At 39.7% G+C, this 144179-nt stretch overlaps 2 protein-coding genes across 2 annotated transcripts; one reads left to right on the forward strand and one right to left on the reverse strand.

Moving 5' to 3' along the window:
• Positions 1-8260: 8260 nt before the first annotated feature.
• PRP4K (pre-mRNA processing factor kinase PRP4K) lies at positions 8261-31521 on the forward strand (the record flags this gene model as incomplete). The annotated part of the gene is made up of 15 exons (XM_079533496.1): positions 8261-8481; positions 11676-12872; positions 16433-16606; positions 16879-17034; positions 17647-17728; positions 19334-19544; positions 21733-21806; positions 23196-23286; positions 23958-24105; positions 25206-25343; positions 26560-26713; positions 28985-29099; positions 29576-29727; positions 30199-30285; positions 31318-31521. Exons 1-15 carry the CDS (start codon positions 8444-8446, stop codon positions 31519-31521), a joined length of 3021 nt encoding a protein of 1006 aa, XP_079389622.1. The 5' UTR covers positions 8261-8443.
• A 14878-nt stretch (positions 31522-46399) lies between these two features.
• ECI2 (enoyl-CoA delta isomerase 2) lies at positions 46400-74620 on the reverse strand (the record flags this gene model as incomplete). The annotated part of the gene is made up of 10 exons (XM_079533123.1): positions 46400-46555; positions 47337-47480; positions 49150-49239; positions 51783-51903; positions 53085-53187; positions 54948-55017; positions 55873-56064; positions 57461-57559; positions 58794-58962; positions 74559-74620. The coding sequence occupies 10 exons, from the start codon at positions 74618-74620 to the stop codon at positions 46400-46402; spliced, it is 1206 nt and encodes a 401-aa protein (XP_079389249.1).
• Positions 74621-144179: the final 69559 nt, after the last annotated feature.

Raw genomic sequence — 144179 nt, forward strand, 5'->3', positions numbered from 1 at the left:
TTTATTACATTAGCAATATCCAACATGTAAGCATTCTTTCTTATACTGCTGCTAAAAATAACAAAATTATAATTATAGTTAAAACTGCCATCAGTGAGGCAACAAATACTTCCAGTGAAAAAAAGCCAAGCTTAACATACACAGTGCTGCGTGTTCAGTGCATTTTGTACAATATGGGAAAAAAAAGCCTGCTACATGACTGAGAAGACAGTGTTTGTTTCAGAGCAATGGGAAACTGATGTGCTTAAGTCCCTGTAAAGACAGAAGCACTGTACCTCTGGCTAAGAATACATTCATCTACAGAAAACACCATTTGGCTCAGTGGGGAGGATAAGTTGTCAATTTGGTGACCATTTTTAGACTAAACAATCACCAAAAAACCCACCAAGCCTGCATATGTGTTCCTTCATACAGCATACTCAAGAAAGCATTAAAAATAAACACCTGACCTTGCACACAGCCCTTGCCAGCTCCATGCTCCAGTGGAGTAGGGTCACCAATACAACACTGCCAACTCAGCACGTGTACCAGAATGCAGTTATAGAGGTGAAGCTGGCTGGAGGGTCTAGATGGCTCAGGACCTAAGGAAGAAATATGTACGTGTAACAATATGCATAGTTTCATTGCCCAAGAACTAAGAACACAGCATATCCTGGTAAAGTTAATGGATTTTTTGGTAATTTATTTCACTGTGTTCAGATAGATTCTCAACACAGCTCCCTAACACAAAATATATTTTATACTAGAAAGCAACCAAACTGGCTGCTCATTAAGTTTGCTAAGACTAGAAATAAAAAATTAGGAACTGCTAAAATTAAAGTTAGCTCGGCAACCTTAATTTCATTGCTTTTTGGCTTGTTGTTTAATGAGTATTGAGTGTATAGACAAGTCTAACAAAGCATTATCAATTCTATGCACTGAATTTGGGAGGGATCACAAAGAAAAAGGATAGTGATTGTACACAGTCAGGCAACTGACAAGCAGACAAGTACTCCACAACTTCTACTGTGAGCTTTCTTGACTTATCAAACATGTTTACTTTTGGAAACAAGACATTTAAGAAGTCAAAAGTTGAGATTCCACAGTGGAAAACTACACTTGAATGCCGTGGCACTACTGAAACTATTAGATACATCAGAAACTTCTGATGCTTGAACTAATTCCTGTTCCAGTAATATCAGCAAGAGTGAAAAAGAAGCAATCACATGCTACTATATTAATGCTAGTTTGCTTACTTGAGACACAAAATCCCTTCCCTAAACTTCAAGTGATCGTATCACCTAAGTTACCTTCATTCTCCAGAACATGCTATACTATTTTATTCTTTGCTCACTATGCCAAGCCTCCAGCAGTAGTTTCCCTTGCATGAAATTTCACTTGAGTTCATTTCCTAACCTCATCCTGAGCTCTAGCAACTTCTCACAGGTTTTTCCAGTCCCGCTGCACTTCGGTATTCAGATTTTTTTAAATTGCTCTATTAAAAAAATATATATATTTCAAAACCTCTAAAACCAATGGAAAGCAGTCCAGCTTTCTTAGGTATCATCCTTGTCTCCCTAAAGCACAAAACACTATTAGCTCTACAGTAAGGCGTCCTCAATACTCAATGAATTTTTCAGGGGCTCTGGAGAGGCCAAATCTCAGCAGACTTCTGCATAAGGAGAACACCTTTCAAGTCTTCTGAAGGCAGACACCATCTGAAAAACACTTGGGTCCTTCCTGCAAGCCATGGGTTAGCAGGACTCTTTAAATAAAAGGCACACTTGCTGTTTGCACTTAACACTGTGAACACTGTTTTCTTCCACATGCAACATAGAAAGTTGGTTGAACCACTTTGATCTTTTAAAAGGAAAGTGTCAGCTGAAAACCAAGAACTGGTACGGAAAGAAAAAACATCAGCCAATGCAGTTTCTTAGAAGTAATGACAGAAGATCTTGGGTTGGAAGGGACCTTAAAATCTATCCAGTTTCAACCCCCTGCTGCAGAGAGGGTTGCCACTCACCAGATCAGGCAAGATAGAAGTCAAGGGAGAAGAGTAGCTTCTAAACAACTGTGGCAACAAAGCAGTCTATCTAGAGCAGTGAAAAAATACTTTGTGGTTTTGTATTAAAACTAGTAAAAGTTAGCAGTTAAAATACAAAGTAATTGTGAGAAATGCAGGCACATGATTGATTCATCTCATTCTTGTTTTCAGAGGAAGTGATTCTTAGCATGAATTCTTAGCATTTAGGTAGAATTTATCAGCCTGAAGAGGAACTGCTGCTAGATACATACAGCCTTTATTGCAATTAAAAAAAAAAAAAAAAAAGTGAAATTAAAGGCAAATTTGGTGATGTCAAGATTCCTCAAGAATGCCTGATTCCCTCTGCAAGAAACAAAACAAGAGAGAGTCCTTAGAAAGCTGCTCTTAAGAAATCTTTAAGTTAGCCATATTTGAATGGAACTAGACGAAATGGAAAGCAGCCTATCAAATATTATATATTTTCTTGTCAGATTCACACTGCTTTAGTTAATCTCATTAAATAAAAACATCTGGTAGAAGTCAGAGAAGCACAGTCAGGTCACTCCAAACAACAACATTCTAAACACAAGTCAAGGAAACTGCAGGTTGAATTATAAGGAACTGGAGCTACCAGAAGTATGAACTACAATATGCACATCACTGAAGGTTCAAGACTAATCAGAAAGAGACCAAGCTCTTTGTCAGAACGATCTAAATTTGTTAGGTGGAGCACAACTGGCCTTCACTCAGAAGTATCAGAATTCTGACTGACATTCCAGACAGAAAAGCTTCATACCTGAAGCACTCTTTCGATTGGACATATTAAGCATTACAATATTCTCTCCCCACAATTGAAGGATTGTGTTCATTAACAAAAAGCAGTGAAATTTTCAGATAACACCGAGCCTTCATCATATGAAAGAAGAATCTTTACCTGCTGCAGATGGAAAGTTCTCATAGAATAAGATGAAACACTGATGACTGAAGAGAAATTTGCTGCTACTGACTCAAAAAAAATAATAAAAAGAATCTTTTTAAACTAACAGACAGCTAATTATCTAATAAAGTGATTATTAACTGTTAAAAAGGATATTCTAAAAAATATTCTAAAAATGGTGAAACTGAGCCAATCAGAAACTATTACCAACACATGAAGTACAAAAAGACAAAGACGCACACAACGTGAAATATCCATTCCCTGTACGTCACTGTACTGTCTTCATTTTGTTTCTAAACAGCTGTTTTACCTTAAGAAACAAAGAAGTTCAGAGTCATAGCACATGCCAGGTTGGAAGAGATCATTAAGTCTAGCATCCAAAGTTTCACTGGAATCCAAAAACATTACATCAATGACCTCCCCTGGTCAGCCAGCTGGGCAACCTGCTCAAAGTTGATTAAAGAGTTCTTTCTTCCCCCTGGTTAATCCATGCTCACTCTGCCCAATGACTGCTTTCAGGTGTTTTTCCATTAACTCCCAGAATAATCTCCATCATTTGTGCCAGGCACTGAAATGAGACTGACAAGGCCTGTAATTATCAAGGTCTTATTTCTTGCCTTTTGTGAAAACTGGGACATTATTTGCCAGCTTCCAGTCGGGTGGGAACTACTTCAGATTCCCAAGACCACTGAAAATAGATTGAAAATAGAGGTCTTGCAATGACATCAGACAGAAACCGGAGTGCCCTGGGATGAATCCCATTGGGCCCTATAGACTTATATGATCCAGCTGGAGCAGATTATTAGTTATTGTTATTTATTATGTTGTTATTTATCTGTTAAACTTCATACAGTTATAAAGTGCTTTGTAGGCTGCTCTTTTTTCAAGCCCTATGAGGCCGAATTCAGTTCAGATAGATAGTACTTCAGAAGAAAGCATAGCTCCTGATCACGAAGACACAATTTGGTGACAAAAGCAAAGAGAGCTCAGCACTGAACATGCTCAGTTTCTTCTTTCTCCCCTTCATCAAACAGGCAACAACAACAAAGGATAGCAAGCAGTTCTCAGATCTTAACCACACATTGAAGTGTGTTCACAAAATATATAGCTGTAGCAGTTATTTTGATGTGGAGCGCATCAAATTATGGAGCACATGAAAAACACTAAAAGAAGAAATAGTTAAGAAACAAGCAAAATAGGCGAGTATCAAAGGACTTCTGTGGCAGGATGCAATATGCTTTGTGCACATTTTCTGACAGTCTAAACTTAGTCTGGAGAAAGCACTCACTGGAGGCTGTAGGTTTTGCATCAACAACTGTTTTATTGTAAATGTAATCAAAACCACTAACCCTTTTCTGTAAAGGTTTTAATATAAAATCATTCCATTCTGGTGCAGCTTCTAGTTTGTCTCATAAGTTCTAAAGAATAAAAAGATAACAAGCAACACAACTAGTCAATCTGTTCTTTTGACTCTATTCCTGACAGAGATGGTAAACTGTCACTATACAACCTATGCAATTTTAACCATTACTTCAGCTAGAAAGCTGAAAATTAGGAAAACTTTCTGCATGTGTTAACAGTGAATAGTTATCTTCAAAATTCATTGCCCCTTGAATGTGATGGAAACTGTAAAACAAACATCTCAGAAAACAGTCCCAGAATGGCCTCTCACCACAGTAGCAAGAAAGGTGGATTGTGATCTTTCAAAAAAAAGGAAAGGAAGGGACAGGAAGGAAATTAAACCACTAAGTAGGGAATTGAAATTGTCAGTACAAAACAGATCTCCTTTCACTTCAGGAAATACTGCTTGGATAGGTACTTGTAAGTCTCTCCAACATAATAATCATTTGGTTTGAAATTGTGTTACGTAAGTAGCAGGAGCTCTGTCACAACTTCAGATCTCTCTTTGCATTTTTAGTTAGCATGAACTGCAGCATTGCTCTCTACTTTCAGTTACATGCAAATAAGTGGAGAGACTGCAGTTGTGAAAGAAGAAAAATACTCTCTGCTTTCAGCTCTGTAGTGACTTTATTTTTTTAGCTACTTTCCCTTCAAAAATTCTGCTATGCTTTCTATAGAAAGTCTATCTCTAGCCAATAACTGAAGAGCTGTTTCAGAAAAACCCCACCTATCCCAAAGGTAAACAAGTAGACTTCAAACCTGGACAGCAGAACAGAATCTAAAGTCCTTAAAACCAATACCACAATACAGATGCAAAGTCTGGCCTCGCCACAATCACAGGAACTCCACATACCAGCAGTTAACACTGACTGTTTTCTTATCTGACTACTGCTCATTTCCAAAGCACTCCTGTAATCCATCACCTCATCCTATAGACCTTACTGAGGCAATTAGAACTGAACCAACAGCTCAACCCAGGTGGCAGGAATTTCAGGCAGTTGGCCTCTCCTCTCAGTTTACTAGTGAAAGAACAAGAGGTAATGACCTTAAGTTGAGCCAAGGGAGGCTCAATATATTAGGTATATTAGGAAAAATCTAAAAAGGTTCTGGCAGGCTGCCCAGGGAGGTGGTGGAGTCACTACCCCTGGGGGCGCTTAAGAAACACATAGATGTAACACTAAGGAATAAGGGTTAGTGGGCACAGTAGGTGCACTAGATGATCTTAGTGGTCTTTTCCAGCCTTGATGATTCTATGGTCTCTATTAGCCGTAACAGTCACTGCATATCATCTGTAACTCCAACCACATAAGCAGAAAAACATTCAGTAACCTCTGTAAGCAGCTTTTTCAAAAGATTAACTAGCAACTTCAAGGCAAGCACTAAACTCATGGTTTTGCATGGGCAAATGCCATTTTCTGCTCACTGAAAAGCAAAATAGTTTTTCACAGGTTCTTAACAATACCAGGTAAAGGATTCATGGATATCATGGATAGGCCAGCAGTCATACACAGAATGAAAAATCAAACTCAACTAATTGACAAAAGGTATCTCTGGCTATTCAGCACTCCTTCTAAAGAAGCAGCCTAAGCCCAAGAGATGCTCTCCTTTCAGTGGCTGTCCTTTATAAGAGCCCAGGGTAGCTCCATCCCTTCTGGTGGGTGCACATGGGGAGCACAGATGCAAACAATTTGCCCTGTATTTGTATTCCCTAGGTCAGCCACACTCTTTCACCAGGTGCTCAATCACCAGTTCAAGCTGTGATACAACACTTCCCCTACACATCTGCAGTTAGTAACAGAAACACCTCTTTCCATTTGTCTACAATCAACGTACTGAACAACCATGCCTATTTCTGGGAATGTAGCAATTGCCAAATCAGATTGGAGCAGTAGTTTCTCAGAAACTGGGGAAAGAGATAAAGCTATAGTGGGATGAGCTGCCTATCCAAAGAGAGCTTCTTCCCAAGCTTGTTTGCCAATAGCATGCTTTGGTAAGCAAAAAACAAAAACAAAAAAAAAAAGTAATTCCCTGCCTCCTTAATCACTTAGTACAAAGGCAGCACCTGTAGTCAATGTAAAGAAGATCAGCCCCGGAACACTGGAATTTTGTCCTTTTCTGACTCAGGAAATACAGATTAAGTTACTTTGTCAGTCTTACCCTTACGAACAGAGATAATATTCAGCTATTAGCTACTTCACATAACTTAAGAGATAAAAAAAAAAACCAACAAACAAGACAGTAATCTTCATAGAATCGTTAAGGTTGGAAAAAACCTCTAAGATCAGCTAGTTCAACTATCAAGCCATCCCCACCATGCTCATGTGCCACATTCCTCAGTAACATGTCCATATGTTTCTTGTTAACTATAGCAAAGCTGCTGACCCTTAGAAACAATTTCGAAATTACTGGAATATGATCAACTACTCAGAATCCACACTATAAAATGAGCTAAGATTTTGCAAAATGAAAGAACGGCACCAAAAAGTGAAGTTGTACAACATATTTGTAATTCTTAGGTCTTCTTTTTCAAACAGTTGGTTTGCTGTAGCTTCTTACAATAGCATATACAATGCTGAAAGTCTCTACTAATTACCGTTGACCATGAAAAGTTACATGCAGTGACAAGTATACAGCTGAGGCAGGTGTACTACAATACAAAACATATTTGACTTACTGGCAAAATCAAAGTGGAGACATTTGGATGGATCCCATTAATGGCAAGCTACATGGAGATTTCAAGTGGTGAATACTTCTTGCACCGAAAGAGATAAAGTTTCCCCTGGAAGAATTCTTGTGCCATTCCCCAGGCACTTGATGACAGAAAACACCTCCATGGAGGAAGCCCTGCTAAGTTACTTGTATCTGCTTGAGCAAGTTCAACAGATTTTCCATTAGGACCCACTGAGTCACGTGACAACTTCAATCCACATCAAGGCACTTTTCCTGGATTTTCTCAACATCTTTTGACTTCAGCTCCACGCTGTAAATATAGCCAGAGGAACACTGTGCTCTTTTAGAGCCCGGCTTTAAGGTGCAAACATCTTTCATAGGATGAGCTAACCATCTATCATTACATTTAGCTTTCTTCTAATTTTTGCGATTTTCAGCCTTCAGTTTAGCTTTAGGATTCAAACCATAGTCTGAGTTCTGACACTGGAAACACAATACAAGCTTAAAGGTGCAATAGCCTGGGCTGCTTCTTCACTTTTGTTCTTTTGCCAGAGCCTACAGAATTTGAAAGAGAAGCAGAAACTGCAGGCTGGGGCTCCTCAAGCTGAAACCGATCTGTTTCTTCTCTGAACAAGATGTTTACGACTTCACAAGAGCAAGGGCCAGGTGAACTACTGCTCTGACTCCCCAGGCTCATATCACAGCATCTGACATCAACAGTAGCAACGAGACAGATGTTTTTGCAGGGTTTTCTTTATTTTCTTGGTCAACTTCATCTCTTGTGCTGTATGACACACTTCCATCTTGGTCCATGCTAGGACTGACTGACACTTGACTCAGAACCATAGAACCATTTGAGTTGGAAGGGATCCTTGCAGGTCATCCAGTCCAACTCCCCCACAATGAACAGGGATCCCTGCAACACATCAGGTTGCTCAGAGCCCCATCCAGCCGGACCTCGAATGTGGAGCCAGGCGTGCTGTGATCTTGCTTCTGATGCTGGAACAAGCAGCGCTTGCACCGGGCCAGCAACGTGCGTTCGGAGCCCGGAGACACAGCGAGGTAGCGCCCGGAGGTTTCACTTCCTCGGCTTCGCCGGCGGAGCACAGCACGTTCGCAGTTAAATTCATTCGTCTTCAGGCGGTGCCGGTGGGCAAACCAGCAGAAGAACGACGAGAGTCCTCTCCGGGCCGCCTTAGCAACAGCCGACGGATCAGCAGCACCGCAGCCGCCACGCTCCCGCCCGCTCCCCACCACCGCCCGCGCGCCCCGAGGCTGAGGGCGGTGCCGGCGGTTCGCAGCCCGCCCCGCACGCAGGGTTCGCTTCCGGCGGCCGCCACCCCGCCGTCCCCAACCCCTCCCGGCGGCCCGGCTGCGCGTGCGCCGCGGCCCCGCGTCTCCCCAGCGGCAGCGAAGGAGTTTGGAAGTTCAAAATGGCCGCCGCGGCGGAGCCCGAACAGCGAGCGCCCGAGTAAGGGACGGGTGGGACGGGCGGGCAGGCGGGGCGGCCGCTCGACACGGCGCTCCGGGGCGGGAGGAGGCGGCGAGCGGCCCCGGCGCGGGGAAGGGCGGCCGGCGGCGGGGCGGCCGGGCCGGAGGCGGCGGGGGGAACGAGGAGGGAAAGGGCGGCGGGCGGCCGCTCCGCGGAGAAGGGTGCGAACGCGGTCGCCGGGAGCCGCTCGCGGCCCGGCCCGCCGCGGGGAGGAGGTTGAGGCCGCTCGGCGGATGGCCTTCGGGGCGGGGGAGGGGAAGCGGCGCCCGGAGCGGCGCGTGCGTTCCGGCCGCGTGCGCCTCCCGCCCCGCCGGGCCCGGCCCGCTCCGCCGCTCGGCGCTCAGCCCGACTCCCCGAGCCGCGGGCTCTCGCGGTACCAAGAGTGCCGGCGCTGCTGGAAGCGAAAAGCGATTTGTCGCCGGCGGCCCCTCCTTCCGGCCCGCCGCGTGAGTGGCGGCTGGCGGCGGTGGGGGCTGCGCGATGCTTTCCGCGGGCTTCCACCGCCCGGAGCCCGCCTCGCCGCTCCTCGGCGTCGCCCGGGTAGCTCGGCCTCGTGGAACGCTGTCTGTGCTCCCCTTCTCTCCCGTTGTCTGAGGATGGTTTTTACCCGTTAGGCACAGGAGTGGAAAACTGCTTTTCCTCGTCTGTGTGTGAACCGTGTGGAACACGTGAGCGTGCCGATAAATATGCTCAGTGCCCTGTAGGGAACCGTAAATAAGGGAAATAAAGTGACGACTGCGATAGAAAGCCCAAAGGTAGGGAAGAAATGGGTGAAATCTTTGCAAATCTTCATAGGCTTCCCATAGTTCTTCTCCTTGAATCCCAAAAAAAGGGACAGTGAGGCTGTAACACAGATGTCACAACTCCTATGGAAGCATAAAGATACCTCATGGCCTCGTCGCCTTCTGAAGTCTTCTTAAAATGTTTCTCTTCCATGTAATTACAACTCTGAAGCTGTTAAACGAATTAAAAGTTTGCCTGTGTTTTGATGGTGTTACATGAAATAAATCAGTGCCTGCACGTGGAGTAGCTCTGAACCATTTCCTTGGGCAGTCTCATTTGGTGGATGGCAGCCCTGCCCACAGCAGGGGGCTGGCTGGGCTTTAAGGTCCCTTCAGCCCAAACTGTTGTGTGATTTAATGCTGGCAAAAGGAGGCTTCTCTGGAGCAGTTCGAATGGACCTGCAATATTCTTATAATGTATTGAAAAAACATGAATGTGTCAACAGGGGACCCTCACAGCTCCCTGTAGCCAGCTGAGAAGTCCTGAAAGATGCACGGTCACCTTAATGTGCTCCTTGCCACGTTTCTCTGCCCTTTTGCTAACTCATTGCTCGGGATTGCAGATCCAAATTGAGAAAGTTTTAAATCTACTACTTTTTTTTGTGTGTGTCTTTTGTGCCAAACATACCATTAAACAAACTCCTCTGGTGGCTGTTTGACTTGTTTTCCATAGTCTGTTGTGTGGTGATGTCGGGTGACAGGAGGGGCAGTTAAGAAAAAAGCCCTTCTTCCTATGTGCTCTGGTTGAGTAAGCAGCAGTAGTGGTAGAGATGTAAAAGGAGAAACGCGCAGCATTAACACTTCTGTTAGAAGCTAGCATATTTTTAACTCAAATAGGCTGCTCCCTTGGAAAGGGACTGAGGATATTTTTGAGCAGTGAAGTGTCAACAGTTTCAGCAAATTATTTCAGAGTACGCTGACAATAAGTCTAGATTGTTTTCCAGTATATGAATTTGCATTAACTCACATAGGAGATAATCATTAACTGTGCTGTTTGAAGACCCCGTCCTTAATGAGGAGAATGTAAACTGACTTTGTAGTGAGGTGGCATCCTTTAGTTGGCTAAGAATAATTCTGATATGATTATACCAATGGATCACAGGTCATATTCTTCAGAGACCTCTGTAGGATGAACCTAGTGGGGTTCTGAGGGTATCTACATTTCTGTGTGCATCTCACCACCACTGTGACCATCACACCCCAAGAGCTTCCCTTCAATGAATGAGGCTGGGGATAGAGCAGTATCTAAAATACCAGAGCATTAGCGAGTTCCAAAACTAGTGCAGGTGGGGTGAGTTTGCAGAAAGGCGATGCTGGCACCTAAGATGTGATTTGGCAGCAGATTTTAAAAGGCAAATATCCATCTTGCTGTAGCTGGTAATTGATGTTCTGAAGGTATTGGCTGAGAGCTGTTTATGTCTATTGATAAGCCAATTTCAGCTTCTAGGGAAAACAATAAAAGTGAATGTGTGGAGTGTGCGCACTGACTTATGTAATTTTTGAACTCCTTGTCTAATTAAAGTGCTTGTTGCTGTGACTAGCTAATTGAAATTAGATTTCTTTTTTTTTTTTTTTTTTTTTAAGAGACCATTATTATTTTAATAACCTGTTCTATACTTATTTTCTGTTTGTTTTTTGTTTCTGTCCAATGCCATTTTACAGGTCTAAAGAGAACATACTTTTTTTCCTCAGGAAGCTAATAAGCTTCTGTATTCTATTGGAAAGCTTTTCTGAAATTAGGTGTTCTTAATTGATCCTGTTCTTTGATACTGTTCCCTGCATCGCACTACTATCCTACATAAATGCAGGATAAGAACAGTTCTGTGTTGTCTAACGTGTGTATGCACATATGGAGAGGAATGATAGTTGAGAGAATCAGTTGAGAGAAACAGTGCTTGAGACTCTGCAGGATGGTTTACTTAGGGGGTCAGAATCACTCCCTGAAATAAGTTTTGATCTTTGGAGGAAAACTGCGCTCTGTCTTTTGAAAGTACTTTTAGAGGACATAGCTTGGATTTGGCATAGGAATGGAACAGTGAATAAAACAGATACTGAACTAACAGGAGGTATAAATGCACAGCACTGCTGTATAATATTGGCAGTGTTGAACCAGTAACATTGAACCAGTAACAAACCTACGTGGTTTGTTTTGTTGGTGTATTTGCTCCATCCTCCTAAGCTAGTATTTCTTTTTGCAGTCATAGCTGTCTGTTGGTGACAAAGTATGCCTGCTCTTACAACTTCATTACATTGCTCATACGTTTTTAATTCTCCAAAAGCAGGTAATTAAATACCAGTCAGCTTCTGTCATAAAAGAGGCTATCAAACTAACTTGAGTTTAAGGGCTGCCGTGAATTGCTGGTACTGATGGCTAGTTTTCTTTTTTTGCAGGGCTGAGGATGCTAACGCATCTGAGAAAAGTACAAATGAAGAAAATGGGGAAGTGTCAGAAGCAGATCAACCTCAGAACAAGCACAGCCGACACAAAAAAAAGAAACACAAACACCGAAGTAAACACAAGAAACATAAACATTCATCAGAAGAAGATAAGGACAAAAAACATAAACACAGACACAAACATAAGAAACATAAACGGAAAGAGGTAGCCGATGCCTCTGACAAGGAAGATGGACCAGCTAAAAGAACTAAAATTGATTTTTTAGCTCCTCTGGAAGACTTGGAGAAACAAAGAGCTTTATTGAAAGCTGAACTTGAAAATGAATTAATGGAAGGCAAAGTCCAGTCTGGTATGGGATTGATATTACAAGGTTATGAGTCAGGATCTGAAGAGGAGGGGGAAATTAACGAAAAGGCACGAAATGGAACTAGACCTGCAACTAAGTCAAACACTAAGGGGAAATTAGAACCTGTGGAAAATAAAGCTAGTTCCAAAAAAGGAAATAAGAGTGAATCAAAAGAAAGGACTAGGCACAGATCTGACAAAAAGAAAAGCAAGGTAGCGGTTGATGGAATCAAAGAGAAAACAACCAGAAGCAAGTCGAAAGAGAGGAGAAAATCCAAAAGTCCCTGTAAAAGAAGTAAGTCTCAAGATCAGACTTCAAGGAAATCAAGATCTCCAATGCTTAAAAGAAGATCTCAGGAGAAAAATAGGAAGTCTAAATCTCCCCCAGAAGACAGAAACAAGGCTGACGATAAGAGTAAATCAAGGGATCGCAGGAAGTCTCCAGTTGTAAATGAAAGCAAAAATCGAGATCGCGGCAGAAAGTCCAAATCTCCAGCAGAACTCAGAAGCAAATCCAAAGATAGACGATCGCGGTCCAAAGATAGAAAATCTAGGCGATCAGAGACTGACAAAGATAAAAAGCCAATTAAATCTCCTTCTAAAGACGCTTCTTCAGGGAAAGAAAACAGGTCCCCCAGAAGACCAGGCCGAAGCCCAAAAGGAAGAAGCTTGTCTCCTAAGCCACGTGAAAAGTCAAGAAGAAGCAGGTCCCCTCTCTTTAATGATCGTCGATCCAAACAGAGTAAATCTCCCTCTCGAACCCGCTCTCCAGCTAGAAGGTTGAGGAGTAGATCTGCAGAAAGGAAGAGAAGGGAATCAGAGAGGAGGCGTCTTTCATCTCCCAGGTAAAATGTCATGAACCATTGCAAAAATGTGCTATGGGAATAACTGTCTTCTAGTTTGGTGTTTCTCTTTCATTCTGAAAAGAGCTGTTAAAAGAGAATCAGGTTGTGTATCGTGTGATGAGCTTCCATTACATGCAGTCATCTTTCAAAAATACTAACCCCAGCTGTCAGACACACAAAGCCAGCTTTGCTGTTTGTTGCTCTCGCCAGGACTGGGAACAAGTTTTGTAGCTCAGGTTTTGCTTTTTGTTGCTGTGTTGAATTCAGATTTTAGCTTCTGTTTTGGTTCTTAAGTTAATATAATGTTGTTTTCAGGAATTCCTATGAAGGGAGAACTTTCTTCCCTCTCCTCTTAAATGTCAGTGTTGGCATCTCCCCGTACACCTACTGAAAAGCGTGTGTGAATGGTGTAAACTAGACTTTCAGATATGCTTCTTAGTCTTTTTTTTACTTACAAATGTTTTGTCTCTTAATTTGGTGGAGTCATGGTAGCGTTACTGGTCTGTTTTGATAGTGGGCCCAAACTTGTATATTATTGCCATATTTTGCATATGCATAAGTGAGAGAGGAAGGATTTAATCTTTTTAACATACTTTTGTCATTTGTTTTAAAAGGCAGTTTAGGTTCTGAAAGCAGTTACTTTGAGATTTAATATAAACCATCAGACAGTAGCATTTTTGAATCTGGTGAGGCCTGGATAGCAAGCTCCTTAGCAGAGAACAATAAGATTGTATACACTTTTGGAAGTTAACCCATTAAACCATTGGTGTCCAAACTTTAGGCTTCCCTGGGCCTCACTGAGCAAGAAGGAATTGTCTCGGGCCGCATATAAAATACATAGTATATTTAATGTATATAAGTAAGGAATTTTAAAATATTATTTATTAAAGCAAAGCAAAAAAAAAAAAGTAGAACTAGTGGGATATTTGACCCTGTTTCTGACCCTTTTTGTTTTTGTGATACTAATGTGCCAGACTGGGTCAGTGGCAGTGGCTGAAATTCCTAGTGAGCTCTCGAGGTGTTCTCCAGAGATTTCTACTGAAATTTTGCTCTTCCTGTACTTCATCCTTGAAAACAGGTGTTCACAAATGTACGTGCTGCCAAAAGTGATGCCGTGAATAAGGCACGATTGTGAAGTGAGGGATATTTCTCTCTAATAATGGAGTGCTTTTTAAAGAAAAATCTTTGAGATTTTTTTCAGTTTCACTAATTTATCTGTAAAGCATTCCTTGATACACATTGAATGTGGCTGCATGTTTTTGCATATAGTGTCTTTTTAAATTGTCAACTTTGGAAACTGACACGATTTCCTTACAAATTAAGCACAGTGCAATTTTCCAAGATGCTTAAGCACATGGAACATGTAACAGGTCTCACTTCTACTGAGTGTCTGAGATGAGCAGGAGAGCCGGAGTCAGCACTGCAGTGCCCGTTCCCCTGGTTCCATCCAGGCAGTCCCAATCACACACCGCTGTGTGGTTGTTGTAGCAGTGGGTGAGTGCCCAGGGCTGGACAGGAGTGCTCAGAGGGACAGAGCCACAGCCGTGATGGTGCGGGGAAGAGGCGGCCGCAGTGCCAGGCTGAAGGGTTGGATGTGGCTGCATTGAACAAAACAATCCAGGAAGCAAGAGTTGAGCATCTTGATGATGGATAATTTTAAACATGGGGTATCTTCCACAGGCGCAATTACCAGCTGGCTTTGTCTGTATACTATTGACAAGCAACACTGCAGGCACTTTGGAAAACGGCCCCTGTGGTGTTAATGAGATGAAGCAAGTATTGTAAATGGCACCAGTTTATCCAACCAGTTCCTGGTGAACGAGCACTCCATTACGTTGCTTGGACATAGTACTTGTCTGTCTTAGTTTCAGTTTTCATTTCTAGTGAAACTGCATTTCAGTGCAGGCTGCTGTGTTGCAGCCAGTTTGAATTAGTTGTCTAAACACTACTGCAAGAGATGCACGTGTTTAGAATTTTGCTGTCAAGTTCATAGAAAAGTAACTTTAGTAATACCTTTATTTTTTTTTTGCTACACTCTTGTGTGGGGGACTGCTGAGAAATATTTTCTGCTGGAAGTGAACAGGCTTTCTTTGTGGGACATCTTGAACCAATGTTCCCATGTTTGAGTTTTAACTGCCTGTAACTACCCAGGCTGCCAGGTAACTTCAGGAGCTCCAGTGAGCAGTTTCAACCACAAATTCCCAGGAATTTGATTTTTCATATTTGCTCCCAGTGTTCCACTCGTGTAAGATACTTCTTAGTTCCCTGACTGAAGTATGTTACTGTACAGCATTACTTATGGGTTTCTAATCACCTTCTACTTCCTATCACATGTATGCGATCCCTGAACTGATTGGGATTCTTTTTGCAGCTATTTTGATTGGCTTTTGGCAGCACAACCACGTTGTAAACTAGAAGGCTTGTCAGTTCATCCTGTGTGGCTTTTTTTTCGTGGCACTGTTCACAAAAATGTAACATAAATTAAAAGTGAAAAGGGGATCTTCTCCATCATTCTTGCAGAAACCAGCACTGCTTCTGTGTGTGCTTTGTTTCTGTTTACTATTATCCATCAATTCTGCATGTGTGTTCATTATATGCAGCTAGGGTAACTGAAGCTGTTAATAGCAGTCACTAAAAAAACCAAAAACATCATTTCAGAATGGGTAGAGTTGATCTTTCAGACCTGAGAGACTGTGCATTCATGAGATACAGCACCTGAAATATCTTGTCCTGATTCAATTTAAAAGAAGTAAAAACAAAGGAAATGGAATAGCAGCATCTTAATTGAACAACAGTGGAAATATTTTCCAAGAATTTCTATTACAGCCTCATCAGAATTGTTGTCAAATATTTTTAACTTTTGTTTTGGATTGAAGTCCTGCTGTCTCGGGATACCATTAAGATTTTTAGTGTGGTTGGTTCATGAAGGATTTTTTTTTTCCTTAAATAGTTGTTCATCTGTATAGATAAGAATGAACACAGTGTATATATATATGATGTGTGTGTGTGTGTATAGTTATTTTAATTTGAGAAGTGTTAATTGAGAATTGCTTTTAGCTGCACTACTGCACTATGTGGAATGCAGAAGCTGTTCACTTCTAGAAGCCAGATTGGAAAACACATGGAAGTTGTCATAGAATAGTTTGTCCTAAATTTAAACTCCATGTTGTAGAATTGCTGAGAAAAATTCAAGAATTTGGTTTTAGGTTTGATTTATTGAATATTACTTCTGATCAACATGAAAACAGGCTGCTATTTATGTAAGACATAAATGCAAACTTTGTTTTAGAAATTTCATAGTTTTATCGTAGTGATTAACTAGCTCTGCTTCCAGAGTTGTCCTGAGCTAGACCTGTGTGTGGGCACATATTTCCCAGGCTGGGGAGACGAGCACATGGAGGGCAGCCAGCTCTGCAGCACACATAGCCATTTCTGCACTCAGAAATCCATCTGATGGATCCTCGCCTGCAGGAAGATACTTAAAAGTGAGATTTTAGAAGGAACTGGAGGATTTGTTTTCAGCTCGCTCCTTATTTTACTGTGGTTTTCTTCATTTCAAGAACGCGAACCAGAGATGATATTTTGTCTAGACGTGAAAGATCAAAAGATATCAGCCCGCCCAGCAGGTGGTCTCCATCCCGAAGAAGGTCCCGCTCACCCATTCGGAGGAGGTCTCGCTCACCCCTTCGACGCAGCCGGTCTCCACGAAGGAGGAGTCGGTCCCCTCGGAGGAGGTAAGGACACCACGTGGGCTTGTTCGTTTGTTTTACAGGATACAAGAGTCACAAGGTATCTTATGTGTAAAGAGATAATGCGTTTTTCAGTCCCTGCTTATTTATAAGTTGGCACAGTTGAATTAATCTTGTCCTCCATAAATTCAGTTGTTGTTTTACTTGGAGTTGCTGTGTGTCTTTGTTTTATGAGTAGGTTTTCCTCTTTTTCTTTTAAAAACAAGAAAATAAAAAGCAAAACAAAACAAACAAAAAATCCCCCTTCCTGTTACCAGGGATAGAGGCCGAAGAAGTAGGTCTCGCCTTCGAAGGAGGTCCAGGTCACGTGGTGGCCACAGACGTAGGAGTAGGAGCAAAGTTAAAGAAGACAAATTTAAAGGCAGTCTTTCCGAGGGCATGAAAGCTGAACAGGAGTCTTCATCCGATGAAAAGTAAGTCTTAAGGTCTAATTTACTGTCTTGAAATGCAGATCCAGTAATGGGGGGAACCAACCAGAACTTCATGCTGTGGTTTTCGGGTTGTTGTCTACAACCTTAATCATGTTACATTACTTTTAATCTTGTCCAATTGCTATTGGGATGATTGAGATCTGTTGTTTGGTGGGGAGACCTTTAGGGGCTCATGCGTGGTTTGGTTTCTAATTTTGACTTGATAAATGTCTTTTGAAAATAATTTGGTCTGGTGCGTATCTTAGGGTATTGCTTGAAAGCCAGAAAGGATTAACTGCTACTAGCAGTTAAGATCCTATTCTCTGTATTTGCTAAATATCTAATCTGACAGCATGAGATAATGCATTCATAACAGTCAAGTCTGCAGATGGGAATGAAACGCTTTGTCTCAAGCTATCTGTGGACACATTTTATCAGTAAGGAAACATGAATGTACACACTGGGTTTTAATAAGTTTTGCTTTCTGAGTAAGGTTAACAATTTTGGTTCGATATTCTGTTGTGTGCTTTCTGCACCAAAAAACAGCATTTAGTAGGATTCAGGATGTAATATTATGTTTATGACGCTACATAAAAAGTAATTGTATTTTTATAGTCTTGAAGATTTTGATTTGGAAGAAGAGGATGAAGAAGCAGAAATAAGACAGCGAAGGTTACAGCGGCAAGCAATCGTGCAGGTAATGGCTGTATTATCACAGGGGTTATGGAAATAAATTCCATGTTTTTAGTGTAAAGTGTGATAAAGGAGAAGGGTATTACCCTATTACAATAGTATTCGCTATTACTATTTTTTTCCAATTAAATTATTCTAAAGATTAGTCTTGGTCAGAGCTGACACTTCTACTGCAGCAGCATTACTTCTAAGACTGAAGCAACTCTCCCATCAGTCATTTTTGTGTCACAATCAAACGCTGTCTGACGGTCCTATGATGTGACATATTAAAAAATATTCTCATTTATTCTCACCTACAGGTTTTCCTCAGGGCTGCATTGTTGATATTATAATATCAGTTTAACACTTAGATATCAGTTAATCAAAGTGGTTAGTTTGTTTCAAATAGCACTTGTCCCTTTCCAAAACTTAGTAGAGCCACTGAATTGCTTTCTCCTTCATGAAAGTCGATTCAGTCAGACGTATGTGTTTGCTGCCATTAAGGTTTTGCTTCTGGTAAGAAGGTGGCAGTGGTGATGAGTAATGTGTAACTGAGTCCAATGAAAGAGAGTCCAGGCTGAGGGGATGTAATTGTAAAGGACAAGTGGGCTTTTCTTTTAAAGGCGGGATTTGGCACACAGAACACAGCAGGCAAAATTCTGTGACGTTTTTACTTAATACTTAATTATAAAAACACTGGTTATAATGTAGTACTTAATTTAAGCAGCACTAAAAATAATGGTCATCTTTTGATTTTTATATAAATTTAATGATAAAATCCTTCAGAACAATGACTGAATTATTTTTTAAGGACTTTATTTTACTCCTTGTTTGCCAAACTGTTGTCATAATGAATCTGTCAGTACTAACATTATGGCAGGCACAAGGAAGGAAATACAGAAATACAGAGGTGCCTGAAATGTCATGCACTTTTTCAGTTTTACTGAGTTGTAGTAGAATGAGTTTTCATAACCTACATCCAGTTCTGGGGCCCCCAACACAAGCAGGGCATGGAGCTGTTAGAGCGGGTTCAGAGGAGGGCCATGAAGACTAGAGGGCTGGAGCACCTCCCCTACAAGGACAGGCTGAGAGAGCTGAGGCTCTTCAGCCTGGAGAAGAGAAGGCTCTGAGGAGACCTCATAGGAGCCTTCCAGTACCTGAAAGAGCCTACTGGAAAGCTGGGGAGGGACTCATTATAAAGGCATGTAGTGACAGGATGAAGAGAAACTTTGAACTGGAAGAGGGTAGATTTAAACTAGATATGAGGAAGAAATTCTTTACTGTCAGGGTGGCGAGACACTGGAACAGGTTGCCCAGTGAGGTTGTGGATGTCCCCTCCCTGGAAGCATTTGAGGACAGGCTTTGAGCAACCTGGTCTAGAGAGAGCTGTCCTTGCCTATAGCAGGGGATTGGAATGAGGTGATTTTAAAGGTCCCTTCCAACCCAAACACAATCAATTCTGTGATTCTATGATACCAATTCTACGTATCTGTAGAATTTGCCATTAGAGATGTAGGTGATTATGAAGGCAAAGATTTAATGTTCAGCACAAGCCATTAGGGATGAAAATAACAATAATTAAACTGTGATAAACTGTAATGCTGAGGTTAATAATTGTGTTTCTGTTTAGAAATACAAGGGCCAGACAGAAGACAGTAATATATCTGTGCCATCTGAACCAAGCAGTCCTCAGAGCAGTACGCGCAGTCGCTCAAATTCACCGGATGACATCCTGGAAAGGGTCGCTGCTGATGTGAAGGAGTATGAACGGGAAAACGTGGACACCTTTGAGGCGTCAGTAAAAGCCAAACACAACCTCATGACAGTGGAACAGAACAACGGTAAGAATCTGAAACCTCACTTGAATGCAGTGTATTAAAACAGTGCAAAATAGATGTATTCCTTTGTTTCTTTATATACCTCTAGACTTGGGAGCATATTGACTTTTTGGACAGAGTCTGCAGTATTTCCTTGAACATTAAGATATTTCAAACATAGTATTAAAATAATAAAGCTTGTTTGTGAAGGAGGTTGACATGAACAAAGTGTTCTCCATATTTCTAGTAACTCTTAATACAGTTCATTCCATAAATATGGAAGAGCAGATAGTGATGTCTGATTTGATAATTAAGAACCACTTCTTTTTAAATGAAAAGTTTTCACTTATGCATACTTTTTTCTTAGAAGTTTGATTTATTTCTCTTCGTTTTGGAATTAGTTGCAAACCATGACTTCATTCATTCATTTATTGGTTAGAGCAACTGTTTGAAGAATGCATGTGTATCTGAAGTTGTTTAGAATGATGGGGCTTTTGAGAGTCATTGCTAGCTTGCCCACGTGTAACTTCTTGCTGAAGGAATACTGTTGTCCTCCTCTTCCTGCCTGCCATGGTCCCGCTGTGGCAAAAGGAACACAGACCATAGATCTTGTTGGTTTGTTTGGAATTTTTTTTTTCGGACCCTCTTTTGAGGCTGGTATAGCCTAAGTCTTCCAGCCAGCCAAAGGTGTGTCTCCAGTTGCCATGCAGACATACTTGAACTGGCTGTTCAACCTGACCAGCCCTTCAGGAGATAGCTGGACAGCTTGTATTTCGTATCACCTACTAGATATATCCTTGGCTATGTTCTAGTGGATCCTTCCTTGAAATAGTAAAGCTGCACATCTCTGGGACTGGTACAGAGCAGTTTGTCCTGGTGTTCCCTTGTGCAGATTGCATTTTGAGATTATTCTGTTGTTATGAAGGTGAAAAGAACACTCTTGTGTACCTTTTCTCTGTTAGCATAGCACAAGGTGGAACAGTCCTTTTTATATAAAACACTCACTAATATATTTTTTGCTTTCTAATTTTGTCCACTAAAAGATAATAGAAATAAAACTGTTAACTACATGGGCTTTTTAATGACATTAGAGAGGATTTTAAAACAAACAAACAAAAAGATCAGTTGCACCAATGCACTGCAGGAGCTTCAGTATATTGGTAGGTGTCTGGATTGGAGGTGGCTGTAACAACAGGAGGAAACAGGATCATCTGTTTGTTTTGTCAGAGCAATATATAACTTGACCTTCTATAAAGGCACAATAGTAAGTCACTAATGCAATCGTTAGTAATCACTGTAGCCCAGTTAAAATGTGAGTAATTGAAATTAAAAGGAAAAATCAAGGCAGCTGCTAGGAGGGTCTGTACCTTGAAACAACAATGTCAGTATGATGGATGAGTTTTTGATGCTTTCAGAAGATTGATGTTTTGTTTGAAAGTGGTTCCCCCAGGAGACTGGAGAATTCTAAGGTTAACTGTTTATTTCTCTCCTTTGCTTAATACCCTTAACAGTACCTGTGTCTGACCATGGTAATGAAGGAATGCTACTACCATACTGTGTGTTATGGAATAGTTTGAAGTTTGTTTGCATTCACCAATGTAAACTTAATTTACATTTCTTTGCTTTTGTCTTGTGAACCAACTAAGATGTCTTTCAGACTTTAAAGATTGAAAGGTGACAGAGGGATAATCATCTCCACATTAAGGTTGTTTGTCTTTTAAACATGATTACCTTCATCTTTCACTGTAAGCTACATGAGATCCTTTCTGATGGAGCTGAAGAAAACATTTTCCAAAGAAACAGTTTCTGGGCTGTGTACAACTTTGGTTTTTAGTAAAATACTTGGTGATTATCAGAAAACCCCACACTTGTGTATTGAAATCATGTCTGCATCTTGTAATACATATAAATGTATATTTTTGTGCAGTCACTTTTAAGGATCATATAAAGTACCAGCCTCATATTCCTGGTTTGTGGATTGCTTGAAAGCTGCTATACTTAATTTTTCAAAGAGGTACAATTTTTTAAGAACTTAACCATCTCATTTTTGTATATGGATAATGTAAATTAGCTCTAACTTTCCTTGCAAATCTTCAGTTTGCCACCATGTTGATTTTGAGGTTGTGTTGTACCAATATAAAGTCACAGACTACATTGCTAATTGTCTGCTTGCCATCTTCCTCACTTTGAATAATGTGAATTTCCTTTCAAGGTTCAGCTCAGAAGAAACTGCTGGCTCCTGATATGTTCACAGAATCAGATGATATGTTTGCTGCATACTTTGATGTAGGTAATTCTTGGAGATGAAATGAATGATTCTTTTTTTGCTTATTTTTTTTATTGAAGGGTTGCTGTCACTTGAGGTTTGTGGGAACATTGATTAGTAAAAGCAAAGTAAAGCAAAGTAACTGAGTTGATAATTTTAATATTTTGATCAGTTGAAGCAGACAAAGCAGCTTTTAATATTTCAGTGAAAGAAAACCTGCAACAAGTAGGATTTTGGCCAGAGTAAACAAAGAATTAAGTACTTCATCCACTGTTCAAATGAGAGCTGTCGTGGCACACAGTGACAAACTTTGTATTAACTTTTTACGTTAAAGCTGCTGTGTTGCTCTGTTCTTTCTTCAGAGATGTGTGCCTTCTTCAGAGGTTCACATAAGGTTAATTTAAAAGTCTGTGTAATGTATTTTAATTTGCTCATGATGTGTTGTAATGATGTGGAGGCTTTCTGGATGAAGAGAAGCATTTCCCATTTCTACTTCTTGCACTGTTTCAGCAGCTTTTTCAAAATGTGCTGAAGGAGCTTACTAATCTTGGCAGTTCCTTAAATACTTGTTGCTACTGATACAAGTCACTGAGAAAGTCAAGGCAACAAGTTCCTTCTTAAGATGGAAATTCTGCAGTTAACCATGCTTTATGGCAGATGAAATCTATTAGTTTTCACAGAAGATTGTTGACAGGAGGTGTCACTGTAATAAAGCCAACACACACGTGCACACACCAAAGGAGAAAGAGAAATAGTTCAGGAATAGTGGTGGTTTAGGTGCTTTTAAAATCTTCAGGATAACAAGTAGGTTTGTATGTAGTCACTTTCTGCTCTGCAAAAACTGATGTTCAGTCAGATATTTTTTACTACCCATGAATTTGTATTTGAGATAATACTGTCAATTCAGTTAAGCAATGTCAGCAGCAACTGTGATTCTAAGTGTAACAGTATGGATTTTGTGAGGTGACACTGAATGAACAGAAAGAAATTTGAGGCTTACACAGTTACATTTACCCCCCCAGATCGCTAAACTTTATTACTACAAATATACTGTAAGTAGTAAGTCTTAATATGGTCCAAACTGTGTATTCTAATTTGACTTGTAGAAATTCATTGCAGGTAATAGTTGAAACGTGTCTCATTTGTCACATTTAATAATATTTCTGTCGATGTCCCTATTCTGTTTCCTTACAGCGGTCTTCAAATGCTGGTATTTAAGTAGCATTCTGTGTCCAGTAGTATTTTTCTCCTGCAAGATAAATGTGTTTGTAGTGTGGAGAAGAGCATTGTTTCAGTAGAAAAAAAAGTGCCCAGTAATGTGGACTTCTGATTTTTATAAGTAAACATTAAAGAAAACATACAGCTAGAGCACACAGGCAAAGCTGTTCTGTTTGTTCTTTCTGTTTCAGAGTGCTCGTCTAAGGGCTGCTGGATTTGGAAAAGACTTCAAAGAAAACCCCAATCTCAGGGATAACTGGACTGATGCAGAAGGCTATTATCGTAAGTTTCATTTACTGGGTTGCAACTATAGCAAGAAGGAGGGTGCTAAATGGAAAAGAACTGAAAAAAGTAAAAGTACTGAAACGCTGTCATGTGAATATTCTGCTGTGAGTGCCATGCTGCATATGGCGTGCCCAAAGCAGTTTTCTGTTCTTGCACACTTGTGCAAGAAGTTGCTCCTAGATATAAAATTTTGGTTAGGGTAAAACTAAAACCTGTCCACAGTTACAGCCGTGAAATCACTCTCATAAAGAAAGGGAGGAATGAAGGAATGCTTGCCAGGATCTGAAACCCAGAAATCTAGCATCCAAGATAATCTAGTGGCCCTTGTGGTAGCTGTTACCTAGAATTCACAATGGAGATAGTGAGTGAGTGAACATGTTTTACTTACTGGTCAGTGTTAAAAGCTCATTTGCAGGTGTAAGGGCCAAAATAAATACACCTGTAATGGATGAAATGAGCATGCAGGTTTTAACCTCAAGAAGGGAAGAATTCCAAATTTAGAATTGTTGATGTTCCCCATAATTTCCACAAAGATTGGTGCTAGTATGCTATGAAATTAAGTGATTATACTGTTGATATGATTTAGAACCATTTTATTTTTCATAAAACATTTCATTGTGCGTACGATGCGTAACTCTTACTTGAATTGCTTGATTTTTGTTCTTCAGGTGTTAATATAGGTGAAGTTCTAGATAAACGTTACAATGTCTATGGTTACACTGGTCAGGGAGTCTTCAGTAATGTAGTACGAGCCAGGGATATGGCGAGAGCAAACCAAGAAGTAGCGGTTAAAATCATCAGGAACAATGAACTTATGTAAGTAATGTTTTTGTTTAATAATACTATAGTAAAGCATGTGAGACTTTTGTAAGTTTTTCATGATGTGATTTGAATCTTCCTTTGTTTCAAGTGAAGTAACAGATTACAGCTGTGGTTCCTGCCTTTTCTGCTAATATGAGCCATGTAATTGGAAGCGCTTGAGGACTATGTATCCGCACTCACAGGAGAAGGGTACTTGCATTTTCATCAGGCACTTTCTCATTTACAAAACTGCAGGGAACAGTGGTGGCAAGAAATAAGCTTAACACTGATTATGTCTGCCCAGCCCTAAGATTTTTGAGATGGGAATTGAGGACTGTAAAATTCTGGCTTGATGAACCAAATCCATTTGGGAAGCCGTGGGTTGGATACTAGTCAGTCATCTCTAACTTAGACAAAGATATTTAATTATTTTTGCATATTCTCCATGTGTGCGCATGTGTAGAAGATACGAGAAAGTGATGGTGCTCTGCCTATTGGAAAGAAAATCACTGGAGGTCTTCCAGACTGAATGACCCTTAACTAGGGTGATGTTGTATTAAACTGTGCTATGTTATGTGAGGACTCAGAATCTCCAGTACTCATTTTCAGCATCTGCTGCCATAACAGCTACAGCCATGCGTTATGTACTTATCCATTACAGATAACTTATATGGAAATCTCCATGCATTTTACACTGGAAGTCTTAAAACTTGTTTTGGTTTGTGTGTAACTGAGTCATTTTGAGCTATATGAATAGTACCTAGAAATATTTAGGGGAAAAAAAAAGGTAGTAAGCTAGCTTGGTGTGTTAAGATGATTTGGTTTGGGTGTGTTCTTGACTGTCAGTCAGTTTAGTTTAAAATTTTTAAAATAGTGTAAGTGGTTAAGTAGCTTCAAAACAAACAGGAGGGAGAAGAATAACTAGGTTACAAAATCAAAGGTGATCAAAGACGCATAACAAGAGTGAACCACTGCTGTGGGTTTTTTTAAGCAGTGCTACATCATGTAGTACTATTAAAACTGACAACTAAAACTGCGGAAGTAAATCTCAAGGTTTAAACAAGGCACTGGAATCTCACTTGTTTTCTTTTCTAATTGTATTTCTTTGTTTGCAGGCAAAAAACTGGTCTAAAAGAACTGGAATTTCTGAAGAAGCTCAATGATGCAGATCCCGATGACAAGTTTCACTGTCTGAGATTGTTCAGGCATTTCTACCACAAACAACATCTCTGTCTGGTATTCGAACCACTGAGGTAAGATGACAGGTGTATGGTGTCCTTTGTGAAAAGTAAAGTACAACTAAGTCAGCTAAGTAATCTTTATCTTTCTGTTCTTGACTATTGTTTTAAGTTTGGTACTTTGTTCCATTGCCAAGATTGAAGAATTTAAGCAATTCTAAAAAATCTAGAGGCAGAAATCCAAAATCTGCTGAACTGGTTAGATTTTTCATAGTCAGTTGTGTTGTAAATTCCATCCCTGGTCAATGTTTGAAATGATGTAATTTATTATTAATAAATTATTAATTTAATCACATTAAATTATTTATAAATTACTCATCTCACTAATGCTCCTCTTAATGACTTTTTTTAGTGAAAATATTCTTCCTAGATTTACAGAATTCTTTACCTTGTGGTGTGGATTAAGAATGTGTAATCAGGGAGGTTGAGCAAATACTGTATATTCTGTGACAAACAGATATATAGCAACAACCTACAGAAGATGATTACAGTGCTCTGTAAACTTGCCTTTAAATAATGAGGATTTTTTGGCAGGCTAATTGTAGACAGCTTTATCGTGGATCTAGACACTTTGGCTGCCTTAATTCCTATTCCTGCTTAGATGTTGTTTGCATCAATTGCTTGTATCCTAAATTTTCCCTGTATATTTTAATTTTTGCCATAGAAGTTTGAGTTGAAGATAAATCATTTGCTGAAGCAGTGCAAGTTTTATGCAGTGCCTAATATTTGTCATAAAGGTTATTACTGACAATAGAGCTTCTTTGTGCTGTCTCTTCATAACGCATTTGTGCACTGTTTACATCCAGTCATGGTTTTGTTGTGGATTTGTCTTTTCATCTGCTGTTCAAGTCATTGAAGCATTGCCTCATCAGTTTCCATCTTTTGCATATTTTCTATTTAATCGCTTCTCAAGAAACTGAGCCCAAAGGCTACGCAGCTGTTCAGAAAATGCTGTTCATGTGCAAATCAATTCTCTCCAATTAATCCGGATTATAAATATGTTCTGAAGTTTATGTCCAGTCTAGTAAGTATATGGTATAGTGCAGATCTGATCAACCAGCATTTTTGTTTCGTTGCTTTACAAATAGTGAGGTTTGTATCTTGAGTTGAACGTCACTTTTCCTCCAGAATTTCTGAAGTTAACAAACTTATTCATGTTTTTCTTACAGTTGAGAAGGCAAGTATATTTCCCCTCACAGAGCTCTTTTGTTTTCTCTCTTTCTTACAATAGTATGAACTTACGAGAGGTGTTGAAAAAGTATGGGAAAGATGTTGGTCTCCATATTAAAGCTGTGCGTTCCTACAGCCAGCAGTTGTTCCTGGCTTTAAAACTTCTTAAAAGATGCAATATCCTACATGCAGATATTAAACCAGATAATATTTTGGTAAGTAATAACTAATTGAAAAATATTTTGTATGGACATTCTGTAATGTAAAATCAAGTATGTGAAATTAAGTCAAAGTTCACTTTACCTCCAAATGTTAAAAAATTAATGTTTTGGGGAAAAAAAGCTATACTGGTATAAATAAAGAAGTGTAATACAGCATGTAAATGAAATATTTCATTTACACAAACCTGCATCCACTTGTACCATTTTAGAAAGTAAGTCTTCCAAGGACAGTATTCTTTATTAGGAGAAGTCTTAGGACTTTTTTCACCAGTACCTGAAAAATGTTCTTGTTTCTACAGAACGAAAAAATGAAAATAGTTTGGTTAAGCCTGGGAGGAGATTGTGTTCATTTGAATAAGATGACTGAAGAAGTCCTTACTGTCCTGTTTTCCCCATGAAACATTCTGCTTAGCAGAGTGTGAGAGCTACATCAAAGGAATCAAGTGGTTTGACTTTGGTTTTTATGGACAAAATTTAAGATTTAAAAATGACCATTTTGTGGCTCTGGGCAGCCTGGTCTGGTGGTTGGTGACCCTGCACACAGCAGGGGGGTTGAAACTAGATGATCATTGTGGTCCTTTTCAACCCAGGCCATTCTATGATTTCTTGCCATCACTGTTGTAAAATTTACTAGCTGAACATGAGATATGTGAATAGTATTCTAGTTTATGAGTGGCACTCTGGATAGTAGAGGTGGAAGTCTAAACTGATAAAATTTAGTTATCTAGAATGAAATCCAGGTCCAGCAAGGATATTTTTCCATACTTCCAAGAGATTGTGAACACTGCATATTACTGGTGGCCTCCAGTTCTCCTACTGAATCACTGTAGTGAATTCCAGATGGTTTTTTTTTTTTTTAGTTCACCAACAGAAATAAATTAACAGATTTAATAACTAATATGTAGTGTCAGCATTTACCAAGTAGATTCTGGAAAGTGATGATGAGGCAGGAAGGAATATGAATGGATTTGTTTTCACAATGGGAAGTCTTTAACATATCCAGGATTTACTGAAAATAGAACTACATACTACATACATGTTGGTCTAGATATTTTACATTTAAAAATTATGTTTCTTACTGCTACATGTTCAATTTATGCAGAGTTCCCTCCATCTCTTAGAAATTTCTGCCTTCTGTTCTAAGGTGCAGCATACTTTCACTTTCTTGCAGTTGTTTATGTTAGGGTGTACTAAAGTTTCTTTCTTATGGCTTATAAATTAGGAATCTGACAGGGAGGCTTATATTTCCTTCTCAAAACTAAATTTGACACCAGGCAGACCTGCGTTCATGTTGGTAATAAAGCTGTTGGTTCATGTTAAGTAACTATCCAGTTTATGAAGCTGAATGCAGTAGTTCTGTTCTTAGGGCTGCTCTTCACCCGACACGTTTGGCCTCAGATCACAACACAGAAGTGACTCACATGTTCCTTACTGATGTTTGACATGTCTTTGTTCACATTCTGGACTGATCTTGAGATGGGTATTCTCTATTCTCTCTATACAAGTTTCTAGCTTGACTTATTTAGGGGTAGGTAGTGTTTAGTGGCTGCTTGAGGGATTAGCTTTCCAGCTAGCTCTGGTACCGAGTCGCATGAGGCAAAGCAAAGCTGATGCCCTATTGCATTGGAAGAGTTATATGGACACTGTGTCAAATTATGTGCTGTATTTACTACCCATTTAGAAAGTACTTTGATGTATGTGTGTGGGATCATTTTGTTGTTTGTGTTACTTTCTAAATAGATGCTAATGTATATTAATGCATATGTAATCCTTTCTGTGCCTTTCAGTTAGTGTCTTGCCACAAATCTCCAAAGCAATGGGAGATGTCACTATTAGTGTCTGCGCAGACAAAGAAAGCTAATTTGAAAGCTAATTCTGGGCATATTTTCTGTTTAGCTTTTAACACTTCTACTGATGCAAGCTGCTAAGTTATGCTGAGAGTTTATTTTTTTTCCCCCTACTTCTAAAATATTCACTGTTCCTGCAGCAATAAAGAATTAATAATGAGAAAAAAAAGCCTAGTAAAATCTGTAGGAGAATAAATACACGAAACTGACTTCTTTGTATTTCTTAGATGTGCAAGTATTAACTTTCACTTTCAGTTTAAGGTGTGACAGTTTTCTTAGAATGCAGAGAAGACAGACTGAAACATGGGAAGAAACCATAACTTCAAGGCTGAATGTTTTTCTTACAGTGTTAGTCGTAAGTGCTGTTGCCAATTCTGTGTACAGGTAGTGCTAATATTCACTTATGTTTAACTTTCAGGTGAATGAATCTAAAACGATATTAAAGCTTTGTGATTTTGGATCAGCTTCACATGTTGCAGATAACGACATCACGCCGTATCTAGTCAGTAGATTTTACCGAGCTCCTGAAATCAGTAAGTGCATTTGGATTGAGTACAATTAAGCAGGTTGTATCAGTAAGGCAAATGAAAGTTTGATTTGAGATTACTCTTTGTTTGATCTCAGCAAACCATCACTCTGAAAATATGGTGGCAGTCAAAAAATTCAGCCAATTGAAAGCATGTTTTATGATTCTTCATGCGTGCTGGTGGTCAGCTCAGTGAGGACATGCAGTCACTCTGATTGGTTATAGCTTTGTTTTGATGCAGGGGTGCTGTTATGACTTTGTCTAAATGAAGCTGTGGTGATCAGTTTGGGTGTTAGGTAAAAACCTCCCTTTCTGTAATTGGGATACTGTAAAAGTGAAAAATCTTTCAGTTGTTCACCTTCTTATTCCTAAGAGGAGAAGCACCGATAGAGTTTCTAAATCAGACTTTTTTTATTTGTCTGGTTTTGTGGTATTGTCTTCAAAGCTGCCTTTATGGAATTAACTTGACTTGCTCTGTTTCAGTTATAGGAAAAATCTATGACTATGGTATAGATATGTGGTCTGTAGGCTGCACGTTATATGAACTTTATACAGGAAAAATACTCTTTCCTGGCAAAACCAATAACCATATGTTGAAACTAGCCATGGATCTCAAAGGAAAGATGCCAAACAAGGTAAGAAAAATAAGTACTTGATTTTTACTTGATATCTGAAACTGCTGTTGTGAACAGTAAAACATACTTTGTTTTCTCCCTGAAATTCTTTATCAGATACATCTCTTAACAGCAAGTATATATCAGATATCCTCTGAATGTATAATTTATATTAATTTAAAATTATATGAAGTGAAAGTATACAGCTTCTTTTTCATAGACTAAATGTAAAGTGAAAGCAGAAACCTTCTAAGGCACAGACCTGAAAAAAAAAGTGTAAGTCAGTGGAAGGTATTATGTCCTTCTTCAACTGGTTTGAATGTTATTTTTTTATTCAGCATAGTTATTTGATAAGTAATTCAGAAATAGTAAGTTATTCATGTTTTCCCAGTTAGTAGATGCTAATCCCAGTTAATAGATGTTGATGCTAATTGTGAAATTCATTAACACAGAGAGCTTAGCTAAAATTCTTGTCTTTCCCTGATTTTCCAGATGATTCGAAAAGGTGTGTTCAAAGATCAACACTTTGATCAAAATCTCAACTTTATGTATATAGAAGTAGATAAAGTGACAGAAAGGGTAAGTCCTTCACGTGTCTGTTGTTACTGGTCTTTCAAACATACCTTAACATTTTAATTACAAACGAAACTTTGTAAACTATCAGAATGTCCTTTAGCAGGGGCGTACGCAGGTTACATGGTTATGGACTGGATGGTGGAGTAGACTGCACCTTGAGTAAATGCACAGTGACACAGCAGTGGTGGGGCTGACTAATTCACCACAGGGCCACACAGCCATCCAGAGGGACCTCAGCAGGTTGGAGGTGTGGGCTGGCCTGAATCTCATGATGTTCAGCAAGGGCAGTACGAAGTCCTGTGCTAGGGAAGGAGCAGCCCTGGGCACCAGTACACCCAGCCAGAAAACAGCTCTGCAGGAAGGGGCCTGGGGTCTTAATAGGCACCAAGTTGTCTATAAGCCAGCAGTGTGCCCTTGCCATTAGGAAGGTTAGTGTTGTTCTCGGCTGCATTAGGCAAAGTTTTTGCCAGCAGGTCAAGAAGGATCACCTGATCTTTCTCTTCTCAGAATTGGTGAGGCTACACCTGAAGTACTGTGTCCAGTCCTGGGCTCCTCTGTACAAGAGAAACTTGTACATACTAGAAAGAGCTCTGCATAGGGCCCAGATGATCAGAGGACTAAAGTATCTCTCCTGTGAGGAAAGGCTGAGAGAATAACTATTATGCCTGGAAGACAGGAAGGCCGGGGCGAGGAATCTTAATAATACATACAAATACCTGAATAGAGGGTGCAGTGAAAATGAAGCCAGTCTCTTCAGTCGTGCCCAGTACCAGGAAAAAAGGCAGTTGGCCTGGACTGGAACATCAGATACAATTAGCTGCCGGCAAAGGATGCAGTCCGGCCTGCCCCAGCGTTTTATATTCGCTCTTTTCCTTTGCCTGCCATGAGTATTTATGAGGCCATGTGATGAAGAAGAGCATTGCTGATGAGAGATAAGAAAACCCTGCAAAAAAATAGCTGCTTAAGCGGTGTAAGAATTACGGCGGTTTTGTGTATTTCCACTGTTGTACAAGGTTGCCATTTTTGTGTTCGTAGGAGAAAGTTACTGTAATGAGCACCATTAATCCAACTAAGGACCTGTTAGCAGACTTGATTGGGTGCCAGCGACTCCCAGAAGACCAGCGTAAAAAAGTACACCAGCTGAAGGACTTGTTGGACCAGATCCTAATGTTAGATCCAGCTAAACGGATTAGCATCAACCAGGCTCTGCAGCACGCCTTCATCCAGGAAAAAATTTAAACCAGATGAAGAAGTTCAAAGGGTTTGAGTAATTAAGATACAAAGACTGAAGAAATTTCACAGCAGTTATTAATGTATATAAACATAAATATTTGCCCTGCAAAGTTGAGGAAGAAAAGATACATTTGAATTAACGTCAAGGCTGATATTTCTTTTAGAAATGTTAGAGTAATTCTGTTTTGTGTCTTATGTGAAAATTTTCACTGTAGAACTGTTTTAATTGCCAAGACTGCACAGAAGTACAATGCTAATGTATATGGTTGCAGTTCGTATATATTATAAAAAAGAAAAAAAGCATCTGTTTAAAAAAAAAAAAAAAAAAAGAGCAGTAATACTGGGTGGTTGATTTGTTTTTAGCAGACTTGGCTTCATTTTTGTCTTTAAAAAATGGCCAGCATAAATGCTGTTTATATTCACATTTTCCTAGGTGTGTGTGTGCAGGCCACAGCAGCATGCCCTTGGTGTAGTCAGTGCCGAAGGGGGTCTGTTCCTTCTTGAGCCTGCCTGCAGGGATGGTCTCCTCTTTTAAAGCAGGTTGTGTACAACTTTCAGTACACTGAAGGTAAGCTAACCCATCAACATCACCGGTGTTTAAGCTGTTATTTTACTGGAACAACTGACAAATGAGAGACAGTAGCATTGTGGCAGAATTCCCTGCATGTTTGATAAATGATCTTGTTTTTATTTTCTGGCATTGCAACTGTGGCATAGTTACAACTTCCGTTCTGTTCATCACATTTACAATTTTGAGAGCGCGCACTTGATGGATAGAGCGCCTTCAGTGTACTGTTTCTTATTACTTTAATTTTTTTAATCAACTTGCTATAGACTTTGTATACATTTTGTTAAATACAGTTCACTATGACATAGAGCCAATACTTACGGAAGAGTTTTCATTTAGTAATTACATACGTTGGGATCTCATTTGAAAGAACTTATATCTAAAGGATAGATAGACAACATAAGGAAACTTTTTAACTATTTGTATGTCATTTTGAAAGTGTACTGCTTTATGCTAAAAGTGTTTCATTTGTTTTCATTGTTTTCATTATTTGTGATCATGTTGTCTTTCAATACAGGCATAAACCTTCCACTCTTGAACAAAGCAGCTGCTTTTTAAAAGCGGTAATTGCTTCTTTACCTTTTATTTCTTTTGTAAATGAAGCTTTTCTTTAAAAAAACAAAACAATGTGACTTTAAAGTGTTGTCTCCTTGCATAAAACAGTTGACACTTACTTATTGTAAAGTGAAGATTGTTCTGCTGCATGTAAAGTGGACCATGCAGATTTCTGTATGTTTTCAGTATGCATCATTAGATAATAAAGTCTTTTGTGAACAAGGCATTTGTAGCCATTTTTAAAAGAATCTGTCTTCAGTGATGGTAAATCAGGTAATTTGTAAAGAACCACCCCTGCCTTTTCTATTAATCTTTTAATTAAAAGGATTGTTAAAAGCTATGATCTTTGGAAGAGCTATAGGCTATATTAATTAGATATATAATTATCACTGCTTAAACGAAAAGAAAGCCAAAAACCCTACAGATACTGTCTGCTTTCATTGTAATGAAATTATTCCTGTAGGACGTGAGATTAAATTCAGGCTTTAACTAATGTTTGTGCTGTTTTTCTCACTTTTCCTTTTGATGGTGCTGAAAGAGAAAAAGGAAAGCGAGTCACAGGCCACTCAACGCCTACTCCATGGGGTCTGATTTGCTGAGACACCAACTTCACCTTCCTAACAAGGTTATTTCTGACAGCATGTGTAGATAAACATTTAGCAACAAGTTAAAAACAGCTTGAAACATTTGAATTGGTTATACAACAAGAGAAAAACAGAATCAGACTTTTCAGATCCTTACTGCTGTTCTAAACTACTCTTATTAAGAGGTTCCTCTTTACATTTTTAATCAATATATTCTGAAAACCTGTGATAAACCCACTGGTTTCACTTATTTTATAACACTTATTTGAACTAAGAAGGGTTTTTGTATCCATGTAGGTCCGTAAATGACAACAGTCATGCACTCCGCAAAGTGCACGCAGGAATGGAAAAATGAGGCAAAGCAGTCATTCTGCTGGTGGGGAATACCCCACCGAGGAGATGTAATGGCCTAACTACAAAAACAGGCAGGAGATGGGTCGTTTTGTAAGCTATTTGGAACCTTCCACCTGTCTCTCCTCAGTTGTAAAATTCTTGATAAGAAATAATCCGTCCTTATTTCCACATGTTAAGGTATCTTGTTTGTAGCAGAAGTAAATTCAGCTTTCACATTTAATGAAGCAGTAGTTGTGTGCTTGTTAACTGCAGAAAGTAACTGGCACTTTCACAACATAGGCAGAGCTTCTGAGGGCAGTTTTACACAGGAATTAGCAGCTTATTCTTGCTGATGCTTTGTACTTTATTCTTAAAATAGGAATGTGAAACAAATGAGTTGGTGATACAGAAACAAAGCAGTAGGAAAAATGCACCTTAATACCTACAGAACTGTTTTAAGCTGTTCTGGAGAAGCGTAAAGTTGCTCGTTCACTTGTTCTTTGTGTTGTAGGTGCAGCTCAAAAGAAGATGATGACTACCAGAAGACATGAACAAAGGTTTCTGTCCTATAAAAGATATGAAAAATACTCTTCATACATTTCTGTCTTAATCTTTTGGTTTCCAGCATCCCAATTTAGAATTAACACTGCTACGGTATTGATAATTCCTGAGACATATTAACTGTATTACAATTTTTTTTTTTATTCTGATATGCTTGTTTCATTTTTGGTTTAAGATTTTTTTCTTACTGTGATTAAATGCAGGCAGATAGGCATTGCTGTTTAATGCAGTTTTCATAGAACAATCAATACAAGACCTGTCATTCAGAAAAGTCTGCCACTGTATTTGGTTAAAATGAACACTTTTAACTGGTAAAGATTTAAGCAGATGATGTGCTTTTTTTCTTTAAGTTCAGCAGATTTACTCGTTCTGCCAAACACATGTGTTGCTGCAGGGAGTAGCTGACAGGCATTATTCAAAATAAGTGGGTTTCAGTCTTCCATCCACTCCCAGCTTCAGCTCTTGTATTGGCTGCAACCGAAAATCTTTAATTCTGGCTTCAAAAGCCTCTAGTAGTGAAAACCTCCTGACCACAGTTAAGAAACGTTTCCAGTTTGGGGCAACACCTGTTCCTGTGGCCTCTGAGGATAGCAGAGAGGCCGCTGCTGGCCACAGCAGTCATTTGAATTCCAGTGGTTGCAGCTTGCTACAAACACAGCAGTTAGACAACAGGGTTTTCTTGCTGAACTACTTTTCAGCTGACCTAAGAGGATAATTTATCTTTTCCTCCTATACACTAAGATATACTTTTCATCTTCACCTGAGGTCCTACATAAAGTCTTGTTAAGTCTGCTGGCTTCTGCTTGCTTCTCCCTCGTGGTGACAAGGAACTCCACATGTTTAATATGATTTTTCAGAATGCTTGGCAAACTAAACAAGATAGCAGCCCTTTGTATTCATTTAACTCAAATTCCTTGGAAGATTAAATGCTCTTTTTTTCCTTCTTTTTGCACTGAAACAAATTAAATATGCAGTTAGATTGTCTTTTTATTACTATGATGTATACTGCTTTAATTAAAAAAAATAGGAACTGTTCAAAAGCCTTTGATTGAATATAATGATTCCTGTAGAATATTTTTAATAATACTTTATCTCCATACATAGGGTAAGTGGCAATAAACCTCTGAAGAACCTTTATATGTATATTGACCTGTACACAGAAGGCAGACCAGTCTGTGAGACTACTGGAGATAAAGCAATCTTCTACAGCATGTGTCAGATTGTAACTGTGCAGAATGTTGGGAAGTGGCTGCTGCTTGAAGTTAATAAAGTATGCTTAAACTTACTTGCATCTCGTCTTCTGTTGTGTTCACAAATTTACTTTTGCAAAGGTTCTAAACACATTTGTTTAGAATTTTGAAAGATACCATTTCATTTCTGCATGGTGCTGTCTGCTTTAGGTATCAGATGTATTAAAGACTTGGGGGAAGCTATGGCACAGCCATTAATTTTTTTGAAGAATAGTTGAAAAGAGATGAGATAATGAGCTGCCTGGTTGGTAACACGACTGGCCTCTATAAGTGGAGGCTGACACCTGGGCTTTACATCACTGGTTACAGAAGGCGGGGAATTTCTTCCATAAACTTTTTGTGTGTGAGCCTGAAAAAGCATAAATGAAGGAGGACACAGAGACACCTTTTCAGGCAGCTTAGATGGGCAACCTGCAGAACATTCACCTGTTGAGTGTTCCAGTGGTCTTTTTATTGAGAAATCCCATATCTATGAAAAAATCATCTTCAATAGGCATAAAATGGAGCTGTTGGCTTTTGAGAAGTTGCCTGCCTGCTGGTTTTGAATAAATTGTGTATTTTGGTTTGATTTCCCCATGCCTGTGTTTACTCATTCTAAACGGAGCCTGTATTAGTTAAGGGACAAAAGAATAACACTGTGCTACACTGAAGGGAAGACATATCTATCTGTAGATGCATTTGGATGAGAAAGAAGGTGAGGGTACTCAAATGGAGGAAGCAGTGCTTGGTGAATAGAGATGGAGTGAATATTTTAATGCTCGTTACGTGGGTATAGAACAGACACCAAGTGTCTCTCCTAGACATCTGTATTGCGTTCATCCAAAAACAGCAAAAAATATTTAACATATCGGGCTATGCAGCTTCTCCATACTCATTCCTATCACTTCTTTTCACTGCTTCTCTGCAAAAAGCCCATAAAAAATCTGATCTTATTTTTTCCTGTATTATTTTTTAAATTACAGTCCTCATCAGCTGTGATCACAGGCAAAATGGTTCTCTGCCTCAATCCAATTTCTTAAATCATCATTTCTCAGCAGTTTCCTGGGCTTCTAAAAAAGAATACATAAAGGTATTCCAAGCAGTTTGCTGATGATTCTGTTGGCATAGCAGGGTGCCCTGTAAATTCCAGATTTTGAGGCAATCTTGGCCAGAAATATGCAAGAAATCCAGGTAGAGGTGGACACAGCCACAGACTGCTTTATAACTGTTCATGGTTCACTCTTAGAAGCGTTATTTTTCAAGTGAGAGCACAACCAATGCACCTTTTTTAATTATTCTTTAGTATTCTTCACGTATCTGCTACTAACCCATCCTTTTGCTAGTACAGGATGTGGCTACACTTCTGTGTTCCAGCACAGGCATCCCTTGACACTTGTATGTTGGAAAGGCTTGGAGATGTGGTTCCTCACAGTGGAGTTCAGCACTCTTTGACAATGCCTGTATTTGACACTAAATCCGACTGTTAACTCCCAGGCTTCTGGTATTCACTGTCAGTCAAAGGATCTAGTTTCAGACCCCGGTGATAAAACGCAATCTAAATTGTGCTTCCAAGTTGCACTTTGAAGCCAGATTTCTCAGTCAAAATACCCACAGTGTTGTGCAATTATCACAAATAATACTGCAGTGCAGCCTTGCTAGATGCCATTATGTCAGTGTGTCAGTGAGTGGAAATGGAGATTTGTTACTATTTGTCCAAAAGGCCACCAAGCAGAGACCAGTACTTTTCCATAGGATGCACTGAAAGTAATGCCTCCTCCATATTTCCATGGAAACTACAACAGATACAAAGAACGCAAAAACACTGCTTAGCAAATTCTCAGCTATGTAACACCGGCTTTCAACACAGTCACCACGATTTGCTATGCATTTTTGCCAGCAATAAACAAAAGCCCGCATGCTGTGCTCCTAAAAATTTGCACCAACAGAGGCAACCAGTGTTCCTGTCACCACTGCTGAAACGCACCATCCACCGCCTCACTGTGCTCACATCCACTGGTTGGTCCCCACAAACACTCTGCAAGCATCAGTGAATGTCAGTGGGTGCCATTTTTTTCCCACATGTTGGAATTCAGTGATACACCTTTGCTTCATACAGGCTTCCGTATCAGACACCATTCTGTCAGGCTGCCCCTCTGCTGTCACCTGTTACACTGCAACAAAATGTAACAACACTGTGGGAAGGTCCAACCTCTACTGCCATACCACCAACATCTGCCTCTGAGGTTGTGGGCCTACATCATAAAAAGGTGTTTCTTAGGGAGCATCCCTCACAGATTCCTTTCACAAAGCAGGTGAATTTGACAAGCACCCTTAATCTTGTTCTTGTGTACTACCCACAATTTCTTCAAAACAGCCTTGAAGAGCCTCCTTCAGAGGGAAACAGTTCCAACAAATGGCAAAATTGCAATACAATTGTGTTCAACTTCTGAAAAAGGCAAAACCTACATAAAGATAAAAAACATAGAAAACCTACTGTGGAAGAAACTAGGAGAGAGTACCTAAGTGAGGGCTGCTAAGGAATGTCTTATGACAAGAACAGGGCTGATGATAGTCACTACCGATTGCAACCAGCAAAGAAAGGCAGCACAGCTTTGAAGACAAGCCTGGAGTTGGTAGAGGGGCTGGTGAATACCACACTCTCTTAACCCTGCTGTCCTGCCACCAGCTGCATGTGCAAGCTGCCCAGGGGTCCCAGAAGGCCACTTTATCTCAAAGAGTTCCTATTAAGAGCAAGGAAAATCTGGGAGAGACTGGAGCCCAAGCAGCTGCTACACAAGCCTTCCCTGCAACCACTCGGGGCAAACTGATCTGCTTCAGAAAAGAAAGTGCTCTGATTTCCAGTAACATCAAAAGCATTCATCTCCTGTATTGTTACAGGAAATGGCTCTTTACATAGACTATTAGTTAAGCTGTATTTTTGGCACGTTCTACACGTCTCTGAAAGCCTATTTAGACCTGCAGCTGCAATTGGACTGTCTTTTTGGGTAAGATTTATCATAAAATCCAACGCATTACCAAGCAGAAGGATAGATTTGTAAGAGGGAGCACGCAGGTGAATTTCTGCAATGACAGAAAGAATGGCAACCACTTTGTCGTCAGTTGTCTCAGGAGAAGAAATGTTAATAGTCCTTTTAATCTTTTTTTTTTTTATTTTATTTTTTTTTTATATCCAGTTTTCTAAGGGTACCACAGCCTCTCTCCACTTTGCTCCCTGCAACACTCCCTGGCTCAGGACCTGCAGGAGCTCCAGCAGTTCCATCGTTCGGTGCAGAAACCTGCAGGACATGAGAGCAGGCTTTGCCTTGTGCCATTTCCAATGGTCACAATGGGTGTCACTCACAATGACCTCTGGTGGGACTCCTTGAGTAAACCCTTGCCATTTACCTATGGCTGTAGATATACAGCACCTCTGTGAGGCTACCACTCAACCTCCACAACATCGGGCACTGTGAGGATGAATGTATTCAGTTACCTGACGTCTGATGGAAGGAGGACCAAGGCAAATACTGGTCTGATTTTTGGGTGGTAGAGCCAAGCGTTGGACCTGATGATCATTACAGATCCCATCCAACATGGGATATTCTATGATTCTTTGCTTCTAAAGCTTGCTCTCCAACAAAGAAGATGAGCTTCCCCCGCTATATATAAAAGATTTACTATATCTAAATGCACCTCAAGTTCAGGTATTCTACAAATCTATTTCCTATATTAAAATAAAGTTCATCCTAAAACATCATCTAGATGAGATACTCTGTAGAGAACACCCCTATACTTGGATTGTGCTCTTTCCATAGGAACAAAGTTCTCATCTAAAGCCAAGCTCACCTTCATACCTTCACTACTGTACCTACTAGACATCCATAAGGTGACCCCGAATTTTGAACACTTTTTTACCAAGCTTACTCTGGATTTACTGTCCAGATCAGGTAGAGCCATTGTTCCATTCGTACTCTTGAGTGAAGACTTTTCATCAGGGCTGAACAAGAGCTTCCTTGTGGTCACTCTTCCTTAGAACGACCTTGTACACTCAGGAAATTGTAATTCAGTCACTCTTTATGGGAGATTTTACATTAATTTTGCAACACTCATAACGTCTATCTATTTTCTTTCCATAGAAGGCCTAAATTAAACAAAACTTTTTTTCCAATGAACTGGCATTGTAAATTTAGGCATAGAGTTCCCAGTGTTTATAGAACATCCAAGCGCCGTGACAGAACAGGGAAGAGGTGATTTCATGACCTGACCCAAACTGCCTTACTAGCTCATTAATGCTAACATACAAATCCATTTCTATTCACAAGAAATTCATATATTTTTGTTCATAAAGACTATGCTTACAATGGATTCTCAAATAATGCCTAGATCAAGGTTTTTTTTTCTTAAAAATCTCTTACAATGTGGTAAATTATGCAGTAATTACACACGCTCAAGAGCAATTGAAGATATTTTACTGAAGACATGGAACAGCTGAATTTTAAAAAATAGGGAGGTTCATGTATTTGGGAAGGCTGTGTGCACAGATAAATTAATGCAGTTTAAACAAATACGTAGTTGATACAACCCTTTAATAAACAAAAAGGTGAATTCAAATATGTAATGCTCCCATCAAAGTTTAAAGAAGTGTTCTGGGAACTGTCATCGTTGCCCTCCAAAATCCAGGAGTCCTCAGGAACATGTTCTAGTCCTCAATTCCAAGAGGCAGATGTAAAGCTGTTTACTTAACCACGTGTGTATCCATTACAAGGCCATCTATTACTTAGTCTAAGCAAAGAGCCAGAGCTATCAGTAAGCTATCTTGCAATTTATTCATATGAAGGCAAATATGAGTAATTCCACGTGAGTCTGAAAATCTTTGAGGCCACATCAGTTTTGGAAAATTGGACTGTGATCTATAAGCTGCATCTAATTAATTCCAATGTGTTTTTACATAATTACACGAAATAATACAACTGTAATTAACACACAGTCTACACATTACATTTTATTACTGTTTTACAAACATTTGGAGGTTAAAAAAAAGCAGTAATTGTAGTAAGGAAAACCCCCTTGGAAGACAGTTATGTGCCTGCTTGCTTATAAAGAGGTCTTACAAAATGTCTCAAAATCCTGGCAAATAAAACAAATGAAATATGATTACTTTTGTTTCAGATAACAAAGTTGCACTCAAAACCCTCAAGCTGTTTCCCATCACTTTAAAACAATAAGAAAACAATAACCTAACGTATAAACTAAACTAAAATAGTGCTAAATGAGACTCACTTCTATTGGGTAAGTGAATCAAGAATCTCTTATTTTGCGGAAGTATTTCTGCTTTGGCATGGCAAGAGAGAGATCCTGCCTTTTTGAGAAACATTTACTCATTAATGAGCTCTTTCTAAAGAGGTTTTATTTGGTCCTTTCCTGATCACCTCCAGTGCCACCTTTCTCTCAGCAAGAGTCAGCAGCAGTTACATTTGGGCTGTAACTCTGAAGTTGTTAAAGTGGCTTGGTTCAGCAACAGAGCAAGAGGAACGCCTCCCCAGGAGCATATAGCCTGAGTTTAAAACTGTGGGCATCCAAGAGTTCCACGGACTATTGCGTGATGCTCAAACTTCCCTCACAACTGAACTGCTAGCAGTGGGTGTTCCGCTATGCACCTGTCTGCCCCACAGCACTGGCAAACAAATTTTGAACAGTTCTGCTCATATGTACAGAGCTAGGTTTTTTTCTTGATTAAAAGCTGTCTGAAGGCAGGGAGACTGAGAGCCCTGACGCATGGCCTTTGAAGAAATATGCTGATGGCTGACTACCATCAGGGGAGAAGCTGTGAGGTCTTGGTCTTCTCCTGGAATGTACTCAGATGCTGCAATCCTTCCATCTTTAGCAGATGAGAGAACAGTTTCACATCAGAGCCTTCTGGGGAAAGATCAAAGCCTGTCTTGTGGTTATCCTGTTTCGAAAAGGTCACCGTCTGCCTTCTGAAAAGACTAACAAATGGTGGGGGAAGTAGAGCCAAGGAATATTTCCTTTCCACATCTGGATATTAGTTCTTCAGTTTATGGTTTTTAAGTTCAAACCCATGGATTTGAACACCTACTTTAGAGATGATGGCAAACCATCATTTATCTTCTCATTCTCACGTGTGTTATTTTCTCCTGCTAAAAGACTGCCCTCCGTGTTACCGTTGTGTAACTCAACACTACCTTTTGAAACAGAGAGGGCTTAAAGCTGGAAATACTGGCTTCATCTCTACTATTGGAAAAAACACACCAGTCGTTCTGACCAGCAGATTACTACTGGTGTCTGCTTAAGATTAGCACAGGATCACAGAATCATAAAATAGTTTGGGTTGGAAAGGACCTTTAAGATCATGCTGTTTGTACTCTAGGGTGTAGACATGGTTCGTACAGTTCTAGGCTCTTAACTATATTGGAAGAGCGAGCCTAGTATGAAAAGAGGGGAGAGGAGAGGAACAGCCAAAACCAAATTCCCCTCTCTGCTGTATACCACTCTTTTAACAACGAAAAACTGATGGTGGAGCACAATTTAGTGAAGACATTACACTAGGAATAGAGTTAATGCACAGAATGCCTACATAGCTACAGGCATCCTCAAGTGCAACTGTAGTACAAAGTAACTCTTGATCTAGAAAACACTAAAGACTTTTGCGTTAATATACGTTTGTTACCTCCCAAGTATCCTTCCTTAACTTTAATTAAAATCTCAAGGAATAAAATACCCTCTGAGCACTCCAATTAGAGAACATATAAGCATACATAATTATCTGTTGATGTTTAATGCCACAGAATGCTGACATGCCTCTGCATGCCTTGCTTTCACCTGCAGCCTAGCTGGTTCCAGGCTACGACAGTAACTACTCATTAACTATTAAAAAATTATTTCACTTGTTCACAGCAATACCGCTTTCACAATGTGTCTCCTTCCAAATACAACACGTTTCTTCCTTCTTGGTATTTTGACTTAGCTGAAGCAAGAAAAATCAGTTTTACTTAAATATCAGTGGCATGTTTCAGAATGAGTACAAAGAATACGGAATAAAACAGGATAGCTAATTTCTTCTGGCCTAAATCTACCTGCGCTACTCTTACTTTCCTATGACATCAAGTCTGGCAACAGTTCCATGGGAAGTCTCCGAGAGTTCTGCAATATCATGTCTCCACTTGAACAAGATGAGGATTTTAGGGAGAAATACCTCCTACAAAACTATTATAGCTGGGAAACAGAGGAGTGTACTTCTGAAGGCCATGTGAGAAAACAGATACATGCCAGAAAGTTTCTGTTTTTAACACAACGCAAACTATTCTAACAAAGGACAGCACCTGCTCCTACAAACCTTACTTCATTTACATTGGTAGCACACTGTGTCTCTGACACAACAGAGGTATATGTAAACTTTGCACGCATGAAAACGCTCATTTGAAAGGCCCAGGAAAGAACATTCAGCCCAGGGTGCAAAGCTCTGTGCACCCCCGCTTCTGCCTGACAGGATATTCCTGAATTTTCTCCAGTATAGATTAATGGTTTAATTCTGAAGTTAAACACAAGAGTACAGCAGCAATCTTTGCCTTCATTCCAGCCTTCTGCAGCCTCCAAACTACCCACTTCGCAGAGCCCTGCAGGCTTTGCTGCCAGCTCACGAGTCCAACACGCCTCAAGAACTACATCTTCCCATGCTGTGTAAACTTCCAGGTGAGGAGTTGCTATCACATATGTATTCAACTGCAATTCATTAATTAAAACAATATCATGCTAAACGCTATCTACCACCAGCATTCAACAGTACACATCCACATTTGCAACCAGTCTATAAATGCAGTGTTAGAAACAGAACTGACATTATGATGTGGCATGAACGTCCTGATTCATTTATGCTACAACAGTATAGCATATCATCCACGCTTCACAACGGCTTTCTGTGCAGGGTGCTCCATTTTTGACAGATGTTGCATCACTAATGATTATAATGAGTACGATCAATGAATACTGCAGGTCTATGTCAGAAATTGTTACTTTGTTGTATAGGTTAAATAGAAATTGTTGGAAGGGATTCATCAGGCTTCTTCATGGATGCTTCTGGAGTGCCCAGAAAAGGCTGCAGATGCTGCCAGGCAGACCTGTGAGGAACTGTATGAATTATTTGATTTTTTGTAAAACCAAAGTTACTTAGGAAGTATGATTCCCTAGAAGTAATGGTGATTTATTCTCATCATTCAGTCAGGAGAGAAAAAAAAACAACCAGAAGAACAACCAAAAAAACCCAACTCAACAGATCTAATTCCTTACAAAATCAGTGTTCATCTTCCATTACTGAACACCCTGGCACTGACCAAGGAAGCCCCATTTCTGCTATTTCAGCCATCACCACATTGCAAACTGTTGCATTCTTCCCTGTGGAGAACAACAACATGGCACACATCCTCTCCACAGCTGATGCCATGGCTCAATTTAATGGAGCAGCACAGAGCTTTCAGAGACTGAACAAACAACTGTTTATCCCCAGCTGGGCAAACAACGTAACTGCGGCTAATTTGCCACCACAAAGAAATCCCAAGAGTCGGTGTTTCGAGGATTCAACACTCTACTGCTCCTACAGCTGCCCTCCCACAAGCCTCAAAGACCTTACCAGCCCCAAGCCGCGCGTCACCTTCCCCGTGCCTCCTCCCAGCCTGCCGGCTGCCGCAGCCCTCAGCCTCCACACAGCGGCCGCCATTTCGCGCCCCGCTCCGAACCTCACACTTCACCATGGACGTGGCGGAGGGTGCCCCCTATCGGAGCCGCGGCGCCATGGCGGCCCTGAACCCGCCCTACCTGCCCGCTGTGCCCCGCAGAGCAAGCCGCCCCTCGGCGCGGCCACCACGTTGTGGGGAGCCATCCTGAACCAAAGTCCGCCATGTTGCGGGCAGCCACCCTGAGCCAACGTCCGCCATGTTGTGGGCAGCCACCCTGAGCCAACGTCCGCCATGTTGCGAGCGGGGTCTGAGCCCGTGTCCCCTTTGTGGCCTGTTTCTTGACAACAGTCCATCGTTGCCATCATGAAGCTTCTCTTGAAGAGTCTTGTACTCTTCCTCAGTTTTCTTTTGTTGCCAACCCTTGCTGACCCCCTCAGCGTTGCTCATTCGATTTTTATCTGAAACACTGCTCAGTGCACACGTGGACATGGTTAGTGGGCTGGTGGTTGGACTGGATGATCTTAGAGGTCTTTTCCAACCTGAATGACTCTATAACATCATGTTCCCTACTCTTCATGTACTTGGAACCATCAAGATTTACTTCCCTTAATTGTTACTTGGTTCCTAGATTTATTCTGAAGTCCTTGTTTTTAGCACCACTGAAACATTTCTTCTTGGTACAACACTAACCATAATCAACGCAGTGAAATTTACTCAATTCTGTCACCCCAAAGTGGAATGTTTCCAGATATGGAGCTACAGGACATCTTACAACACCACCTTGTTGTGGTACACTGATAGTCTCTGACAGAAGGCTAGAAGTACTGTTGAGCAATACCATAAGCAGAAAGCCTCAATTCGTAGCCTATAAATACAACTATTTCCTAGTAAAATCTGTCTAATAATTTGCTTTTTTGATGAGACAGAAACTTTGTATGTCATCCATCTGAATAAAGTAATAGTGTTTCACTCATTGCAGTGCCGTGCTTTCAGGGGTTTGCTCTTTTCTCCTATCATTAAGAGATTATAACCTAACCGAACAGTTTGAAGAAGATACGGAGCTTACAGGATTTGATGTAAGGTGCACTGCAGACACTTTACATTTTACTGGTGTTGCTGGTTATTTAGATTGAAATACATCAAATAACTAAATATCTCATTCCTTTCTGTATTACACACAACATAATTTTTATGGGCAAAAATATTTCAGTTATAAGTTTCACTATTGGTACTCAAGCATGGTGTTTATATATTTATGAGTGTTTTTCTTTTCCTGAAAGACAATTAGGGAAAAGTCAAAGAGACAATAATCTTTAAGTAGAAATAATTTTCTTCTGTATTATTGCAAATGAGCTGCACAGCTAAGACTGTGATTCCCACACTGTACAGCAGATTCTGAGAAATGTTGCAGAGGCATCACGTATATTCTAGGCTGCGCTAAGTCTTCAAACAAAATGACAAGAAAAAAAAAGAACAGAGTTCTGTGTATGAGAAAACCATTATCAAACAGTTTGGAGTTGACTTGGGAAAGACACACTTTTTTTCCATATCAGATTTTTTCTTCCTAATCCTTCAAAACTACAGTGTTTACAGTGGGCAAATTTCATCAGCAGTGTTTCATTTTACACACTTTTAATTGGTTGTGGGTACGTCTATAACCCTTATAGGTTTACTATGAGGATGCTTTCAAATTTGCTAGATTGAACCATTTTCTTTAAAGTACTACCAAAGAAGAAAATAAATAGAAAGCAAGGAAGATTTCTTACCTTCTTCAAATAAAAAATACATATATATTTTAGTGTTATAAATAACAACAACATTAAGAAGATTCTCATAGTCCCTGCCGGGTTTATTTCACGACATCACAAGTAAATACTTTCGTAAGAAGAGTATTTCATTAATATACTTCCAGGAATTACTTTCCTTGTCACTAAGGATGTTTAGCAGTAATAGTAATAATCAGCACAAGATTAATAAAATACTTATATTTATTTTTCATTAATACAGCATTTTCTTCCCCACAGATGAAAAAGAATCACTTGTAAGACAAAATACAGTGCTATTGAATTTGCTGCTTCTTTCAAGTGACAATCTACTTTAGTACTATTCAGAAACACCACTGCTGCCTGCAGGAAAATGAACCTTTTCCCCTAATTTAAACAACCATAATGGATCCAAGGCACATAACACAGCATTAATTTCATGAAACAGTTTTAACCCAGTATTCTGTAGAGAAATATAGTGCATCAAAAGGTAAAAGAATTATTATTTGCAGAGAAAGCTTTCTAAGGATAAGGGCAGACAAGACTATTGCCAGAAGGTGAATTGCTGTTTCCAGAACATTAAGTGCTCTGCTGTTAAAGATTACAGTTTTGATTTCCTCTGAAAGAAGGTGACAAGAGCATTTAGGCATTCGTCAGATAACCACCTCTCTATGAGTACTTCACACTCTTGACTGTTGACAGCATGGAGCTTCTCCTTTTCTATATTTCGTAGCAGTTGCTTTGACACTGCCAAAGACTGAAGGAGAAAGGAAAAGAATATCTACGTTAAGTGAGGAATATCAGGAAGTTATGTTTTCTATACATTCATTTTAGAAAACAGCACAACAAGTGCATTGGAATTCAAACTGGGATGTATTAACATTGTACAATCTAGCTTTTAGTCTACCCTTTAGCTGGAAATAGAATACTGCATTTAATTACTAAAGCTAATATGGTTGAAGTTGATGGGGAGTAATACAGCAATCCACTTAGTGCTCACAAAATAAGTAGATGAGTGTAAGAAGTGAAACTTATTTAACTACCTGTGGTGCCAAATGTAACTTTGATTATCAGGAGTTAGAGTGAGTATCTCCTCTTGTCCAACACAACACAATACCACTGGGACTCAAGTAATTTTGCAAAGCCTGAACTAGTGAATGGGATGACTGAATTCAACAAAAAAAAGTAAGGCCAGCCAGCTTCATCCTGAGCACCCACAGTGCACGTATTACAATTGCTAAAATAAAAAACAAAGAGAAGGAATCCAACTTGCACATAGCTTGCAAGCGGATTAAATAGCTAATTTTCAATGTTTTTCAGCCATCGAGTCTCTGTAAAGTGCATTGTATTGAATTCAGCCAGGGAAAAAAAAGAGAAGTATTTTTTCCTCAGCAGCACAGGGATAGATAGAAGCAAAGTACACTGAGCTTTGCTATTTCAGTTAAGGATCACATGAAAACAAGAACCAACACAGATTTGGCAGGAGGACTGGTAATGCAGGAGGCTTATAGCATAGAGAAAAAAACTAAAATACTGACATTTTTGGGGAGACTTGCATAAGCTTTTAACCTTGCCCAAACTTCCTTCTGGAAGGTGCTGTCGGGGAAAACTTCATTCACAAGTCCCACAGCACAGGCTTCTGCTGCAGTCAGCTTTTTATTGAAAAGCAACATCTCATTTGCCTAAATAAAGAAGAGCAGAGTGTGAGTGAACAAGACACAAGACTCAAGGAACATTACAGGAAAGGCACAAGCTTCCAAGGCACATTTGTTTTAGGCTCTTGCCTGTTAAAATCTGCTCTCTGAAAGAGCAGAGAATCACAGAACAGATGAGGTTAGAAGGGACTTCTGCAGATTGTCTAGTTGGAAGCTCAGCAGGGGTAGTTGGAGCAGGCTGCCCAGAAGCATCTCCAAGGATGGAGACTTGGCAGCCACTCCTCACAACCTATTGCAGCGTTTCACCACCCTCACTGTAAAATTCTTATTTTCATAATCTTTCAATGTGTACCCCATTCCTCTGGCCCTTTCACTGGGCACCACTGACAGGAGTATGCCTCCATCTTCTTTACAGACTTTCATAGGGTATTTGTAAACATTTCTAAGATCCCCCTGAGATTCTGTTCTTCATGTGAAACAGTTCCAGATCTCTCAGCCTCTTCTCATATGCAGTATCTTCAATGCTGCAATCATTTTTGTGGTTCTTTGCTTGTCCTCCAGTATCTCCACCATTTCCCTTGCAGGGGAAGTCTAGATCACAATACGCACTCACCAGTATTAAGAAGAGGGGAAGATCAGCTCTAATTTTGGCCTTCTTTGCAGTAAGATTATACACATTTAACTGGATGTCTTCCAGGACCTCCAGGTCCTTCTCTTAAAGCTGCTTTCCAGCCATACAGTCCACAGCCTGCACTAGTACATAGCTCTCCCCAGTGCAGGACTTTGTGTTTTCAAGAGATTCTCAGGTGTGTCCAGGTCCCTCTGAATATCTCAGTTTTCTATCATCCGCAAACACGCTGAGTCCCATTATCTTTATCTCCATTAACTGGTTAAGTATTAAACCCAGTATTAGCCCCAGAGTGCACCACTAGTGACTGGCCTTCAACTCTGAGCCAAAGCTTCTAGCTCCTCTTGCTTTTTCCTCATGCTGCATACACTCATGTAGCAACATTCCAAAGATGCTTCACTGTAGCCAGCATCTGGTGGAGCAGAATGAAGGATCTCACTAACATGCAGTCTCTCAAATTTTGGTGCAGCCAATCCATGGCTTATCACAGGCAAGCCTGGTTTTATCTCTTTCCCAATTCAAATCTGGTTTAAAGCTCTGTTTATCAACCCTAACTCCTGCACAAATCTCTTACTCCCTCTGAGAAAGGTGCATCCTATGGTGTTATGCAGACAATCCCATAACCCAGAAGCCCCAAATCCTGTTGGTGTCATCAGCCTTGGAGCCATATAATGCTGAGCCTGCCAAGACATTTCTAGAGAGTGCTCTGTGGTTTCCCCCCCCCCCCCTTTTTTTTTTTGTTTTTGTTTTTGTTTTTGTTTTAAAGTCTTTTTTACATCATTCCCTCCCATTGCTGGAAAAAAAGATACAACCTTCCACTATATAGAAATAGTCTCAGACAGGTGGAGGAAGCCATAAAAAAGACAACTTACATCAACATCATTCTATAGCTTTACCAGTGTTCAGTCCTGTGTTTAGGTGCCTGTGCCGATACTGTCATTACGTTTATCTTTGGTTCAAAACAGGTGAGCAGGAGTTTTTTTTCAAGGACTCAGTGCGGCTCCACTTGCAGTGAAGAATACTGACACAAAGTTCAGAAGTTCCTACATACAGCGCAGACATTCTTACCTTGGCTGCGCCCATGATTTTTGGAAACAGGTAGGAGGAACATCCTTCTGGACTTTGACCAAGTTGGCTGAATGGGGTATGAAATGTAGCCTGGAAAACAACAACAACAACAACAACAAAGCTCACAACAGAGCGTGGTACTAGGATTTAGTTTTCATTTTCCAGTTTCTAATATGACAGAATTCACCAGAAAAAGATCTGAACTTCTACCATAGTACGCTTTAAATATAGTCTGATAAAACAGCCTCAAACTCTCAGTGCACATAAAAATGGTCTGTATGTATATAATTCACTTCCCTTATCATATAATCCCCATTTATGCAATTACCTTCTTTGAATAGAAGGCTTGGAGAACTAATCTGCATGTGCAAGATCTTTATAAAAAGAATGCTCAGACATATGTACTCTCAAAGTTAGCCCAAATAATTTGGGAGGCAGAGAATTTCCCTGTCTGAAAGCACACTAAATTTATTCTACTGCTGAAAAATTCAAGTCATTGAATCTTTTTTTTCCTCAAATTTTCTGAAAATTTGAGAAAGGAATCTGTGGCAGAAATATATCGTGGGATCACACAAAACCAAACCCTATTTGTAAGTTAAAACTTAAATGCAAAGCTTTGTGTTTTGACAATGCATATGAACTTTAAGCAAGGAAGATAAAAGGCTTGCCTTTTAAAAAATATGAACTGACACATGAAGATGCTCATTGCTGTTTGAGCTTTCATAGTAGAAGGTAATCATTTTATACTGTTCTGCAGCTGATTGTATAGTAGGACATATCAGTAGGCTTCCTAGCAAGCTTGGGATATCTGTATGATTGAAAGTTTGTAAGAAAGGATTAAGCATCTGCAAGGATAGAGGCTAGCATAACTGGTTCTGCTTTAGGAAGGGGAGGAGAAAGGGTGTTCCAGGAACTGGAGCCAAAACCAGAATGCAGAATGCATTCTTATCTGATACCCACTCAATTCCATCTCTTAAATTGTCAGCTTGAGCTGTACACTGTACTACAAACATGGCCATTCTGTAAATACTTGGCTGGAAATAAAATCAGAGTCCGGACATAACAATGCTGGACACCTGTAGAGTGGGCTGTATCAATGCCTAAACCAAACTAGAAGAGAAGGTACAATATAATCTGGATGAGGATGGCCTTACTACATAGAGTGCACAGTCCTGGAAAAAGAAGAACAGAGAATACTCATCTTTGAGAAGACCTCAATATACTGCTCAGTAGGAAAGACTAATTTAAGTGAAGGACTTTGTAAGACCCTACAGAAATCCTCAAGTAAAAGTTACAGGTGCAAGCAGGAAGGTACTAACAGATATTCACAGCTAAATCATGAGCCATTCACTGACTTTAATACAAGTACAGAGGGAATGAAAGCTATGTCATATGACTAAGGGTGAGGCTAATACATATGTGCAGAGATTAAAAAAAAAAAGAAATACAATGCAAAAATAAGATGCAACTAAATCTATGTAAATTTACGGATGCCAGAGATACTAAGACAAGGGGGAATTGATCATAATTCAAGATAGTCTTAATAAACTGGATAAGTATGAATTAGAAGGTATTATTTAGTATGGACAGGTTTGGCAGGAATTACTCTGTATACTGTACGTAATAAGAACTAATCTTTAACTGACAGCTCTACAGTAAAGAATACAGGGGTTACAGCAGATCACAAGTACACAAATCAAAGGACATCCTGGGATGCAGAAATACACAGAAATACAGTGTGCGTAATGTGGAGAAGTTTTTCTTACTTTGTGGCAGTAGGACATGAGCTGGACTGATGTATTATTCAGTTTGTACTATTATGCTTAAAGACAAGGAATGAGTGGAAGGAGTCACAAGGAATGTGACTGAAAGCATATGAGGAAAAACTAAAGCTCAAAAAAGAAAAGATCAAGACAGCAGATGTAAACCTGAAATACACCCAACAGTATAAGTGCTCACTGAAAGCTGAGAGGATGAAAGTAGTCTGTTAGATCCAAGAACAAGAATCAATGAGGTCATCCTGCAGCAAGGAAAGATCAGGTGGGAAGGGAGGAAGAGGGAGAACCCAAGAACCTCCTGATAAAAAAGATCTGTGGACTGGAATAGACTGAATGAGTTATGTATACTACATAAGCATATGTCAGGAGTGACATAGTCATAGACAATCCTTTTGGGGCAAGCAACACTTAGTCTTGCAGATTAGTTGTTCTTAACTGTCATAATGACAAAGCCAGTCAAGCAGAGCCTTTGAGGAAAAATCTAACACAGTGCTGAGGCAGAAGTCAAAGTACCACCCATTGCTGACAGTTAAGCAACTAATAGCTTGCCTAAAATTAATTAACAATTTGGGTTAAGTTCTCGTTAAAAACAGTATATAGATAAACAACAGAGAGCATAAAAAATTAGCTATATAATACAACTACGTGCTACGTTTTAAAATGCATATTAAACACTGGCTGATGCAAAACTCTAGGCAGGTAATTAATAGAGGCATTCCTCAAAGTGATAGAAAAGGCATTTATACCTGTCTGTTGCGTGGTTGTTTTTTTCATCAGATTACTGTGCACCAAATAACATTTGCTGCAGAAAGAGCCATAAAGGCTCCCTTGGGATCAGTTATGCAATGTACCCACCTTGTCAGAAGCGTAGACAATGTCAAACAATCCAAGGAGTGTTACAGAGATTCCAATGGCTGGGCCATTCACCACTGCAATCAGTGGTTTAGGAAACTCAATAAAACTGCCCACAAACTCTCTGAAAAGCAGAAATAAGATAAGACACGCTCCAGTCTCTTCCATCAAATACAAACCATTTTCAAAACATGATTAGATACTGCATAACAAAAAACATGAGCTGTATCCTAGTTAGTATACGTTGTAGACTACTTCCCAAATGAACATTAGCAAGGAAAATAACTATTTAAAATACTTGTATTTCCTTGCCAGCTGAGAATCAAACATGCACAGCCTTCCTAATTAACTGCAATCAAATTTTGATTCAGTTACAGTTACTGAATGCAGCTCGCTAACAAGTCTTCCGCCTGTATTTCCATTCCAATTCTACCCTTCCAACAGCCCCTTCCTTCACAGATTCTATTCTGCACTGAAGCTCCAAGCAGGTACCAAAATTGTGATGTTACCACAACGCAGAATTCCCTAGTGCTGTTCTGCACAGGTTTGAGAAACAACTCTTTGTTTCTTTTGATGGCTACTTCTTCCAAGAAGTTCAAAATGCATTCTCAAAATACAACCTTTTGAAGACGTAAACAGTGTTATAAAGACTCCACTTCTTTGGGATATCTGTCCATCTGCTGCAATGAAGCACTGTGCACGTGTAACATTCACAGCATAACAAATACAGTCTTCCCACAAAAGCGAGATGGAAGAACAAGAGACCACAAGACTATGCATCATGGAATACTCTACAGAACACTACAGACTGAAGCACGGCTAAATAGCACTTCTTGCAACCGATTCAGACTCTATCACTTTGTAACAAGCAACTGTGAGCCACAGGCAGCTTGCCCAAGTAAAAGCTGCAAAACTGAGCACTTCACTTTCACTTACAGTTCCTGTTTAAATTATAAATCAAAAAACAATTTACAAACTGCAGAGTCAAGAACACATTTTTGTCATTCTATCTGTATGCACTTTGGGGGCTAAAAATGAAAATCAAGTCTACACCATCACTGTGCTTAAAAGATTACAGAGAGATCGCTAACATGCACCTCATTTCCCCAGTTATTTCCTAAGATTAATGCTACCTCTCCCCCATGGTCTTTGTGTTGACACACACGATGAGCTCTCAGACACAGTCACCTAATGGGAGGTATCACAGCATAACTGGGCTCCTGCTGCCATGTTTCTAACAATGCCTGCAAATTATATTTTACCTGTTACAGTAATGTAAGCATATTTGAAAACAAGATGTTTTACTTGAGTAATTCTGCTCCATCTTTTGCCATCTTTCTCATTTCACTAGGTTGGACATTAGAAAAATTATTCAGATCATTTCCACTTGTATAGTACTCTCCATTTCCTGCAAAGAACAGATAAAAATAAATGCACCAATGATTTCTAAGTAGCTAGAGAAGCTTTCATTTACTACATTTACATAAAAATTTCCCTCCACGCATCTAACACTATTAAGCAATTAGAGAGCTTGTCTTGAAGTATGTAAAGTATCTTTAAGGACATCTACAGCAACAGTTTAAAATAAGTTTTGACTAAGACTTCACTGAAAAACAATGGGTAATTAAGTGAGGAATATTAAATTTAAAAGATTTGAGATGAAAAAAATATTTTTTTATTTCCTGCAGCACCGTCAGTTGAAAAAAAAACCATCTTTTATTTTTTTCCCTGCATACTTATTCAGATTTTTGCTGTCACTTCACAGTCATTCACACAGTAACAAGTGAGAAATATACCTATTTTTTAAACATGAAAATGGAAATGTAAGTTTACATATCTCAATTCATTCCCCTTCAAACTGACAAAGGACTCGAAAGTAGATAGAATAGTCTATTTAATATGTCGAGCAAGTCTCACTTTCATTATGATGCACTAAGAAAATGGCACAGCATATAACATTGCCTTGAAATCATTCTATTGAAAGATTTAATCATTGATAAGGAGCAGAGAATTTCCAGTGAATGTACAAGACAGTCTGAGCCACCATGAAAGAAAGCAAGGAGTATTTAAAAGCTACAGTGTATGATTTAACTGTCCAAATCATCCTATATGATGGAATAACTGCTTACGAGTGACAGGACAAGGGGGAATGGTTTTAAACTGAGACAGGGGAGGCTTAGGTTAGATATTAGGAGAAAGTTTTTTACTCAGAGGGTGGTGAAGCACTGGAACAGGTTGCCCAAGGAGGTTGTGGATGCCCCATTCCTGGGGGCATTCAAGGCCAGGCTGGATGTGGCTCTGGGCAGCCTGGTCTGTGACCCTGCACACAGCAGGAGGTTGAAAGTAGATGATCACTGTGGTCCTTTTCAACCCAGGCCATTCTATGATTCTATGATTATATGCAATGAGAATAGGTCAGAAAGGCAGCACCCACATTAACCATTCAGTCCCTCCCGCTTGCGCTTGCCACCAGTCAGCAATCAGAAACAGACAGTTTGTACAGTCAGCATCAGAAACAGACAAAAAGGTCCTCTAAAGAATTCAAATGCTACTGCCTCAGAGCTGCTAGATTTCACAAGCAGCATCAGTTTGGGCTTTCTTTCTGTATGATGGCTACAGTCATCCAACTGTACTCATCATGCATCTGATGACTGGGGTACAGCAGGGCTTGGCTGCAGCACCCCTGGCAAATTGTTTCCTACGGCAGCCCCAGAAGAATCAAGAAGCCAAAAATCAGTTTTTCTAATGATCATAGATAAACACATAGCATAAACTTTGTCTTGTGCATGACAGTGCAACTCATGAGGGGCTTGTTTTTAGTATGTTCCAATGTCCAATGTGTTACTAAATCCATACAAACAAAGTCTAAAAGCAGTAGGGAAAATCTGTGGAGCAGGTGCATCACCTTCTCAAAGGCAGTACTCTGCAGGAGTATCCCATGTCTGTCTTCTCATCTCAGAAACTGTAAGATTGCTAAAGAATTTGAAGCATCACCTTGAAATAGTTCTGCCAAAATGCTATCGAAAATCTTCAGTCTACAAGGGAGGAAAGCATTTCCCCACTTACATAATTCTATCTTAGCCTAAATGTGAAGTAGATAGTTCGTGTCAATACTGTACTCTGACATAAAAGAAAACACATCTATGAGAAGGATAATAAGTATTGTACCAGTAACAACTGCTATGGTAGAATCATCTTTGGCAGCTTCTTGAAGTGCATTGATAATTTCTCTGTACATCTGCAGAAGAGAAAAATCAACACAATATAACTGTGATGCTGCAAAATTTCATAAAAAGGAGATTTCCACTGACAACAAGGAACCTGAGAGACAATTTAACTATGATCCATTTAAGTACAAAAACATTTGCATGTACAGAAAGTACTGCAATTGAGGTACCGTTTCTGACCACAAAATCATGTCTTCGCAACACTCAGACTTCAAATTCAAATCTCAAGGTCAGAATAAGATCCCTTGGAAAATACAAACTGGAAACAGCTAATTTTAAAAGCTGGGAAACAGTCTAAGTCAGCAAAATAATATGTTAAAGAATTAGCAGCGGTGGGGTGAAAGCCCTCTCCTGGTATCACTGCCGCTGTGAAACAGGATAATCACAATACTCCCAGCAGGAGAGATTTCCTCATGGGGACAGGAGAACAACTACCTAGACATACACATGACACTGCTAAGCTGAATTAGGCTGCACGCACTGTTATAAGCAAGGCTACAGTCAAGTCTTGCCTCCACAAAACAAACTTGTCTTGTTCCAGTTTGCCATTTTAGTTTAGTACAGCCCACGATCCTACGATAAGTTTGGCTGAAGAAAAAAAGAAAAAAAAAAAAAGAAACCAAGATTTTTTAAAAGACACAGAAGAGCCCAATCTGTAAAACATTAGTAGCTTGATTTTGTACTAGATCTTCATGTCTTACATTGTCACTGTTTGTCAGTATACTCAACCCTCATAAAATTCTGACCACCGTACTTCAGGTAGTTCTGCTGAACTTGTAGCAATTATTCTTGAAAAACTTAAGTAGCTTAATCAGGAAAGAAAAAAATAGATATAACCAATAATCCTCTCAAATTAATTTCTTTACCTTATGATTGATAGCATTTTTCTTGTCAGGTCGGTTAAACATTATCTTTGTGATATTGTTATCAGTGGTAACTATTAGGGTTTCATAGCCACCATGACTGCTCTCTTTTGAAGAAGTATCTTTTTTCTCGCCAGCAGATTCAGCAGAGATCAAACTTGAGACAAGTTTAGTATATTCTTGTCTAGCATTATCCTGTAATAAACAAACAAACACATAAACAACATTAAGAAGATTATCTTTTTTATGCTATTCACAAAATGGCCATCAATAACAAAAAAAAAAAAAAAGAGGAGTGTGCTACAGGACCAAATAAAATCTCCACTGGAAAGTATGCTAATCAAGAAGGAGAGAACATGTTGTATTTAAACACTGCAAATCACACATAAAGCCAGCATCCATCAGATCTGAAAAATGAAACTGCATAGATACTGCAACAGTGACAACACTGGTTTGTTTAAGAATTGTCCCCTCCGTGCCTAAGATTACCTGAATGACCTCTGTTATTACCTCAGCATTTCCATGCCTCTGGAGATCCTCTGTTTTTGCTTACTGGTTGGACTTTCTCCAACCAAATGAAAAGTTCTTTCTAGTTTAGGACATGTGGTGCTCAAATGCATCCACAGCATTTTAAAACTGTTTGAAGATACTATTTATCTTTTAGCACAAATACAATGTACAAAAGCTAAAAGAATGCTGCCTCCTTGTTTCTATAGTAAACAGTGATTTAAAGGAACTATACCTTGACCGCTTTACAACCTGTTTTCTTGGAAAGATAACATACTTTGGGCACTTATTAGTGTGTGTTAACACTTTTGCTAGATATTTTTCCTCTTTACTACAACTTCACCAACAAGTTCATTTCCTTAAATATTTATTTGCTATTCCTGAAGCAGAACAAACGTAAAAAGGAGCAACAAAATAAAAAAGCAAAAAATACCCCCACAGGCCACCACAAATCTCTTCCTAGCTCCTGCTCTCTTTCAAAAACACTTCCCAATGATATCCTGGCCTCAGTGAATTCCTTTCCTATTAAGAATATGCTACGTTCATGAAATTATCCAGGTAGGTTTAAAGAAAACCAAATTCACACAAACAAGAAGTCACCCCAACCTTGCATTAAGTAGTGTCTTTGAGCAATCACATGAACTATTCCTGAACAACAGGCCTCTTGCAGTAGTGACTGCATTCAGCATTTCCTTCACTTACTAGTAGCACCAGAGGCCAACTTCTTAAAATGACAACGTTATCAAAATTGCACTGGATTCACAGATTTGTTCTTCATTGTAAGAAGCTGTAAGAAGTAAGAAACTCAATCCATCTTTCTTAAAGGGAACAGCAGAATATAAAATATGGAAAAGTATATTTATTGAAAGTCACAATACATATGGGTCTCTTATGCTGACATGAGCTGTTAGCAATAACTGAAATCTATGCTTTCACAGTGCAAAAGTAAAATACACTGCAAAACACTGTGGTCTGAAGCAAAGTGAGTCAACTAACAAGTAGTATGTTCAGACATCAAGCCTTCATTCATAGACCAGGCACTTCAAGATAGAGCTCAAGTAACTGAAATTATAGGTATTGTCACCTGAGACAAACTGCCAAGTGAATTCCACGCATCCCATTTGGCTTTCTTGACAAAGTCCAGCATACCCGGCTTTGGAGAATTGCAGGGACCCTCAGTAGCCTAAAAAGAGAGTGAAAGAAACTAATTTAAACCTCTGATTACAGTTCAGGTACCTTGGCTTAAAGAAGGTGACAGGTAGGACTGTTACGTGATCAGGATACAGAATTCACCTCAGACAGAAGGAATTCCAGTGGTCAGAAAATATTCAGGCAGTACACATACCACGAAATTCCCAATGCCTGCCATTTCCTATCGGTCAGTGCTAGGCCTGCAGATGAACCTAACCAATGAGACATTCATTTCCAAGGTGCCCATGCATTTACATTCTCAGTAACTTATCTCAAAATTGTGCAGTATTATACATAAAAAAATACGGAAGTTATGTGAACAAAGAAAACACTGCATAAGACCCATGGAGTTGGATCTCACTTCAAAATTGGCCCCATTATGAGCAAGGGCACAGGATCAGTTGATGTTCAAAGGTCCCAGTTACCCCAAAGTATTTTATGATCAGTCTTCTTGAAGAAGAGTATGCTATTAGAGAGATATTTAGAGTAGATGAGAAAGAAAGGACATATTCATTTTTATCAATTACTGAAAATGCATGAAACAACCTGTTGTCTTTAGTTTTTCATTTAAAAGAGCAATTCATTGCCTTCTTTCATATAAAAAGTCACAGCCCATGTTGCAGAATTGATCCTGCAGACTATCTTGATCCACGAATGCCTCCCCAGTTACCAGCTGCTAGTCCATAGGGCTACTTGTACTATTTCTACATAGGTCTGCTTCCACACTGTAGTAAAAAACAACCCTCACTCAGAATCAATGTGGGGGAACAGTTTCTTGAATTATTAAAAAGAAAACCTGCCACACTCACAAAAGTAAACCTTCAAATATTAACACCATTGTATCATAGGACCAGATGATTGACAGTAGATGCAACGCATGTAAGAGGAAGTATGTAGCACTCTTTTTTCCTAAGCGCAAGCAGTTTTCTCTGTGGTGCATCAATATATTTACTACATTATATGGAAGGCATCACAAAATTGATGTAATATGGCTCTCAGTCTTTGGCTAAAGGTTTACATTCAAATCCCAGTTTATACGACAAAACAGTTCTGGCTTCACTCAGAATTCAGGCAGAGCTGAAGGGGAATTTCAAGAATATAACTTGAGCATTTCAAGAGAATGTTAAGACAATACTTTAGAACAACATGTACTTTTCGTACATATTTTACAGACCCATCCTCTCAGTTTATAAATGCCCCTTACGAAAAAAGCAAACCAAGCCAACCTGTTTAAACAAAGCATAGAGCTTCAGTTTCGTTTCATTCCCAGGATCATTTTTCAAAAGTTTCAGTTGCTCTTGAGCCTTCTCAAAGTCTTTTTGGCTGACTTGCATGGTGGCCGCAGTCATGTGCAGGTGAACGGATGGAATGCAAACAGGCTGCACTGGCCTGTTAGTAAATGGAAAAAATACTGGTTATATTAATGACAAACATCTAGGAAATACTGAATATTTTTATTATTCATTTTGAATTTCTTCATACAACATCAACAGCTTTATGTGTCAATGAATTAAGAGTACGCAGCCTGTCTGGTTGTGGTCATTTTTTAGAATTTGTGTGCAGTCTAAAGGCCTGGATCTCTGAGGAGGGCAGTGTACGTTAAAAAAGGAATAGTTATAACATAGCACATAATCATGTAAAAGAAAAGATTGGACAGAATATTCTGGGAGAAGAGCTTTCCATCAGAAAGAAGGTAATTCTATCAAAAAATGAAAAAAAGACCCCAAAATAACAACCCAGCCCTGCAACATTTCATTAATGTAAGCTTACTTCCATGTAGCATGGGATTAAAAAAGCAAGTAGTCTAAGAATTTTGACATGTCAGTTTACTTCAAGTGATCATCCATAGGACTTTATTAGAATAGTGCTGAACCCAGACAAATACGTGGGTGAGCCTTCTGCCAGCTGAACTGATGTGCAAACCAACCCATGTGCTCAGCACACTGCGTCACAGTTTCACAAGGTGATCCTTTACCCCTCTGGGAGGCGATCCAGTTAACTTGCACAGTCACAGAACGAGACAAACTTCACCTTCAGGTCTTGCTTTGTCAGCCCAGTAGGTGACAATGCTCAAGTGGATTCAGTGTTCAAAAACAAAACTTTGGTTTTACACCACTTTGGACAATCCTGACTTCACTGCAGCTTGACTAGGGTCACAGAGTGCTTTAGATATTGTAAATAGTCTTTAAGAATCTGTTCAATACACAACAGTGACCCTATTTTTGCAAATATATACAAAGAAAAGTTGAGTGGGGAGAAGAGGGGAAAGGCACAGCAGCAGCCCAAAAGTGTACGCATATATGCTCAGGATTAAAGGAATTTTGAGTTTGGCTGCACATGAGTATTCTTCCTTACAAAGGATACAGATTGGACAAGTTAGAAGAGAAGAATTCAAGAATGAAATTATAAATAAAGAGAAGTGAAATGATCTTACAGTGAGAAAGACAGAGCTACACCTTTTTGCTGCTTTGCTTATACCCACTTTTACTTCTCAGCAACGTGTTTTTTTGTGTGTATAAAATATATTATCTACCAACCTCCAGTACCCCATCTTTCACTGTTGTATTTTTTTCCCCTCCTTACCTCATGATTTTTAATAGGACATAGTGCAACTTAACTGTTAATTACAGTGTGGTTACACAAAGGCCTACTTCTTTTCAGCTCTTTCTTACCGCTTGTAGCTCCGTTCTCTGTGAGGTACCTGTGAGTCACACAGTTCTTTATGCCTTCTGATCTCAGAGGACACTTCACTACACATCAGTGCCGATGTCAAGATCTCACCACTGATGGCGTTCTCAAGATGCTAAGCTAAGCTGACTGCTACTTCTATACTAAAATGACAAAGAATGGAAATGCAAGAGAAAAATCATTTCACAGTTCACTCACGTTGGGTGAGCCCTCACTGTTTAAAGGGCCACAGAATTAGCAGAAGCAGAGCTCCTCAATCAGATCCCACGAAGAGAAAGGAGATGCCTAGGGATACAAAGCTGGGGAAGGGTCTGGAGGACAAGGTGTCCGAGGAGCAGCTGAGGTCCCTGGGTTTGTTCAGCCCGGAGCAGAGGAGCTGAAGGGAAGCCTGATGGCGGCTGCAGCTCCTCACAGGGAGCGGAGGGGCAGCGCTGAGCTCTGCTCTGTGTGAAACGACAGGGCCCGAGGGAATGGCATGGAGCTGCGTCAGGGGAGGGCAGCTGGGGTCAGGGAAAGGGGGCGGCGGGCATGGAAAAGCATGGTAAAGCAGCCCCAAGCTCCTGGAGTTCAAGGAGTGCTCACACAATGCTGTCAGTCACGTGCTCTGATTTTTGGTGGTTCTGTGTGGAGCCAGGGGTTGGACTTGCTGGTCCTTATGGCCCTGCCAACTTGGGATATTCTATGATTCTATGTCTAACCATCTGCCAGCACTAAACAGCACAGCCCTCACTGAGACCATGCAGTGACACAGCTTCAAGGAGAGAGGCATAGGAGAGGCTGCCTTCGCATACCAAGAAGCAAACTTGCTCCCTCCATCCTCTCCTCCCCCTCCTCCTTGCCTGTAGTGCTATATCCTTCTTATCCCCTCCATGAGCAAATCCACATCTCCTTTCAGTGGCCTCGAGAAACTGTGCAAGATTTTGCTGAAACTATTCATAACACATGGAGAACCTGGAACCTGACCCATAAACTGCCAGTGTTAAACCTGTGCTTTTTTCAGGCCAAGCAGAGAAGATGCCCAGGAAAGGAAATCAAAGTCTCTTTGGCCTTCCCCCTTCTCATCTACTCGCTGCAAAGGTAAATGATTTCCTTTGCAAAGCTTGCTTTCTTTGTGGTCCTGTACTTCGTAGGCAATTAGCTACCAATACACTTGCTGCAATAATTCGCCTTCCTTCTGCTGTGGAAGAGTGAAGAGTGGCGAGTGCTGGAGAAAGAAATGAGGAAGCACAACCCAGCAGAGCAGCCACACAGTCCACAACAAAAGCTTACATGCTCCTGCAAGATCATTCAATTGGTACATCACAAGCTGCCTATTTGGGAAAAAGAAATAAATCCTGAGCACCACTGCCTGAACATCCTGCAACATCCGGGCTCACGATCATATTGCATTTATTCCTTTGCCTCAAACATCTGATGGTTCCCATTCAGGATTTGTATTTTGCAGTTCCCTCTGAACATGTTCACGTAGATGTCTCTTATTCTGATAAGCCTTCAGACATAAGATTTTCAATTATGATCTTATAAATCAATTACATTAAAAGTAGTTTCTCACTGTCTAAATGATTAGCAAAGACTGCAAAGCCTGTTAAAGAGAGGGCTTCCCATTACACTGTGGTTCTGTCACTTGTTTAAGGACTTCTACACAGATTAAAGATGCCAACTTTTTGTAAAACACTGGCTGCTCACTTTTGAACTTTTAAAGCAACTTAGCAGTTTGCTCATTAAAACACTAAATGGAAACTGAAAAATCTCTTTGCATAAAAAACTCCAGATATGCTCAGCAAAATAAAGAGATGGATACAGTGAACTCCATCTTACCTTTTCTCAATAAAGGTTTTCTTTTTAATGGCAGCAGTGCCTGGGGAAAGAAAGCACAGGCAAAAGCAGTTAAAAATCCTATTAGGATTAAAAGCAGTGGGTGGTGCTAGAAACTCATGGATTTAAAACTCCTGACAGAATCAGAAACTGTTCACTTCATATTTCTGTAATCAGCCTTAGAGAGAGAAAGCTCCCTTCTATGTTATATTGTATATGATATCTTGCCTTTGCCATGATTGCTATCACAAAGCCCTGCAATCTTCTGCATCATTCTTCCCACACATTCCTCAGGCAGGACAGTGAGCAGCACAGCAATCCCCCTTGCAAGCCTGTAACATTTTGTTAATGCAAGCTTACTTCAACACAGCTTGGGATTAAAGGCCAAGTAGTCTTAGAATTTTGACGTGCTTCACTGGAGCAAAAGCACACTGTCTCTGTCTTTTTTAGTTGAACAGCAATCAATATACCTATTTTAAAACTGTTAACACTGTTGTATCAGTGGTTATTTTCTATGGTAGTAAAAGCAAAACAAAAAGGTATTCTCCCATTCTAATCTACAGAGTCAGCTATCAGAACATCATAAAAACATAGAACATCATATCATAGAACATCATAAAAGACAGATTTTGTAATCAGTTTGAAAAATGATTATCTCAAACTAATGATTAATCACTAATTTGTTAGCATTTCACTTATAGATCTGTAATTTTAAAACTATACTTAGCAAAAAAATATTGTGATTTCCTAAGTACTAGCAAGAATTTCAGAGAAATGAGAAAGTGTTGCCTATTTGCCAGTGAGGATGCTCTTATTTAATAACACTTATTTTCTGTTGAAAGACTAAAAATTGCAGGCAAGAAGTAAGAAGAATGCCAACTGAATTTATTTCATTACACTTCATGCAGACACAAGATTTTAACTGTCCTGTAAACACGTTCACGAGATCCACTGTTTTCATATCCTATCGCAGTCCTTCTGTATCAATGAAATCTAAGTTCCTGACATCTAGTTTTTGCGGGCTGCTGAATTTGAATGGCAAGAAAGGAAAGAATATTTGCTGTTACATACAGCAAATAATATAGTTAAATGATTTAATGATTAAAAAGAATTCTAGGATAACCTTCAGTATCTCATGCCACTAGAAAGGAAATTTACATGAATAATACAGAATGGAACAGGCTTGCAAAAAAGGCAGTGAGCATAAAAAATCAGTTTACTTCAAGTGATCATCCATAGGACTTTATTAGAATAGTGCTGAACCCAGACAAATACGTGGGTGAGCCTTCTGCCAGCTGAACTGATGTGCAAACCAACCCATGTGCTCAGCACACTGCGTCACAGTTTCACAAGGTGATCCTTTACCCCTCTGGGAGGTGATCCAGTTAACTTGCACAGTCACAGAACGAGACAAACTTCACCTTCAGGTCTTGCTTTGTCAGCCCAGTAGGTGACAATGCTCAAGTGGATTCAGTGTTCAAAAACAAAACTTTGGTTTTACACCACTTTGGACAATCCTGACTTCACTGCAGCTTGACTAGGGTCACAGAGTGCTTTAGATATTGTAAATAGTCTTTAAGAATCTGTTCAATACACAACAGTGACCCTATTTTTGCAAATATATACGAAGAAAAGTTGAGTAGGGAGAAGCGGGGAAAAGCAGAGCAGCAGCCCAAAAGTGTACGCATGTATGCTCTGGATTAAAGGAATTTTGAGTTTGGCTGCACATGACTGTTTTTCCTTACAAAAGACAAAATTGAACAAGTTAGAAGAGGAGGAGAAATTGAGGACAAATACATATAACATATATATGGGTGATCCACAATGCCTACTCCAGCTCCAGGCAGAGTTTCAGGCTTCAATTCCTCTCTCGTACCTCCTTTGATCCTTCCTTCAGATTATCCTGATTTTTCTCCCTGAGGGAGAAAGAAAAGGATCTAGAAAACGAGTACAAGTTCGGACACATGAAGGGATGCAAGGGCACTGCTGGTGGGAAAGATTGCAGTTGTAAGCAACAGCAGCAGCTGTTAGGAAATGAGGCATATGAAGGGAACAGAAACCAGTATTTAAACTTCAGCAGTGAGAAAATAAGTGGCCCCCATAGAAACAGAAATTCAACCCAAGACACTGACTTCTCCTATTTTCTCCACAAGACTTCGCATCTGCATCTCTGAAATGAAGATTCAAAACATCAAAAAAGAAGCAAAGCATTCGCAGTGCCAACATTTTGTAGCTTTCTGGTAACTAGGAAAATGACGTTATTGTTTTCCATATTCACTTATGGTTTTTTCTGTACGTGATAAGTTGTAAAACTGTATTTCACTTTATTTTGCTGAGCATTCTGTTAACATGAAAATCATTACATATTTTAATCTGGAGGTTGCCCAAGTCACCATTCATCCTACGTGCTACTGAACCCAAAAAAGGTATTTATACTTAATGTTACTTTACTGTATAGGTAAACCTGAACATAGCCCAAGCACTTACCTAACAACATAAGAGCTTTCTCTAAGTAACTGAATGTAGACAGGGCTAATCTGCTATACTGCTAAGTCCTCCAAGTCTTCTCTTACTATGGGCTACCTAGAACTGAGCTAGGAAAAGCAGCAGCACCTACAAAGCTAATCCAACAGGAGATACCTGTGGGAGTGTTGAAGAAATCACTCCTCCGCCACTGCTGGGTAAAAAAGGAGCGTTGTAATGTTGTTGGGGGGGAGTGGGGAGGGTTAATACAGAAATTCTAAGTGAAACTTCATAGAATCATTAAGGTTAGTAAAACACCTCTAGGATCATTTAGTCCAACTGTTCACCCACCACCATCATGCCCACTAAATCATATCCTTCAGCACCACATCTCCATGTTTCCTGAACCCCTCCAGGAACAGTGACTCCACCACCTCTCCGGGCAGCCAATTCCAGCACCTCACTCCTTTTTCAGAGAAAATTTTTTCTAATATCCAACCTGAACCTTCCCTGGCACAGCTTAAGGGTATTACTAATCATCCTAATGCTAATTAGCTGGGAAAAGAAGCCAATTCCCAACTTGCCACAGCCTCCTTTCAGAGGGTTGTAGATAGTGATAAGGTTTTCTCCTATCCTCCTCTTCTCCAGACTAAACAAGCTCAGTTCCCTCAGCTGCTCCCCATAAGACTTGTGCTCCAGATCCTTCACAGCTTTGCTGCCCTTCTCTGGACATTCTCCAGGACCTCAATGTCTTTCTTGTAGTGAGGGGCCCAACACTGAACACAGTACTCGAGGTTCTTTTAGTCGTAGGAGGAAAGAAACCCTCTTTGTTATCCTGTTACAGCCTTCTATGTACACTATTTTTTGTCATACATTCTTCAACTTTTTTTTCTTCCTTTTTTCCTCCCCCCATTACTGTACCTCCACTTGACAGGTTTTTATGCTAATATAATCTCATAACCTCCACTGTCAACTTCTAGATGTTCTTTTCTTATACTGGGAGATGTGGAGTTACCATGTTTGACATGTGAGCATCTTTCTTCACAGCTTCTGTCATCTGGAAAAGGTCTGTGTCTGCTTCCACAGCTACAGCATGTAGGAACTTCCACTGCCCCTCGTTTGTATGCATCTCTGTCAGAATCCTCTGCTACCAGTTAAAAGGAAAACAATTCAGAGCAGAGACCCATGAAATTCAGCTTTCGTTCAGAAGATAGAGAAGCAGAAACTGCCTCAAACGATTCTGCCTGTTCAAATTTCAGCAACTGGTATATTTCTTAGTATCTAGCAACTAAGAAGGAAACACAGCTAAATGAATTGCTCCTCTGAGGGGAAAAAAAAGACTCTTTTCATGACACCAGCATCTATACCTTGCTCAAAAACAAAAAGCCAACTAACCAGCAGCAATCCCTGCATGTAAAACAGCCCGTACTTCTTCATGGCAATTCACAGACTCTCTCTGTGAGCCTTCAGTTCAGACGTGTTGCTCTCACCTGCTAGCACGCACCGCAATGGTAGGTCAGTAGCAATGCCAGTCAAGCAGGCTGCAGCAGGTCAGCAGTCAGTTAACAGCAGGTTAGCATCTGGAGTTGGTTGATTTCTCCCTTCAGTGTGAACCAGTGGACAGATGCACAGGTAAAGCTATGCTGCTGCTCCCCACACTCTCACACAGATCTGTTGGAACAAACTCTTTACTTCTTAGGTCAAAAAACCAGTAAGAAAGACTTATTAACACTAAAATTACTGTCTTGAAATCAAAACATTTGGTTTTCTCGGTTTTATTGTACAAGGTTTTATTAATCATTGTGACAAACAGGAGCACGATGATTCAGTAGACAGAAGTTCAGTTTTCCTTGAACACATTTAAACAGACATACAAACAACCTACGCCTCCCTGTTCTACCAGCGTAGTCCTTGGTAATCCTCCACTATTCTGTGGTTAACATGGAATAATTAAGGTTTACTACTACCATATAATAAAGATACTTCCAGTGTACTGGGTATTTCCTATACGTCTAGCTAGTGGGAAAGAACACTGCAAATTCTCTACAACCAATTCACTTACTGCTGCTTTAATAAACAGAAAGAAATAAAAGCCAAATTATTTCCTCCTTCACATTAGAAAATTTCAGCAGTTGTTCTAAACACAAGTTCGGTGTACAAATCCTTATCAGCTTTCAATATTTTAGACTCCTACATTATTTTGACACACAAAAACTAGAAGATAATGATGTGTCTGCTGGCAAATTGAAGTGCTGAATCACTGTTGTTTAGTGTAAGTGGCTCAGCTGCACTTGACAGCTTTTTTTCAGTTGTAAAGAATAGCTAAGAATCAAAGCTCTAGATTACCATTTACTAAGATCTGAAATGGGCTGTTCTTCATTCTCTGTGCAGACACAGTTAATATTCTCTCATCACAGCTGCTGGAGAGGAGGGGGAAACTGGGATAATCTCCTTAAATCTCTAAGAGTTTTTTTCCTCTCCAGCAGGCTTCAAGATAACTGGATGTGGTGAATGAGACAGAAACAGCAGAGGATTTCCTGTACATCCCCAGTTGATAGAATCACAAGCACAGTTCACATAAGACGTCTCTCCAAGCAGGAAGACTTGCAGACATAGCCTCCAAAACACGTTTGAAAGTCAAAAATATAAACAAACAAAAAAAAACCAACAAAGCTGCAACCCACCCATGTGACATTAGGTGAGAAACAAAGTTTATTTGGAGACCAATGAACACAAACAGGTCCTTTGTACACCCAAGGTGACTTTCTAACTAAACACTCATGAACAAATATGCCAAATAATTTTGCTGCTAATGGAGAGAGGAAAAAAGCTATTTTTTATTTGGCTGCTGAGGATAAACCTTGCTGACTGCATGGAGATAAAGGCAGAGTGCTCACTGGTGTTAATAGCTTTTGGCCAAGGCAGCTAGGATTCCAAAAAGGACACAACCACTATTGGAGCATTAGAAAATCCACTGACACTACTGCAAGTTCAGCTGAGCCAGTGAATGAAGACAAACGATTTGTTTGAAGCTTACTTTCCCACATGAATCCGTGACACCTAGATACAATCAGAACAGCAAAGATTATGATTCTATTACTGTACAAGCTCTACGAAAATAACGAGGCAGTATTCTGTCAGGGCAGAATTTACAGCTTATCAATGGATAATGTTATTGCAAAGTCTTACCAATTTCCAACTCTTTCTCTTTAGACACCGTCTGTCACTCTTGCCTTGTTCTTTGTTTCAGAGAACCTAACGAGCTTGTAGATATTACACATTACTAATTCTAAATTCTAATACTAAAATAAAACACTGAGAATATTAGTCACCGTTAGAGATGAAAATCATACACATTCCGAGTGAGTTCAGTTCATGTCCCATTAGATCCTCATAAAAGGCTTAAATCACATCACTTAGGAGGCTGCACCCTCAGCAGGAGCTCCCAGAGCTCACACTGGATCTCGGCAGTAACTGGGGAGGATGCAGTATGCAGACATACTGGTTTGTGCTATCGGTACGGAGAAAACTGTTGGTCTGGGGAAGTAGCTGACAACCAAAGTAGCTTGGAAGTTTCAGTACTGATGTGTTTGGATCTCTAAGCATTTTACAAGCACATCTATCGTGGAATAAAATAGTAGCACATCTGAAATAAAAATCATACACTGTTTTAATACCACATAACAAACCCAACCCTCAAGAAATCTTTTCAGATCCAAGTACAGAATCCCTTCCATGAAGCACCGGTGAGGCCATGCCTAAATCACTGAGTCCAGTCCTCTGCACATGAGAGATGAAGCTAATGGAGAGTCCAGCAAAGGGCCACAATGCTAATTAAAGGACAATTCACCATCTGGCTCCCCGCAGGAGTAAGATTATTGGGGGAAAAAAAAAAGCAAGGGGGGGAGAAGAAAGAAAAAAAAGTGGAGGCAAAAAAAGAAGAGAGCAGAGGAAAAAGTGCTTTCCATCAAGGGAATCAAATGTCTGTGAGAGTTTAAAAGGACTCTGCCATATTCAGAAAGCAGAAAGGTGGTTGTTGATCTTTTCCTGGAGGGGTTCAGGGCTGTTGGAGGTTGGCTGATCGATTTTAAATACGGCATTGCACAACCACAGTCATAAAGATGCCACGAACTGTGGAGCCTGGTAGCACTAAGGGCAAAGTTGTTTACTTGTTTCCAAACCAGCATGGTAATAATTTCTATTTAATGGCTGAGACTTTAAAAGAGACTTTAATCCCTAACTAAATCACAGAAATCTCCACTCAGAGTTCTCCATGCTATCAACTGAAGAGATAGCTGTCACACATATAAACAAAGCAACATGGCAAAACATTACGCAAATTCTCTGGATTTCAGCAAAAACACAATCCATCCTCACACTGAATTTACTGCTATCTCGTGCTGTCACATTTTTTGTATGCATTTAGGACAACATGGAAGCCAGAACCTTGTGAACAAAATAATAATGCTTATGTTCCTTCTGCATCTGGTTAACCTGAGTTATCTACGACTGATCATTTTAAAAACATTAACTGACAAAATACTTTTCTGACAATTGTAAGTATGATTAATTTTTGTTTAATATCGTTGCTGTCAGTGTGAAAAGCCAACCATCAGGGTATTTTAAGAACCAGGATGTAGGCATATTATGAAGTCACTTCATTATCAAAGTTGTTTCAAACTTAAAAGGTTCCTCATGTCAAGTGGGATTTTCTTGAGCCCTCTTTGGAAGGAATGGCTGTTCAAGCCTAAAAAAAATCCAGTATCCAAACAAAGCTACTAAAATTTGCATGGCCAAACCCAACCACAGCTTTCTGAATAGGATTTACAAAAAGGAGTGGGCATTGCCTACTACAGTGACACAAGGCAGACTCTCTCCGAGGCCAATGAGCTCTCTGTGGCTAAGCCTGGAAGACAGAAATGGCACAGAGAAAAGGCTGCCACCACTCTGACTGGTCACCCCCAGGACAGCCTCACTGAGGTTTTCTGCAAGGCAAGGTTTGTACCTACTTTGGTTGTGCCAACCCCTGCAATCAGACCCAAATGCAAAGGCAGCGCAGAGCACGGCCATTTGGTGAAGACAACAGAAACAATCCAATCTCATAGCCACAGGAGATTAGTTCTTCCTCCACTCTCACCAAAAGAGTTTATTTATAACACGCATGGTCCCATGGTAAAGACAAAAACCCCAGAACTCTTCCCAGAACTTTACATCTCTCTGCCTTAGCTAACATGGTGGAAGGGAGGGCAGTAAGAGATGTAAGTCTCTTACTTAACAAGAAAACTGTAAGGGATTGCAGAAAAAGATGGCACTTAAGTCACTGATGAAGGGAAAGTCTTCAGAGACTATAACATCATGCTCTGCTATAAATATATCAATAGGCCATTCATATAATTACCAATGAATGTAGTTATGCTTCCAAATACAGGACCACCAATTCAGAGAGCAGGTTCAGTTAATTCCCAGATGGGAATAGAAAATGGCTGCAGAGATCACTTAATGACTGTTGTGTACTGCACTGGGACTTTGTGCTGAGCTCCTGCTGGGTGAGTGGGCTGAAAACCTGCAGATGCCCAGTGACAAGATGGTGCTGGGAAACAAGACAGACTTTGGACACTGTCCAAAAGCCAGAGTGGAAGCGAACTCTAGCCCTTAAAGCTGCTGCCTACCAAGCTGAAGAGTTGATACTGTTGTACAAATAGACTTACTGGAACAAGGGAGTATTCCAAACACACACAAAGATCACTAAGGCCAAATAAGGAAGGAAAAGCCAACAGGTTACTAAAAAATTAACTATTTTTCAGTTCACCTTATTTGAAATGTTGTCAGTTCTTTGAAAAGGCTCTTTATTGTTGCTGAGAAATAAAAGAGCAGCTGATGGAAAGCTGTTTTTGATAAGACCTAGCCTTTTCTGAAGTTGCTGAGAGTACTATGACAAAAAAACAAGCTGGGATGATGGGGGGCATCTACATCAATGTCTTAGTTTAGATGACAATGCTCTCTAAAATCCCTAAATTATTTCCAATTGCTCTCCCCTGGTTTCTCTTGTGGAGCTGTCTCACAAATACATGTTACATTCCTCCTAGATTATACAAACTCATAAGATGTCCGCTGGCTGCTAACAGGCACTCAGTGCTAGGATTGTACTACAGCCAGTATGAAGCAAACCCTCAAAACAAGGCTAGCATGGACACAGGCTTCCCACCAACGAACATTCTGCTCCTACGAGTCTGACCAGCAACAAAAAGCAAATACAGCCCGCCTCACAGCAATGGAGTTGTAGAGCCTCCAATTCTAAACAGCTGAAGTACAAATGCTGGACAGATACAGTATCATGTTCTGAGCACAACTTCGTCAGCCTCCCCTTCTCAGACAAATCAGATCAGAACAATTACATAGAATGAGAAAGGACAAGAAGTGAGCACAGAGCAGATCCAGCATATGGAACTTACAACTCTGTATCTGGAAGGAAAGGTACATTTAAAAACAGAATGAATTAACAAGTACTCCTGAGTTTTGCCCTTGTATTTCTATGAGTGTTCTAAGGATATATCTCTTTTGGTACTGTCTTTGATACAAACCTGAGAGTACACCCATCTTGTCTTTCCGATGCATCTTTTTTCTGTGTTACTAAACGCATTAAATCATTATTATCAATGTCTGAATTATATCTAATAATGTGTAGCAGTCCATTTTCCTTTGTTATCCAATTCAGAATGTCTTTCCTCCCCTCTTGTAACGGCTTAGCATGTTAAGTTAATAATATTACTGGTAAAAAACTTGCCTAAAGGGGTTGTCTTTGTTTTTGTTGTTTGTTTTTTCTTTTTAACTGAAGGCAGAAGTCACATTGATCACACAATTTGCATTATTTGTGTTTTTCTCTGTATCTCAAGATGCTCATATACATACTTCAAGGAATCTCTCACAAAACATAGGGAGAAAAATGCTGCAATTGAATGTCCAGACGGCACAAGTGACTTCAGTTTCTTTGTCAAGATGCACTCATTCCTATTTGAGATACATACTTGAGTAAAAGCGTTTCGCTCATGAGAATCACAGCAGTTGAATTTGCATGTTGTACCAGCCAGAGCATCACAGGTCTTGAACCTATTGATATGATGACATCTGCTTCACTGTTCTACTTTTAAACTTGCTTACCCAGTATTCTTAATGCACTAAATGCCTACTTCTCTAAGTATTTATTAAGCCACTTTGGACAGCAAGAGGAAATTCTACAAACTGACCTATTTTTAGACTAGTATTCACCATTATCAAATAAAACCGAGTGTCACAAGCCAAGTTCTGCTTCATACAACTGAACTAACTCTGAAGATGCAGTTGCCACAATGCACACAACTGCATGTGACATTTTGTTTGGAAACAACATAAAAGAGGTATGTAATAAAGGCACAATACAGGCAACGTTACATTATTATTTGAAAAGCTGTGCTAACTGTACTCTCAGCAGGGAGCCTTAATTAGTAGGATGCACAATTATGCTCATTTTTGGGTCTGGCAAAGGAAGAACAAAAAAAAGAAAAAAATCACCACCAAATGAGGTATTCCTCTGCATATTCCAGTTAGTTTTAAGTATCTTACCTCCCACTAACAGCTTATTTGGCAAGTAAACAATTGTCTGAGGAGACAGAAAAAAGAATACATAGACCCTGTAAGATGAAGCCATCAAACGCAGTAATCCTGCATTCACTGTGGTCAAGCACCTAAATTGAAAGCATCTGCATTTTTAAAGGAAAGGAAAGTGACCTGCCTCATCTTATGAGGAAAGCTACGTCACATCTTGCCCATTAACCATGTACATACAAGTCTGAGAAAAAGACGCAAGTTTTCAGATGGCACACGCAGATGGGCACCTGATAACTGGCCTTGCCAGGTGAGAGATGGGACTGCTTACAACTGAGGCAACAGCAAGAACTTGAAGGCATAGTCTGACCAAAAGCTTTTGAGAAATAATGGGAAATTGTTTTCAGACATCTTCACATCTCATATGGGCATCCTGACCTCAGTTTTAGACTCATACCTTATCTGTTGAACTTTCAGAGTGTCCAGAAATTATAGAAATGTCAGCTTGCAACATATAAGGACTCTGAACCGAAAATTCAAAGTACTATTCTTTACTTGGCCTAATCTTGCTCCTACAAGCCAAGCAGAAGCACATATATTCGCACTGATATCCTCATTAAATTGCTTCATACAAAACTGCTCTGCTTGTGGTGAGGGTACAGCTGAGCTCCAAATTCTGCAATGTAAGTTGGAAGTGGATTCAGGAGGTAACCTGCTCCTGATGTGACCTCAGAACAGGGACAGCTTTGAGATGAGATCAGGCTACCCAAGGCCCTGTTCAGCTGAGCTCAATCATTCTGAGAGGAGAAGTTCCGCAGCTTCCCTGGCACTGTGATAGTTTAATTGTTGGGAAATAATCCCAAATCTTTCAAAAGAACACTGATAAAGAATCAAATCATGTCCAAACCCATGCATGTTTTAAGGTGTTTACTGTAGTTACTAATGTAAAGAGAACTCCTTTAGCTGCGGTGGGAGCGACATTTTTCTTGCACCACGCATTAGATAGGGCTTACACGAGCTCTGATCAGTGACACTGCCTGCACCAGAGCCTCTGCTTTTCCTCTCAGTCTTGGTTCCTTTCTCTTCTGGCAGTGGAACTGCCATCACACAGCTGCTCAGCACTGGCAATGTTTACTTTTTTGTTCTGTTCTTAAACTAACACACCCAAAAGATGCCACTGAACTGGACAAGAGGCAACTTTTAAAAGGACAAAGTAGAAGCAAAGTAAGATAACTGTTCAGAAACATGATGAGCACTTTTAGTGAAGTATTTCTTTAAGTTGATTCAAAGTTTTTCATTATAGTAGGAAGATGTAGCATTGTTTCTGAGTCAAGAGTTTACACATTTGAAATGTGGATCAAAAATAAAAACACCTGGGCATGGGGGATGTGTGTGAAGAGGTGGCAGTGAGAAAGCAAAAATAGCAAAAGTTAACTTTTTATGGCCCACAGAAGGAAAGCCATAAGCTTCCATACATATATGTATATATATGCACATATACACAAGAAGTAAAGAAAAATCAGCCACTAAAATGGTGGACAACCTCCAACTCCAGTGTCTCCCTCTTCAGTGGGTAAGTTTGCCTCATTTCTGAGATCTTCATGGCTGACTTAAGGACAGAAACTGAGAAATGAAGTGTTCTGAAATAAAAACAGGGTGGATTATTAAAAATGATAAATCCAGCTGAGCTCCGCATCAGCTATCGGTTAGAAAAAGATATTACAGTTAATACTGGAGGGAAGGATGCTCTGACAATTCAGCGCCAAAGAGAATACCCGTCACTCACCTGTGGTTGTGGTTACACACTTATGCACAGCTCTGTTTTAATCAGTCCTATAACTTTATGCAAGATCCAAAGAAAGTGAATTTGGACCTCTTACCACTACTGGAGCTGTGGCGCTGCTTAAGGATGCGAGTCATTGTTTTACTACCAGCAACAGTGTTTCATAACACTGATTTAATTGTGCCGAAGGTTAAGAGCTGCTCCACTGCCAGCCAAGCAGTGGACGCGACTGCAACAGCGCTACCGCTTGGTGTTACACGGCGTTTTATTTTTGAAAAGGACCCATGCTGTGTAGGACTGCTCAGAGCCGTTCACGTTAGAAGCGTATCTGAAGCGCTCCTAAACTACATCAATGCCAGACACACAAGTAAAAGAGCTGATCAAAGCGGTGCAAACTCCAACGTTGCTCTCAGAGTCCCGAGTCGCACCTGATATCACAGAATCACAGAACTGTTGAGGTTGGAAAAGAGCACTAGTCTCACCTAGACCAACCGCCAACCCACCCCAACCAAGTCCCTCAGCGCTACGACCACACAAAGGCCTCCCGAGCTCGCGAGGGCGCGCCCGGGGCAGCCCTGAGAGGCACGGGCGGCTGTGGAGCAGGGAAGCGTCCAAGCCGCCCCTCTCCGAGGGGCAGCAAAGGGAGGCAGCACGGGCTCACCTTATCTCGCAGATACGCCGCCAGCACAGGTTCCGAGCAAAACTTAGTAGAGAAGCCGCCATGACAACTGAGCGGGCGGACGCGCTGGCGGGTGGGTAGGAAGGAGCCGCAAAGCACCGCCCCGCTCCCAGCCTCCCTCCCTCCCTCCCTCCCTCCCTCCCTCCCTCCCAGCACCGGGAGGACACCGCCGCCGACGCGGTCTGGGTTGAAATGGTGATCGTGGAAAATGTGCTTTTGAGACAAAAAAAAAAAAAAACAAAAAACAAAAACGGAGGTGCTGTGGTAACAGCTGTGCGTCCAGCAGCTGTTTGTGCTGCAAGTGTAGCAAGCTCTCTGAAAATCTGTGAGTGTGAAGCAATAAATCCCCAGTGTTCAAAAGTCAGGGACACAAATCAATACCAATAATAATAAAACAGGTAACGCATGAAGGCTTAGTTTGCCTCCAGTACCTCAGGGTGGTTGCATGGAGCCAAGGTGGGCTAAATGGTGCTGTCCACCTGACTGACTTTTATTTCTTGATAAGGTCCAAAGCCTCTAGTGTGTATCGTCAAAGTTTTGTTCTTTCAGCCTCAGCTCCTGCCTGTACATTGAACTTCTCTTTGGCAAAAGATGTATCTGTGTTCTGCCAGGTGCTGGAAATACCTTCTCAATTTGGAGATTCAGATCTCTCAATCCCTTTCCAAAACACATCCAATAAAGTCATTAGTTAGTCTTGATTTCTTTTTTTTTTTTCTCCCAAAAGTTAATGTGTTAAAGACTTTGAGTTGTTCCTCAACAACAAAAATCTCAAAGCGTGAATTAATGAAGCGTGGGGTTCTCATTTCTTATTACCATTTTCCACAAGCACACATGACCATTAGATCATTCAGTTAACAAACAGGACTAGCAATCTAGATACCACTTTTTCCCTCATACTGCCAAGGATGTGATGTCTGACCTGGTCAAATCATGCAGGTGACTTCTTCTAACATGGCCTTGAATTTCAGGATGGGTGATGGTGGCTTTTTTTTTTTTTTTTGAACTTGATACCCCTTGAGTTTCACTTATAATTTAAGATCTGAAGATCTAGCATTTTTCAAGTTCAGATGCAACCTTTGCTGTCTTGCATCTCAAGCTGACCTACCTGAAACAGCTATTTATGTGGGTTTCAACATCTTGGTGAAAATCTCTGCTGCACAGGGCTGTAAGGTGAAATTCATGTTTGTAGAAGACATTGCAAGCACCCTTCCAGAGGTTGTATGGTACGTGCTATCAATAATATACATCCCAACTTTGCTCTGGTGGTTCCTACAGGATGTCCATGCCGTAGAAGCTTCTCTGCCAGGTGACCCTCTTGGGAAATGCAGCAAGGAGGCTGTTGCATCTCTCTGCAACACACGGTTCAGTTTGAATATTTGGCAAAATTTCTTCTCACAAAGTGGTGAGGCAGTGGCACAGGCTGCCCAGGGAGGTGGTGGAGTACCTACCCCAGGAGATGTGTAAGAAACGTGGAGACGTGGCACTTGGGGTCATGGTTTAGTGGGCATGATGGCGATGGGTTGATGGTTGGACTTGGCGATCTTTTCCAACCTTAATCAATCTATAACTCTACGATTCTAATAAAGCAAAACTAATAGTTCTTGAGTAAGTGATTGCCAAAGTTAACTGCTTCGGAGCTGTCCCAGCCAGAACTGCAGCGACTGATCACGAAGTACATGGGGGGTTTCTGCCGGCTCCTTCATGCAGGGATCCCCAGATAACAGCAGCTCGGCAGCTCTCGCGAGAGCGGCTGACGTGAAGCGCCAAGGCAACGGCTCTGCGTTCTGTCCTCTTCCTTAAAAGAGCCTCAGGGGCGGAGAGGAGGAGTGAGGGTGTGTGATTCACGTGCGCCGTTCAGACGAGGAGAAGCGGTAAGCCACCTATTCGAGCGTCTGCGTAGGGAGGAGGGTTGTTATCTCGCTGTGAAACGAGTTATTTTCAGGGCAAACCTCGAGCGGACAAGCAAGCAGGCGAGGCAGGGTACCTTGCTCTATTGGAGGGGGCTTAGCGCTTGCCAGCCGTTGCTCTCTGGACACACCGAGGTGCAACCGTGGTCACCACACGGCGGCGAGCTGCTGCTGAAAGGGACGTGGAGACTCAGACTTGAAAGCACGAATGTCCGTGCCGCAGTTCAGGTCTCAGGCTGCAGAACGCCTGGCCCCTGCTACCTTCACTGCTATCTGATACACTGATACCAGCTGTGTGCGGTGTGAGCAGGCGGGCGATCTGCTCAGCGTGATGCTAGAGCTAAAGGAGGAAGAAGGAAGGCTGAGCAGCATTATCTCAGGTTGTGGCTGCCCCATCCCTGGAGGCATTCAAGGCCAGGCTGGGCAGCCTGGTCTGGTGATCCTGCACGCAGCAGGAGGGTTGAAACTAGGTGATCATTGTGGTCCTTTTCAACCCAGGCCGTTCTGTGATTCTATAAAATAAAAAGTGTCTCATTAGACAAAGACACGATTTTTAATGTATAAAACCAAACTATGGGCTAAGTTGAGCTCTGAGATATGGAGTGAGGTGTTCTGTGAATAAGAAAGAGGATAATTTGGCCGTAAAATAAATACCAACATTTCTTTTTCCAAATAAAAATACTTTTTTTTTTTTTTTTTACCAAGTGCTTGACCATGCATTCATGTAGCTTGAAATGCCCAGAAAAATCATTACAGAAATGTAATATAATGAACATCAGTTTAAAGTTTACTGTAATAGCACTGATGCAATGAGGTTAGAGAGGACTCCATAGATAACTCATTTGATAAGTTGCTTCAGATTTGCTGTTTGACTAGCAAGTCTCTAATGATGTTGCCTTCTCTAGCACTGTAGTGTTAATCATAAGATGAAGGATTTTTCCTGGCTGCACATCTATCCTTCCATAAAATTCTGATACTCTTTCGTTCAAAATAATATGGCTTCACATTTTATATTGCAGTCTAGAAGCTGTGTGAGGGGGAAAAAATTCACATTTCTCTGAGTTCTCTTTTCCTCTAGTTTTCCTTTTTACCCTGTTAAAAGCAGAAGCTTTTTATTTTATATATTTGCTAAGTGGGAGATAACTAACTGTAATGAAAGAGACTCTTTAGACCTAGTTCATGCATTTCAATTCCAAGGCAAAACTGTCTGTTTGCAGTATGTTTTCCAGTGCTTTTCTGCAGTTGATAGATAACACAGCGGCTGTGTTTTGTTGGGTCCACTCACTTCCCATAAGTTTTTGCTGTTAAACATCTGAGATAAATATCTAAGATCTTATTTTTCTTTATTGAATATATGTGAGTTTAAATAGGATAACCTCTCTAATGAAGTCGCACTGGAACTTACGAGAGTCAAAAAGCATTTTGTAGTTTAACCTGAGAATAGCAAAAAGTTTTTATTATGTGGTATAGGAACAAAATAAAGACATAAAAACTGTTCAGTGTTTCTGAGTGAGGAGCACAGAGAGATGGTAACTCTGACTTCTTTCTCATCACCTGACTAAGACAGGATCTACGACAGGATCTAAGACGGATGCTCCAAAACTAATGCCTCCTGTTTTTTGATGTTTTCCCTATGATGCTAGAGGCAGATGTTGGTGGTATGGCAGTAGAGGCTGAACCATCCCACCAATATTCTGTTACATTTGTTGCCATGTGACAGATCGCAGCAGAGAACCAGTCTGACAAAATGGCATCTGATATGGAAGTGCGTATGTGTGTCACAGAATTCCTCCATGGGGAAAAAAAATGGCATCCATTGACATTCACTGGCACTTGCTGCACATTTCTGGAGAGCAAACAGTGGATGTGAGCACAGTGAGGCAGTGGGTGGTGTGTTTCAGCAGTAGCAACGGTGGGTCACTTCCTCTGGTGCAGATTTTTAGGAGCGTGGCATGCAGGCTCTTGTTCATCACTGGCAAAAATGTATAGCTAATGGGGGTGACTGTGTTGAAAAACAGTGTTTTGTTTTGTAGTTGAGAATTTGCTCTGTCCAGTAATGTTGTTGTGCTCTTTGTTGTCATTTCCATGGAAATAGATAGGAAGCATTACTTTAAGAATAACCTATGTATATGTTGTGTTTACAAAAATGCAACCTGCTGTATGTGTTTCTAAAGCTATCCTGTTTCCTTTTCTCTTTTTTATTCTCTTCTCTTCTACTACTTAGCATTCATCTGTCTGCTAAGGTGAGATAGTAACTTGACTTCTTCGCGGTCACAATGGCCAGCATGGCTACCAATGGCCACTTCACCCATGAGACTTTTTTTGTAAGCAACAGATGTAAGGGGAGCACATTTCCTAGTTGGCACCCTTAGTACCTGTACCAAGAAGTAATTGTCAAGGTGTTGTAGGAATCTGCTGGAGCTGTTTGTATCAGCTGTATGATATTTCCTGTTAATGTCTGGCAAGTTGAAGTCACTGGTAAGGAGAGAGGCAGCTGATCTAGAGGGTATGTATTAGTTCCAGTCATCAGTGTCATTGTCCTGACTAAGTGGCCCATAGCACTTTCTGAGTGCTGCTGTCTCTCTGTGGGTCTCTGCTCCCACTTGGTTAGTTTTCACACTACTGGATCTTGATGTTTTGATGGCAGAATTAATGTTCTGGCTATTATAGTCTGTACCTACATGCTATGTGTTTCAGCATAATTGCAGATTCTTTGACATGTCAGTGCAAGTCTCAAGGAGTGTTTCTTATATCTTCATGTTGAAGGGAGGAATGGTGCTGTTATTGTGGGAGCTGGTCCTGTTACGTCCAGTGATCAGTGCATCATCAGCTGCATCATGGCTTTCTTCAAAGTTGCAAAATATCTTCCAATCTGACAAGTACAGATAGTTTTGTTTGTTTTTGTTTGTTTGCTGTAGTGTTAATTCCTGCGTCTTTGTAATAATTTCTGCATTTTATGTCATATGTTTGCCATTTTTGTCTGTGGTTTATCTGCAGTCTCCTTTCTGTAACATCACTGAGCTAAAGTCAGGACTAAGGAGCGGAATATTTTTAATGTGATAAGACAGCTGTTCTCTCTTTGATAGAAATTGTTTATCCAGGAAGCAGATGTGTGGGGTACTTTATTATTCAGAATTTGATTTCCATGGCAAATGGTTCTGCATTATCACTGCTGAGAATTTTCATACGTTCTTAACAGAAAGTTATCCTGATGATTTGTTCACCTTCCTTTTGAAAATCAGTCCAGTATATCCTGCAGGACTTACTTGTGAGATGATATTATTATGTCTTTTCACAGTAAGAGCGCCTGGGAGAGATACATTCCTGGCACAAGTTAAATTGCAGTATGTGCTTATGGAAATCTTACTTTCCATATGAATCAACTAGCAACAGAATTGTTAATTAAAGCAACTGGAATCTTCCAAAGCTGGAGTTCTTTTTACTTTCCCAAACCATTAAATGATGCAGGAATTGGCTGTGGATTTGTCAAATGCTTTTGCTGAAGAACGAGCATTTCCACTTTTTGTGAGGCTTTCCCTTCTCAAAAAAAAAAAAAAAAAAAAAAAAAAAGTACTTGGGGCATCATTTCACAGTTCAAACTTTAAACCCGTGCAAGCAAACACTGCTACTGAAAGGAGGGGTCTCTCTACAGTTTTTCCCATTCCCTCCCTGTTCGCTCCCGTGCCTTTTTTGCTGCTGACACAGATGTTTTCATATCCAAGCATTGAAGTAGTTAAAATTAACCAGGCAAAACCAAACAAGTAAATGCATAAAGGTTACTTGTGACCCAGATCAAATCTCTGATCCTTTTCAGCACATAACTCGATGTGCAGTGCTATTGGTTGAAAGGTTAAAGCATATCTGACGGAGGAGTCTGACAAGCAGCAGGATTGCTTCTTTCAGCCACAGAGCTTTCTGCTTATGACATTAAAACATTGAAGCATAACCTCTGAGGGATTTGTTTCACTTTCTGTCTTGGTCTAATTTTATTGCTAGAATGTTTTATGCTCATATCACAAAAAGTATCTCTATAAGTGGTTATAAATGTGACTGTTAACTTGCTACTCTAGGAAGTGAGTTACAAACCTATAATAATGTGCATCTATTAGACCATTAAAACCAGTGTTGACAGAGGGATAGAGGAAGATACTAGGTCCCCGTGTTATTTTTTGCCTAAGAGAGGAAACTGTTAATGATTCCACTAAGCAAAAAATTACATTATGAGCTTCACCCTCCATCAAACAATTGTCCTAGTAAATATTTTTCTCATAAATGGGATTCTCTTGGCCATGATGGCTCTCAGTTGTCAGCAGTCTCTACTTCTGCTTGTGCCCACCCTTCCACAGCCCTCTGTGTTGTGCTGACCTCAGCATTTGTGTGGGCATTCAGGAAAGCAGATTAGAGAGCTGATCCAAAAAACAGCCTGCCCAAGAAGACTCTGCAGCTGGACCAGTTTGACAGTTTAATTTACACTGTTCACAAAAACAGTGTATCTGGCACAGCTCAGAGTGTAGTGACTGTTTAAGGTAACCCTATTGCTGAAACATTTGTCTTTAGACTACATCCCTGTATCTACAGTTCCTTCACTATGTTGGTATCTTTCACTTTCCATATGCATGATCAAGGGAGTAAATCTCTGCCTGCCTTTGTTGACATGAGCATTTGTGAGAAAGTTACCAGTTATCTAATGACTCTTCTCAAGTGGCTGAAATCAGAACAGCATAAACATATAGGAGTTAAAGCACCTAAGACCTGGATTTGCGAGAGTAAAGAGCACCTCCTACAACTCCAGCACTTTAACAACCTCATTTTGATTGCCCAGTGAGCATCTTGACTACAGGATAGACTTGTTGCGTTTTGATAGGTTAATATGCAGGCTGCCTGTTGTGCAGGACTAGTTTTCTTATCAAGGGTAGAAGGCTTTTTTTTCAGGATGGTCCCAATTATATTGCTAAGGGAGGATAACTGGTCTGATTTTCTTCATCTAGAGCAATTCTGTTCCAGTAAAAGCAAAATTCTATGATAGACTTACAGCTTCTGTGGATCAAGAAAGGATAACTGATGTTGCCTACTTGGTCTTCACCACATCCTTATCTCTAAATTGGAGATAAATGAATTTGAGAGATTGACAAGGCAGTGGGTAATGAATTGGATGGACGGCCGCAGCCAAAGGTTTGTGGTCAAGAACTCTATGTCCAGATGGAGGTTAGTGATGAATAATGTCTCCCAGTGATCTGTCTAGGAAACATCTTAATTTATGACCTGGGAAGTGGGATTGAGTGCATCCTCAGCAAGTTTGCTGATTGCACCAAGCTGAGTGGTGCAGTTGGTACAACAGAAGGAAGGGATGTTATCCAAAAGGATCTGGATATGGATAAGCTTGAGAAGTAGGCCCAGGAGAACCTAATGAGATAAAACAAGACCAAATGCAGGGTGTTGCACTTGGGTTGGAATAATCTCATACACGTGTACTGACTGGAAGAAGAACTCCTTGAGGGCAGCCCTGCAGGGAAGGACATGGACAAAAAAAAAAAAAAAAAAAAAAAAGGACGTGAGCCAGCAGTGTGTGCTTACAGCCCTAAAGGCCAACTGTGTCCTGTCCATGAAAAGAAGGGTGGCCAGCAGAGCGAGGGAGGTGATTGTCCCACTCTAAGCTGGGTTTGTGAGGCTCTGTCTGGATGCTGTCATCCAGGCCTGTGGCCCCCAGGACAGGAAGGATGCAGAGCTGTTGAAGCAGGTCCAAAGGAGGGCCATTCAGATTACCAGAGGGTTGGAACACCTTCCTAAAGAAGAGAGGCTGAGGGAGCTGAACCTGTGTCAGCCTTGAGAAGAGAGGGGGGCCTCATTGAAGGCTTCCAGCAATTGAGGGAAGCTTATAAATAGGAGGGGGTCTGACTTTTTGTGTGATCTGATAGGATAGTGATAGGACAAAGAGAATTGGCTTTGAACTAAAAGAGGGGATATTTAGATTAGATGTCAGGGGGGAAATTTTTCACTGAGAGGTCTGTGAGGCACTGCCACAGATTGCTCAAAGCAGTTGTAGATACTCCATCCCTGGAGGTATTCAAGGCCTGGTTGGATGGGGCATGGACAGCCTGATGTAGTGGGTGGCAGCCCTTTCCAGAGCAGGGAAGTTGGAACTAGATGATCTTTGAGGTACCTCCCACCAGAAGCTGTTCTATGATTCACCTCAAAACTTCCCACGTGGATCTCTTTTAGAGAGTAATGTCCTTCTCTGTATTTGAGGGAAAGCAGACCACTTTTGATCTCCGTATTAGCTTTCAGTAAGTCATAGCTCATTTAATTTTCTCCTAACAATGCTTAACTGTCGGTGTTCTTTCATGCTGTAAATTTGTAGTCTAGTGAAATGTATCTGTCTTGCTTTGACCAGTAGTTTGTCCCACTGTCCTCCTCTCTTTTCCCCATGGAGAAGTGCTCATCTTGATCTTTTACAGTGCTTTCTGTAGTGTCTCGCGTTTCGTGCCAAGAGGCTTAGACAGTACATCCAGACAAGTAATCCACATTTGGAAAGAAAGAAAGAAAGAAAAAAAAAAAAAAAAGCTATAAAATAATGTCAGTTCTGTAAATAGGCTTCATACTGTGCTCTAATGATTATTCCCTGATACCCGTACTGCATCTCCGCAACTCTTAATGTCTCTGCTTTTATGTAGATACCACCTACCGTTCCTCTTCCTTGACAGCATCTATCCTGCTTTCTTGTAGAAATATTTTTAGTTAAACCAGGCAACCAGAGTAACCACAAATCTCGTCTGAGTTACTAACCGCAGTCAGTGCCTTCAGATAGGTATGAGCTGGAACACAGGTATCAGCAATGTAGGGCCAGAAGAAATTTCAGCAGAAATTCTTTAATAAAATATGACAGTGGTGATGGTAACTAAGGCCAGGCACTCAGCTGGGACTCAGTGTAATTTGGAGGCTGGCTCCTGCAGCTCATTTCCACAGCACAGGGCGTAGCTGACCTCATAGGCTCCAGGCCCCCACAAGCTTGCTGACAGATGTGTGATGCAGCTCCATGTCAGCAGCTGTGCTTGAACTGCTTGCAGACTTCAGGTGCCAGAGGTTTGTCAACCCTCTTCTAATGTGAGCCAGTGATTTTTTTGGCATTGGTGATGTACTTGGAAGCGACACTAATTTCCTTTTTTGTAAATCATCTTTGCCTTTTCTTTTTGTTGTATGGCAAATTTAGTTTTGAAATGATATTTTGTCAGAATAGATTTAAAGACTTTTCAATTATGTGATATTGATAGAAGCTGTAATAAAGAAATAAAATTTGTGGGTATGAAGAAAAGCAAGTCAAAAGAATGTATGGTATTTATCTAAACAGTCATAGAAGTCGTAAGTTTGGATGAGATCTCTGGAGATCATTTAGTCCAAATGCCTGGCTGAAAGCAGGCTAAATCTAGACTAGGTTTCTTAGGACCATGTACAGTTTGAGAATCTCCAGGCATGGAACCTCCCCAGCTTCTCTGGGTAATGTTTTTGTTTAACTGGCCTCACAATTTAAAAAACAAAAAAGTCTTATGTTTAAGTTAAATTTCCTGTATTTTTTTTGTCTGTTGCCACTTGTCCTGTCAGTGAGCACCACTGGGAGGAGTCTGACTCTGTTTTCTTTACACCATCCATCAGATATTTGCACATATTTATAAGATTCCCCTGAGCCTTCTCTTCATGGAATCTTGCAGCCTCTCCCTGTCTGTCTGATATCCTCATCCCTTGATCATGTTGAGAGGTGGACCATCTCCAGCATGTCCATATCTCTGCCCTACTGGGGAGTCTAAAACTGGACTTGAAACTCCAAATGCGTCTCTTGTGCTGAGCAGAGGTGGCAAAAAACCTCCTTCAATCCTCTGGCAAGAATTTTCCTAATGCAGCTCAAGGTGCTGTTGACTGTCTCTGCTGCACGAGCACAGTGCTGACCCATGGACAATTTTTTCTTCAGTGAGACTCCTGTGTTCTTTTCTGCAAAGCTTGTCAGTTCCCAGCAAGTGCCAGTGCTGGTCCTGGTGCAGGACATGGATTTCCCTTTGCTGAACTTGATAAGATTCCTCTTTGCCCACTGTCCCAACCTTCTCAGCTCCTCGTGATTTCCAGCACCACTGCTTGCTGCAGCAGCCGTTCCTCCTAATTTTGTATCATTTACAGAAGTGCTGAGAATATGCTCAGTCTTGTCACCCCAAGTAAAGCAGTACTGCTCCCATGTTGATTTAATTGGTGCACCGCTGCTCCTACAGCTGATCACAACCATTTGAGCCTGACTGTTCAGCCAATCGTCACTCCATTTCACCATCTACTTATCTAGTCTATATTATATCAGTTTGTGCATTAGGAATTAGAGGGGATGGTGCCAGAAGCTCTACTGTAGTCAAGGCAGGAAGGAATTAATGTGGTTTCTGGGTAGGGGAAGGTTATTACAGGAGTTAGAAAAGGAGCAGGAGGTTGGATTAGATGAACTCCCAAGGTCTCTTCTAATCTGAATTATTCTGTAAATTCAGCTGGAGTTTATGTTCTATAGCATACTGCAAGTGACACAATAAGAGGATTAATGCGCAGACAGATTTTTTTTTGGGGGGGGGAGGGGGGGAGGAGATTGTTACAGAGTTACTCACAGTAGAACTGATGAAGGCCAACAGCAAAAGTATGCAAAAGGACCTCTTGATATTGAATGACTAGATAATAAAAAGGCAGATGAATTCAGTCCAGATAAATGTTGAGCAATATACATGCGAGGAAGAAAATAGTTATTTTGAATAGAGATGCTAAGTGTATATTTCTACTCAGGGTTGAAATTTGAATTACAATAGATAGAGTCATAATAGATAGTTAGAGTTATAATAGATAGTTCCATGGTAACATCAGCTCTGTGCTGAATGGCAATTAAAGTGGAGAGCTGACTCTCTGCATCTTTGTTCCACATCTGTATGAAGTGGATGGAAATGCCTCTACATTACATGAATCTTATGAAGTGAAGTTGGTGTATACTTGCCACCTAGATGATCTGATAAAAGAAAAAATTTCATCTGATTTTGTTTAAATCATCTAACTGATTTCTTTCATCTCTTTTAAGAGTTCTGTGTTTTTAATTGGGTTGATTAGCAGCTTGTATAAGGAAATTTATTAATGATTAGAATAATAGCAGTACTTTCTTAGGGGCAATCCCCGCATCTTTGGTAGATTTCTTTACCTTGACAGTTAGTGTGACCTGACATTAAGTCTGACTGTTTCTTTAACAACTGGGTAAAGTTTGCTGAAAAAGGCAATAACCCCTTCATGCATATATGCACTCAATTTGTGCATCCCACAAGTGCTGTGAACACCACGAACCAGAAGTGTTAGAGGGCCAAGCCAAGCTTGACAATTTGGTGTTGTTTTAAGAAATCAATTTTACTTTGTCATTGTGGAAATGCTTGATTGAGGAAAGGATAATGGCGTTCTTCCTTCAGCACACACTGAATACCTTTCATTGTCTAGCTCTAGAATGTGTCTTTAGTCATGTGTGGAGAGGATTTTCCTGCTATTTGTCTCAGCATTGAACTATTATTTATTTGGAAAGACCAGGGACGTATTATGCCTCTTGGCAGATATGAGCTGATTTATCTTCGGAGACCCTAAATCTGTTGTGACGTTTGGAATTGTTTTGGCAATATACAAAGACAACAGGGTGTTAGCTTCTTGAAAGAGTACATGGTGTATGCAGTTATATTCCTGTCAGCAGCTTTTTTTATGTATAGCTCCAGTGCACGTAAGGGCCTGGAGACCCTCAGCATACAAGATGCAGGCTGTTAGTAAAACATCCCAGTGCTCCAAATTATCATGTTTAATACATCACTTGAAAGCAAAACTGTAAGGTTCCTACAAAAATCAAAATTTGTTATCGGCTGAATACCCTGGGATCGTGTATTTGAACAATATGTCTGGTTTGCAAAGTAGGGATTTCTTTTGCAAAGTAAAATGCAGTCCTAAAGAGGCACAAAATGGATACAGAAAAAGCTTACTTCTAGTTCCTTGCAAATAGATATCCAAATCATGGCAGTCACTAGCACCAGTTGTCATGTAGGCAGCTGCAGTAGGGACACAGGAAGATGAAAGAAAAAAAGAATGAGAAGGAAAGCTTGGGACACAGGAAACATCAACAAATGACAGAAAGGTCTGGTTCAATGCAGAGGATAGATGCTGAAACACAGAAAATAGGATGAAAATGACAAGGAAGTAGTGGCATTTTTTCATTTGTATTCTTATTTCCTGTTTTTTGCTGAAATCTTTGTGGCTTCTTTTCTGCTTCATCAAGTGTCATTAATCAAAACTAGAAAAAAAATTTAAGCACTTCAAATATGGCTGACTTTTAAAATATTTTAAAAAAATGATTGCTTTGAATAGTGAGTTCGCAGTATGCTACTGGACTTTTACATCTCTGTCACTAAATAGTAAGACTGCTGTAAAAAAAAAAAACAGCAGGAGACAACATAAAATTCTACTGGTTTCAGACAAAATTGTTGTCTAATTTCTCCTGTAGGAGTTAAAAATAATGCATATCCTACATTCATAGGAGACATTAGAATTGAATATCTACTAATCCATTTTTCCTGCTTCTCTTGAAACATCTGAGCCAGTGCAGATTTCTGCTTGTGGTAGACTTGCCTGCCTGAAAATTCACAGGAACCTGTGCATGTACACAGAATCATGGAACTGCTCAAGTTTCATGGAACATAAATCACATTTATGGTGTGCTCTTCTGTGAATTGCCTTCTAGTTTTAGTATCACTTTTGTTGTTCAGTTACCAATTACAGTGTTTATTTATTGGTCCTGGATGAATAAATAACCTAATTTTCTCAGTCCTTCGAGTTATAAAGAATAGTAGTGTTGTTTAAACAGCAATTTGGACTTACCTTCTGAGATTACTCCTACACCTTTTTTGCCACTGATGCAATGCTAGTGATTTAGACACCTTGATCTTGGTGTTTGTACGTTTTGTATTATCTGTATAGGCAGAAACATCTGTTAAAAGTCTGAGAACAGTTAAATAAATTAAAAAGATGAAAAATTAAAGAAATATGGCCAGCAGCAAAGTGATGTTAAATTTTTTACTTCCGGTATGGATTATAGAAACTCAGAACTTGTTTTCGATGCAAACGTCTTTCCTGTTCTAGACACCGAATCAAAGGCCTGGTTTCTGGTGTTTCTTTTTATTGTTTGTTTTGTTTTGTTTTAACAGAACTGCTGCTGCTCCAATTGTCGGAGCTCAAGAAAATCTTTCTAGACTGATATGACTTCTTTTCTCAGCCACTGATACTTTTTTTTCTGATTTTGATCGTATTTCTTATTTTCCATGGCTTTTAAATACCCATGGCCTCCCATCTTGAGTGTTGGATTTCTGTCTCCTGCTATTAAAAATAACAGTGCTGTGACCAAATGCAGTGCCATCTTGGAATATTTCTGCAGAGCAGGTGTGAAATAGGGTTTTGTTTTTCCTTCTTTAAAATGCATCTGTAGGTTCTAGAAGTGCTCTCTGCAGAGATGTTTCGGCACAATATCTTGAGGTACGTAACGTCACAGGCACGTGATTCTGTGGCCAAGTCAACTTGGAGGGGAACTTCACAGATGTGGGTTTTAAATAGGCCGGCAAATGGGTTTCTCACCAATTTATAACACAGTACTGCAAAAATACCTATGAGCGCTTAAGCTTAGATCTGTTTTCCCTGGTGAAATTCATTGCATGTTCAAGATTTGATGCTGTCATTATTTTTTGGTCTTCTATCTACTTAATAGAAAACGCATTTGCCTTTGCAATTTTCTTTGCCCGTAATTCACATAGTATAAAAGAACAAAATGTTCGTGACTATCTTAATAAGAGTGGTTAGAAGATAGAATGAGATACAGATTGATTTATGTTTTTAGTGTGCCATAGACACTTAAAATCACTTATACATTACAGTTCAAAATTAGTTTTTGGAAAAAAAACCAAAACAACAACAAACAGTTCTCTTGTGATGATCCTTCACTGTAAAGAAAACCGTTCATAGGACTCACAAGAGCCTCTTTAAATGGCTTCAGCTTTAAAGGGCTTTCACATTTCATTTTCAGACTGAGCTGTATCAGCACCCACGTTCATAAATGTCAGCATGAAATCATCTTCTAAATTAATTTAATTATCTAAATATCAAAAGTAATTTCACACCTGCAACTCTAATTTAATTCTCAAGACAACATAACTATCCTTGTCACATTCTTCCAAACAAGCTGCGGTTCTTTTGTCCAGCTAAAAATATATTTTTCCCAGGGTTTTTGTTTTCCATCTCTTATAGTAGCAGGCTTGAAGGACATGCAATAATGCTACTTTTAGCACTTGGAAAATGTATTTAAATTTACCTGCATCACAGCATCTAAAACAAAGTATACCTTACCATCTCATTTTTTATGAGTACTCTATTAGAAAAAAATATATATAAATGGTTGACAGACAGAATAAAAGCTGCTCTGATTTTTGCTGCATCCTGAAAGACCGCATGCGGAGATGTATCACATCACTGTCATAATGTATGATTTTAATTGCGGTGCAGAGCAGTGATTTGGTACTGTTATAAGTGCACTGTAAAAGGTTTTTCTGCTACCTTCCTATTTATAACTTTCACTGACAGTTGAAGAAAAGTCAAGAATTTTTTTTTTATAACCAACCTTTTTAATAAAAAATGAAAAGGAGGTCCTGACATTTTGTGTTTGTCTTTAGATTTTTGGGAAGAGAGAGGAAGTGTAAGAACTGGATTTAATTAAAGTAGTGTTTAATTGAGAATGAAAGAAGTATCTTATATTATGTCTTAATCATCAAGGAGCAAACCCAAACTTTTAGGTAAGAGAAAGGCAATTACCTCTTCCTACTCTTGTCCTGGGAACATATGCTTGCAAACTGGCTATCAATAGAATCGTAGGATCATAGAATGGCCTGGGCTGAAAAGGACCACAGTGATCGCCAAGTTTCAACCCCCTGCTATGTGCAGGGTCACCAACCAGCAGACCAGGCTGCCCAGAGCCACATCCAGCCTGGCCTTCAATGCCTCCAGGGATGGGGCATCCACAACCTCCTTGGGCAACCTGTTCCAGTGCTTCACCACCCTCTGTGTGAAAAACTTCCTCCTAAGATCTAACCTAAGTTCCTTTTTCCATTACTGGCTGTGGTTCTCTGTTGTCCCTGCCCAGATTGCCCAGAGATGTGGTGGATGCCCCTGGAGACTCTCAAGGTGATGCTTGATCAAGCGCTGGGCAACCTGATCTAGCTGTGCATGTCCTTGTTCATTGCGGGGGAGCTGGACTAGATGACCTTTAAAGGTCCATCTCTAAGGATTCTATGATTCTATGATCCCTAGTGGCCTGGCCTTTAACAGACTTGTCTTCCCCTCAAGCCTATGGTTCTTAGAGGCTCTTGCTGTACTCCACAGCACATACCTGAGAAGGGAGGCAGAAATGAAGAATCTCTCTGATGTGTGGTAATTCAGTCAGTAAAAACTGGCAGCGAATGCCTGCAGAGAGATTCAAGAGATGCAAGAAATGCAAGCAGTCAGCTTCCTAACTAGTTTTCTAAGCTTTGAAGCTCCAACTGAGGGATTTTCCACAGGTTTCAAGGCCGGAATATTTCCGGGAAAGTAAACTCACCTTCGCACAACTTATTTCTGTGGTAGCTTTCACCTGGTAGATTGGTCTCTCCTCTACTCACACATGCCTAAGATCATCTGATCTTTTCTGCATTACATCAAGGCTGGCTAAGAGACACGCGAAATGCGATGCCTGTTACAACACTCTTAGCTGAACTGTCCTTGGCAGCTGTTCTGAGGGCTGCGTAATTTTTATGTACCTCAAAGGAAAAGGAGTAAAAGAGCAAGCAGGAAAAGAGGCACTGTTGTCCTGCCAGGATTTCTAGGAAGAAAACTGTAATGTGAATCAAGGGAGAAAACTTTTGTTTTAAATGAAAGTTTTGAAGATGTCGATATTAGACTCCAAAGGCACGATTGCTGTCTCACCTACTCATTTTACACTGCCTCCAGTTGAATTACTCACCACTGGTGCTGGTAGAAGCTTACATGGGGCCAAGATCTGGAGAGCCAGCAGACTTTATTATAAACAATCCCGTAGTTTCAATCTGATGACTTTGTTGTTTAGCTTTCCAGACAAATTAATATTTTGGGTAAATGTAAGGCCTAGTTCTTTGACATGCTCTTGACTCCAGAAGGATTATATAAATGCGGCTAAATAGAACTTGGCTTTTGTTCAGCTATTGAAATCTGTAAGAAGTATATTTTACAAGAATGTTTTTATGAATAAATAGTAGACCAGTTTGTGCTCTTTTATTCTTCTTATGCAAGTGAGAAACAATGTTGCCTTCAGTCAATTTCAGATATATTGAGAATCTAGTAAAATTGATTGTAAATTTTGTAAAATACAGGGATATTTTGGGGAGACATTGTTCTGAAAACAAACTTCACATATGGGAACAAATCTTCTGCCTATAGTTATGAAACTTGATGCTCGACAATAAGGAGGTATCTTCAGCAAGTCGCTTAAATATTTTTAAAGATACATGCACAAACTTGTATAATATCCAAAATACATTACTCCTTAGGTTTAATGGAATCTTAGTCCTGCTAAAGTTTAGGTGTTATTTTTGATGCAACCCAACTTGAATTAAGGTTGATGATAATAAACTGTTTGCATTGATAGAAAGATATAGATACATTTTAAGAGGAATTCTTGTAAAGTGCAGAGTTCAGGAGACGTGTTGTTTGACGTTTTGTATTTCTACTTAATGTTTACATGCAAGAGAGCAAGACTGTCACAAATTACACTTTTCTTCTTTGGATTAGAACAAAATTTCAGTGTATGGTTTCCAATCTTGACTCATCTGTGCTCCTAATAGACTTGGTGTGCAGTTTTCATAGAATCATAGAATGGCTTGGGTTGGAAGTGATGTCAAGGATCATCAAGCTCCAACCCCCTTGCTGCATGCAGGCAGGGCTGCCAGCCTCCATATCTAACACTAAACCAGGCTTCAGATGTTCTTCATTTTATCCTGATTACAATTTTGCTGAAATCAATGGATGTTGGTGGGGTCAGAAATTGCTTTTGACAGTCTCTTGAATAGATTTAAAAATTCCATGCATGTATGGTGTTCTGTGGTTTACCATACATATATTATGTATACAAGCAGTGCACCACAAGATTGGTATCGTTGTTTCTGGACAGTTTACTGTTGCTTTGTTTTTGCTGCTAGTGGTAAGTTGCAGGAGTTTTTATTTACTTTTATTGTTATCAGAGGGAATGTTTCCCTGCGTTATTGAGCTCAAATTTCAAACATGATAGGAGAATTAGGTGGAATGTTATTCTGTAGCTAAAAGAAACTCAAATCTGATAGCCCTGTATGTGCAAAGAGCTGCTTTCAATCAGGCAGCACTTTATATCCAAGACTTTTTTTCATCAATAAAGAACTTCAGTGCATACCTGAGATATAAAGTCAGGAAACTGACCTAAAATTGCACGTGACTGCAAGACTTCTCATTCAGTGTCCTCCACAGTAGTCTTCCATCAGCCTCACATCATCAAAAGGCAATTGTCGTAAGCATTGCTGTAGGTGACAGTATTTGGCCTGAAAGCTGTCTTTGGGATGAGTTTAATATATGTTGAGGCTTTCCGCATGTCCAACCTGGGGCCTCATGCTGCCTTCCACAGCCTATCCTGCGGCCGCCTGCACCCTGCGCCGTCATGGTGGCGGCTGTCCCTGCCAGAAGGCCTGGCGCAGCCCTGGGTGCACACGTGTCGTGCACGTGCACTGCCTTCGGCACTGTGAGCTGAGACCTGGACGTGTGAGGCTGCAGGGCAGTGCTGACTCGAGTGATGGCAAATAGTTGTATGCACTGTGATACGCTGATTGCTGAACGCAATCCTGTGAACTGCAAAAAACATGCGGCCGTGCTTTCAATTTTGATAAAGGAATTTGAGAATGGGATTCAAGATTGCTGAAAAATCATCATTTTTTTTGTATATTTATGACTGTTTTCAGTTGACATAAATATCTTACCTGCAGATTTTGAAATGGAATGTACAGAGTTATGATCACATACTCAACTTGAAAAATTTGATCTTTCTCTCTCTCTAGTCATTTAAAACCCTTTCTTTACAGAGAAACTCATCCCTCACTTCACAATCACGCCTTCTTCACATCATCACTTTTTGGCACTATGTGCATTTGTGAACTACTCTTTTCAAGGATGAAATTCAGGAAGCAGACTGATGCATTAATTTCCCAAAAACAAGGTCAAATATTTTATGTTTTAATAAAAATATTAAAAATTAAAGTAACTATTGTTAGTTGCATACATTAACTGTATCGTGTATTGTATGAGGGCTGCTCTGAAAGTTATGCTTCCTATTTTATTATGTTGGTGGTATGGCAGTAGAAGTTGAACCTTCCCACGAGTATGCCATTAGATTTTGTTGCTGCGTGGCAGATTGCAGCAGAGGAGCAGACTGACAAAACGGCATCTGAACTTTTTCATGCAGAACAAATGTCACCCATTGACATTCATTGATGCTTGCTGATTGTTTATGGAGACCAAACCAAGGATGTGAGCACAGTGAGAGGGTGGGTGGTGTATTTCAGCATTCATGACAGTGACTGTGAGTCACCTCCACCGGTGCAGATTTTTGTGAGAGCAGCATGCAGGCTCTTATTCGTTGCTGGTGAAAACCCATAGCTATTGACTGTTGAAAAATACTATTTTGTAGCTGAAAATTTGCTCTATCAAATAGTGTTCGTGTGTTCATTGTATCTGTTGTAGTTTCCATGGAAATAAATAGGAGGGATTACTTTCGGAGCAAAGTACAAATATACAGCCCAAGACAATTCCTTTTCATTCAGTGCAGCCCAGGCAAGCCAAAAGGTTGGAAATCTATGGCATAAGGCAAGTGCTGATGCACAGTGTGCTTTTTCATGAAGTCTTAGCGTAGAAACAAAGCAAACAAACACAACTTGCTGTTCTTCTGGACCATTAACATTTAAAGAAATTGGAAGGTAGGAATCTTCAACCTGGAGAAGAGTGAGAGATGGTGTAATCACTGTTTATAAATACACAAAATGCAGTGGTCAAGTGGATGAGATCAGACTCTCTTCAGTGGTGTTCAGTCAAAGGGCAGAGGGCAAAAAGTGCAACACAGTTTATGTAGTTATTGTACAAGCTTTCTGGTGACATCACTAGGAATCAATAGCACCATACAGCATGCAAGCTAGAGATCCTCTGGCAAACACCATGCCCTGCTGCCTGTAGCGTATTGGTAACAGGCAGCCACTGGTTGTGTGCAGTTTGTTAATGCAGGTATCAAGCAATACCTACTGACACTGATCAACACTTGCAAACACAGCAATGCTAGCAACTGGCTGCCCTTTGGATTTTGAGCTCTTTGAGGCTGGCAGTCCAGCTAGGGTTTTACCTACACAAGCTGTGCCTTCCCAGACAGATGAAAAAATATTTTGTGAAACTATGGCCAAAAAAAAATAATACTAAAGTCAAAGTGATGGCATCCACTTCTGTCCTCTTGTGTACTGAAGCAGTCATCAGTTTTATTTCCTTTGTGTGTTCAGAAATGGTGTTCAGGTAGATTTGCTGCATAATCTTCTCAGGGATTGAGGTGAGTCTGTCTGGCCTGTAGCTTCCCAGATCCTTCTTCATGAAATAGGAGTTACATTTGCCAAAATAGCCTCCTGCCTTGCCTGATTGACTTACTGCACATCAAAAAGATCTGTTGTCTCTGTTTTGAGTTTGCCCAGATAATCAGCTTTCCTCTGCTCTCTTTTTCGCTAGGAGACAAAAGAGATATTATTTCTATATTAAATGAAGTCAGCACGTGGAAGCCTGCAGTCCTATTAAAATCAACGAGACTTCTTGCATGCTTAATACTGGTCAGGGTATTGGATGTAACTTCTGTTGAGACCTCAGTGAGCGCTCTGCTTCTATTTCTAAATGGCAGCAAAATAGATATTAACTAAAATTAAAATGTCTACTTTTGTACCTAAAATTCAGGAGTCAGCAAGCAAATAAGAAAATCAAACCTGAACGTTTTCCAGATTTTGAGGAAAATTAACTTTTGGATCCAAGATTTTTTCCTTATGTCTGTCATAGTCAGGAAACTGACTGGTAATACTTCACTTCTAAATGATAGGGCAGTGGGAAAATGAATTTAATGCTATTTTAGACAATCCACTTGACTTTTCCTAACCGGATTGTTTGAATCAGTGAGTGTCAGGCCTTCAGGAAATCATACAGCCAGTACTTCACTCAAGTAATTTCAGAAAGAACAGTGCAAGTTTTTATCCCACCTAATTCTAAATTCTTCTTCTAATTGCTGATGGTACTTCCTGAAGTTGCTAAACGCCTTGAGTACATATAGATAACTACATTAAGCTCTGGGATAAAAAGATCAGCAATACTCCGTAACAAGTACAAGTAACTTATTTCATTTTATGAAATCTCATTCTTTCAAGGCTTCAGAGAGTAGAAAGAAACTGCAAAGGAAGGAACCCCTAACTGGTAAGGGAGATGTATGCTATCAAGGATGAAGACTGTATACTTAACATGCAGTTAATTTAAAGTACACACAGTCATTGGTCTTCTCCCTGGGTGCTGTCTAATGAGTGTGGAATTAAATTGCAATCATGGTGTATAGCTTGCATTTTCATTTTGTGTTCTATATTGATCACAGATCTCACACTTGGATACCTGCTATCTTCAAAGAAAACATTCCCTGTACATTATGTGAGGCATCAGCATCACTATTTTGGAGCTTTGCCATTTGCAAAATGATTTTCCCTGGATTTGGTCAAACTTTTTTGGTGATAAACATTTGGTTTATGTAGTTACAAGTTATAGCTTAGTAGGTCCTTAGTTTCCTCTTGTCCTCTCCTTTTGGCATATTGCAGAAATTCCCATTGCAGAGCTCTGTTAGGCTAGTGATCGTCTTCGTACTAGACAGGAAGTCTTTCACAACTGCGTTGCCTCCTGATCCTGTTGGGTGATGAGTGATATTTTGGGACTTAACTAGAAAATTAGCTTAGATGTATATTTTTGAATACAGGAGCTGATTATGCAGTTTTACCTTGTTATCTCAAATGTTGTTATGTCCATATTGAAATTTTACACCATGTTGTGATAATCTCCACCTTTACAGTAGGAGAAGAAATTTATATTCAGTTATGGTGTGCATTTTTATCAGTACTATCATTCAGACACCACCGTTGCTAGGTGTTTTGCAAAATAATATTCCTCCTTGAAAACTGTTGTCTTTTCTCAGTACTGTTGCTTTAACAGTTAGGCTACAAGTATCTTCCTCTTAGATCTGTACTCTTAGCTTCTACAACTTTGTTCTATTTCATTTCCCATATCTGTAAGACAGTGCAAATAGTCTTGCCATGTAGCTGATTCCTTGTGGAGAAAAACATTTTTCCCAGGAGGAACTTTTTGTCAACACAAACTTACATTTTAAATTTCTAGCTGAGTTTTTTGCAATAGTCTTCGTGCTCCTACGGGAATATTTTGTGGGTTTCTAATTGCCTCATTACCAACTTAACTTCTGCCTGCATACCTTCTTCTTTCAATGAAATTTGGAAGAATTTATGGACTTGAAAGGACCAGCTCTGGCTACTTGGCCCTTGTGGCATGGGATAGTTCTTACTGACTTGCTAGAGAGACTGAACAGGGAGCAACGCGGCTGAGATGCTGCCATGGCAAAGAAATGAGTTGAAATGCAGAAATGGGGATGATGACTAGTTTCCTCCAGATTTCTTGTGAAGTGGATCTTTATTATTTTGTCAAGCTGTAAATAAATGACATTTTCCTGTTTTGTGAACACCTAGCTGTTCTGTTTTTTGATTACTTTATTTATTTATTGTTTGGTTGTTGTTTGCTGATAGAGACTTAGTGCAGAGGACAAACTCCGTAACTGTGCACAGGAGCAAAGCAGACAGGCTTGCGTGAATGGCAAGCTAAATGAAATTCCCCAGTACCTTTCAGCGCACCGACTCTGCACCCAGCCGAAGTGTACTGTAGGAAAATACGTCGTGATGATCCGTGGAGGAGGCTCCTCCAGCAGGTGGAGCTGTACGTTTTACTTTATTGCACGACCGAAAAGGAATCTGTCGACGTCAGCAAGTTGTCTCCGGCAAATGACCGTCTGATTTGGAGCTTGGTTTTGGAGCCCCAAACACGCATGTAAACACAGATCATGCCTTTGCAAAACAACAAGGTGCCTGTGGGGTCCTGCTGAAGAAAGTGTCTTTAGAAGAAAGGTTAAAGGAAGTAATGCTAGAAATAGGCTTGAAAGAAGAAATAGAGGAATAATGAAATAGAAGTAGTAAAAGACTGGAACAAAAAACCACACTGAACATTTAATTTAAATATATACATGTCAATACAGTTGCTTGAGGAATTTCCTAGTAAATCAGGAACTGCAGATAACTTTACAGCACTCTTTTGAGAGAGATTCAGGCGAACATACTTTTCACCTGGCAGTGGGGAAAGCTTATCCTTCTCTGCCCACTTTCTGTTTGTATTCCTTCTCCAGAGGGCTTGTGCTTTTTCCTTCCTGGTTCCCTGCCATAAGCAGATCAACTAGTTGTCTGTTCTTCTTTTCTTATGTACATGTAACCATCCCAACCATCTGTCTGCTGTTCAGAAATAGCCTCCAGAGGTACTTCCCAATCCTCCTCTTTTCTGGTTTGTCTGGAAACGTCATTATTAGTATCTAAAGTTCCTTTCAATGCAGAAGTTACTCGTTTTACTGATTTCAGTTGTCATTCTCCCCTCAAACTGATTTCTTGCCCATTTCTCCCTTCACAGTGTAAAGCATACTTAGAGCAAAAAAACCTCACAACCCTATACACAGCAGAGCACATCCAATGACAGGATGATTTTCTTCATTGCTATGTAAAGTAAACAAGCAACTGAATACCTTTTGAAGGAAGTTCATAGTGCCATTCAGGCAATTCCCTGAGCTGGGTGAACCGGTGCAGCTCTGTAAAAGTTAGTGGAGATTCACTGCCCGTGTAATTCTGAATGAAGTCTGTTCCTTCTAGCAGTGCATGTTACAGGCTGATACATTTTATTGCCTTTAGCATATTATCAAGTTGTCTCCTTGATAAACGAATAACGTGGTTTATAAAGAGCTAATTGATATTACTGTGCTAGAGACACAATTTAATTAAGAATACTATAATTGCTTCAAGAAAGATTCCAATTTATGCACTTAGAAGAACTTATGAACAATTGTTCTTATAGGATGTTCATTTCAAGATTGTATATTTTCTAATCAATTCAAATGTTTTGTAAAATGCACATTTTTTTTTTCTTACAGAATCCATACTTTTATGTTTCCATTTTCTTGTTCCTTTTTTCTTGATATATCTTTGATTTTATACTGAGGGTGCCTCTGATAGGTGATGAGATGAAGGCTGCTGATATTGTTGATCTTCCATCATTCAGAGTCTTTAAAATATAGAAGGATTGTGACATAAAAGCAAGTTGGAAACTCTGCTATTGATTTTAAAGGCCTGATTGTAAAATTGCATATGTAACATAACTTAGAACTGTAGTATAAATGGAGAACTCATGCTTAGAAATACCTTTATGTTCTGAAAGTGAGCTGTTGGGTTACATCTTTCGTACATGTTTTGAAACTCTTTCAGATTAAGACCTCTGCCTCTGCTTCTTAATCGAGACTTCTCTTGTTAAGATATAAGGCATTCCCTGGTCTAACCTCATTCATTCACAGATAGCTCTTGAAGCAGCTTATGCTATTCTGCAGAGGGAGTAATTTACTGCAGTCACTTACTGTAGTGTCTAAGTGTCAAGTGAGAGGGGAAACATCTTTTGTTTAATTTTGCATTGATATCCACAGTGACTGCTGTAGGGGAATACAGCCCATTGTAGACTCCCAGGCCATACTGAGCTACAGGCCTGTGGGGCATAACAATGCTTTATAATGGAGCTTACCAGCAGGCCCCACAGTTTGATTAAAATGTTACTGCTTCTCCCTGTGTTATAACATAAATCGGGGAATTCCCCCTTGGTCATAATGCCACGAGCCTTTGCAAATTTTGTTTGACAACTGGCCCGCAGGACCCGTTCAGCCAGAATAATTGGAAATGCCAACTTCTGTGCAACTTTGGAGAGCTTCCTAACTGGACTTTTTGGAGTTGGGCAAAATGCAGAATTTGAAGCTGTGCTCTGTGTGTTCTCTAGAGCAGTTTATTGGCAACAAAGAGGTGCAGAGCCTTTTTTTTTCTTTTTTTTTTCTTTTTTTTTTCTTTTTTTTTTTTTAAATCAGAAGGGACTTTGGTTTTTATTTATATAAAATGAACAATGTTAACTAGGCATGCAGCCAGAATTTCAATGTGCTAAAACAATGCAGTGTTTATCCAGATCTCTTCAGGGCTTCAGTGGCTGTGATGAGACCATGGGACTGAAATCTACTGCCTTAATATCTCCACATGTAGAATGAACTTGCATGAAACTGTGCTTTCAGTAACACAGTAAAATTAAAGTAATTAAATATTCATTTCCTTATTGTTGGAATGTTTCTTGCATTAGTGCATTTGGGAGATGGGGAAGAGGTCTCTTTTTTTTCAAATAAAAATGTAAGACACAAGAGAAGAATAAAAGAGGATTGGATGTCAGCTGGTCAATGACTAATTCCTAGTATAATGTTTTCCAACCAATAGAAATCTCCATCACTTATGTCATCCTTATTGATAGTTGCAGAAAAGAGGAAAAAGAAGGGTTTGGCACAGAGAATGTGCTGTATTTTTACCCTTGTAAGAAGAGAAGAAGAGGTTATTTCTTGAAGAAAAGAAAGAAGGGATGAGATGCTGAGTGACTGAACATTAAGAGGACCTGTAGATATGTGGGTATGTATGGTCTTGAAGGAAGAGGAAAGAGGATGAAGAGAAAAATAAACAAACCTAAGTATATTGTTAAATCATCTGTTCTAGAAAATGCCTTGCTCTGAAATCAGTCTGGTTTTAGGAATGACAGTAGAATAGTCTTGAGTGTGTTGATGGTAAACCCATTGCAGATTATCATCAGCATACATTTTTTCCTTCTAATTTATTTTAGGTAGGTCCTGTAACTAAAGTCCATTATAAAAGTCTTGAACCTGCTTTAGCATGGGGGTTGAACTCGATGGCCTCTTGAGATCACTTCCAACGCTTGCAATCCTGCACTACCTAACATAAAGGATGAGATGATTAACAGATATTAAAATAAAAATGACTTAAATTGCCAAACTCAGAAGCCTTTCAGGGTTGGTATGGGCAAAGGATCATCTTCCAGGTCCCTCAAGCTATCAGTAATGTGTGTTACAAGTGAGCCCTCCAGAAGAGGAGTGGTAACCACCTGTAAAATATAAACATGGCACTGCCATTTTGTGGTTGGTCTGGAGCACAATGTACTGCAGTCTGAGGTGGCTGACATTCAGTGGAATCATAGAATCATAAAACGGCTTGGTTTGGAAGGGACCTCAAGGGTCATCAAGCTCTAGCCGCAGGCAGGGCCACCAATCTCCATATCTGATACTAGACTAGGCTGCCCAGGGCCTCATGCAACCTGGCCTTAAACACCTCCAGAGATGGGTGTTTTGCAATCTGAGGTGGCTGTCATTCAGCAGGAGGTATCCAGTAGTGCCCCCCTACCTTGGAGGGCAGCCTGAAGTAAAGACACAGTTGGATGCCCAAATTGAGCACTTATGGTGCTGAACAACATCAGGTGACAAAACTTCTTTGCTGTTGATATATAAAGTAGATTAAATTATCATTGGTGGGCCCCTGAAGAGCAGTCATACCAATTAACTGTCACAAAGATGTATTGCAAGATAATACAATGATACTTATCTCTGATGTTTTTAGCCCAGCACTTGTTTCAAGCAGAACTTACTCTAGTTTTCATTTGTTCTCTTTAAGATGGCAAGCTGTGATCTGTGCAGGTCTCTTTTCACTAGTCAGACACACTGCACTTGCATTGCACCTGCTGATACAGCCTAAATGACTACCAGAACCTAGCCCCATTCCTTCCATGTGGGGACACACAAATGACTTGTGCCAACTCCACTTCTGAGGTGGTAGCTTTGACATTGCTGCTGTGTTACGTCCATTCAGCATCTTGCCATGATCTGTTTGAGTTCATTCTTTCAACGGGCAAGATTTTGAAAGATGATTTTCTTTTTTGTTATTGTTTGAAGGCAGGTGGAATTGATTCTACCAAACCACCAGCAGATGCTAAACAAGTGTGTTGTCTAAGGTGCTACGACAGAGGAAAACGTTGCCTCTTATTGCGAAGTGCAGTCATTACTTTTCATGCAGCTGTTCATCATGTCATTTGGCAGCTTTTTGGTGTTGCTGTGGCCTCAGAAGAGTTAACAGCAAGTCAGCAGTGCTGCTGTAATCCTCCAGGACTACCAGCATGCTGCACTGTTGTTGTGTCAGACCGGGGGTTCTGGAGGAAGCTGCGCTAGCTCTGGCAGCTGCCTCAGTCACGTCTGTCATTTTGGGTTTCTGTTTTCAACAACATGGCTGACGTAGCAGGTAAAGCAAAAGACCACCGTAGTCTGTACAGAACCATGATCTTCCACTCCCTACCACATCCAGAAAATGCCCTACCTCCTCAGAAAATGAACACGTCCTAGTTGGGGGAAAAGCAAAAATGTGTGTCCCTTGTCCTGTCTGCAGTGGTGGAAACAATGCAGGTAAACCCAACTGCCCTCTGCCCTACTTCTCGTGTGCTGTCGGCACTGAATTCTCGAGCAGAGTAACCAGAGGGAGCACTTTTTCCACAACAGTGCTATTTTCCACAGTCTACATTGGCTTCGTCCTTACATTGACATTGCAACCATCTGGTATGAGCAATTTGAAATGAAGTGGGGCAAATCCACCCTGTAGCTTCTAAAGAAGTACTCTTAGTCAACCATGCTAGTTTTCCCTTTTATTTTTAGAAAGACTGCTTTAAATTGAGGAGAGAAGAAGTGATTGGGAAATATCAGAGCTGGACTTAACTTCAGTTCTATTTGCAGTTGTGAAATGTAATTTCAAGTTCTTTTTTGTGAATATATGTTACTGAAACATCTGACATATTTAGCTACATAAAATCCTTGCGGGATAAAAATAAAAAATAATTTAAAAAAAATTGTTGTTATCTTCTAGGCAGAGAATAGAGGCTCAGAAAGGGTGAATCAGAAGCCACAAAAAAAGTCTGTGGATAGGCTATTACCCTAATCACTGGATTAGTCTCCTCTGCCTGTCTCCCCCAAGATGCTAACAGCCATGATAGGAAAAACTGTATTTTTTTGGTAACATGGGTGTTTTCCTTAGTAAATCTCTGTTGCACAGAATGTACTAAGCTTCAAGATAATCACTGAGCAAGGCAAGGAGGAGGCCAAGGGCAAAGCTGAGAGAGTGACCTATATATCCTGGGATTCATCATATGCATGTAGTGATTCAGAGTGTTTGCAGGCATTTCAGAACAAGGGATCTGGTTGGAAATGTTCTGTTTCCATTCCTTCCTTTGGGAGGTTTAGTCAGGGGGATAGGAAACTTCTGCTACATCTTCCAGTTTTACTGGGAGACACAAAAATCACAAAGGTGGCTCTACTGGATGAGACTGGAAGGAAAACTTTCTGTCTACTGTAGTGGCCAGCAATTGATGTTTAGGGAAACATAATAAAAACAGGCAAGTATGTTCTTCCTGTGGTATACCTTTCCGTCTTCTAGCAATAGGTGCTGAGGGATTTTCAGATTTGTGGTTTACATCCAAGCTGTCACATTTAACAGGGCTCAGCAGACGTTTTTGTTCATGAATTAGTCTACTCTTTTATCCATTTTCCCTTTTGACCTTCACAGCATCCTGTGTCAATGAGTTCCACTGCTTCATTCTGCAGTATGTGGAAAAACACTTGCTTTTGTGATGTTTTAATTCTGAGTGATAATTTCCACTGGAGGCCTCTTGATTCCTTCTTTTCTAAGAAGCAGGGAGTAGTTGTTCTGCTTGCCACAGATTCTTTAGATATCTCATAGTTACTTGGGTTATGTTTTCTTCACACTGAATGGCCTTAGACTCTGTCTGAGGAAAGCCTTCCATTATTTTGATAATCTTCTGTTCCTTTTCTAGTTCTACTGTAATATTTATGAGTTGGAATGACCAGAAGTGCACTTAGTATTCAGGCTCAGAGTGCGCCGTGGATTCGTGTATTGGCTTAAACTGTTTTCTATTGTACTCTTTACTCCCTTTCTGGTAATTCTCAATTTTCTGTTTATTCTCTGACTAATGCTGGGGATTCATGTAACATTTTCTGAAAAGTATTTAGAGAGGAAGGAAGAACACTTCCTATGGTCTGTATGATCTAAAACCAAAACATACTAATTTAAACACAGACATAAAACATCAGTATGCCTTTCATGGCTTTAGCCCTATCGTTATTACCTGAAGCAAGTTCTCTCTCCTCATTGTCCCAATATTTGGAGGAATATCATAGAAGTATTGCATATCAAGAAAGTCACACATGGAGAATGTAAATGAAATGAATGTCTTTGTAGCCAAATAATTTCACTTGAAGGTTAGGAACATGAAGAAAATGTAGATTGGATGTGAAGCTGAAGAGTTGTGGATTCCTAGTCTTGCTTGGAGGTAAAAGAAACTAGCTTAATCATTGCATTTTATGTGCTAATATTGGGCAGGGATTGAATAGATAACAAGGCTGTGGTACTGGGAATGCAAACATAGTCGTATTGATTGTTTATCTGACACTGATTGTGAACAAGAGTTGGGAAATTCTCCAGTGCCAAACAAAAAGCCTGGATACTTTTCTGCTGCCAGGAAGCTTAAGTTACTAACCATGCCATCAAAATATGATTTAAATACCAGATAAGGTTTTAGTGATTTAATTTATCAATACTGATGGGATTTCTGAACTAAATTGGTATCCCTGTTCAACTGCAATTTAGAAGTGAGGCTTTCTTTCAGTCGTTCCCCATGCTAACATCATCACAATACACACTGGCTTGGATCTATGGCTGTTCAGACAATTGACTGCTATCATGAAGTCATGGAGCAGGGCTTCCCTGGCTGTTGTGCAGGTCACATCGTTACCTCTCTTGTAGCCTCCTTAAATGTTGTTGGAGGTGTATGGCAAAGAGCTGCAGTATATCCAGGACACCCTGCATGTGGCTCTGAGGCAGCAAGCACAGAGCAGTCCATGCTTTTCCTTCGCCACAAGATATGGTGGGTCATCAACCAGGCAAGGGTAGCAGAAGCAGAAAGATGACAGAAGTCACCTTTGTTTTCCTGTTCTGTCCTACTGAGTCCTGTTTCAGTGGATGGAGGATCTGTGCCATAGGTTGCTTTCTGGGGATATGATAGAATCATTTGAGTTAGAAGGGACCTTTAAAGGTCGTCTAGTCCAACTCCTCTGCAATGAACAGCTAGATCAGGTTGCTCAGAGCCCTGTCCTGCCTGACCTTGAATGTCTTAAAGGATGAGGCTCCCACCACTTCTCTGGGCAATCTCTACCATTACCTCAGTACTCTTATTGTAAAAAAACTTCTTCGTAACAACCAGTCTAAATCTCTCATCTTTTAGTTTGAAGCCATTTCCCCTTCTCCTATCCTTCTAAAGAGTCTGTTCCCTTCTTTCTTACGGATACTCTTGAGACACTGACAGGCCTCTCTCAGGTCTCCCCAGAGCTTCTTTTCTCCACACTGAACAGCCCCAGCTCTCTTCACCTGTAAATAATTTGTCAGTGCCTTTTTACTTTCATTTCTTAGGAACATAGATGAGCATTTCCTGTGCTCAGCAGCAACCTCTGGCTACTATTACAAATGTGTCACACAATACAGCTGCCTGAGCTTTCTTGCAAGGTGTGGCACTGCAGCCATTAGAACATCCGGACACTTTCTGTAGCTCTCCTGTAATTTGTGCGTCAAACCGGCAGTAAATCTACAGCCCTTTTCACCATTAATAACTGTCTTGGGGGAAGAAAAGACGTTAAATGAGAAGTCATTATTGCTCATCTGAGTGTGTGTGGAGCTGTTCAGCTGGGATGCGTGCTCGGACAACAAACATTTGAAATGCAGAAGGCAAGCATCCCTGGCCAGACAGCAATTTTAACACAAGCTCTAAATTCTACTCTTTGTTATGGTGCTGCACCATCTCCATCTTGTGAACAGGGATGAGAAAAGAATCCACCCCTTAAAATAGCGTTTGATAGCCCTGTTTCTACCATGATGATTCATGCAAGAGACAGGGCAGCAGTCATTATGAAGGAAATGTTGAGGTGGTGTTTGTGAACTGACAGTTCCTGCTAGCTTGAAATGCTGTCAGGGTTTCATTGACAGTGCCTGCAGCTACAGAGATCTGAGGGAGACTGGCTGGTAGGAGAGGTTTTGTCACATTTGAGAAGAATTTTATCATAAAGAAATGAACAATTTGTAACAACAGTGAAGGTACAAAAAGAACTACTGGCCCAGCAGTAGGAAGCTCAGTCTTTCTTCACAGCACCCGAGTCATCTGTAGCCCCTCAATCCCCTCAGCCAGACCTGCAGCTGCAGTAAAGCTGAAGACCTGAGGTGAATTCACCCTGGTGTCTTGTTCAGGGAGGGATACTGATGTCATCAGACACTCTGGACTACATCCATCTTTAGTGTGACAGTGCTGGACTTACATCAGGAATAATTTTGGCACAAATATCTGCACTGGCTTTCACAGCAACGAAACTGACTTTCCTTCTGAAGTAAGACTGGTAAAATAAATCAGGTCAAAGAAACTAAACACCACATAAAACCCTTGATCCCGGTTGGAGTTTCGCCTGCTCAGAGACCAGGTTTGGCTGGCTATGGTAATCATGGAGTGGTTTTTATGTACTCCAGACATTGCATAACTGCCCGTTTAATTTACTGTGAATGTTACTCAAAGCTGAGGATTTAATTCTTTTGAACGTTAAAGCACAGAGCTCAGTTAACCTCTTCCTCATAAGTCACTGTATATTATTTCCACAGAATATTATTTTCCACTGTGTATTTCCACTGTATGTTATTTCCACAGAGTTACAATATAATTCTTTTTTTCTGTTTTAAATCACAAGTTTGATAGTTCTTTTTCCTCAGCTATTTTAAGATTTGTCTTTTCAGCATGCCTACCATCACCTGTTTACCATCACCTCTTCAAAAATCTCCAGGAATCACGTTAATTCTTTACAATACAGTCAAGACTGTAAAAATCAATCATGACAAATTTTACTCCATATTCATTTGATTATTATTTGGTTATCAGAGTTTCAAACAACAGTTTAAAAAAGTTCTCTTATAAGAAATTCTTTCTTTTTTTAAAAGCACTTAGATATTTTCCCTACATACTTTCTGAAAATTCACTCTGTCCACATTTGTCAAAGTTTTGTTTTCTTTCATGCTCTTCAGGGTCACTTTTGCGGTTCACTCAGCTGAGTTCTGGCTATTGGATCAAGAAGTGTAAAGATGCATAGTTGCAGCACAGATCGTGTATTTTTCCAAGGGATTTGTTTACTGTACCATTGCCTCTTTGCTCTTAACTCACAATGGTACAGATTCTACGTCAAAGAACAGCACCAGAAGGTAAACTGTCTTTACTTTAAAAGTAGACAGATGGCTTGTAGTGCTGTCCCTACTGGGATCTGAAGGTCAAACAGGATTGCTTCTTACCTCTGCTGCTCCATTAAAAAATTATGTTCATTATTCAAAAGAAGGAATTTGGTTCAATTAAGAAGGAATTAAGTTCTGTTATCTGTATTATGTGTGGAAGCTTAACTATTAGTAGCGGTAGGAATTTTCTTGCCATTAAAGTCATTAAATGGCTTCTGAATACACAGAAGTGGTAGATCTGTTAGGAAAGAAAGCATTTACATAGAATTTAATGAGAAATGTAATTGGCCATCATTTTCAAAGAAAGGAACAAGCCACATTCAGAAACAGCAATGTAAACTACTTCAGTGATACTGAAACAGTTTGGTTCGAACTCGTCTGGATTTTATAATGGTTGAGGTGACTGTGATTTCTTCTGTTCAAGTGTCCTGTTAGGATTGTAGGATTTGTTGAGGAACTCTTCAATGATCTTTATGTTTCTCAAACACTTTGTGAAGAAATAAAAATGGCTTGGTTTTGCTAATGCACATAATAACTGGAATATTATTCTATCAACATTTGCCTCTTTTTTTTTGCCAGAGCAATTTTAATATTGTAAACTACATCACTTTAAAGCCTGAGTGACTATTGCAGCTAAGATTACTTCAGGTAACTAAAACAACAGAAGTAACACCAACACGTTTTATGAACTTGCCAAACTGTTCTTTAAAGTAAGGCAGTGTTTTATTTCAACATACTTAAAATGAAACACTTCTACTATTTTTTCTCTTGTAAATCTGTTCATTTAATTAGTATTTTTTTTAATATTGTTTTGTTTGGTTTGGTTGATTTTTTTTTAAAGTGTTTTATTTTGAATCAAAATACTGTGTGCCCAAAGGGAATCTTTTATTTTTTGACTGAATTAGTAATGCTTTGAAAGTCGTGTTGGGGTAACTCATCATTCAGTTTGGGGTTTTTGTTAATTTTTTTTGTTTTCACAAGTACCATATGTGTCACACTTCCATTGCTTCTGTTGCGGTTGTCACGTAAAATGGGTTCTTTGAAAATCAAATAGAGTATCTTGTGTAGATGGATTTTTTTTCTTCCAGTTATCAGCATTATTGAATGCTTAGCTGTGGTGTACCCATCCTTCATCTCCAAATGCATTACCTGAACCTTAACGTTGAACCTCTGCACAAGCACAGCTTAGCATGTTAGATTGTGGAAAGGGGGAGGGAATGGGCCTACAGTCTTGTCACCTCTCGCAGTAAGCCCAGCCCTGAAATTGGTGCAACTTCTATGGGAAAATTGAAAAACTGTGAATGAAGGCACTGACTTGTCTGTTCTTGAATCAAGCCTTCAAATCTATTTTAGTGTCAAATTGTGCCAAGAAAAGAACTTTGACTATTCCAAAGCACTGCCCAAGCTGCTTCTTCCAGAGCTGAAACAAACTGAAAAGAATTTCTGAGAAACAGCAGAGGGAGACTTCTGGGTAATGATGGCTGAATAACTACAGCATCCTGCTTTCCTTCAGAACCCCTTTGTACAGAGCAGTGTAGTGGATATTTACATTTCAATACTCAGCATGCTTCCTCTGTTTTTTCAAAGCTGTCTTGATTGAGCCCTGGAGCTGCCCAAAGAGCGTTTAAGCTTTACTGGGGTTGCAAGTATGGTTTAAAACAGAGGTGTTTGGTTTATTCTGTTGTCCCCAGACTGTCAGGGATGTAACAGTGTAACTCCTTTGCTAAGTGAGTAATCAAAGATGTCTTGACAAATCTTGTCTTGAAAGCCGTGGCACAGTAACACTACTTGAAGTTACTTAATTTATTATAAAGAAATATGACTTCATGTGACAGTTATGAGTTGATGCTTTAATAATATATGCTACTAGATAAAAAACAGTGAAATATCTCTACTGTCATGCTCTTCATTCCATTGAAAAAAATGTGTACTTGTATGAGAGTGATTGTTTGTTTTTCAAGATATTAGCAAAATAACTAACAATGCAGAAAGAGCATACAAGACTGAGCAATATCATATCAACTGGCAGAGGTTAACAAACATGCACAAAGAACATAATAGTTTCTTAAAAATACGTGTAAATGATGAAAAAAATACCTTGTAACACCTCTCAAACAGTGTGACTGGATGTGTTTAAAAACCATTTGGATGTGGTGCGTAGGGCCATGATTTTGCAGAGGGATGTTAGAGTTCGGGTAGTATGGTTAGGTTGTGGTTGGACTCGATGATCTTTGAGGTCTTTTCCAACCTGAGCAATTCTTTGATTCTATGAATCTGTGACTGACTTGTATGTTTTCCAAGTAGTCAGTGATGCAATGTGTGTCAATATGCATTTGTCACTGATTGGACTGATTAATTCTGTGTTATAGAAGCATTTGTGTTTTGTATTGACCTGGGCAGTGTATTCCTCTAGAAAAAAAGCATGTCTGTCCTGAGGAATTTATGATCTGGGATGCCAAATTTAAATCTGCAAAAAAATGAAATGGCATTAAGATGGCATTAGATCAAAGTGGAGAAAAACATTGAAACCCATGAATTCTATTTCGTCTTGATTTAAATGAGTTCAAATTATGTAATGTTTTAAGCATATATTACTTTAAGAAATAAAACAAAATCCTCAGATACACATCCATAAAGAATCACAAACCACTGCTCCCCGCAACAGCTCAGACGTGTCAGAACCAGCACAGAATGCCGAGGGGATGTATAGGTTGCATGGGGAATAGCCTCAGAAAGGCACTGTAAAGTTAGTTTTATGCATGAAAAATAATATATGAGATAAATACAGCTGGGATGGTTCTATAAATAGTTCTTTTAATAAAGGCCTGGTTTCCTTTGATAATTATGGAACCCTTTTATGTAATTACTAGACATATTATAGATAATATTATATATTAGATATGTTATATTATAGATATATAGATATATTATATTATTAGATATATTATAGACAATATTAAAGAAGTTGAATCTCTCCTACATCCCGTAGTCATGGTGTCCTATGTAAAAGACAGATAACTGTGAGAACTAATCTGGGACTGAAGATTCCTGAAGACACCATGGTTTAGGTTAGGAATGGGAAGGGAAGCCAGACTAAAAAGTAGAAAATTCCCTGTTGAATGTTGCTCAGAGGGAGCAGGCATACAGGATGTTGGGACTGAATCCCAAGGATTTTTAAGCAAAGGGAAAGATTCTCATTGACTTACCTGGTCACTAGATTAGGATTTTAAAAGCTTTTAAGAACTGAAAGAAAGATAAGCATTTCATTATATTCATTCCATTTCCATTATCAGTTACTGAAATTTCTTAAACTTCTGTGCATCAGTCACCCTTTTTTTAAAAATGGCTGCAGGAATCTCAGATTTGTCTTTCTCAGTGCCTATCTGCTTGATCTATTAACATTTCAAGGAGGTTTATTATTTCACATAAGCACAGTACAAAGCTCGGCAAGACTCTTATGCTGGCCATTGCACTGCAGCATAGCTTACATACTGCTATTCTATTTTGAACATAATGCTCAATAAGTCAAACAGGAAACAATGTCTAAGGATCCCGTGCATGAGAATGAGAAGTCAGTGAATGCTATATTTCTCAGATTAGAAGTAGTTAACATTTAATGTTGGAATGGACCATTTATTTCACTGAAATAACCTGTATGTGGAAATAAAATCATTTGTAGACATTTGAGAGACAAGTGATCCTCATAGGGGCACCTCTCCTATGAGGCTTGTTCAGCTTGGAGAAGAAAAGGCTCCAGGGAGACCTCATTGTGGCCTTCAGTACTTGAAGGGAGATTATTAACAGGAGGGGGAACGGCTGTTTTCGTGGGTGGACAGTGATAGGACAAGGGGGAATGGTTTTAAACTGAGACAGGGGAGGTTTAGGTTAGATATTAGGTTTTTCACTACGAGGGTGGTGAAGCACTGGAACAGGTTGCCCAAGGAGGCTGTGGATGCCCCATCCCTGGAGGCATTCGGGGCGAGGCTGGATGTGGCTCTGGGCAGCCTGGTCTGCTGGTTGGTGACCCTGCACATAGTAGGGGGTTGGAACTAGATGAGCATTGTGGTCCTTTTCAACCCAGGCCATTCTATACCTTATGATTATATATATAAAAGAAACCCCAGATCTCCGTGCCGAATGATTATTTTTAATATTTTCAAGAATTTAATTTATCCATTTTGAATACATGCAGAGATTCTATTTGATAGTTAAGAAATTCCACGTTTTACTTTAAATGATAAGGCAAAAATTTCTGAAAAAGGCAGACAAATGGTCTTCAGGGTGTATAGACGTGTCAGGAGTAAAAGCCATTGATTGTCAAATGTTCATCAGTTGTTTGCTTGTCTCTGTGGAAAGTTTTTCTGTAAGAAACAAAATGTTTGGAGTCCTGTACGTACTGGCACCATCTCACTTGTCAACAAAACACACGGCGTTTCTGCTTTGCAGTGCAACTGGAGGCAGCGCTGTGCTCTGCATGATTAATGATTTATTTTAAATTGTTTTTAAATTTGCTTCTGATACTCCAGACAATGAAACAAGTTCTAAATTAATCATCTTTTAGGTGGAACCTTCCTGTTGCTATCCTTTTTAATGGGAGATGAAATTTCTTTAGTTCTGTTTCCTATACAAACTTTTTCTAATAACGTGGAAGTACGCAGTGTCTGTAAAGCCAAGTTGTCCCTTTATGGTGAGAATTATTTGTGGAGATGCTGTAGCAGAAGTTCCACATTTCTTATTGCAGCTGAAGCTTTCTCTGATGCAACCTCTTCATTTTGAGTTTCATAAGATTTGCGACAATCCTTTTTCTAGATCTGTGTATTTACGTTTGAACTGAAAGTTAAATGACATGTGTGACTGATGAAATTTGGGGATTCTTCTCTGCAAATATGTGGAAGTCATTCTTTTAACTTCAGCAAAGTTACTTTGCTTCGAATCAATGTACAGAAGAGTGCAGAAGAGTGCAGAAGAGTGCAGAAATGCCCTATGCATCCTGGCTAGAGCTGTTCTGCTGTATAAAGTAGGTGTTCTGCTGTTTTGTTTTGTTGTGGTGTGTGTTTGTTTGTTTTTATCCTAAATAAAAACTCAAAGGATGGCAATTATAAAGAACGGATCAATACTTTGTAACAACAGCACTTACTTTCCAGAGCTGGTAACTATTTTTATTTCTAATTGAGATCATTTAGCTCTTCTGAAAATTGATTATTATCTTTAGCCATCCAAATGCACGAGGCTGATTTGCAGACTTATGATATTAAGTATCTGGAGTTTCTATTGATTTCGTGTCTGAAAATCACAGATTTTATTTAGCTGCTAACTAAAGCTGAGCCATTAACTTAACGACCTCTAGTTAGAAATTCTGACTTAGACTCTGAAATACAAAAGATTTGAGTACAACTGTAGTAAAAAAAGGATAAAATGGGGTACCTTGGGTAATTTCACTGTACATCTGTTTATTTCTGAACACTTGCAGTCACTTTCCTGAAGTATTTTAAACAGATGTCAGGTTATACAAAATGCAACAATAAAAAACATCAGGAATACTTTCCACGGCAGAAAACTTGTTGTGAAAGTTTGAAAGCATCAATATATTTGAACATAGGTTGGAAGAGAATGCATTTATATGATAGAAATGCTGCTCTGGGGGCTCATTAATATGGTATTGATGTCCCAAGATGATCTTCTTTGCCACAGTTTACATGCAAACTTTTCAGATATAAATGCTTCTTAAACATTGAAATGTGACGGCAAACATTCTCAGGAACAAACATGTTGTACAAAGTATGTTGTCTTGGGTACCTGCTTTTAGAAATAATCCTGTAATTTACTTTAAAAGACAGACCTCCGTGTGTTTCAGATGGTTTATTTGCCAAATACTGATTTTAAGTCTTCTTTAATTTGAACTGTGTGCTTCAGATACATAAAGTTGTTAAGTGGAAAGACTTTTACAGCATTCTGGCTGAAGTAATTCAAATGATACATGCAAAAGTAGTGTCTCCCATGTCAGCATATACAGTGTTCATGGTACAGTAGCTGTATGTTTTATGGAGTAGAATTAACCACAGTAGTGAGGGAGACATTTAAACTGAGCGAGGGAAAGAAAATAGCTGGTGACATGACCCGATCCTGCAGTCAGATACTTACACTGCACTGCATAAGCAGTTGTTCCTGCTCACTTAAGTGGAGCTATATAATGACATATGGAGAATTCTTTATCAGGACACTGGAGTTTGTCTCTCTTCTTCAGATAGTTACCCATTTCTTATTTCCATCTTTACGTATATTTATCTTTAAATCAATCCTCTGTAGTAAAAAGATGCTATTATCCTTGTAGTCAGGTAATACCTCATAGTTGAAAAACGAAGAAACAGGAAGACTTAGGAGGGGAAGAAGAGAGTTCATCTTGCATTTGAAAATTTGCTGTAAGATGATCATCCAAGCTTGCACCACACTTCACATAGCTTAGGCAGACATTTCATTCTGTGTCAGCGGGTATGAACATAGTGGATAGGATGGTCTCCCTTCCTTGACGTTGAAGAAGAGCCTAACTGACTTTTGTAGACTAGATACTGAAATTTTCAAGGGGTTTTAAATAGTTGAGCAGAATCCTTCTGAAGTGGCTGCTCTGTTTGCGGAGAAAATTCTGTGGCGTGGAGTCTTGCCTCTTGTTCTTCCCCTGGGATGCTCTGCTCTGTCTTAAGGATGGCCACCTTAAGTGATGCTCCTGGCACTGACATTTAGCGTTTCCTGAAACTGTCTGTGGTTGCAACTATGCAAATTTAATTGAGGATTTAATAATAGTCTAACTATTCGTGTGAGGGAGAAGGACATGTAGATTTTGTTTTTCTCCTTAAAGCTAGATATTCTTAAAAAGAAAATGATTTATCCAGAGATTCTTCGGCTTGAAGAACTAGGTGGTCTGGTGTTTTCAGTTTTCCAGGAAGTTCAAATGCTTAATAGCTATTCAGCTACAGACTGTCATATTTCTGGTTTACACATGGGCTAAAGGAATAGATCTTTTCAAAAGAACTAGGTATTAGTCCTGCCCTACTGAAGTGTGCTGAAAGAGTGCCACGTAGCTTCAAAGAAGGAAACAGTAATTCATTGTCAGTAAGGGCTTTCAGATGTTCTTTGCTTCTGATTTCTGCATGTAAGCTTGGTATCAGCACGAGATGAGTTTAAGATGTTGTGGGGTTTGGGAAAGACCATTTAGTGTGTTTTCTTTTTCAATATAGATACCCTGATTGGGTCTGTAATATCTGAAGAAATGTATCCCACTATAGTTTATTCTCTTCCTTTGTAGAAATAAACTATACTGATGTAAATAACAGTATTTTATACTACCTATCTAGATTTAGCTAACATTATTACATGCCTTTTGCAAACCACATACCCAGGTTTAGCAAACAGTCAATCCACTGTAGTTTTCCATGCTAGCTTTGCAACAAGAGATGTTTAGGCTGTCATATATCTGGTTTGAAACCAAGTATTATTTTTAAAACAAACAAGGATAACTGTCTTTGTTAAGTACAGCATGCTGATCTAAAGCCCGCTGCAGTTATTGCGGGTATTTCCCTTAGTTCTCCTGGGCTTTGGATAAGGTTGTAGGTTCTTTAAGTTTCAAGAAACACAGAAACACTTCAAGAAACACTTCTGCTCAGAAGTGTTGAGTGAAATAGCTCAGAAGTACTCATATTTTTTACTGTAGCTTCCTTTTTTTGACACTTGGAACACTTTCATAGACGTTCTCTACAAAAATAGATCACCATCAGGCAGAAATTAAGAATAACAAGTTTCACTTCAAGAAGTAAGTGTTTTTAGAAAGCTGTGAACACCTTACTGTAATGTCAGAACATGGAAACTATCTTGCAATCTGAACCACTGTGGTCACTAAAGTTACCTGCTATAATTAACTTAGCAGTGTGAGTTGAAATGCTTATTCATTTGGGCACTTCACATAAACTGACGTACGCATCAATTTAAATAGACAAAATAACTTTGCATTCTGTTTTCATGCTGATCTCAATGTTAGCACTGCTGCATTGCAGTGTCTTTTATATTCCTTTTTTGCATCTGCAAAGTCATATCCTTTATTAAAGACTAATCACTTGCCAATTTGATTTGAAGAACATAGAAGAACAAATGGGCATCTGGGAAGAAAATATATAAATATTGACTTAGATTAACCAAATAAGTTCCCCAAATAATAAAGGAATCATTTGTCTATTGAAGTCATTTGTGGCCTGTGTATGGGAACTGTTGAATCAAGGCCTGAACCACTGATTGATCACCTGAGGAAAGGACTGAGTCAGCCATGGGAGCACAGGTGCAGGCAATTCAGCTGTGTGCCTGGCTCCACCCTTCCCATACCCCTTTTAAGCATTTAAGGGCAGACCTCCCCCCTCCTCTCCCCCTGCTGGGGAAGGTGTTGTTTTGTGGTTGTTTTTTTTTTCTTTTTCTTTCCTCTGGTGATCCTTCCTCTGTGGAGTTTTTTCTGCAAACCTGGATCTTCAGGTGAGTATTCCTTCTCTGTTTGTTTCTTTTCTGTTTTCACCATGTTAATCTTTCCAGCTGTAACACCAACTGTAACAGGCTTGGGATCATGTATGTCTTAACTGATTGTGGAAAAATGTATCTTAAAAACCATCTAACAGCATATGTGCTCTCATATCTTATTTCCTATGTGTATCTGTGTATGCCTGTCAATGTACGTTAACGTTTCTGTAACAGCAATCATGGAGCCTCATCAAGTGGGACATTTGGGATCAATATCATCATTCAGATTCAGTGAAAATTCATTATGCTGTAATGTGGTCATTGTTAGTATAAATACTTTTCTTTCAGATGTATTTCAATGAGAATAGCTGAAGCAGTGAAGTGGTGTGACCCAAACACAGAAAATATCATGGGGACAGAGCAAAAAGCAGCAGCAGAGGAAGCAGCAGTTAACATTTTGCTAACCCAGTTGCTCAGCCTAGTGAAGTCTGAATGGCAGAGTTCCCCTGTAATAGCACCCTTGTGTGATGTACATTAGTATTGCTGAGTGGTTTAGCCAGTGTGCTATTTCAGAGAAAGCTAGCAAGGATCTCTCGTAGCAACCAAGGGTGCAGTTTCACATTACACCTAATACAGTGTGACTGCAGGCTGCTAAGAATATGAGCAGTCCCCATCCATTACCCACAGCTGTAACTTCCCACACTCTTCCTTCCTCTTAGTCTAATGATTGTGTGGCCATAAGGCAAAATGGTTCAGTTTCTCTTCTGAGTAAAAACAAATCTTTATCTTTCTTTCTCTTTTTTCTGCTTTTTTTTTCTTTTTTTTTTTCTCCTGTGGTGAATGGATATTTGTCAGATCAGCAAGCCAAGCCAATTCCATTTGCAGCTGTGTTGCTACAGGATCCAGTGTAAATGCAGGGGTGGGAACCTACAGCTGGGCCAGGAAAGTTGTTTGAAGTGGTCCCAGATGACATGCCAGATCTACCAGTTTAGGGAGGAATCAAGTTCAAACCTAGCCCACAGCTATACCACAATCAGGAGCTATCATTAGATGACATCAGATGAAGCTGTATTGTACTCAAGTTTAAGGTCAATATTACACTTTTTTCAGCACATTTCCACATCAGGCTACTACACGCTTTTAGTGCTACATGCCTATTTGTTTCCAGAGAATGTTCTCACATGAGAAGGCTTGTTATCATGTTCTTCATCCCCCAAAGGGACTGGAACACAGGCTTACTACCTTTTTGAATCAGGGTTCCAGTAATATTGTTTGCTTGGATACTCTGATTCATCTGTGATCAGTGAGTCACAGTGGCTTAGAGAAGTGGGTATTTTCCTACTTTTTAAAATGTGAAATAATTGAGATCATTGAAAAGACCTTTATCCTTTCAAATAAAGCTAGCTGTTGAATCAACTGGATTTAAGATCTCATGCAATGCTTCTGTTTGAATATGAAGTTTGAATATGACCTGAGCATGATAGATTTCTTTGTAGTACTGTATGAAGTTCTTGAGGTTGACAACTTAATTCTAAGAAGGGGTAGAATATTTGTCCAAATTCAGAACACTTAAAGGAAGATGGCAAAACAGAGATGAGAACTGTGCAGGCAAAGGATCAAATTGGATATCTAGTAGGAGGAAAGGAATATTCCCTTTTTAATAGCTTAATAGGAAGAATGTAGGAGAATAGAAACTTAGAGAGGAAGCCTGTGGGAGAGGCAGGAATGGAATCCAGGCATTCTGAATGCTAGCCCAGAGGTTCATCTTTCCATTTCACTTGGAGGGCAGGGGAGGGTGAAAGAACAGGAAATAATCTTCAGTTTTAAGATTCTGAGATTTCGAAATATTTCCCGTTCCATACAAGCCAAAAGCTTCTGAATTATTTTATTTTTTTTAAACTTGAAGTCTTTCTTCTGGCCTACTGAGTACTTTGTTACTTGCTTGAAGTGAACCAGTTTCAGCAGGAAAGCCTGATCTCTGTTTGCATCTTTCTGCATCTTTGCTCATAAAAGTCTTGCTTTCAGGGCCTCCTGTGATCTGTCACTTCTCACCATCTCTCAGGCTGTATTTAGAAATGTGACTGTGGTGTCATGATCATATGGCACAGACCATTACACAATACACTTGGCAAGTATTGTCCTGATGTAAATCAGAGGTAGCACGAGCTTGGGACTTCTATATCGCGCATCCTATGCCAGAAGTCCCATTACTAGATCCTATGCTACTCTAATGTAAATGAATCTGTGCTTCTCCTTTCAGTTAGAGGTATGATGCATTTTGTGTTGGCGAAACTAAAAGCAACCTCAGCTGCCCCAGTGGGGACTGTGCAAGAAGTTTCAGAGGAAAGTTTTGGATATACTATTTTAAAATGAGAAACTGAAGTTAGAAGATGCCCATTGAGCAATAATAGTAAACATCTCTTTTAATGAAAGAATACTGGTACTGTGTGTAGGTAATGTGGAGTCAGAGAGCTGTGTAATTCATCAGAGTGAGGAGCTGTGCAGAATCAATATCCAGCTTGAGATATGTAGAGAACAAAAGACTGCACCCTATCCCTGTTTTGTGTCCTTCAAGCAGAGAGTTGCTGTTTAAGTGTTCCTTCACTTCAGTGGAATCATAGCTGTTTAGAGGTGTGAAATAGCTGTGAACAAGAAAGGTATGCAATACAAATTATTCCATGCAGAAATCAAATTTAGCTTGTCGCTGCCTTTGCATGTTGTCCTTATACAATTCCTGTTGATGCCGTGCCAAACCAAAACACCTAAAATTGTGTTTTTACGCTTCCTCAGTAGCTGAATCTTGCCACCGACTTCAGCTGAAGTAGTTTTGAATTCCTGAATACATTTGAGATGTTAGGGGACCACCAAGTGTTGTGGAAGTGCATCACTGCTCAGGCAGGAGCTTTATGGAGAAGATGGGATGATTTGTGGATGTCATTGCTCCCTGTCTTCTATTCAGGGGACTGTACTTAAAATTAAATAAATAAATAAATCCTATCTGTCCTCCTACTCTCTCACTCCCTGACCAAAAAAATACCCACAGATCTTCACACAGCATTGCACACAGCGCCTGTTGCTATCAGACATGGCTGCTACAGGGTGAAAGAAAACGGAAAATAACAAAAGTAACCCCCATTACTGCAATAGACTTTGATGAGTTAACACCATCCACGTATCAAAAAAGCAGACCTCTAACATCTTCCACAGAAGCAAGGATTTGTATGGTTAAATCTGATGGAAGTATTTAATGAGCAAGGTCACTGGCCTAAAACAGCAAGAAGAGTGGAAAATCTCACAGTGAGGAACAAAGCTGCAAAATAAATCAAGATTTGATGAAGAATAAAACCAGCAGTGAATTGTAGAGGAAAAATAATGAAAGCAAAGTAAGAGTGAGAAGAGGAAGTTCACAGGAGTTGTAAAGAAGGGGGTTCCTTTAAACTTTAGGCAAGAAATTAACTTCTTCATGCAAATGGAAACAAATCCAGGGATCACTATAGATGGTGCCCAGAAAGCTCTCTGTGCCCTGCCAACAAATTCGTAACATGGAAACAGTGCTCTTCAAAAGGGATAAGATTCTGAAGAAGGCTGTAGACTTTTTGGGGAGGAGGAGGTGAAGCAGCTGTTTTTCGGTATCTATCACTGGCTGCTTTAAGGGAAAAGGAAGAAGTGAGCAGCACTGAGGCCTGCTTTAGAACAGTAAATGCAAAGTACAGGGTTTTCTTTTCAAATACCTTTTTATGTATCAAAGATGCATCATAAAAATGAAGAGACTAAATCCATGAAGAAGTGATTGCGGTTGGAGAACAGTTTAGAAATACAACCTGAGTCTTATGTAAAACTGGAAGCACACCATCGATATCAGATGGCAAATTCTTGTGGCCAACATAAAAATGAAATTAAAGGACAGGGGCAAGTCAGCAAATATGTCAAAATGTGAGTATTCAAGAGGATTTGATTAGCAGTTAAAAATAACATGAAGGAAAGAGTAAGAAATGGAAGGTGGAACATCACTGAAAATAATAAAGTGTACTTAAACTCCTGGAAATAGTTATATATAAAAAAAACAAAAAGCGTGTCCTGAGGCTGAAAGAAAAACCCAGGGAAAAAGAAGATACAGTTATAGCACAGAAGTGAGCCAGGATGGCAGCCTTTGACAAATGTATCCCAGGGCCACAGCTTTGCCCGCATCGCCTGTCAAGAACCTGCTGCTGCTCCCCTGAGGAGGGCTTAACGACCCCTCACCAGAAGAGGACCCGGGGAATTAAATTTTTTATACCTTTTCTGCAGTAAGAAATACTTGGGGTTTCAAAAGGGTGACAGGGAGAAGTGATTACGCAGTCAGGAAATGCTGATGAGGAAATAAGTTCTGGCTAATTGAGACTTCTGTAGGCAATTTTAGGGCTGTAATATATAATAGGAAACGCTTTGGGACACAAAAAAATAATGAAATAACGGTACATTGAGGCCTAGAAGTAAGCTAGATTTTTAATGTCTGCTATAAAGAGTGCAATTAGTTTTAGAATAAAATCCTTATTACTGTATATTCAACAATTTATAACTATTTGCAATGTCTATGCTGAGAGAATACTTCGAAAATGGGGAAGAATAAAATAACGTTGCTGGAATGGGAGAACCAAGGAAAATTAATTTCAAATGTTTTCTAAAGGCTCTGTTGTCCAGTGGACTTGACAAATGATAGTGGTATACCTGCTGTTGTACCGTTACAAGAAAAATCTGTGTGAAAAGCACGGGAACTGATCCATTCCTCTTTGAGTGGGAGAGGGGTGCAGCTATTTTATTGGCTTAATATATTCTGTTTGTCTTTATAATGGGTATGCTGTATGGTTTGAGTGTCTCACTACATCAGCTTCTACATCCATGCAGTGATCAAATGGTCTCAACGCTCAGCAATGGATCTGATCTGGGGAACAGTTTGCATTCAGCCACCTGATATGAATAGAGGCTGGAGGAAGTCCCTTATATGATCAATTAAAAGAACAGGAACTAAGGAGCAAGTTTTGGAATATTTGGGAAAGAATGGTAAAAGCCATATTAAAAAAATGAAATGTGTGCTGGCAAGGACTAACAAAGAAGTAAGAGCATCCTTGTCAGAAAGCTTCCTCCCTTCAGAAGTCCAGAATCCAAGATGAACTACATTTCACAAAAGGCTGTTTTGGTGAGCTGGGTTTTAAAGAAAGGAGTGGATATACCTTTAAAAGTCCAAGGTGTGTAAGGTAGCAGTCCATGGTGATTTAAAGGCTGAGTTTTACAAAGGCCTTAAAGAGAGTTTTTACTCCTGTAGTAATAGGCATTTAATGTGATCAAGTCAGGAGGACACGATGCTTCCCCTGGGAAGGATGTGGGGAGAATTGCAACATGTAGAGGGAAGAGAAAGTACCGCAACTATTAGTTGTATTGAGCTGTAAATGGCAAAATGAAAATTTGCACTAAGATATTGGCAGATTGAGAAATGAGCAGAATACAAGTGACTGTATGTTACCAAGTACTTCTAGTCTAATCTCTTAAGGTTGCTGTAGGTAAGTGGGCTGAGTTCAGCAAAAGGAATGTCTGAAATGACTGTATAGTATTGCAAAACAACACTTCTCTGCACACCCAGAAAATTATTTGATCAGATAGAAGGGAATATATGGAAGGTGTGTTGTTTCGTTTTTTTTTTTTAAAAAAAAAAGGCTTGGGGAATAAGTTACAGTTTTCCATTTTATGCAAGATCTCTGTAACCTTGGAAAAGTGAATCGATCTTACCACAGATTGATTTACTTGAAGAAGAATTATGTAAAATAACATGTACCAAAGTATGCATCCTTGTTACTGTGCTTTGTGTTAGCTCAGGTTTTGCCCTGAAAGTCAGTGAATATAAATGTGGTGAGGCAAAAATGAGGCTAATTATGCATCAAAAAGCAGAATCTGTAGTGTTGGCTTTTAAATTGGAGCTACTCAAATTGATGACAATAATAAACAACCATCAAGTATATTCTCCTACTTCAGTAAGGCAGTATCTGCAATACTAACCTTGTGCCCTATTGAACACAACCTGGCACAGCCTGGGTGTCCTGGTAGACAAGAAGCTGGACGTGAGCCAGCAGTGTGCGCTTGCAGCCCAGAAGGCCAACTGTGTGCTGGGCTGCATTAAAAAAAGGGTGGCCAGCAGGGAGAGGGAGGTGGTTGTCCCCCTCTGCTCAGCTTTTGTGAGGCCCCATCTGCAGCACTGTGTCCAGGCCTGGGGCCCCAGTACAGGAAGGATGTGGAGCTCTTGGAGCAGGTCCAGAGGAGGGCACTAAGATGATCAGAGGGCTGGAGCACCTCTCCTGTGAGGAAAGGTTGAGGGAACTGAGATTGTTTAGCTTGGAGAAGAGAAGGCTCCAGAGAGACCTCATTGTGGCCTTCAGTACTTCAAGGGAGCTTATAAACAGGAGGGGGAACAGCTGTTTACGAGGGTGGACAGTGACAGGACAAGGGGGAATGGTTTTAAACTGAGACAGGGGAGGTTTAGGTTAGATCTTAGGAGGAAGTTTTTCCACACAGAGGGTGGTGAAGCACTGGAACAGGTTGCCCAAGGAGGTTGTGGATGCCCCGTCCCTGGAGGCATTCGGGGCGAGGCTGGATGTGGCTCTGGGCAGCCTGGTCTGCTGGTTGGTGACCCTGCACATAGCAGGGGGTTGAAACTAGATGATCACTGTGGTCCTTTTCCACCCAGGCCATTTTGTGATCCTGTGCTATGCTGCTGGCTGTCAAGCCAGTGTCCTCGGGTGCTGGAATATTGCTGTGCAGGACATCGCTGGCTGCTCCAGCAGCAGGGAAGGAGGTGGGTTAGGCCAGGCAGCATTTCTCTTGCACTTTCGTGACTTATGACTCTCCCTTTTCTTCTAGGAAAGGCCATGGAAAGGGCCATCGCAGATCCAAGGTTGCAGAGATTTTGTGTGTGTTGCTGCTGGACACCTGAAGGAAATGGCAGAGGGAAAGGACTTTTCCAGGGGGTTAGTTGCTCTGTGTCCCAGCTGAAGGAAAAGAGGGAAGAAAGTCACTGCACACTCCTGTTGCTTGAGGAGACACTTGGCCAGTCCACCACCTCTGGATTTCCACTGACCTCTTCTCCAGAAGGCGTAAAAATAACAATATTGTTCTTTTGAGGGAGAAATACGATAGAAGACTGAAATAACCTTGTGGCACTTAACTGAATATTGCCCTGATGGAAGCTAAGTGCTGGATGGGACAAATTGCTAGAGACGAGGCAAAGAAGAGAAGCAAATACTGAGAAGTAAAGGCTCACATTCCTGACTGCTAAGGTAAGTAAAAGTTCTCTATGCCGTTTGCCTACACTCTTTGATTATTATTGCCATTTTCTTTGCTTTTTTTTTTTTTTTTTTTTAAACTACTTTTCTTGCCCTGGGATGCTTATATCATATGAACTGCTGCTTACTACTCCCTTTCAAGACCTTGTTATCTTCAATTCCATGTAATTTATGTGAACTCTCTTCTGTTTAGCTATCATTGTGGGTTTTTTGGTATTTTATTCTCCTAATGATTTTTTTTTTTTAATGTCAGCTCGCATTTCTTCTTTGCACCCTACAGAATGTTTCCTCTTGCAGTCTAACAGATCTTGCTTAGGAAGGTAACAATACATAGCAGTGGTGAATGATAGCAAAATGCAGTTAGCTGCAATTATCCTGGGCAGTGCTAAAGCCTTGGGACTGTTCTATATTTGCAGACAAGCAGCTGAAGTACCTAGCTGAAGCAACTAGTCAAACCCTTTAGAAAATGATTGTGCACTATTGAGCAAAACCTATATAGGAGCCTATATAGGAGCCTGGCGATGTGGGACGGGTTCTTGGAATGGTTTCCTGTGGAAAAATTGATTGCTGGTGCACACTGTCTTCCATCCCAAGTATCCATGGCAATATAAAATAAGTTGTAGGTTTAGTATGGAGAGAGAAGTTGAGGCTGGAGTGAAGAGAGTTTAAACAGAAAACCCACATTTGAAAATGCTGTATGTGTAAAACAACTCATTTTTCACTCATTTCTATTGCAGAGGCTGCTGTTTTTTAGTTTGACGTCTCATTATTTGCTTTTATAATAACCTATATATTTACAAAGGATCAGTCCACATACAAGCCTTGTTTAATGTCCATTTGCTACCATTTGCACCACATTTACAAAGGGAATGTGAAAACAAATGTGAGCCCTGTGGAAAGCCTCACTGAGCCTGTGTGTGATTGCAACCGTATGTAACAGCTCATAAATGGTGTCGGCTAGAGACCAGGCTTAAGTACTACAGCACAGGAGCTTGTCAGTTCCTTAACCAGATTGCAGCATCTGTATTTCCCTTGCCCTTTTCCTGGTGCTGTTAAGCCAGAGGATTCTTTCTAGAGCAGTCATCTTAAAAGCCAAATAGCTCCTTTGGAACAGTTCATAATGCTGTCATCTTGAAAATATGTCATTGTGCTGGAGAACACTCTTTAAGAGCTGCAGTGTTGCTGGCTAGCATACTACACTGAGATACAGAGGAAAATCAAAAGCAATCTCCACTGCGGTTGCTGTCATAAATGCAGAAGTTCAGCAAATAAGAAATTGTGATGTCCTCAACCAGCATGCTGAAACTTGCCACATCCCAGTCTGCCTGCATCTCCACAAATGTCCATTAGCTGTGTCGGCCCCTGCAGCTGGCATGTGCCACTGAAGATAATACTATCATTTTCACACGTGTGGGTAAATACAAAGTAGGGCAGTGTGCCTGTGCTCATAATCCAGCTATAGTCTCAAGGCTGAAGCCCTTTCTTCCATTTAGAGACAGGAGCCTTGGATCTGAGGCATGGGTCAAATGGCAAACATGAACTTGAGAACACAAATGTCAGAAATAGCCTTCCATATAAACAACATTGGTCCTATTTGGAAGTAACCATTCCTTCTTTTTTTTTTTTTTTTTTTTTTTTTTTTAAGTCTCAACATGGTTCATGAAACCTGAGTACGAGAAGACACTCATAGCTGAGCAGTGTTGACCCACTGCAAGTGCCAAAAATGAGCAGTTACGTATGTCTTCCTCACTAGAAACAATTATCTGGGAGACTGAAAATGAAGTCAAGAGAACACCTAGCACATTTAAATTGTACCTTCATTTTCTGGTACGCTGTTTAACAATGTTGCTTGTGTCATTCTTTATGTGCATTTTCTTTACTACTTGTATGATGCATACAAAACATATCCAAAGCACTTGAAGTGTACGAAGGAACTCCTATTAACCCCATTGGAGAGATTCTTGAGATCTTGGGTGAAAAACAAATTTACTCAGTGAAGTTAGGGATAATAAGCACAACAGTGGCTTTACTCTAAACAAATGTGCTGTGATAATCAGTAGCTGTCATGCCTGAGACCATCATATGGTGATTGACTCCCACTTTAGTGACAGATGCTTGCAATTTTATCAGGAATCTTCCCTTTGAGCAACTTGCAATATTTTCATGTAATTCTTTTCTTGTATCCATAGAAGAAATACAAGATCAGTTTTGTGATTTTTATGTCTGCATATAAACTCTGTTTTGCGGCCTTCTATATGGAGTCTATTTTCCATTCAGGAATTTCAGTAGGTCCAGTCCTGACAAAGAGTGCAGGCACATTTACCACTGTCTTCAATTCTAAAATGTGATTTAGTGATTATAAGCGCTGAAGAAAAATAAATGTATTTTATTTTAAATAAATTATTATACATTCATTTAAATAAATATATTTCTAGTTATAGAATTAAGCAGGGAAGCTCCCCTTATTTACCAGTTCTGTTCACAGATGAGCATGTAGAATAATCACTAATTGACTGCTACGCACAGAAAGAGGATAATATTATATGTAAATTTCCACTAAGTATTTGCGTAAGATCTTTCACTTAATAGTCTCTAATATGGCTATGAGAAGTCATAATTATTTCATTTTCATTCTACTGGTTGAATTGTTTTTTTGGTTTTTATTCTTGATTCTTATTGCTCTGATTGTTTTTCATCTATCATGTAGTGATTTGGAACCTGGTAAAGTCTGAATTTTGCTGTTTGCTTTTCTGCAATTTATAGTTTCTGACACTTCATAAAGGTTGTATCTTCACTTCTTTCAGTGATTAGGATGAAAAATATGGCAAGTAGACTGCGTATGTGTATTATGCTGTCTGCTGAATAGCAAGTTTCTTGTATTGCATTCCAGTTCTCTCTAAAATCAAGATGCTGAGGTACGTTAAAATACTTGTGGGTGAGAGAATCGTGCAGAGACTGGCTGAAACTTCTTCGAACTTCAATTTAATGGTGTTTTGAGGTTAATGTAAAGGGTTGGGCTACTTCTTGTATTATTTAGACAAACTTGCTTGTTTTTAATACAGCTCTCAAAGCAGATGATTTTGCATCATATGATGACTATCTAAAATGATTTCAGGATGTCAGAATTCTTAATTCTCTATGAAAGCAGACAGACGGGTATGTGCTTGATGTTTTGAAGTGTGATTTTCTTAAAAACAATTTCATTTGAAAGTGGGACGCTACTTTTTCAAAGGATGAATTAACTTATAATTGGAAAGATAATATTTCATGAGCCAAATTGATGTCAAGCATAGTATTGCGGATCCAAGAGCCACGAGTCAGAGACAGAACAGATAATCCTGGGATATGAGCTAATAGAACTGGAACAGATGTATGGCACCCTATGGGAGAAAATCACCCATTTGTAGCCAAAGTAGCACATGCATTTAAACTCTTTTTTGCTTTTTTTTTTCTTCTGCATTTTGATTACTCAACTCAGTTTCAAAACAGCCCTTAGCTCCTGCTTGACTAAAAGAAGATAGAAGGTATGATAACATTTTATCAAAGACAGAGTTGTAACCACAGTGAGCAGATGTGAGAGATTGATGTTGAAATTGTAGCTTAGAAGTTGTAAGTATCTCCCAAGTTGAAAAGCAAGCAGACAAAGAGTTGTCACTGAAGAGAAATTGATAATATTTTTGTTTCATCACTGTGGTCAGTGGGACCTTTTAACTACTTTCTTTTAGACTATGGACAGTGTTCTGAATTTTAAATGGCACCTGCTTTGCATAGATATGGATGCAGGTTAGAATGTTATTTGGTAAAATGAAAAGTTTTACAGTTTTCATGATAAATTCTATTGTTCCTTCTTCATGTTGTAATGTTAAACTTAGCAAATACAGGACCTACTCCAGCAAATATTTACTTGTGCAAGCAGCTTGACATAGGTGACCATGTTCAGCTCTCACCCACTTAGATCTGCTGATATTCAGTTTAATCAATTAAACAAGGAAATTGGAAAATTTCTTCAAGCTATGTACTTTCTAGGTGGGAAAATGCAAGAGACAAAAGATGTGCTTTCTCCTCACAAAAAATAAAAAGGAAAAGCAACATAGTTGCTCCTCAGAAGGCATATTCATAGCTGTATTAACAAGATTTGAGACAACTACTGCATGTTTAATATCTTGAGAAATCTGAGCACAGTCTTCCTGCTTTTTCTGCCAGGGGGAGTGTCAGAACAGGAACCATGTACATAGCTTTCCATTTTAAACCTAATTTCCATTCTCTTTGTTTATGGTTAAGGTCACACACTGTGGCATTCATAGAAATAGTGAAATTACATTAATTTGTAAATCCAGATGCTTCAGTTTCAGGATGAGTTGTTCCTAGTTTTCTTCACTGTTGTCACCTCCCTCATTTGCAGTAGATATTTATCTCCTCTTCCTAGTTTCCTCTACCTATGCTCCAGATCACACAAATTAACTGTGAACAGTAGTGAGTGAGGACAAGGAGGTCACACCATCCAAATGTACCATCATCAGTAGCAGTTATCTTGAGGGAGTAACGTGCTTTTGGGCTGAATGCATTCAGCCTACCTAAGAATGTCTGGTAGTGCTCTCCAGAGCAATGGCTTGAAAAAAGCCTCTAACCAGCTCTGGGGGTAAAAAGACAGAAGAAAGGAAACAATATTGGAATGGTGCTAGCAAATGGAAGAAATTGCTTGCAAAGCTGACTAGATACGGAGACAAATAAAGGACCAAATATAGATTGAAAGGTCTTTAGAGTATGAAAGAGGAAGAAAAAGGAAGAGGGGAGGGGTGTGGGGGAAGCAATGGCACCAACAGAAGAGGAAAGACAGTTATAATGCAGAAATAGCTGTGTATGAATTTTCAGCCAAATATGCCAGGAGTGAATGTTAAAGCTATACAGAGTGTATAAACTGTGTGTGAACTTCTGAAAATTATACAGAAGAGATATTGAAGTCTTGCTTTACATGGTGATGGGAAAAGCCCTAGAGTAAGCAGGCAAATATTATAATCAGCATTGCAGCACATACTTGAAAAGGAGGGAGAGTTTAAAAGAAAGTAAAAAATGTGGGGGCACGTGCACTTGTAGGGCTGCTCCAAAACGTCTGCCTAATCTTCTGAATAGAGAATACAATGACTGAGATGTGTAATTAATATTATCTAAATCCTTGACTCAGATCTTCAGAGGAACACTACTTCTGTATGCGTTGTGCTGAACCTCATGCAATCGATTGCAAGCCCTTAGGCATCTGTGTGCTACCAGGGAGATAAAAATAATAATATGAAAGGAACCCTGCGCTAATATCTAACTCCCCCAAACTCCTAGATCTTACCAATACAGAGACCTATAATCTGCCTTTGCCTCTGACTTCCTATTCTGTTAAAATTCTCACAGAATGAAACCAAACCACAGCGTGACTTGAAATGTATTATCGGTGTAGATAATACATTTTGTAATGCATCATAAAAAGAATGAAAGGAAGTGTATCAGTATCTACATGTATTTTGGGGATACAAAAGGAAAGAAATTCTGCGGGGCTGCAGAGCAGATAATTGTATAATGCAGAGCAACTGGCTTGTGTTAGAAAATTCAGGCTGCGTGTTAGGAAAGCTTTTTGTCAGTGATGATTTTTGAAGCTCTGAAATAGGTCCCTGGTGAGAGTGAGCACCAACCTTGGATGTCCTTGTTTCCTGAAACAAGGAAAGGGTGAGTTCTTCAGTTCTCCATCCTCTTTGCTCTTTGAAAAGCCCCTTCTCTCCCCTTGGGGCCTGGAAATATCAGAGATGGGCAATGATCAGGTAGGGCTGAGGTGGGAAAAAGAGATGCCATCCCTGAACCACAGTCCCACTGGCAGGGCTGTAATTTGTGTTACTGAAAAGATTTCTGCTGAGAAGATGTTTTTGTCAAATTCTCAATAGTTTCTGGTATGACACACTCTCAACCTGCTTGCCCATGCTAAAATGTTCTCATTGTTTATACTATTTCCTGATTCATTTTGAAGTACTTAGCATGATTTGAAACATCGTAGTTCCTGGTTTCTCTGTAATTCCTTTGCTTAAACTTACCTTTATGGAGAGGGGAGGAGTCCCACTGTGTTTCAAAGACTTCTGTGTGTTGCCTCCATACCATGCAAATTGGTGGAATTTATGCTAGAGAATACATAGATAAACACTGAAGGGGCGTCATGTCTCAAATCTGATGAAACACCCCAAAGGAGTCGGTAAGGTCACATTTTTAAAATTCTCTGGTTATCAGCAAGGTGTATGGCTTTCTCAAGAGTCATTCAACAGGCCTTCACAAAAGATTCCTGTGGAAACTAAGCTGTCACTGCATAGAAGGGAAGGGTTGTTTTTTTTTTTTGCGTATTGGTAGCTGACTAATGGGAAATAAAAGCAGATGTTTGGAACAGTTTCTGGGCTGGGATCACTCAATTTCTGGAAAGACCTGGGAGAGGAGTCTGACAGTGAACAAAGACTCTGATGGAAGAACCTTGCAATATTACATTGCCAGTTTGTGGCACCTGGGGGGAAACATCAGTAGAAGTATTGTTCTTTACTCTGTTTCCTTTATTTTTTCTGAAATATCTGCTACTGGCTGCTGTCACAGCCATTGAACTAAATGGCCTTTGACGTGGCAGTCATGTCCATCTGAGCCAATGTGGAAACATGGTCTTTTTTATTTGTAGTGTATGATCAGAGTTATTGATTAAGTGTGATCTTGAGGAACCTGCCCTTTCACTTAAGGGTTCTTCATGGAGGTTTCCCTGTTCTGCCTTACTGTCCTTTACTTTGTTCCCATTACCAGTTTCTTCTACTCCTCATTGCTGGGGCAGTATTTTCCTCCTTTCAGCAGGTTTTATTCATTCCAAAATGCAGAATTAATATTTAATAGGAGAAAAAAAAAAAAAAAAAAGAACAGGGGAAAGGAGATTTTTGCTTGCTGAGAGTTGAACAGATCCTTTCAAACACATTTAAAGAGCCACTTACTAACACAGACCTTAATGTTACCCAGGAATAACATGAATGTGTTTGTGTGTCTGTGTGTACACATAGATGAATAAAATAGTGGTGGGCTGTGTAAAATAAAATCTTATCCCCATCTGCTGTACTAGTGGCATGTTTGTCATTTTTGCTCCAGGCCATTAATGTTAGACAGCAATTCCTTCACTACCTCAAAGCTGTCTTTTTCTTCTGTTTCCTTGAGATGCTGACGTCTTACTAAACTCCTAGGTCACTCAGGAGTTGGCCAAATCCAGGCTTTGTGCAGGGCTGCTCACAAAGACAGCAGAGGTGATTTGCTGATGGGGTGCTGATGTTGATGTTTTTAATAGGGGTGTTGATTCACAAGTGGTAACAAACCAAGTCAGAGCAGAAGCTGTTGCCATCTCCTTTAGCTGAGATTTTTTTTTATGATCTCCTTTTGAGGGAGATAGATCAGAAACAGGTGCTTTCCTCTGAAGGAAACAGTCTTGTCTATTGTAGCACAGTAGCTCTGATTTCAGCTTACCCTAACCATTGCCTATAAACCATAGCACAGTAGCTCTGATTTCAGCTTACCCTAACCATTGCCTATAAACCATTATGGGTGCTGTAATTTTACACAGCCCTTGAAGCTCTCCTTGCAGTGTGTGAGCAGACAGCTGGGAGCAGTAATTACTTCAGCCATCCTCATTTAGTCTGCCACTACAAGTGAGCTGACAACCACAGCATTATTCCCCATAAAACGTGTTCTGAAGTCTTCCAAAGAACCGTGGTCTTCTCACTGTTACCATATCTTCTGATTCTTGTTCTCTTTAGGAAATGGAAAGAATGAAATAAAACTCTCCCTATCTACAGACTTTCAATCATTTTTATGGTCAGTTATAGTTGAGAATATTTGTTTTACCCCTCCTCCTCTCCTTTCACAAAGATCTGGCCTGTCACAAATCATTCACTGTGAACTTAGAGGAAATTATATGCGTGACTCCCATCTTAGCCATTAATGTCACTTAATAAGTCATTTATAGCCTTTTGTTAATTGTATATTCAAAAAATGGAGAAAAAGTCAGTGCTGTTGGTTTGTCTCCAGGTCTGTTTCAGGGCTTGTGAGATAGGTTACTTGCAGTAAGGCTTGTGATTTGAATATGAGACAGTTGTCAAATGAATAACAAAATCAGACTTCGGGCTTTGTAAACAAAACCACGTGGATTCTGCTTTGATTTCATTCTAATTGGTTTTACACAAACCTCCTGTAATAGTTAAGCATCTGGCGATAGAACTGAAAGATATTGATGTTAATAATGAAGCAAGCCACTCACTGCCAGGTGCTGATAAACTACATTGTGTCTCACTCCAGTGGAATCAGTTAAGGAACAAGGTGCTATTTAAACAGAATAAGAGCTGAAGCATCTGGACTGAAGAATTTAAAATGTGTATTTACAGTCGCCAATCCTAGAAAATCTCAGATATGAAAGATGTGCTTAGTAAAACCCAAGTTTATGCATTAAGAATTTATATTCTGGCAGATGTGAACAAAGAAAGTGGCTCACTTTTTTTTCAGACCACATTGTACGTGCTACTGAAAACTACACTGAAAACTTCTGATGAATAAAAAGTAGTCATTCTAATTCTATATTTATCTCATTAATTTTAATTGCTATGAAGTAACAACAAACATTATCGTGATTCAGGTGGAAGAAGGCAGCAGGAGAACACTGACTAGAGATGAATTAGATGTAAGTGATTTAACTGGTGGCAATGAACAGCAGAAATATGAAGGTGTTCAGTTTCTGGTTCTATAGTGGACACTTCTACAGTATTGCAAATGCACGTGTGCATCAATACAAATACCTGATGTGACCATACAAGTCTAGCAATGTAAATATAAGCCATTATTCATTATCTCATTTCCTCCTGGCACTGTTGGCCTCAATCCAGCCCAGGTTAAAGATGTGTAATTTTCAGCACATCTGTAGCACCCTGTTGTCATTTGGGGATAAATGACAACCTGCACATTTCAGGTTTTCCATATCTACTGCAAATAGTATCACTGTAATGTGAAAGCAAAATGATTCGTACAGAGCATTTGTGTGTTTCTTGTTTTAGCTCACTGTACTATTAAATATCAATACAGAAGCCTTTCTCCCATTTTCCACCTCTGCAACTGATGCCTGTGTGGCTTTAAACTAGCATTGATAGAGGCAGTGTGAAGCAGTTAGCCTGCTGTAAATTGAAATGCTAACTCTGTTTCACAGCAATATCCTTATATGTGTAGGACTTCTTAGGAGATAGATTCACTCAATACCTGTGGATCTGATAACCTCCAAAGAACATGGAGTAAGAATGTGACCACCCAACAGTCAGAGGACAAAATGCTTGGTTTGAATGCTACTGACAAATGAGGCTGAGATATTTACCAACTGGACAGTAATTTTTATTTTAAGCCATAGTGGTTTCTTAATTCTAATGCATATAGTAGGTCTCTTTGAAAACATCTGTTTGCCTTGGCTTCTTCTGCTTGTTTAACATGCTCAGTGATGGAGTAGTCATGTAAATAATATTACTAGCAGTACTGGTGTACACAGATCTGATCATATCAGCGTTTTCAGAAATAGAATCTGGTGCACACAGACCTCATCTGGTTAGGAAATTTATGTTGTATGTTGTGAATCATAGCCTGCGCCTGCAGTTAAGATTTTCCTTATGCTGTAACAGAGTGTGATTGCGGCAGTCTAGCTTCAAGCGACCTGGAAGTATTTTAGGGATATCACAGCATAAAACATGAGTGTCTAATGGAGGAATTTTCTGCAGTTTGCTTCCAGCAAGGTTTGTATTTTCTTCTATTAAATGAGATCATATGGCAGGGCTGACCATATGAGATGTCAGAATATTAAGCAAATCTGACAAGGGTTTCAAGTAGAGAAGAAGGTTAGGCAAAGTTTTGATACTTATGACCTTTTTGGCTCCTGTGTTTTCAGAATAGAAGTATGGTAGGACATTGCTATTCAGCTTCAGTAATGCAAAATTATGGATGTAACTGCAAGGAACTGCATGTTGGCCAACGTAGCTTGTAGTTGGGAGAGCAAAGCTTGAAGACTGTGTCCTTCATGTGCAGCAAAGTGCTAGCAAATGTTTGAAGGCTGTGCATGGTAGGTCCAACAGTACTGTCAGTCAGTTGTTGCAGGTCTTGACATTACCACACAGTGTCATCAGGTGTTCAGAGTAAGTCACAGATCTCTCAAGAGAAACTATGAGCTAAAGCAGATACGGACAGTATTTCACAAATTGAGAAACTAAACTTAATTACAGGAGAAATTATGGTAGTGAAGTATTCAGCTGTAGGTATCAGTTATAACAGTGTTACCACTGAATCAGATTTCAGTAATTTTCAAGGTCAGAAAAGTCCTAAGACTGAATACCCAAACAGATGTCATCAAGGTAGGTTATTTTCTAACTCGAGTTTCAGGCAGCTCATTGATGTACCAGTTTAAAAGTGTTGGCGCTCTTTCAGAGCTTAGAGGTAGTCTCTCTAGTTTGAGTTAAAGTTTGCTGAGTGCCATTCATGAAAACTTTTGAGTAGTGGTTGAAAAATTAAGCCTCAAATTTAAGTGAACCAACTGGGAACTGTTTTAGGCAGTTTCACTAGAGACTCAGTGATCCATGTGAAGTTTGTAGGTGGAAGTCAGATGCAGGAGCATGGTATTGCATTTTATGTTTTTCATTAGTTTTCAGTGTGGGTAGACAGCAGAAGATCTTTATCACACATACTGCAATCATAGTGAAAATTGGCTAGTTCTACAATTATGCATCTTGTTGACAAGGTGCATTGAAAGATGAGATATTCTCGTGCTTCATAGCAAACAACAATCAATGTTGCAGCATGGTAATTACCCGTGTGAGATAAATGCTGTATGTTTTTTATAGACTGGTAATCTTGTAGTTAGCAATCTGGGTATGAATTGCCTTGCAGAGGTACCAGTTTTTAAGTCCTTACATGCTTTCTCTAATCTACTAATCAAGATGTATTCTTGAGTATTAATGTATACAATGTTAATGTATGGACTAACAGATGGGATCTTGGGCTGTGACTTGGAGGATGCACAAGTAATCTTAGCTTTATCCCTGGCCTCTTGGTGATCACCCACTCAGAGATTAATGCTCTGTATAGGGCTTGTGGAGCTCAGAGATTAAGTCCTTGTATTGAGCTTGTAGAGAATTTCTGATCTGGTTGCCAGTGTCTCACAAGGAGAATCTCAACGTGCTAGTTTTGCTAAAATAAATGTCAGGAAGAGAGTTGAAAATAAACAAGTTACCAGGGGCAGAGTTCGTTTTAATTATGTTTACTTTTCCACAGGCAGAAAGAAGTAGCTCTCACTATCTATTTTAGATACTTACTAACTACATAATTAATAGGGCCAGGTTAACCTTGACTGTGAATTTCCCTTGGAAACTGGATGCCAACACATTTGAAGTTCCTTTGCTCTCATGCTCATGGCCTTGTGGAGGAAGTGCTGCCTACCCATCTAATGAGCTGACCAGTCCTTTCAATTTATTTTATTCAATATATTCCATATTGAACATAGAAAAGAATATTGAATGTATCTATCCTATTCAGTTTATTCAATAAACTGAGAATACAGTATGGAGTAAATAGATCTGGGATTGTACCACGTAAGAGGATATCATTTGCATGGAAATGGATTTCTGTCTTCCAAACTCCTGTCTTAAGCCCATGTACTGCTCAATACGGTTCCATCAGGGTGAGGTGAAAAGAGGCACTTTATTGATCTTAAGGACTTTGCTTCCATCTGTTGTAATCTCTCTGTATGCTCTCTAAAAAACAATTTACCAGCTCAAACCTAAGAGTTTTCATGAGTATTTGGCAGATTTCTCCAGGTACAGCAACAGGACTAAGATCTTTTACTCTGTTCTTTTCCTTCCAAACCTTGCTTGGTTGTGGAGGAGAGCTGTGCCACACCTACAGCTGTGCTGTGGCAATCTGCAGTTCTACAAAGCCACCCATTTCCTCTGTGCAAGGCGGAGAATCATTTTCATGAAGCGCTGGGCAGAGTTTCAGAACCTGGTCAGTGATCACTTTTTGATAAGCGATGATTGCCTTTGGTCTGGTTCAGACAACTGCTTTCAGATCGGGTGGATTCTCACCTTTTCTGAGTGAAGGCTGAACTAAGATTATCCTTTTTTTTTTTTTTTTTTTTTTTTTAAACTAATGTTTGTGCTAAACTATTTTTTAAACATTTTATTGTGACTGTCTCTCTGAGAAGCCTGGTATCCAGCATTTCCCTAAATCTATGACCTGATCCTACTGATGCTCCTCCTCCTTATCAGAGACCGAATGGTGCCTGATCCTTGTAAACCATTTTTATGTCCTGTACATTGGCATTTGTTTTAAGGAAATAACTTTAAATTACTAGAATATTTATCTTTCAAAAAGAAAGAGCACTAGTCTCCATTTTTCTGTGTACCTGGAAAATTACAGGATCTTTGATGCAAGTAAGAGATTGTAACTGCCTTAATTTCATTATTAGGTTTTGTGTGCCTTTCACTTTCAGAGATGGTGCAGAGGGAGATATTTGTGAACAAGTAGAAATGAGAGAGGGGGAGAAAAGCAGGTGTTTTAAGAGAGCACTAGCAATCTCAGATAAAACCTTTAATGGCTTATATGGCTTGTGTCATGACAGAGACCTTAGCATATCAAACCTTTTTGTAGCAGCTTGGTGAACTGAAAAGCTTCTCCAGTAGATTGAAACTAGCCCTGCATTACTCAGACATGGATTCCCTTGTTTAAATTTTTACCTTATTTAAATTTTGCACAAATAAGCTCAATGTTTCTAGATTTACAGTAAAGCCCAGTGCTAGGACAGTGATTCAAATGCAGTGAAATAACATAAGGAAGGGTTGGAATGGAGGGTTGGAAGCAGTGTGTAGCTGAATTTAAAATGTCATGAGCTACAGAATTCCACCACAATTTTCTGTTTGGATCTGTCGATGCAGAGGGCTGAGAGCAAGGCAGGACTGGAGGAAGTGTCAGGTCCACAACTGCCGTTTTGCTGCCAAGAACAGGGAGGCTTGAGTAAAGCAAGTTTGTTTGTGCTGTAGATACTGTGACGGCACAGCAGCTGCTGAAACTGGTCCTTGTTTTTGCTGCCAAGATCGAAGTTTAATCATAATCAGTTCCTTTTTCTCATTTGCTTGATCTTCCACGTTTGCTCCCTCTGCTGGCAAAGTCAAAGAGACATAAAGGAACATGAAAGTGAAAAAGGAAGACAAAATGGTGGGCTTACGCTTTGCAGTTTGACAATTAAATAAAACCTGAAATTTGGTACAATATTAACCCACCTTTTAAAACATTTCTCATCATCTTGTCTTCGTTATTTCTAGGGGGAGAGGATGTCTGTTGTGGCAATACTGGATGTCCTTCAAACTTTATTTTCAGAAAACAAACCATCCTATTCTCATTTTGAAGGAAAGAAAATAGTGTAAGCCAATTCCTGACTTCAGTGATGACTTCTCACATCTTGAATTTTATCTTTTCCATCATGTTTGTAATGCACATTGTAGAAAATCAGCACCTCTTGTCTGTTCTATGTCACAATTGAATATTACTTGTTATTTGAGGATGGAATTCTCATCTCTCTTTTTAAAATCTTAAAACCTAACCCAGGGATTTTGTGCAACGTAGCTCTCCTCTTTTTTTTAGAGGTGAATGTTCACCGTACTGCTGTCATAAAATGAACCAGATCCATTTGCACCTTTCTCTCCAACCCATTATCAGTTTCATGTTCTATTCTTCCTTTGCACTGGCTCTGCAGTTCTCTATAGTTCCTCCAAATGCAGAGTGAGCCAATGTGAGCTTTTTTGTTTTGCTTTTGCTAGCTTAATTTTATCCCATTTTAATGAGATGGATCGTTTGAGTCCAAGGTCAGAAGACAGTCAGAGGCAGCCTCAGAGATGGGGCAGTGGCATGCAATGAATGATCAGATCTTCTCAAGCAGTGTGGTGCAATTTTAATGCCAAGTTCTGGTTGAAAGAAACAGTAAACAATGCTGGTAGATAAAGTTCAATCAGGCGTTTCTCCATGTAAGTAATTGGTCCTGTAATAGGCTTGGGATTAAGTGTAAGACTTTTGGAACATTTTCATTGGAGCTAGTCACTGGTAGCATTAGATGATGAGCTGCATGACCGAAAAAGGCATAAAGATCTCTTGCCCTTCGTCGCTGGCTCCTTCTATTTGTCCTTGCAAGATTATGTTACTGAAGATGTTGTTCTTACTGAGCTCTCCCTAATCACTGACTAAAAACATGGTGCCCCTTTTTTGCATCCCCTCTTGAAAAATCACAACTCTTCTGTTTTGCTCTAATCTTCCCTCAATCTCATTTTGTCTCAACAGTACTCCTTCTGGTGCTGTATTTGAATTCTGCAATGCTTCTTTTCACAAGGATGTTCTATTTTCAGCTTCCCTTGTTCTCAATGACCAACCATGCATGCTCACTTGATGAGGTAACATTTGTTACCTCAGCAACATCCTCTGATATTTTCTCAAAGTAATTTTTGTCACAAAGTGCCATGAGAGGCTCAGGTGCTCCTTGTTCAGTTGCCTTGAATACAGGGGTAGTGAGTGATAACCTTGTTTTTTGTTTTGAATGTGGCAAGGAAGGAGATCCTTTAATACTCAACAGAAAAAGAAAGGAGAATACAGAAAAATACAGAGAAGTATTTGAACTGCGAAAGCTGAAGAACACATGATGTGTATGGATTTCAGGAGGCAGAGGAGGTGACTCTGGAGCTCTGCAATTGCTGTTTGTTTCTTATGTTTCTTTGTTTCTTTACTGCTGATTCCTGAGCATCATATTAATCTTTCCCACACTAAGCAGTGAGCATAAAGAGTACTGGGAAGTTAATGTACAACACAGAACAGAACATGAGGATTGTTTTTAAATTTCGCTTTCTGCAGACGTTTTATCACCTAAATGTTCTTAGACAGCAATCACAAAAGGACATGAAAACAACTGGAGTTAGTTCTCTCTTATATTTAAACAAAATGACTTACAGAAAATATTTTCTATGTAGAATAGAAATCTGTCTGGAAAAAGGATTTTTTAGTGTGAGGAGCCCTGTAGAGGATGTACCTTATGGATAAAACTGTCATCCTACATGTTGCCACCTGTGTTAGACATATCTGTGATTTAGTGATAATTTACATCAATCATTTTAAACAAGCCTATAAATATTCATTTCTTTTCAATTTTTTTTTTTTGTTTGTTTATAAGTAAATGGCTAGATCCTTATATAGAACCAAAAATGCTACTGAATTGTAGAGAATAGTGTGGCAAACCTTTACTTTTTTTTACCTAATTTTAGATATTTTCAACCGTTTTGTTTTGTTTTGTTTTCCCAGTTGGCTACGTATCTTCATTGCATCAGCAACAGTGATTGATGACTGTTGTGTTTCTTTATCATTAATCTTGTCTTGCCTTTAGATTTCTTGTGTGAACTTCTTGTGTGTATGCTACCTGTGTCCCTACAGGTTCAGTAAGGGTGGGATTTTTTAATGTGTTTTTATCTGAGCAGTTTCCCCACCTTCTCTCAGTATGCATTTCTGCCTTCTTGTTGATCCAGTTAAGCTATTTACTGGATACACCTTACACAAACTCCTGCTTAGCAAGTATTGTTTTCTAATGTTGAATTCATGGTGACCATGGGATGAAAGGATGATCCTAACAAAATTATGACCATCTAAGAAGTGATTAAACAGGAAACTCCCCTGCATTGTGATTGAAAGGAAATGAGTGGGTGTCAGCCTAGTGAGTTGTTCCATATGAATCAAGCTATAATGGGTGAAGATGATCAGGGAACTGGAGCACTTCCCCTATGAGGACAGGCTGGGGGAGCTGGGCTTGTTCAGCCTGGAGAAAAGAAGGCTGCGGGGTGACCTCAGTGCAGCCTTCCAGTACCTAAAGGAAGCCTACAGAGGGGAGGGGAATCAACCCTTTGAAAGAGTTGATAACAGCAGGACAAGGGGAAATGGTTTTAAGTTGGGGGAGGGGAGATTTAGATTGGGTGTCAGGGGGAAGTTCTTTACAGAGAGAGTGGTGAGGTGCTGGAACAGCTGCCAAGAGAGGTTGTGGATGCCCCGTCCCTGGAGGTGCTCAAGGCCAGATTGGATGGGGCCCTGGGCAGCCTGGTCAAGTATTAAATGGGGAGGTTGGTGGCCCTGCATGTGGCAGGGGGGTGGAGATTCATGATCCTTGAGGTCCCTTCCAACCCTGGCCATTCTGTGATTCTGGGTCTGTTTTTCACGTGTCTTAAAGGAGTGCTCAGAATCATCCCTTAAATCTTGTTTGTTGACAATTTAGAACAAAAAAAAGTGAGTTCACAGTCCTGCACTTCCCACCATCAAGTAAAAGTTGACATAACTATGGAGCAAACATGAAAAAGAGCAAAGGATTTCTTATGGTCCTTAATTCTTCTGCTGAACAATTATGATCTCTGCTTATCAACTGCCTTTTCCTTCCTCTAATTGTCAGATGTAAGAGCTTCTTGTCCTAAATTTCTTTTGTAGCTCATCTGTTTCAAACATGCAGTCTATAGTTGACCTATTTCTCCTTTTTTAACTCAGGTGGGGAATGTTTTCCTTCAGAAAATTACTACTTTTTTGGATTCCAACCAATATAGCCAAGTTTTTCTACAAACTGAGCTTTAAGCATTTAGTAAATTTTTCCATGTTATTATACAGGTTCAAAGTGGTTTTCTGAATTATTTCCTGTACGTGGGGATTCCCCTGACAAATGGGCTGGAGGACAAATGTGTAGGATGGATTCAGTCCTCTGGAAACTTGTGCGCTTTCATACAGAGATGTTTCTTGAATGAATGTCATCCTGGTGGATGAATGCGATATTTAAACATTAAAACTTGTGTGTGAAGGGAGTATTCTGAAAGAATCCACAGATGCTGGAAATCTGTAGATTATTAACGAGTGGTTAGTTGTTTGAGTCAGATTGCCATGGCCTATGTATCATATAGAATGACTTACCGACTCCTCTTTCTTCTGTACAGTATGACTTTGTGCTTTGTTTCTTTGCAATCCAGCAGCCTTCTTTAAACATGCCAACTCTCTCTGTGGGTTACATAAAGAAGAGATAGTAATCCCAATGAAACAGGAGTTGTGCCCTGACTACAATGTTATCAGTTTAATCTGATCAATGCATGCAGACTTGTACAAAGGAAAAAGTCAGAAGTAAAATTCAAAATGTAAAGATGGACACAATTTCTGTTCATATTTCCATATTAAACAGAAAATAGAGGAATCTAATTGTGGCTTATGTAGTCCAGTCAACTGAGAAAATTTTATTTAGCATTCTTCATGTTTATACCATAGATTTAAGATGAAATGCCACTTGCTCTGCTGTGTTTAAGCGTCCTATGACTAGATTTGGTTATTGAAAAAGGACAGGCCTTCCATTGCCTGTGAAAAGCATACATATTGCTTCTTCTGAAGGACAGATGGAGGAAACCTAAATAGCGGATAAGTGCCAGAGGTTCCAACATCTGCAGTTAGTGGAAGCCCAGGACAGTGCATTTTAAGCCATGCATTTTAAATGAAATTGTGATTGGAATGAGATACATGTTGGCAGGAGCTCGTTCCCAAGAAAGAAGAATCCTACAGTGGTAAGAAAAAAAAATGTTTGCAGTGGTTCTCTTTGGCTTCAGATTTGGAGAAATATCTAAAACATGCCAGTCAATTTCTGTTGTCATATGGCAAGAAAATGTGCACTTGAATGAAAATGGCCTACATCCAGGTGGGCCCCAGTAGGCAGTGATTTATCGTCTGCATTGTACCTGCATGTGAGCTGGATATTTTAGTAGAAGAAGTCGAGTCATGCCTTTGAAGGCAGGATTTCCCAGGCACCCAGGAAACTGGTTCTGCTGGTTTCTGGGGGCTCTCACCTCCTTCCTCCACCACACCCATTCCAGGCTCTGTGCATCTCTGAAACGCAAACAGCAGGTGAGATTTTATCTGCTGAAATGTTTTCAAAACCACTGGATTTTGCTCTTTCAAGTTGCTGGTCTCTATTTTACCAGGAGGAAGAATTATTTGGATAACTATGTCTGTGTGCAAAAACGTTCACATCCTCAGAATGATCTCACCCGTTTTTGCTTATGATTTTTCCTCTGAAAATATGGGTAATAATATTCATCTCCAATTTAAAAAGGCAGCATTGAATCAGGAGAAGAAGCAGTGCATTGCTGAAGGATTTGGTCACAGCCTGCCAAATTTTGTTACAAGTTCACTCAAAATCCATTTTCATACAGGCTGCTCTCCTGATCAGTCTTCCTGATTCATTGTATGGACTGTCACTGCTCATCAACTGCAAAAATATCCTGAGTAAAATTCAATATGATCGGTCAGGCATGTCCAACCCGCAGCCTGTGGCCACATGCAGCCGGGCACAGCTTGCAGTGCTGCTTGCTTTTCTGACCCCGCGTTGTTGCGGTAGTGGCTCTCCACTGCCAAGTGGCCCAATGCCACTTCAGAATACAGGGAAGGCATAGTACAGTGCAGACTCTTCTGACACTTGTAGAACTCGCTCAGATACATTGAAACCTGTATGTATTACACATGACATGTACTCGTGAGGTTCGTTGAGTAAAATGCAGTGGTTGAGGATATTAATATTTCAACTTGCTTAATGGCATCACAAATGAGAAAAGAACAACAAAAAAAAAAATTAGGTATGAAGGAAGAAGAGTGTTCAAGGAAAAATGGACAGATAAGTACTTCTTTATCAAGACAAATAATATGGTACAGTGCTTAATTTGCAAGGAAATCATGTCAGGTTTCAAAGATTACAGTTTGGAATGATATTATATGCAAAAACATGCTGCGAAATTCAGTGCATGTCAAGGAATGCTTAGTAAAAACAGCAGAACTGAAAAAAAGTCTGTCATCTCAACAAAATCTTTTCAACAAAGTTAGAACTCAGACTCTGTTGTAGAAGTTAGTTACATGGTAGCAAATTTGATTACGAAATATCAAAATCGTTTACCAATGATGAGTTCATTAAGCAATGTATAGAAATGTGGCAGACATAATGTGTCCTATTTAAAAAAAATGGGTTTTTCTACAATCAGTTTGTCTCTCCAGACTGTAGCCAGGTGAATTGATGAAGGAAGAATATCTATTGAAAGACATTTGGAGAGTGAAGCTGCCAATTTCACATTTTTTGCTTTGGTGATAGATGAAGGTACAGGTGCTACAGATACGGCTCAACTTGACATTTCCATTAGAGGTATTGATAATGAATATAATGACACTGAAGAAATTGCTTTTTTGGTGCAATTAAAAGACAAAATAAATCTCCTGATTTGTATGAAGTGATAAAAAAAAATACGTTAAAGGAATTTTCTTCCATCTTCGTCAACATATGTGGTATAGTTACTGGTGGCACCCCCCGTGATGGTTGGTAAAAAAGAGGGACTTACAAAATTAACAGAAGACAGTGCAATTATCACTGACAACTCATGTTTGATTAAACATCACTGCATCATACATCAAGAAAATTTATGTGTAGAAGCATTAAATATGGATAATATCGTGCAAATATTCATCAAAGCTGTGAATTTCATAAAATGCAATGGATTGAATCATCACCAATTCCAAGAGTTCCTTAGAAATATGGATGTTAATTATGGGAACATCATTAACTTTTCTGAAGGAAAAGTGGCTAAGTCAGGGTAAAATGCTAAAGACTTCATTATATACAAAGTGAAATCAAATCATGTATGGAATGAAAAGGAAAATTTGTGCCAGAACATGAAGTTTAAAAATGGCTCACACATACAGCATTTTTCGTAGACTTGACCACTGATTGCATGAGTTAAATAAGTGCCTTCATGGTGAAAATCAACTTATCTGTGCTGTGTTTCAAACTATAACAGCATTTGGAATGAAACCTAAATTACAGCAAGCTCAAGTTATGGCAAATAATTTCATACATTTTGATGCTTTGGCTAAACACAGTCCTGCGAACAGCAAAAAATACACTGCCATGTTTTCTATTTTGATAAAGGAATTTGAGAATAAGTTTTAAGATTTCAAAAATATAACTTTCAGTCGACTTAAATAAATTGCCTGTGAATTTTCAAATGGAATGTATTCAGTTGCAATCGGACGTGCAACTCAAAAAATTGGTCATGTCTCCTTATTAGACTTTCATAAGACCAGTCTTAACAGAGAAAAATATCCCTCGCTTCACAGCCATGCCTTATTCTTGTAATCACTTTTTGGCAGTACGTATATTTGTGAGCAATTATTGTCAAAGGTGAAGCCCAGGAAGAGTAACGTTTCATTAAAAAATCTCTGACAACCATCTTGACAACTCACTAAGAACTTCAGCTACTTGAACTGAACCAGACATTGATGCATTAGTATCCCAAGAGCAGGGTGAAATATCCCACTACTTTTCTGTTTTTGTTACTCTGATTTTTGTTTTAATCAAAAATGCATGAAATACATGTCTCTTATGTAATTAGGCTATATAATATATCTTATACATGGCCCAAGACAAGTCCTGTTTGCTCAGTGCAGCCCAGGCAGGCCAAAAAGTTGGACATGCATACAATAGGCTATAAACTGCTTTAAGATTATTTACTATACCATCAAGCAGTTGCTTATAAAATCTGTGCATTTCTTAAACTGTTGGGAAATGCTGAATTACAATAAAGACAACATCAGGACAGTGACACGAATTATTTGATACACCAGCTATAAGCACAAAAAACAGACGTCTTAAAGGATATAGTGCATCCTCACAGAAGGTGGGGCAATAGCATGAGAAGTAACGAGTCTGAAAAAAATTAAGTGTTGTGTGGAATAATGAACTGCACAGATCTCCACACTACGATGCAGTAGCTGAAAAGAAACAAGAAGTAATTAATGTAAGTTTATCTTACCAGTGGAATTGGCCCTGACGTGATCACTGGAAGCACGTTGTCTCCCAGCATGTTGGCCATTCAAAATATGCTCTTGAGAAAGTTCTTAAACAGCTGCTTTGGAACAGACGCAAAATGGTTAAAGAAAGATTGATGCAAAGAGCCCACTGATGTAGAGATATGGGAGTGATTTGATTGCTGTCTGTGAAGAACATACAGCAGAAGTTAGCTTTTATACCTAATAAGCAAAATATAAAATGATCTGATGCTGGAAGTCACAGCTAGAAATAAAATGTAAATGTCTTGGGATAAGAAAAATCAGCTAAGCAAGAAGTGTAAGGGATGTATCACTGGAAATCTTCAAAGCAAGATCACTCTTGGATTTGAAGTAGGAATGAATTGTAACACTTGTAGCCTTTTGTGTTACAGGGAATCATTAGTGCAATATTTTGTGATACAGTACTTCCTTGTATGCTTAAAATCTGTGTTTGTAAATGGATCTACTTACAACATGATAAGCATCTTAAATAGCCTGATAAATACAGTAACAATTATTCACTGAAATAAAAAAGTAAGAAGTCTCTTTTTTCACATTTACCATTAACCCTCCGTGAGCTTTAGCATATTGTTTGAATATTGTTTGAACACATTTTAAAATATCATATTAGTAAACTTTCACATTTTTCATCAATCTCTGTGAATATTATTGCAATTAAGAGAATTTATATGAGGAAAGAGTCTTATGTAAGACTTCTGTGTCTTGCAGTGAAATACTACCCCATAAATGCACTTACATAATATACCAGTGACACTAACCTGTGTTTACTCAAGACTTAAATGATTAAGGAATAGCTTAGAGAGCAAGGTTATGGTCACAATATGAGAAGCCAAACAGAACATAAATTCAACCTGAATTTGTTCCATAGAGATGATGGAAAAGACTATATCGTAAAGGAAATCTATGGCAAGGTCTGATTAATATTTTTGATGAAGGGTTTTGTTGAAAAATGAGACTTCGCTGAAATGAGATTCTCTGTAAGATCTTTTATATTTGTTATGAACATGGCACGTAGGCAGGCAGCTCTTGCAAAAGCTGGAGATTTGGCAACCTTGGAAACCTTGATTGCAGTTTATTATATCTATGAAAGAAGCCAGAAATTTGATAAAAGATGTCTCTTTTCAGCCAACTACAAATCCATGCCTTATCGGCAGAATAAATAGGCTAATGTCAAGATATTTTCTATCTCCCTTTCTT

The sequence above is a fragment of the Tetrao urogallus genome, assembly GCF_951394365.1.
Source record: "Tetrao urogallus genome assembly, chromosome: 3".
NCBI classification, from domain to species: Eukaryota; Metazoa; Chordata; class Aves; order Galliformes; family Phasianidae; genus Tetrao; species Tetrao urogallus.